Source organism: Oncorhynchus masou, chromosome 19, assembly GCF_036934945.1.
Source record: "Oncorhynchus masou masou isolate Uvic2021 chromosome 19, UVic_Omas_1.1, whole genome shotgun sequence".
NCBI lineage: Eukaryota > Metazoa > Chordata > Actinopteri > Salmoniformes > Salmonidae > Oncorhynchus > Oncorhynchus masou.
This window is the reverse complement of record NC_088230.1, coordinates 38,040,082-38,184,260: the sequence shown is the minus strand read 5'-3', so window position 1 is coordinate 38,184,260 and position 144,179 is coordinate 38,040,082. Positions and strand designations below refer to the sequence as shown.

The 144,179-nt window shown below is 47.2% G+C and overlaps 2 protein-coding genes across 4 annotated transcripts; both read right to left on the bottom strand.

Annotated features, from left to right (window-relative positions):
- Nucleotides 1-35,948: 35,948 nt before the first annotated feature.
- Nucleotides 35,949-103,107, bottom strand: LOC135506251 (heme transporter FLVCR2-like). Of its 3 annotated transcripts, XR_010450359.1 has the most exons (11): nt 101,886-103,107; nt 94,903-95,044; nt 79,057-79,197; nt 74,743-74,810; nt 63,712-63,815; nt 52,821-52,931; nt 49,467-49,572; nt 48,906-49,017; nt 41,453-41,508; nt 39,539-39,686; nt 35,949-37,739 (listed from the first exon to the last, which is right to left on the bottom strand). XR_010450359.1 is itself a non-coding variant. In XM_064925773.1 (10 exons), exons 1-10 carry the CDS (start codon nt 102,486-102,488, stop codon nt 39,594-39,596), a joined length of 1,536 nt encoding a protein of 511 aa, XP_064781845.1. In that variant the 5' UTR covers nt 102,489-103,107; the 3' UTR covers nt 35,949-39,593. The 3 variants fall into 3 exon arrangements, 2 of the variants coding, with proteins under 2 accessions (XP_064781845.1, XP_064781846.1); XM_064925773.1 differs by having other exon boundaries at nt 35,949-39,686; XM_064925774.1 differs by lacking the exon at nt 39,539-39,686.
- A 441-nt stretch (nt 103,108-103,548) lies between these two features.
- On the bottom strand, nt 103,549-131,373 carry LOC135505607 (basic leucine zipper transcriptional factor ATF-like). Its single transcript, XM_064924672.1, has 3 exons — nt 131,045-131,373; nt 127,671-127,775; nt 103,549-105,069 (listed from the first exon to the last, which is right to left on the bottom strand). The coding sequence occupies exons 1-3, from the start codon at nt 131,111-131,113 to the stop codon at nt 104,854-104,856; spliced, it is 390 nt and encodes a 129-aa protein (XP_064780744.1). The 5' UTR covers nt 131,114-131,373; the 3' UTR covers nt 103,549-104,853.
- Nucleotides 131,374-144,179: the final 12,806 nt, after the last annotated feature.

The window sequence follows — 144,179 nt, the reverse complement described above, 5'->3', positions numbered from 1 at the left end:
AGGGGGTGTAAAGCCATAACACATTCTAGAACACCCCCTGTGTTCTGTTAGACAGGTAACTCTTTATCCACATTATAGCAGGGGGTGTAAAGCCATAACACATTCTAGAACACCCCCTGTGTTCTGTTAGACAGGTAACTCTTTATCCACATTATAGCAGGGGGTGTAAAGCCATAACACATTCTAGAACACCCCCTGTGTTCTGTTAGACAGGTAACTCTTTATCCACATTATAGCAGGGGGTGTAAAGCCATAACACATTCTAGAACACCCTCTGTGTTCTGTTAGACAGGTAACTCTTCATCCACATTATAGCAGGGGTGTAAAGCCATAACACATTCTAGAACACCCTCTGTGTTCTGTTAGACAGGTCTTCATCCACATTATAGCAGGGGGTGTTAAGCCATAACACATTCTAGAACACCCCCTGTGTTCTGTTAGACAGGTAACTCTTTATCCACATTATAGCAGGGGGTGTAAAGCCATAACACAATCTAGAACACCCTCTGTGTTCTGTTAGACAGGTAACTCTTTATCCACAATATAGCAGGGGGTGTAAAGCCATAACACATTCTAGAACACCCCCTGTGTTCTGTTAGACAGGTAACTCTTTATCCACAATATAGCAGGGGGTGTAAAGCCATAACACATTCTAGAACACCCCTGTGTTCTGTTAGACAGGTAACTCTTTATCCACAATATAGCAGGGGGTGTAAAGCCATAACACATTCTAGAACACCCTCTGTGTTCTGTTAGACAGGTAACTCTTTATCCACAATATAGCAGGGGGTGTAAAGCCATAACACATTCTAGAACACCCTCTGTGTTCTGTTAGACAGGTAACTCTTTATCCACATTATAGCAGGGGGTGTAAAGCCATAACACATTCTAGAACACCCTCTGTGTTCTGTTAGACAGGTAACTCTTTATCCACATTATAGCAGGGGTGTAAAGCCATAACACATTCTAGAACACCCTCTGTGTTCTGTTAGACAGGTAACTCTTTATCCACAATATAGCAGGGGGTGTAAAGCCATAACACATTCTAGAACACCCTCTGTGTTCTGTTAGACAGGTAACTCTTTATCCACATTATAGCAGGGGGTGTAAAGCCATAACACATTCTAGAACACCCTCTGTGTTCTGTTAGACAGGTAACTCTTTATCCACATTATAGCAGGGGGTGTAAAGCCATAACACATTCTAGAACACCCTCTGTGTTCTGTTAGACAGGTAACTCTTTATCCACATTATAGCAGGGGTGTAAAGCCATAACACATTCTAGAACACCCTCTGTGTTCTGTTAGACAGATAACTCTTTATCCACATTATAGCAGGGGGTGTAAAGCCATGACACATACACCTCCTGTTTTTTCCAGCAGCAGACTATGATCGATAATGTTAAAGGCCACACTGAAGGCCACACTCACAACAAAACAGCTCCCACAATCTTTTTATCATCAATAAGTGATGTGCTTGTTGAAATTCCTTCCCTATAAAGCGTGTTGTCAATTTGTTCACTGTAAAATACCATTGTATCTGGTGAAACACCATTTTTCCCAGAAGTTTACTAAGGGTTGGTAACAGGTTGATTGGTGGGCTATTTGAGCCAGTAAAGGGGGCTTTACTATTGTTAGGAAGCTAAATGACTCAAGCTTCCCTCCAGGACTGAGGACACACTCTCTAGTCTGTGTTCATTGAAGACGTGGCACATTATAGGAGTGGTAATATCGTCCACTATTATCCTCAGTCATTCTCCATCCAGATTGTCAGACTACGGGGTGTAAAGCTTGTCATTGTTGCTAGACAACAATCATTATTATTCACCTCTTCCTTGTCTATCATAATTTGGTCCGGTATACTTGGATGTGTCTGTCATGGCTTGTGTCTGGCATGTCATGTGTAAATGTAAATCTTGCCAATGAAAAAATAATTATTTATGTCATTTATGTCATTTATTTCATAGCGTACTTCATTCTTCTTTTTATTCAGTTTAGTCACATCATTTCTCTATTTGTAGACAGTACGTTTGCCATTCGGTTGTGCAGCCAGACTTATTTGCCATTCATTTCACCTCATCCCTCTCAACCATACAATTTTTTGTTCAATTCCTCATCAATCCACAGGGGTTAACCGTTTTTACGGTCATTTTCTTGCTGTGTGCTTATTGATACATGGGATAATCAATTACATAAATGTGTCTGGTTGTTCCTGCATTACCACATCGTTTGTTTGCTGGCATGTCATCCCATTAAGTTGGCTTACCATGAAAAAGTCTGTAAATCAATTAAAGTATTATCAGTGTGTTTTGTGATGAATTTCTGATTCAATGATCGACGGAGCGGAGTTGTGTTTGTTTATTTATTCATTTCTTTATATGGTGTTTGGGGGGTAAAAATTTGAGATCACAATATTAGTTTTCAGACAGCAGACTATGATCGACAACTTCGACTTTTGTCGTTGTAGATACTGTATATGGACTCCACATCCTCAACAAAATCTGCCTTCTTTGAATTTGTCAGGAATTGATTTGAGACAGCAGCGTTAAAAGAAGAGATGGAGGACGTTGTTTCCTGAAACCCCTTCCTGAAGCTTTTCAGAGAGAGATTATTAAGTAAAGAGATGAAGGGTTTTCATATCAAATTAACAAAACTCAAATGGAGGGAGTGAGGAGAGCTTATTTGCATTCATTTCAGCTCTGGCCCCCCAATGGTGGAACAAACTCCCAATCACGGGCCAGGACAGCGGAGTCAATCACCACCTTCCGGAGACACCTGAAACCCCACCTCTTTAAGGAATACCTAGGATAGGATAAAGTAATCCTTCTTTTGTGACCCCCCCCTTAAATGATTTAGATGCACTATTGTAAAGTGGCTGTTCCACTGGATGTCATAAGGTGAATTCACCAATTTGTAAATTTGTCAGCTCTGGATAAGAGCGTCTGCCAAATGACTTTTCAAGAGAGATTAATGTAAATGTTAAATGAGAGCGAGGCTTCCAGCTAGCCGGGTTGGATGTTTGAGGTGGAGGCTGGGATGTGGCAGCACTGTTAAACCACTCTCTCCTCCCCTCTCTCTGTCACTGTTAAACCACTCTCTCCTCCCCTCTCTGTCACTGTTAAACCACTCTCTCCTCCCCTCTCTGTCACTGTTAAACCACTCTCTCTCCCCTCTCTCTGTCACTGTTAAACCACTCTCTCCTCCCCTCTCTGTCACTGTTAAACCACTCTCTTCTCCTCTCTCTCTGTGTCACTGTTAAACCACTCTATACTTCTCTCTCTGTCACTGTTAAACCACTCTCTCCTCCCCTCTCTCTGTCACTGTTAAACCACTCTCTCCTCCCCTCTCTGTCACTGTTAAACCACTCTCTCCTCCCCTCTCTCTGTCACTGTTAAACCACTCTCTCCTCCCCTCTCTCTGTCACTGTTAAACCACTCTCTCCTCCCCTCTCTCTGTCACTGTTAAACCACTCTCTCCTCCCCTCTCTGTCACTGTTAAACCACTCTCTTCTCCACTCTCTCTGTGTCACTGTTAAACCACTCTATACTTCTCTCTCTGTCACTGTTAAACCACTCTCTCCTCCCTCTCACTCTCTGTCACTGTTAAACCACTCTCTCCTCCCCTCTCTGTCACTGTTAAACCACTCTCTTCTCCACTCTCTCTGTGTCACTGTTAAACCACTCTATACTTCTCTCTCTGTCACTGTTAAACCACTCTCTCCTCCCCTCTCTCTGTCACTGTTAAACCACTCTCTCCTCCCCTCTCTGTCACTGTTAAACCACTCTCTCCTCCCCTCTCTGTCACTGTTAAACCACTCTCTCTCCCTCCTCACTCTCTCTGTGTTACTGTTAAACCACTCTCTACTTCTCGCTCTGTCACTGTTAAACCACTCTCTCCTCTCCCTGCCACTGCTAAACCACTCTCTCTCCGTCAGTGTTAAACCACTCTCTCCTCCTCTCTCTGTCACTGTTAAACCACTCTCTCCTCTCTCTGTTTCTGTTAAACCACTCTCCCTGTCACTGTTAAACCACTCTCTCCTCCTCTCCCTGTTAAACCACTCTCTCTGTCAGTGTTAAACCACTCTCTCTGTCACTGTTTAACCACACTCTCTTCCTTCTTTCACATTAACATCCCTGACAAGGTCATTGGGTGCTCATAGAGCCAGACTCTCTCTCTGTCTGTCAGTGAGCCAATAGGCTACGTCAGTAGTGGCCCGTGATAGAAAGAGAGATAGAGAGTCACTGTTAAACACAGACAGACAGACAGACAGACAGACAGACAGACAGACAGACAGACAGACAGACAGACAGACTACTACTCTGTGGAGAGAGAACCACACAGACAGACAGACAGACAGACTACTACTCTGTGGAGAGAAGACACAGACAGACAGACAGACAGACAGACAGACGGACAGACGGACAGACAGACAGACAGACAGACAGACTACTACTCTGTGGAGAGAGAGAGACACAGACAGACAGACAGACTACTACTCTGTGGAGAGAGAGAGACACAGACAGACAGACAGACAGACAGACAGACAGACAGACAGACTACTACTCTGTGGAGAGAGAGAGACACAGACAGACAGACAGACAGACTACTACTCTGTGGAGAGAGAGAGACACAGACAGACAGACAGACAGACAGACAGACAGACTACTACTCTGTGGAGAGAGAGAGACACAGACAGACAGACAGACAGACTACTACTCTGTGGAGAGAGAGAGACACAGACAGACAGACAGACAGACAGACAGACAGACAGACAGACAGACAGACAGACTACTACTCTGTGGAGAGAGAGAGACACAGACAGACAGACAGACAGACAGACTTCACTTGCTTTGGCAAAGTTAACATATGTTTCCCATGCTAATAAAGCCACTTGAATGGAATGAAATTGAGAGATGGGGGGAGAGAGAGAGGGGGGGAAGAGAGAGACAGACAGAGAGAGAGAGAAGAGAGAGAGAGAGAGAGAGGAGAGAGACAGAGAGAGAGAGAGAGAGAGAGAGAGAGAGAGAGAGAGAGAGAGAGAGAGAGAGAGAGAGAGAGAGGGGGGGGAGAGATAGACAGAGAAGAGAGAGAAGAGAGAGGGGGAGGAGAGAGAGAGAGAGAGAGAGAGAGAGGGGGAGAGGAGAGAGAGAGAGAGAGAGAGAGAGAGGGGGAGAGATAGACAGAGAAGAGAGAGGAGGAGAGAGAAAGAGAGATTCTGGCCAGAGACACAGCCCCCGCTGCTATAATAATAACCTTAACCAATAGAAATGACCTGTGAAGTCAGCATCATCATCATCATCCTGCACATGACTCATATGGAAGAACACTTTCACCAAACCAGACATCCTTCATATTCAGATTGTGGTTTATATTATAATTCCAATGGGATTGTGATTTGGGAAGGAATAGCTTCTCTGCTAACTGAGTGCTAAAACCTTTTGTTTGTGTCCCAAACTGGGCCCTTGGTCAAAAGAAGTGTACTATTTAGGACATAGGCTGTCATTACCCTTCCTCAGTGTGGTTTTCTCCAGGCTTTTCCTTCCTCAATGTAAAGTGATTTGAAGGTTCTGACATTCTTCACAAGCAAGATAATCAACTGGAGCTCCAGTAGAGTGTTTGATATTTACAGGTAATTCCCAGATTGAGCCCAAGTTTACAGGGAATGCAATCTCCAACAACTTGGGAACATTGTTGTCAGCTCTCTACAACGAACATGGATTGAATCTGTTGTTGTTGACCAAACAGAGTTTAACAGAGGAGGGAATCTGACATCTGAATATCTAGAGTATCCCTAACGCCCAAATACCTAAACACCCAAACACCTAAACGCCCCAACGCACCAACGCCCAAATGCCCCAACAGCCAAACACCCAAACGCCCCAACTCCCCAACAGCCAAACGCCCCAACGCCCCAACGCCCCAACGCCCAAACGCCCCAACACCCTAACGCCCCAACACCCAAACGCCCCAACACCCAACACCCAAACCCCAACACCCAAACGCCCCAACACATAAACGCCCCAACGCCCAATCACCCAAATGCCCCAACAGCCAAACTCCCAAACACCACAACACACTAACACCCAAACGCCCCAACAGCCAAACTCCAAACACCACAACACACTAACACCACAACACCCAAACGCCCAAACACCCAATCGCCCAAACACCCCAACGCCCAAACACCCTAACGCCCAAACGCCCAAACAGCCAAAATAGCCATACTCCCAAACAGCCAAACTCCCAAACAGCCAAACTCCCAAACTCCCAAACTGCCAAACTGCCAAACTGCCAAACTGCCAAACACCCAAACACCCAAACTCCCAAACAGCCAAACTCCCAAACTCCCAAACTCCCAAACAGCCAAACTCCCAAACAGCCAAACAGCCAAACTCCCAAACACCTAACAGCCAAACTCCCAAACTCCCAAACAGCTAAACAGCCAAACAGCCAAAATAAAATGTTAAACCCCTCATCAATCTACACACAATGACAAAGTAAAAAGAGGTTTTCATAAAAATGTAACAAATTCACAGTTGAAATATATAGAAGTTAAAAATAGCATTTACATAAGCATTCAGGACCTTTTACTCAGTACTTTGTTGAAGAATCTTTGTCAGTGACTACAGCCTTGAGTCTTTAAGGGTATGACGCTACAAGCTTGGCACACCTGTATTTGGGGAGTTTCTCCCCTTCATCTCTGCAGATCCTCTCAAACGCTGTGAGGTTGGATGGGAAGAGTCACTGCACAGCTATTTTTAGGACTCTCCAGAGATGTTAGATCAGGTTCAAGTCAAGGCTCTGGCTGGGCCACTCAAGGACATTCAGAGACTTGTCCTGAAGCCACTCCTGCATTGTCTTGGCTGTGTGCTTAGGGTCGTTGTCCTGTTGGAAGGTGAACCTTCACCCCAGTCAGGTCCTGAGCAGTCTGGAGTAGGTTTTCATCAAGGATCTCTATGTACTTTACTCCTTACATCTTTGCGGTAATCCTGACTAGTCTCCCAGTCCCTGCCGCTGAAAAACATCCCCACAGCATGATGCTGCCACCACCATGCTTCACCGTAGGGATGCTGCCACCACCATGCATCACCGTAGGGATGGTGCCAGGTTTCCTCCGGGCTTGGCGTTTAGGCCAAAGAGTTCAATCTTGGTTTCATCAGACCAGAGAATCTTGTTTCTCATGGTCTGAGAGTCCTTTAGGTGCCTTTTGGCAGACTCCAAGCTGGCTGTCTTGTGCCTTTTACTGAGAAGTGGCTTTGTGTGGTCACTTTACCATAAAGGCCTGATTGGTGGAGTGCTGCAGAGGTGGTTGTCCTTCTGGAAGGTTCTCCCATCTCCACAGAGGAACTCTAGAGCTCTGTCAGAATGACCATCAGGTTATTGGTCACCTCCCTGACCAAGGCCCTTCTCCCCTGATTGCTCAGTTTGGCCGGGCGGCCAGCTCTAGGAAGAGTTTTGGTGGTTCCAAACTTCTTCCATTTAAGAATGATAGAGGCCACTGTGTTCTTGTGGACCTTCAATGCTACAGCCACTTTTTGGTACCCTTCCCCAGATCTGTGCCTCGACACAATCCTGTCTCGGCACTCTACAGACAATTCCTTCGACCTCATGGCTTGGTTTTTGCTCTGACATGCACTGTCAACTGTGGGACCTTATATAGACAGGTGTGTGCCTTTCCAGATCATGTCCAATGAATTTAATTTACCACAGGTGGACTCCAATCAAGTTGTAGAAACATCTCAAGGAGGATCAATGGAAACAGGATGCACCTGAGTGCAATTTTGAGTCTCATAGCAAAGTGTCTGAACACTTATGTAAATAAGGTTGTACTGTTTTTTATTTTCATAAATTAGTAACATTTTTGCTTTGTCATTATGCGGTATTGTGTGTAGATTGATGAGGGGAAAAAAATATTTAAACAAATTTTAGAATAAGGCAGTAATGCAAACAAAAATATGTGTGTGTGTGTGTGTTTTTGTGTGTGTGTGTGTGTGTGTGTGTGATTGTCTGTGTGTGTGTGTGTGTGTGTTTGTGTCTGTGTGTGTTTGTCTGTGTCTGTGTGTGTGTGTGTGTTTGTCTGTCTGTCTGCGTCTTTGTGTTTGTGTCTGTGTGTGTGTGTGTGTGTGTGTGTGTGTGTTTACTACAGCATCTATAACAGGGTTTGGCTCGGTCAAGTCAACTACTGAACTCACCTCCTCTAAGCTTTGAATTGACAGAGGGGAGTTATTGAACCGGACATATTCCTGCCCCACCCTGTGTGTACAGCTAGCTATAGCACGGTGGCCCCTGAGGTACTGTAGTGTACTGTACAGTTGGCTAACGTTATACAGCTAGCTATAGCACGGTGGCCCCTGAGGTACTGTAGTGTACTGTACAGTTGGCTAACGTTATACAGCTAGCTATAGCACGGTGGCCCCTGAGGTACTGTAGTGTAATGTACAGTTGGCTAACGCTATACAGCTAGCTATAGCACGGTGGCCCCTGAGGTACTGTAGTGTACTGTACAGTTGGCTAACGCTATACAGCTAGCTATAGCACGGTGGCCCCTGAGGTACTGTAGTGTACTGTACAGTTGGCTAACGTTATACAGCTAGCTATAGCACGGTGGCCCCTGAGGTACTGTAGTGTACTGTACAGTTGGCTAACGCTATACAGCTAGCTATAGCACGGTGACCCCTGAGGTACTGTAGTGTACTGTACAGTTGGCTAACGCTATACAGCTAGCTATAGTATACTACAGTACCTCAGGGTCACCGTGCTATAGCTAGCTGTATAGCGTTAGCCAACTGTACAGTACACTACAGTACCTCAGGGGCCACCGTGCTATAGCTAGCTGTACACACAGGGTGGGGCAGGAATATGTCCGGTTCAATAACTCCCCTCTGTCAATTCAAAGCTTAGAGGAGGTGAGTTCAGTAGTTGACTTGACCGAGCCAAACCCTGTTATAGATGCTGTAGTAAACACACACACGCACAGACACGCACACAAACACACGCACATGCACAGACACACACACATACACGCACACAAACACACACGCACACAAACACACACGCACATGCACAGACACACACACATACACGCACACAAACACACACGCACAGACACACATACACGCAGACACACACACACACACACACACACACACACACACACACCCAAGCACACTGGGCTTAGTGAAAGCATTAGACCCATGATTGATCGTAACTCACAGAGCTGGCAGCCATCTTGCTTAAGGATGATATCACTTCCTGTCTCTCTTGGTGATTGCATTTGCAGTTGTTCCTTTCCTTGCCAAGGTACCTTTTCAGAGGGGTGTATTACATAGAAGCATCAATAAGTTAGCCAGCTAAATTTGATAAATAGGCAGAAATAATTGTTGATTTTACGGTTCATTATTTTAAAGAAAGCTAAACTTAGATATGTCTTTTTGGTTCGTTGAGTCAATTAGAGAATTCCAAAGCTCAAGTTTATCTTTTCTAAAAACATAAAAATTTATTTCAGATTATTTAGGCTAGTTACTGTCCTACATTGTAGTATAACCCTCTGGTCTACAACGTTTTAACTTAAAACCACAAGGGAGTTTACTGTGGATCAAAGCCAATATCATGAGAGACACAGCTGGTGTAGCCTATCGAGGATCTCTGTCAAGACTCTTACAACTGTTTCCTCCAATAGCAAGATAGAGGGAATTTTGAGGGAGGGAAGGGAGGGAATCCATTTTTTTTAATTTTTTTTTATTGCTTTGGAACAGTCTGTTTGGAGGAAACTGGACAGAGTTAAGGGGTCACAGGTTCCAGGGAATGACTCAACTACAGGTTTGTTTCAACACTAAAAGTTCTGGAACCGGATTTTCTTAAAGTATCCCAGAAAGGGAGGAGAGCTGAACTAGGATCAGGGCCTGTCCTCTAAAAGTATCTCAGAGAGGAGGAGAGCTGAACTAGGATCAGGGCCTGTCCTCTTAAAGTATCTCAGAGAGGGAGGAGAGCTGAATTAGGATCAGGGCCTGTCCTCTTAAAGTATCTCAGAGAGGGAGGAGAGCTGAACTAGGATCAGGGCCTGTCCTCTTAAATTATCTCAGAGAGGGAGGAGAGCTGAACTAGGATCAGGGCCTGTCCTCTTAAAGTATCTCAGAGAGGGAGGAGAGCTGAACTAGGATCAGGGCCTGTCCTCTTAAAGTATCTCAGAGAGGGAGGAGAGCTGAACTAGGATCAGGGCCAGTCCTCTTAAAGTATCTCAGAGAGGGAGGAGAGCTGAACTAGGATCAGGGCCTGTCCTCTTAAAGTATCTCAGAGAGGGAGGAGAGCTGAACTCGGATAAGGACCTGTGTGTATTAGGTAGTTGTTGTGGAATTGGTAGATTACATGTTAGATATTACTGCACTGTCGGGAACTAGAAGCACAAGCATTTCGCTACACTCGTATTAACATCTGCTAACCATGTGTATGTGACAAATAATATTTGATTTGATTTGATTTATAAAGCATCACTTTAGCCATATCTACATGTACATACTACCTCAATCAGACTGACTAACAGGTGTCTGTATATAGCCTCTCTACTGTATATAGCCTCTCTACTGTATATAGCCTCTCTACTGTATATAGCCCTCTACTGTATATAGCCTCTCTACGGTATATAGGCCCTCTACTGTATACAGCTTCTCTACTGTATATAGCCTCTCTACTGTATATAGCCTCTCTACTGTATATAGCCTCTCTACTGTATATAACCCTCTACTGTATGTAGCCTCTCTACTGTATATAGCCCTCTACTGTATATAGCCTCTCTACGGTATATAGGCCCTCTACTGTATACAGCCTCTCTACTGTATATAGCCCTCTACTGTATATAGACCCTCTACTGTATACAGCCCCTCTACTGTATATAGCCTCACTACTGTATATAGCCTCACTACTGTATATAGCCTCACTACTGTATATAGCCTCTCTACTGTATATAGCCTCTCTACTGTATATAGCCTCTCTACTGTATGTAGCCTCTCTACTGTATGTAGCCTCTCTACTGTATATAGCCTCTACTGTATATAGCCTCTACTGTATATAGCCTCTACTGTATATAGCCTCTACTGTATATAGCCTCACTACTGTATATAGCCTCACTACTGTATATAGCCTCACTACTGTATATAGCCTCTCTACTGTATATAGCCTCTCTACTGTATATAGCCTCTCTACTGTATGTAGCCTCTCTACTGTATATAGCCTCTACTGTATATAGCCTCTCTACTGTATATAGCCCCTCTACTGTATATAGCCTCACTACTGTATATAGCCTCTCTACTGTATATAACCTCTCTACTGTATATAGCCCCTCTACTGTATATAGCCCCTCTACTGTATATAGCCCCTCTACTGTATATAGCCCCTCTACTGTATATAGCCCCTCTACTGTATATAGCCCCTCTACTGTATATAGCCTCTCTACTGTATATAGCCTCTCTACTGTATATAGCCTCTCTACTGTTATAGCCTCTCTACTGTATATAGCCTCTCTACTGTATGTAGCCTCTACTGTGTGTAGCCTCTCTACTGTATATATCCTCTCTACTGTATATAGCCTCTCTACTGTATATAGCCTCTCAACTGTATATAGACTCTACTGTATATAGCCTCTACTGTATATAGCCTCTACTGTATATAGCCTCACTACTGTATATACCCCTCTACTGTATATAGCCTCTCTACTGTATATAACCTCTCCTGTATATAGCCTCTCTACTATATATACTCTCTACTGTATGTAGCCTCTCTACTGTATATAGCCTCTCTACTGTATATAGCCTCTCTACTGTATATAGCCTCTCTACTGTATATAGCCTCTCTACTGTATATAGCCTCTCTACTATATATAGCCCCTCCACTGTATATAGGCTCTCTACTGTATATAACCTCTCTACTGTATATAGCCTCTCTACTGTATATAGCCTATACTGTATATAGCCTCTCTACTGTATATAGCCTCTCTACTGTATATAGCCTCTACTGTATATAGCCTCTCTACTGTATATAGCCTCTACTGTATATAGCCTCTCTACTGTATGTAGCCTCTACTGTATATAGCCTCTCTACTGTATATAGCCTCTCTACTGTACGTAGCCTCTCTACTGTACATAGCCTCACTACTGTATATAGCCTCTCTCCTGTATATAGCCTCTCTCCTGTATATAGCCTCTACTGTATGTAGCCTCTCTACTGTATATACCCGCTCTAATGTATATAGCCTCTACTGTATGTAGCCTCTACTGTATGTAGCTTCTCTACTGTATATAGCCTCTCTACTGTATGTAGCCTCTCTACTGTATGTAGCCTCTCTACTGTATGTAGCCTCTACTGTATGTAGCCTCTCTACTGTATGTAGCCTCACTACTGTATGTAGCCTCTCTACTGTATATAGCCTCTACTGTATGTAGCCTCTACTGTATGTAGCCTCTACTGTATGTAGCCTCTACTGTATATAACCTCTCTACTGTATGTAGCCTCACTACTGCATGTAGCCTCTACTGTATGTAGCCTCTACTGTATGTAGCCTCTACTGTATGTAGCCTCTACTCTATGTAGCCTCTACTCTATGTAGCCTCTACTGTATGTAGCCTCTACTGTATATAGCCTCTCACTACTGTATATAGCCTCTACTGTATGTAGCCTCTCTACTGTATGTAGCCTCTCTACTGTAAATAGCATCTCTACTGTATATAGTCTCACTACTGTATATAGCCTCTCCTGTATATAGCCTCACTACTCTATATAGCCTCACTACTCTATATAGCCTCACTACTCTATATAGACTCACTACTCTATATAGCCTCACTACTGTATATAGGCTCTCTACTGTATATAGCCTCTCTACTGTATATAGCCTCTACTGTATGTAGCCTCTCTAGTGTATATACCCTCTACTGTATGTAGCCTCTCTACTGTATATACCCTCTCTAGTGTATATACCCTCTACTGTATGTAGCCTCTCTACTGTATATACCCTCTCTAGTGTATATACCCTCTACTGTATGTAGCCTCTCTACTGTATATACCCTCTCTAGTGTATATAGCCTCATTACTGTATATAGCCTCTACTGTATATAGCCTCTCTACTGTATATAGCCTCTCTACTGTATATAGCCTCTCTACTGTATATAGCCTCTCTACTGTATATAGCCTCTCTACTGTATATAGCCTCTACTGTATATAGCCTCTACTGTATATAGCCTCTACTGTATATAGCATCTCTACTGTATATAGCCTCTCTACTGTATATAGCCTCTACTGTATATAGCCTCTACTGTATATAGCCTCTCTACTGTATATAGCCTCTCTACTGTATATAGCCTCTCTACTGTATATAGCCTCTCTACTGTATATAGCCTCTACTGTATAAAGCCATTCTTTATCTACCTGTTGTTCACCTAATGCCTTTTTTGCACTATTGGTTAGAGCCTGTAAGTAAGCATTTCACTGTGAGGTCTACTACACCTGTTATATTCAGCATTTCACTGTGAGGTCTACTACACCTGTTGTATTCAGCATTTCACTGTGAGGTCTACCTACACCTGTTGTATTCAGCATTTCACTGTAAGGTCTACTACGCCTGTTGTATTCAGCATTTCACTGTGAGGTCTACTACACCTGTTGTATTCAGCATTTCACTGTAAGGTCTACTACACCTGTTGTATTCAGCATTTCACTGTAAGGTCTACCTACACCTGTTGTATTCAGCATTTCACTGTGAGGTCTACCTACACCTGTTGTATTCAGCATTTCACTGTGAGGTCTACTACACCTGTTGTATTTAGCATTTCACTGTGAGGTCTACCTACACCTGTTGTATTCAGCATTTCACTGTGAGGTCTACCTACACCTGTTGTATTCAGCATTTCACTGTAAGGTCTACTACGCCTGTTGTATTCAGCATTTCACTGTGAGGTCTACCTACACCGGTTGTATTCAGCGCACGTGACAAATAAACTTTGATTTAATTTTGATCTCAGGATTGGAGTGCTGATCTAGGACCAGGAAAACCCCATGCCTATAATCTTACTCATTATAATCTCTAAAGTGTAACTGATCCTAGAGCAGCATTCCTACCCTGAGAGGCGTTGTGAATATGTCACACTCTGGCTGAGAGGACTGTGACTAAATTCGGTATTATAGATATGACCACACCACCCTAGGTTTACACAAAGAGCTCTGAATAACATAGGACACAGGATATTTGAGGATGGGCTTGAATGGAAATACATGAGAGTCGGTGAGGTAACGGTTCACAAGTTAATTTCAGTGTCCTTAAAACCAAGTTAGATCAGCCAGCCCCTTACAATGGACGTCCGCACCTCAAACAAACGCACCTTCATCTGTGCGGCTGTACCTTAAACAAATGCACCTTTCTCTGGGCGGCTGTACCTCAAACAAACGCACCTTCCTCTGGGCGGCTGTACCTCAAACAAACGCACCTTCCTCTGGGCGGCTGTACTCAAACAAACGCACCTTCCTCTGGGCGGCTGTACCTCAAACAAACGAACCTTCCTCTGGGCGGCTGTACCTCAAACAAATGCACCTTTCTCTGGGCGGCTGTACCTCAAACAAACGCACCTTCCTCTGGGCGGCTGTACCTCAAACAAACGAACCTTCCTCTGGGCGGCTGTACCTCAAACAAACGCACCTTCCTCTGTGCGGCTGTACCTCAAACAAACGCACCTTCCTCTGGGCGGCTGTACCTCAAACAAACGCACCTTTCTCTGGGCGGCTGTACCTCAAACAAACGCACCTTCCTCTGTGCGGCTGTACCTCAAACAAACAGAGGAATGAGTGTAGGTTGCAGCTGCAGAGAAGTACCTGGGAGATTTTATTGCAAAACAGTTGATGGCGGCGGACCCTGCTGGTCTAACAGGACCTCCTCATCACCCTGCTGGTCTAACAGGACCTCCTCATCACCCTGCTGGTCTAACAGGACCTCCTCATCACCCTGCTGGGGTGGTCTAACAGGACCTCCTCATCACCCTGCTGGTCTAACAGGACCTCCTCATCACCCTGCTGGTTTAACAGGACCTCCTCATCACCCTGACCTCACACATCTCATGTTCAGTATGGGGTGATATCTGTGTCCCTGTTCAGTATGGGGTGATATCTGCGTCCCTGTTCAGTATGGGTTGATATGTGTCCCTGTTCAGTATGGGGTGATATCTGTGTCCCTGTTCAGTATGGGTTGATATCTGTGTCCCTGTTCAGTATGGGGTGATATCTGTGTCCCTGTTCAGTATGGGGTGATATCTGTGTCCCTGTTCAGTATGGGGTGATATCTGTGTCCCTGTTCAGTATGGGGTGATATCTGTGTCCCTGTTCAGTATGGGGTGATATCTGTATCCCTGTTCAGTATGGGGTGATATCTGTGTCCCTGTTCAGTATGGGGTGATATCTGTGTCCCTGTTCAGTATGGGGTGATATCTGTGACCCTGTTCAGTATGGGGTGATATCTGTGTCCCTGTTCAGTATGGGGTGATATCTGTGTCCCTGTTCAGTATGGGGTGATATCTGTGTCTCTGTTCAGTATGGGGTGATATCTGTGTCCCTGTTCAGTATGGGGTGATATCTGTGTCCCTGTTCAGTATGGGGTGATATCTGTGTCCCTGTTCAGTATGGGGTGATATCTGTGTCCCTGTTCAGTATGGGGTGATATCTGTATCCCTGTTCAGTATGGGGTGATATCTGTATCCCTGTTCAGTATGGGGTGATATCTGTGTCCCTGTTCAGTATGGGGTGATATCTGTGTCCCTGTTCAGTATGGGGTGATATCTGTATCCCTGTTCAGTATGGGGTGATATCTGTATCCCTGTTCAGTATGGGGTGATATCTGTGTCCCTGTTCAGTATGGGGTGATATCTGTGACCCTGTTCAGTCTGGTTAGATGGAGGTCATGGGGGATAACAGTCTTATCACATCTTATATAAGCCAGCCTATAACCCCTGTTTCCATCACGCCTGTACAGAGTACACACTGAACTAATCGTTTAATGGAGGGGGTCGACCAACCAACCAATCTCTAGATGTGTGTGTGTGACACAACACAGCCCTTGTTTCCATAGCGTCTGGACAGGATGCAGCCTCCAACAAATCATTTAATGGAGGGACGGAGCCACGGACCAATATCTGGATGGGTGGGAGTTAGCGCCACACTAAAAGCCAAAACAGCCAGAGGCACACTTCTTCCCCCATTTAGAGATGTAGCGTAGCCACCGGAGACACACTTCTTCCCCCATTTAGAGATGTAGCGTAGCCACCGGAGACACACTTCTTCCCCCATTTAGAGATGTAGCGTAGCCACCGGAGACACACTTCTTCCCCCATTTAGAGATGTGGAGTAGCCACCGGAGGCACACTTCTTCCCCCATTTAGAGATGTAGCGTAGCCACCGGAGACACACTTCTTCCCCCATTTAGAGATGTAGCGTAGCCACCGGAGACACACTTCTTCCCCCATTTAGAGATGTAGCGTAGCCACCGGAGACACACTTCTTCCCCCATTTAGAGACGTAGCGTAGCCACCGGAGACACACTTCTTCCCCCATTTAGAGATGTAGCGTAGCCACCGGAGACACACTTCTTCCCCCATCTAGAGATGTAGCGTAGCCACCGGAGACACACTTCTTCCCCCATCTAGAGATGTAGCGTAGCCACACTTCTTCCCCCATTTAGAGACGTAGCGTAGCCACCGGAGACACACTTCTTCCCCCATTTAGAGATGTAGCGTAGCCACCGGAGACACACTTCTTCCCCCATTTAGAGATGTAGCGTAGCCACCGGAGACACACTTCTTCCCCCATTTAGAGATGTAGCGTAGCCACACTTCTTCCCCCATTTAGAGATGTAGCGTAGCCACCGGAGACACACTTCTTCCCCCATTTAGAGATGTAGCGTAGCCGCCGGAGACACACTTCTTCCCCCATTTAGAGATGTAGCGTAGCCACCTGAGGCACACTTCTTCCCCCATTTAGAGATGTAGCGTAGCCACCGGAGACACACTTCTTCCCCCATTTAGAGATGTAGCGTAGCCACCGGAGACACACTTCTTCCCCCATTTAGAGATGTAGCGTAGCCACCGGAGACACACTTCTTCCCCCATTTAGAGATGTAGCGTAGCCACCGGAGACACACTTCTTCCCCCATTTAGAGATGTAGCGTAGCCGCTGGAGACACACTTCTTCCCCCATTTAGAGATGTAGCGTAGCCGCTGGAGACACACTTCTTCCCCCATTTAGAGATGTAGCGTAGCCACCGGAGACACACTTCTTCCCCCATTTAGAGATGTAGCGTAGCCACCGGAGACACACTTCTTCCCCCATTTAGAGATGTAGCGTAGCCACCGGAGACACACTTCTTCCCCCATTTAGAGATGTAGCGTAGCCACCGGAGACACACTTCTTCCCCCATTTAGAGATGTAGCGTAGCCACCGGAGACACACTTCTTCCCCCATTTAGAGATGTAGCGTAGCCACCGGAGACACACTTCTTCCCCCATTTAGAGATGTAGCGTAGCCACCGGAGACACACTTCTTCCCCCATTTAGAGATGTAGCGTAGCCACCGGAGACACACTTCTTCCCCATTTAGAGATGTAGCGTAGCCACCGGAGACACACTTCTTCCCCATTTAGAGATGTAGCGTAGCCACCGGAGACACACTTCTTCCCCCATTTAGAGATGTAGCGTAGCCACCGGAGACACACTTCTTCCCCCATTTAGAGATGTAGCGTAGCCACCGGAGACACACTTCTTCCCCATTTAGAGATGTAGCGTAGCCACCGGAGACACACTTCTTCCCCATTTAGAGATGTAGCGTAGCCACCGGAGACACACTTCTTCCCCCATTTAGAGATGTAGCGTAGCCACCGGAGACACACTTCTTCCCCCATTTAGAGATGTAGCGTAGCCACCGGAGACACACTTCTTCCCCCATTTAGAGATGTAGCGTAGCCACCGGAGACACACTTCTTCCCCCATTTAGAGATGTAGCGTAGCCACCGGAGACACACTTCTTCCCCCATTTAGAGATGTAGCGTAGCCACCGGAGACACACTTCTTCCCCATTTAGAGATGTAGCGTAGCCACCGGAGACACACTTCTTCCCCCATTTAGAGATGTAGCGTAGCCACCGGAGACACACTTCTTCCCCCATTTAGAGATGTAGCGTAGCCACCGGAGACACACTTCTTCCCCCATTTAGAGATGTAGCGTAGCCACCGGAGACACACTTCTTCCCCCATTTAGAGATGTAGCGTAGCCACCGGAGACACACTTCTTCCCCCATTTAGAGATGTAGCGTAGCCACCGGAGACACACTTCTTCCCCCATTTAGAGATGTAGCGTAGCCACCGGAGACACACTTCTTCCCCCATTTAGAGATGTAGCGTAGCCACCGGAGACACACTTCTTCCCCCATTTAGAGATGTAGCGTAGCCACCCGGAGACACACTTCTTCCCCATTTAGAGACACACTTCTTCCCCCATTTAGAGATGTAGCGTAGCCACCGGAGACACACTTCTTCCCCCATTTAGAGATGTAGCGTAGCCACCGGAGACACACTTCTTCCCCCATTTAGAGATGTAGCGTAGCCACCGGAGACACACTTCTTCCCCATTTAGAGATGTAGCGTAGCCACCGGAGACACACTTCTTCCCCCATTTAGAGATGTAGCGTAGCCACCGGAGACACACTTCTTCCCCCATTTAGAGATGTAGCGTAGCCACCGGAGACACACTTCTTCCCCCATTTAGAGATGTAGCGTAGCCACCGGAGACACACTTCTTCCCCCATTTAGAGATGTAGCGTAGCCACCGGAGACACACTTCTTCCCCATTTAGAGATGTAGCGTAGCCACCGGAGACACACTTCTTCCCCCATTTAGAGATGTAGCGTAGCCACCGGAGACACACTTCTTCCCCCATTTAGAGATGTAGCGTAGCCACCGGAGACACACTTCCCCATTCCCCCCACCGGAGACACACTTCTTCCCCATTTAGAGATGTAGCGTAGCCACCGGAGACACACTTCTTCCCCATTTAGAGATGTAGCGTAGCCACCGGAGACACACTTCTTCCCCCATTTAGAGATGTAGCGTAGCCACCGGAGACACACTTCTTCCCCCATTTAGAGATGTAGCGTAGCCACCGGAGACACACTTCTTCCCCCATTTAGAGATGTAGCGTAGCCACCGGAGACACACTTCTTCCCCATTTAGAGATGTAGCGTAGCCACCGGAGACACACTTCTTCCCCCATTTAGAGATGTAGCGTAGCCACCGGAGACACACTTCTTCCCCATTTAGAGATGTAGCGTAGCCACCGGAGACACACTTCTTCCCCATTTAGAGATGTAGCGTAGCCACCGGAGACACACTTCTTCCCCCATTTAGAGATGTAGCGTAGCCACCGGAGACACACTTCTTCCCCCATTTAGAGATGTAGCGTAGCCACCGGAGACACACTTCTTCCCCATTTAGAGATGTAGCGTAGCCACCGGAGCACACCTTCCCCCATTTAGAGACACACTTCTTCCCCCATTTAGAGATGTAGCGTAGCCACCGGAGACACACTTCTTCCCCCATTTAGAGATGTAGCGTAGCCACCGGAGACACACTTCTTCCCCCATTTAGAGATGTAGCGTAGCCACCGGAGACACACTTCTTCCCCCATTTAGAGATGTAGCGTAGCCACCGGAGACACACTTCTTCCCCATTTAGAGATGTAGCGTAGCCACCGGAGACACACTTCTTCCCCCATTTAGAGATGTAGCGTAGCCACCGGAGCACACTTCTTCCCCCATTTAGAGATGTAGCGTAGCCACCTGAGACACACTTCTTCCCCCATTTAGAGATGTAGCGTAGCCACCGGAGACACACTTCTTCCCCCATTTAGAGATGTAGCGTAGCCACCGGAGACACACTTCTTCCCCATTTAGAGATGTATCGTAGCCACCGGAGACTACACTTCTTCCCCCATTTAGAGATGTAGCGTAGCCACCTGTAGACACACTTCTTCCCCATTTAGAGATGTAGCGTAGCCACCGGAATGTAGCCACCGGAGACACTTCTTCCCCATTTAGAGATGTAGCGTAGCCACCGGATGTGACAAATACACTTCTTCCCCCATTTAGAGATGTAGCGTAGCCACCGGAGACACACTTCTTCCCCCATTTAGAGATGTAGCGTAGCCACCGGAGACACACTTCTTCCCCCATTTAGAGATGTAGCGTAGCCACCGGAGACACACTTCTTCCCCCATTTAGAGATGTAGCGTAGCCACCGGAGACACACTTCTTCCCCCATTTAGAGATGTAGCGTAGCCACCGGAGACACACTTCTTCCCCCATTTAGAGATGTAGCGTAGCCACCGGAGACACACTTCTTCCCCCATTTAGAGATGTAGCGTAGCCACCTGAGGCACACTTCTTCCCCATTTAGAGATGTAGCGTAGCCACCAGAGACACACTTCTTCCCCCATTTAGAGATGTAGCGTAGCCGCCGGAGACACACTTCTTCCCCCATTTAGAGATGTAGCGTAGCCACCGGAGACACACTTCTTCATGTAATACATGTATCACTAGCCACTTTAACTATGCCACTCTGTTTACATACTCATCTCATATGTATATACTGTACTCGAGACCATCAACTGTATCTTGCCTATGCTGCTCTGTACCATCACTCATTCATATATCCTTATGTACATATTCTTTATCCCTTTACACTTGTGTGTATAAGACAGTAGGTTTGGAATTGTTTAGTTAGATTACTTGTTGGTTATTACTGCACAGTCGGAACTAGAAGCGCAAGCATTTTGCTCCACTCGCATTAACATCTGCTAACCATGTGTATGTGACAAATAAAATTTTATTTGATTTGTTTAGAGACGTAGAGTAGCCGCCAGACGCTACCTTCTTCCCCCATTTAGAGATGTAGCGTAGCCACCGGAGACACACTTCTTCCCCCATTTAGAGATGTAGCGTAGCCACCGGAGACACACTTCTTCCCCCATTTAGAGATGTAGCGTAGCCACCGGAGACACACTTCTTCCCCCATTTAGAGATGTATCATAGCCACTTTAGACACACTTCTTCCCCTCATTTAGAGATGTAGCGAGACCACAACTGTATCTTGCCACTTCTTCCCCTCATTTAGATCCTTATGTAGCGTTATCCACACTTGTGAGTATAAGACAGTAGGTTTGGAATTTTTAGAGATTACTTGTTGTTATTACTGCCATCGGAACTAGAACGCAAGCATTTTGCTACCCCCATTTAGAGATGTAGCGTAGCCACCGGAATGTGACAAATTCTACCGATTTAGAGATGTAGCGTAGCCGCCAGACGCTACCTTCTTGCCCCGTTTAGAGATGTAGCGTAGCCACCGGAAGCACACTTCTTCCCCCATTTAGAGATGTAGCGTAGCCACCGGAAGCACACTTCTACCCCCATTTAGAGATGTAGTGTAACCGCCAGACGCTACTTTCTTCCCCCATTTAGAGATGTAGCGTAGCCACCGGAGACACACTTCTTCCCCCATTTAGAGATGTAGCATAGCCACCGGAAGCACACTTCTACCCCCATTTAGAGATGTAGCGTAGCCGCCAGACGCTACCTTCTTCCCCCATTTAGAGATGTAGCGTAGCCACCAGAGACACACTTCTTCCCCCATTTAGAGATGTAGCGTAGCCACCAGAGACACACTTCTTCCCCCATTTAGAGATGTAGCGTAGCCACCGGAGACACACTTCTTCCCCCATTTAGAGATGTAGCGTAGCCACCGGAGACACACTTCTTCCCCCATTTAGAGATGTAGCATAGCCACCAGAGACACACTTCTTCCCCCATTTAGAGATGTAGCGTAGCCACCAGAGACACACTTCTTCCCCCATTTAGAGATGTAGCGTAGCCACCGGAGACACACTTCTTCCCCCATTTAGAGATGTAGCGTAGCCACCGGAAGCACACTTCTACCCCCATTTAGAGATGTAGCGTAGCCGCCAGACGCTACGTTCTTGCCCCGTTTAGAGATGTAGCGTAGCCACCGGAAGCAAACTTCTTGCCCCTTTTAGAGATGTAGCGTAGCCGCCAGACGCTACCTTCTTGCCCCGTTTAGAGATGTAGCGTAGCCACTGGAGGCACACTTCTTCCTTTTCCTCTCACCATAAAATAAACAATTGTTTCAATGAGCACTTTGTATCATCTGGTAGGCTGTTTGATTCAGTGTCCTCTGTCTCTGTACAACCCTGTGTGGATGAACCAGTGAGAGCTGGTCAAACTTTTAGCTTTTTGACATTCTCAGTGCAGGTGGTACCATAAAGCCCTGAAATCCTTAGATCAGAGAAAGCCTGCAGATCCTGATCTTTTGGATCCCTGCTTTTTAAATCTGGCAGCTGAACCACTTTACATCTCTGTTCAATCTAACCCTGGAATGTAATGAAATTCCAAAGATCTGGAAATCAGCATTTGTCCTACTACTTTTAAAAGGGGGAGATCCAACTTTTTACATAATTATAGGCCAATCTCAAAGCTGTCACCCCTGGTGAAAATACTTGAAACCCTTGTAAGTGAACAGCTAAAATAGTTTGTATTTACTAACTCTATTTTTATCAATGTACCAATCGGGCTTCAGGAAGAAGCATGGCACAATTACATCAGCCATGAAGGTTTTAAATGATATCACTGAAGCCCTTGACAAAAAACAGCACTGTGTCTCACTTTTTACTGATCTCTCTAAGGCAGTTGATCATGCTATACTGAGGCAGAGATTGTCGAGTGTAGGTCTTTCAGAGCATGCAGTTGCATGGTTTGCTAACCATCTGTCTGATAGAACTCAGTGCACTCAATTTGATGGGCTCATGTCTGTTAAATTGTCTGTCTTTAATGGTGTGCCCCAAGGATCTGTACTTGGTCCTCTCTTATTCACTATTTATATAAATGATTTGGACAAAACTGTACAAAATGCACATCTTCATTTTTATGCTGATGATACTGTTATTTACTTTTGTGCTTCGTCTCTTACAAAAGCTTTCCAGAACATGCAAACTGCTTTTTATACTGTTCAACATACCTTGTGTCAATTGAAGCTTATCCTCAATACTGACAAAACTAAACTAATGGTGTTTTCTAAAGCCAGAAATAAACCTCTGAATATTTCACCTACTACTACCTGTCAGGGCAAGGAGATTGAGACTGTAACCTCATTTAAATATCTTGGAATTTTAGTTGATGACGGCTTCTCTTTTAAATTGCATATTTACAAATTTACCAAAAAATTGAATCTGAAATTGGGATTTTATTTTAGGAATAAGGCCTGTTTTTCTTTTGAAGCCAGAAGGAGGCTAGTATCAGCTACATTTATGCCTTTACTAGACTATGGGGATATTTTATATATGAATGCTTCCGCTCAGTGTTTGAGATTAATTGACACTCTTTACCATGGCACTTTGAGATATATTTTAACCTGCAAAACCCTTACGCACCACTGCACTTTGTATACCAGGGTTGGCTGGCCTTCTCAAGTCACTCGAAGGCTCAGTCACTGGTATACTTTTATTTACAAAGCCATTTTGGGTTTACTACCTTTTTATTTGGGCATTTTTATTGTTCAGAAATGTGGTGGGTTCTCTCTTCGTTCGCTGGACTTTATCCTGCTCACGGTTCCAAATGTCCCAACTGAATTTGGTAAAAGGGCTTTTATGTGCTCTGCACCATCGTCTTGGAACACCTTACAAAATACTTTTAAACTGGAAGAACTTGTCCCGATTGGTGTTTTTAAATCATGAATGAAGGATATTGAGACTGATTCCCTGACCTGTCAATATTTTTAATTATCTGTTTTATGATTTTGTTATACTCTTGTGAATTCTATGGTTTTTACTAGATTAGTTGTAGTTTTTCATGTTGTCTGTCTGTAATTTTTTTGTAATGACATGGTGCTGCCTATCTTGGCCAGGACGCTCTTCAAAGGGAGATTTTAATCTGAATGAGCCCTTCCTGGTTAAATTAAGGTTAAGTAAAACCGGCATGTGGTAAGCTTCGCCACAACGCTGGAACAAGTTCTGCCCCAACTGCAGTAGCCAATCAAGCAGCAACTTACAGGAGAGAAGAACACTTACAGCCACAAGTTGGAGTTTGTGTTTCAACCCAATGACTCTCAATCTCAACACACGAGACGACTGGTTTGGCCTTAAACCCACAATCTGGGATGTTTCATTTGAGAGTGGCCACATTTCTCCAGCCCGATCTCAGTTTAGTTGTCGGTGGCTGTGGAGAAATATAACCACACTTGAATGAAATATCCCAGATTGTGCCTTTAAAGCCACCCATCTCGTCTCGTGTGTTGAGCGTTTTCCCTTCAAACGTTCACGAGACATCTTGGTGTCATTACACCCACAGCTTGGTTGAGAGACAGGGACAGTCAGATACCACGTGGCTTCTTAACACTGTCATAACGGAAAGCACACCACACGAGAAGCAGCGTCTGGCAGTTGGAAGTGGTACATTATCCACTATACAGTGCACTAGTTTTACCAAGAGCCCTATGGACAAAGGTTAAAGTAGTGCACTAGTTTTACTAACAGCCCTATGGACCCTGGTTAAAGTAGTGCACTAGTTTTACTAACAGCCCTATGGACCCTGGTTAAAGTAGTGCACTAGTTTTACTAACAGCCCTATGGACCCTGGTTAAAGTAGTGCACTAGTTTTACCAAGAGCCCTATAGACCCTGGTTAAAGAAGTGCACTAGTTATACTAACAGCCCTATGGACCCTGGTTAAAGTAGTGCACTAGTTTTACCAAGAGCCCTATGGACAAAGGTTAAAGTAGTGCACTAGTTTTACTAAGAGCCCTATGGACCCTGGTTAAAGTAGTGCACTAGTTTTACCAAAAGCCCTATGGACAAAGGTTAAAGTAGTGCACTAGTTTTACTAACAGCCCTATGGACCCTGGTTAAAGTAGTGCACTAGTTTTACCAAGAGCCCTATAGACCCTGGTTAAAGAAGTGCACTAGTTATACTAACAGCCCTATGGACCCTGGTTAAAGTAGTGCACTAGTTTTACCAAGAGCCCTATGGACCCTGGTTAAAGTAGTGCACTAGTTTTACCAAGAGCCCTATAGACCCTGGTCAAAGTAGTGCACTAGTTTTACCAAGAGCCCTATGGACAAAGGTTAAAGTAGTGCACTAGTTTTACCAAGAGCCCTATGGACAAAGGTTAAAGTAGTGCACTAGTTTTACTAACAGTCCTATAGACCCTGGTTAAAGTAGTGCACTAGTATTACTAACAGCCCTATGGACCCTGGTCAAAGTAGTGCACTAGTTTTACTAACAGCCCTATAGACCCTGGTTAAAGTAGTGCACTAGTTTTACTAACAGCCCTATGGACCCTGGTCAAAGTAGTGCACTAGTTTTACTAACAGCCCTATGGACCCTGGTTAAAGTAGTGCACTAGTTTTACTAACAGCCCTTTGGACCCTGGTTATAGTAGTGCACTAGTTTTACTAACAGCCCTATAGACCGTGGTTAAAGTAGTGCACTAGTTTTACTAACAGCCCTATGGACCCTGGTTAAAGTAGTGCACTAGTTTTACTAACAGCCCTATAGACCCTGGTTAAAGTAGTGCACTAGTTTTACTAACAGCCCTATGGACCCTGGTTGAATTAGTGCACTAGTTTTACTAACAGCCCTATGGACCCTGGTTAAAGTAGTGCACTAGTTTTACTAACAGCCCTATGGACCCTGGTTAAAGTAGTGCACTAGTTTTACTACCAGCCCTATGGACCCTGGTTAAAGTAGTGCACTAGTTTTACCAACAGCCCTATGGACCCTGGTTAAAGTAGTGCACTAGTTTTACTAACAGCCCTATAGACCCTGGTTGAAGTAGTGCACTAGTTTTACTAACAGCCCTATGGACCCTGGTTAAAGTAGTGCACTAGTTTTACTAACAGCCCTATGGACCCTGGTTAAAGTAGTGCACTAGTTTTACTAACAGCCCTATAGACCCTGGTTAAAGTAGTGCACTAGTTTTACTAACAGCCCTATGGACCCTGGTTAAAGTAGTGCACTAGTTTTACTAACAGCCCTATGGACCCTGGTTAAAGTAGTGCACTAGTTTTACTAACAGCCCTATGGACACTGGTTGAAGTAGTGCACTAGTTTTACTAACAGCCCTATGGACCCTGGTTAAAGTAGTGCACTAGTTTTACTAACAGCCCTATAGACCCTGGTTAAAGTAGTGCACTAGTTTTACTAACAGCCCTATGGACCCTGGTTAAAGTAGTGCACTAGTTTTACTAACAGCCCTATGGACCCTGGTTAAAGTAGTGCACTAGTTTTACTAACAGCCCTATGGACCCTGGTTGAAGTAGTGCACTAGTTTTACTAACAGCCCTATGGACCCTGGTTAAAGTAGTGCACTAGTTTTACTAACAGCCCTATAGACCGTGGTTAAAGTAGTGCACTAGTTTTACTACCAGCCCTATAGACCGTGGTTAAAGTAGTGCACTAGTTTTACTACCAGCCCTATAGACCCTGGTTAAAGTAGTGCACTAGTTTTACTACCAGCCCTATAGACCCTGGTTGAAGTAGTGCACTAGTTTTACTAACAGCCCTATGGACCCTGGTTAAAGTAGTGCACTAGTTTTACTAACAGCCCTATAGACCCTGGTTAAAGTAGTGCACTAGTTTTACTACCAGCCCTATAGACCCTGGTGAAGTAGTGCACTAGTTTTACTAACAGCCCTATAGACAATGTTAAAGTAGTGCACTAGTTTTACTAACAGCCCTATGGACCCTGGTTAAAGTAGTGCACTAGTTTTACTAACAGCCCTATGGACCCTGGTTAAAGTAGTGCACTAGTTTTACTAACAGCCCTATGAACCCTGGTTAAAGTAGTGCACTAGTTTTACTAACAGCCCTATGGACCCTGGTTAAAGTAGTGCACTAGTTTTACTAACAGCCCTATGGACCCTGGTTAAAGTAGTGCACTAGTTTTACTAACAGCCCTATGGACCCTGGTTAAAGTAGTGCACTAGTTTTACCAAGAGCCCTATAGACCCTGGTTAAAGTAGTGCACTAGTTTTACTAACAGCCCTATAGACCCTGGTTAAAGTAGTGCACTAGTTTTACTAACAGCCCTATAGACCCTGGTTAAAGTAGTGCACTAGTTTTACTAACAGCCCTATAGACCCTGGTTAAAGTAGTGCACTAGTTTTACTAACAGCCCTATGGACCCTGGTTAAAGTAGTGCACTAGTTTTACTAACAGCCCTATGGACCCTGGTTAAAGTAGTGCACTAGTTTTACTAACAGCCCTATGAACCCTGGTTAAAGTAGTGCACTAGTTTTACTAACAGCCCTATGGACCCTGGTTAAAGTAGTGCACTAGTTTTACTAACAGCCCTATGGACCCTGGTTAACGTAGTGCACTAGTTTTACTAACAGCCCTATGGACCCTGGTTAAAGTAGTGCACTAGTTTTACCAAGAGCCCTATAGACCCTGGTTAAAGTAGTGCACTAGTTTTACTAACAGCCCTATAGACCCTGGTCAACGTAGTGCACTAGTTTTACTAACAGCCCTATAGACCCTGGTGAAGTAGTGCACTAGTTTTACTAACAGCCCTATAGACCCTGGTTAAAGTAGTGCACTAGTTTTACTAACAGCCCTATGGACCCTGGTTAAAGTAGTGCACTAGTTTTACTAACAGCCCTATGGACCCTGGTTAAAGTAGTGCACTAGTTTTACTAACAGCCCTATGAACCCTGGTTAAAGTAGTGCACTAGTTTTACTAACAGCCCTATGGACCCTGGTTAAAGTAGTGCACTAGTTTTACTAACAGCCCTATGGACCCTGGTTAACGTAGTGCACTAGTTTTACTAACAGCCCTATGGACCCTGGTTAAAGTAGTGCACTAGTTTTACCAAGAGCCCTATAGACCCTGGTTAAAGTAGTGCACTAGTTTTACTAACAGCCCTATAGACCCTGGTCAACGTAGTGCACTAGTTTTACTAACAGCCCTATAGACCCTGGTTAAAGTAGTGCACTAGTTTTACTAACAGCCCTATAGACCCTGGTCAACGTAGTGCACTAGTTTTACTAACAGCCCTATAGACCCTGGTTAAAGTAGTGCACTAGTTTTACTAACAGCCCTATAGACCCTGGTCAACTTAGTGCACTAGTTTTACTAACAGCCCTATGGACCCTGGTTAAAGTAGTGCACTAGTTTTACTAACAGCCCTATAGACCCTGGTTAACGTAGTGCACTAGTTTTACTAACAGCCCTATGGACCCTGGTTAAAGTAGTGCACTAGTTTTACTAACAGCCCTATGGACCATGGTCAAAGTAGTGCACTAGTTTTACTAACAGCCCTATGGACCCTGGTTAAAGTAGTGCACTAATTTTACTAACAGCCCTATAGACCCTGGTTAAAGTAGTGCACTAGTTTTACTAACAGCCCTATAGACCCTGGTTAAAGTAGTGCACTAGTTTTACTAACAGCTCTTTGGACCCTGGTCAAAGTAGTGCACTAGTTTTACTAACAGCCCTATGGACCCTGGTTAAAGTAGTGCACTAGTTTTACTAACAGCCCTATAGACCCTGGTCAACGTAGTGCACTAGTTTTACTAACAGCCCTATGGACCCTGGTTAAAGTAGTGCACTAGTTTTACTAACAGCCCTATAGACCCTGGTTAAAGTAGTGCACTAGTTTTACTAACAGCCCTATGGACCCTGGTTAAAGTAGTGCACTAGTTTTACTAACAGCCCTATGGACCCTGGTTAAAGTAGTGCACTAGTTTTACAAACAGTCCTATGGACCCTGGTTAAAGTAGTGCACTAGTTTTACTAACAGCCCTATAGACCCTGGTTAAAGTAGTGCACTAGTTTTACTAACAGCCCTATGGACCCTGGTTAAAGTAGTGCACTAGTTTTACTAACAGTCCTATGGACCCTGGTTAAAGTAGTGCACTAGTTTTACTAACAGCCCTATAGACCCTGGTTAAAGTAGTGCACTAGTTTTACTAACAGTCCTATGGACCCTGGTTAAAGTAGTGCACTAGTTTTACTAACAGCCCTATAGACCCTGGTCAACGTAGTGCACTAGTTTTACTAACAGCCCTATGGACCCTGGTTAAAGTAGTGCACTAGTTTTACTAACAGCACTATGGACCCTGGTTAAAGTAGTGCACTAGTTTTACTAACAGCCCTATAGACCCTGGTTAAAGTAGTGCACTAGTTATACTAACAGCCCTATAGACCCTGGTCAACGTAGTGCACTAGTTTTACTAACAGCCCTATTGACCCTGGTTAAAGTAGTGCATTAGTTTTACTAACAGCCCTATGGACCCTGGTTAAAGTAGTGCACTAGTTTTACTAACAGCTCTATGGACCCTGGTTAAAGTAGTGCACTAGTTTTACTAACAGCCCTATGGACCCTGGTTAAAGTAGTGCACTAGTTTTACTAACAGCCCTATGGACCCTGGTTAAAGTAGTGCACTAGTTTTACTAACAGCCCTATGGACCCTGGTTAAAGTAGTGCACTAGTTTTACTAACAGCCCTATAGACCCTGGTTGAAGTAGTGCACTAGTTTTACTAACAGCCCTATGGACCCTGGTTAAAGTAGTGCACTAGTTTTACTAACAGCTCTATGGACCCTGGTTAAAGTAGTGCACTAGTTTTACTAACAGCCCTATGGACCCTGGTTAAAGTAGTGCACTAGTTTTACTAACAGCCCTATGGACCCTGGTTAAAGTAGTGCACTAGTTTTACTAACAGTCCTATGGACCCTGGTTAAAGTAGTGCACTAGTTTTACTAACAGCCCTATAGACCCTGGTCAACGTAGTGCACTAGTTTTACTAACAGCCCTATGGACCCTGGTTAAAGTAGTGCACTAGTTTTACTAACAGCACTATGGACCCTGGTTAAAGTAGTGCACTAGTTTTACTAACAGCCCTATAGACCCTGGTTAAAGTAGTGCACTAGTTATACTAACAGCCCTATAGACCCTGGTCAACGTAGTGCACTAGTTTTACTAACAGCCCTATGGACCCTGGTTAAAGTAGTGCATTAGTTTTACTAACAGCCCTATGGACCCTGGTTAAAGTAGTGCACTAGTTTTACTAACAGCTCTATGGACCCTGGTTAAAGTAGTGCACTAGTTTTACTAACAGCCCTATGGACCCTGGTTAAAGTAGTGCACTAGTTTTACTAACAGCCCTATGGACCCTGGTTAAAGTAGTGCACTAGTTTTACTAACAGCCCTATGGACCCTGGTTAAAGTAGTGCACTAGTTTTACTAACAGCTCTATGGACCCTGGTTAAAGTAGTGCAACATGCAGGGAAAGGGTGGGCAACTCCAGTCCTCGAGTGCCTGACTGGTGTCACAGTTTTACCCCCAGCCTCAGCTGACCCCAATAATCACCTCATCACCTAAATCTTCAGTTACAGAATACAATGTCATTAATCCGCTGTGTTTACTAAGGGATGGAGAAAAGGTGTCACCAACCAGACCCTGGAGGACTGGAGTTGCCCACCCCTGATGTAGAGGGTAGAGTATCACTTGATACACCTTGTGGCTTCAGTTACTTAATGCTGCCATTCTGGAAGACAGACCACATGAAGTAGCCCAACAGATGGAAGCTATAATAGAGTTGGAGGACGGACTAGAAGATGTAAAAGGGGGAGGGGGGGCGGTGCTCTACTTGGTCTTCATCTCACTCTCTCCATCGCTCTCTCTCTGTCTCTCTCCATCTCTCTCTCTCTCCATCTCTCCATCTGTCCCCATCTCTCTCTCTCTCTCTCTCCGTCTGTCCCCATCTCTCTCTACATCTCTCCCCCCCCATCTCTCTCTCTTTTGTATCCTCATGTCTTAACAGTGCAGCGGCACCACCCCCTGGCTCAGAACATTGTCTACATGACCAACATTGTGTTGATGAGATTTTACATTTCTAATCATTAATTAATTAATTAAGGGTGGCGGGTAGCGGTTAAGAGCGCGTTGGGGGCAGTAACCCGAAAGGTTGCTTCTAATCTCCAAAACGACCAGATGGAAAAAACTGCCGATGTGCCTATGAGCAAGGTACCTAGCTCTAAATGCCTCAGGTTCAGACCCTGGCCATGACCCCATTCTCCGAGGATGTCTCAGAACGGGATATGTAACTAAAATACAACTTGTCCATTATGTGTGATTACATGTACACATCCACCTAATGTGTATTATTCTCTCTCTAACTCGCACCGCACCGCTGCCTGAGCAGAGCAAAACAGCTTCTACTGTGTGTGCCGTGTAGTGAGGGCCGTGTAGTGAGGGCCGTGTAGTGAGGGCGGTGCAGTGAGGGCCGTGTAGTGAGGGCCGTGAGGGCGGTGCAGTGAGGGCGGTGCAGTGAGGGCGGTGCAGTGAGGGCGGTGCAGTGAGGGCGGTGCAGTGAGGGCGGTGCAGTGAGGGCGGTGCAGTGAGGGCGGTGCAGTGAGGGCGGTGCAGTGAGGGCGGTGCAGTGAGGGCCGTGTCGTGCGGGCCGTGTCGTGCGGGCCGTGTAGTGCGGGCCGTGTAGTGAGTGCCGTGTAGTGAGTGCCGTGTAGTGAGTGATGTGTAGTGAGTGCCGTGTAGTGAGTGATGTGTAGTGAGTGCCGTGTAGTGAGTGATGTGTAGTGAGTGCCGTGTAGTGAGTGCCGTGTAGTGAGTGATGTGTAGTGAGTGCCGTGCATTGTGTGTACATTACAGTACAGCCCTTAACCAGCACCATCCATGCCACTGTTTGAACAGGCAACACAGAGCTCCATCTGGCTCTGCACCATGCCAGTCCAGGCCCTCCACCACGTGGCTCCTCTCCCAGGGTAAATCCTTTATTTTTGTGTGTGACAGGGGTGCCGATATATGAAAAGAGCAAAAATAGAGATGGAATCAGTCCTGAGGCAGCTGGACTTAACCATCATGCAACACTGCACAAGTCAGATGAGAGCAACGCCATTGAAATCATATGCTGCCAGTTGACATCAACTTCCTCCACATCCATAGCGTCTCTCCCGTCAAGTCACTGCACTGTGGACGACGATGTCAAACGCTCACAACTACCCTCGCCTGACTTACTGCACGATGTCAGTGATGTGGTTTTATCATTGGCCCATGCAGCCTGCAGAAAAAAAAACTAAATATTGGTTCATAGAATTCTTGACAATGTCGCCACCTAGCGTCTATGGAGGTAGGTGCGCTCTGTAAAAGGGCCAGTCTGACAGTGGGCATGCTATGCTAGCAGGATGTGACATCATCTATGAGGTAGTTGCGCTCTGTAAAAGGGCCAGTCTGACAGTGGGCATGCTATGCTAGCAGGATGTGACATCATCTATGAGGTAGTTGTGCTCTGTAAAAGGGCCAGTCTGACAGTGGGCATGCTATGCTAGCAGGATGTGACATCATCTATGAGGTAGTTGTGCTCTGTAAAAGGGCCAGTCTAACAGTGGACATGCTATGCTAGCAGGATGTGACATCATCTATGAGGTAGTTGTGCTCCGTAAAATGGCCAGTCTGACAGTGGACATGCTATGCTAGCAGGATGTGACATCATCTATGAGGTAGTTGTGCTCTGTAAAAGGGCCAGTCTGACAGTGGACATGCTATGCTAGCAGGATGTGACATCATCTATGAGGTAGTTGTGCTCCGTAAAATGGCCAGTCTGACAGTGGACATGCTATGCTAGCAGGATGTGACATCATCTATGAGGTAGTTGTGCTCTGTAAAAGGCCAGTCTGACAGTAGGCATGCTATGCTAGCAGGATGTGACATCATCTATGAGGTAGTTGTGCTCTGTAAAAGGGCCAGTCTGACAGTGGGCATGCTATGCTAGCAGGATGTGACATCATCTATGAGGTAGTTGTGCTCTGTAAAAGGGCCAGTCTGACAGTGGACATGCTATGCTAGCAGGATGTGACATCATCTATGAGGTAGTTGTGCTCTGTAAAAGGGCCAGTCTGACAGAGGGCATGCTATGCTAGCAGGATGTGACATCATCTATGAGGTAGTTGTGCTCTGTAAAAGGGCCAGTCTGACAGTGGGCATGCTATGCTAGCAGGATGTGACATCATCTATGAGGTAGTTGTGCTCTGTGAAAGGGCCAGTCTGACAGTGGGCATGCTATGCTAGCAGGATGTGACATCATCTATGAGGTAGTTGTGCTCTGTAAAAGGGCCAGTCTGACAGTGGGCATGCTATGATAGCAGGATGTGACATCATCTATGAGGTAGTTGTGCTCTGTAAAAGGGCCAGTCTGACAGTGGACATGCTATGCTAGCAGGATGTGACATCATCTATGAGGTAGTTGTGCTCTGTAAAAGGGCCAGTCTGACAGTGGGCATGCTATGCTAGCAGGATGTGACATCATCTATGAGGTAGTTGTGCTCTGGCCAGTCTGACAGTGGACATGCTATGCTAGCAGGATGTGACATCATCTATGAGGTAGTTGTGCTCTGTAAAAAGGCCAGTCTGACAGTAGGCATGCTATGCTAGCAGGATGTGACATCATCTATGAGGTAGTTGTGCTCTGTAAAAGGGCCAGTCTGACAGTGGGCATGCTATGCTAGCAGGATGTGACATCATCTATGAGGTAGTTGTGCTCTGTAAAAGGGCCAGTCTGACAGTGGACATGCTCTGCTAGCAGGATGTGACATCATCTATGAGGTAGTTGTGCTCTGTAAAAGGGCCAGTCTGACAGTGGACATGCTATGCTAGCAGGATGTGACATCATCTATGAGGTAGTTGTGCTCTGTAAAAGGGCCAGTCTGACAGTGGACATGCTCTGCTAGCAGGATGTGACATCATCTATGAGGTAGTTGTGCTCTGTAAAAGGGCCAGTCTGACAGTGGACATGCTATGCTAGCAGGATGTGACATCATCTATGAGGTAGTTGTGCTCTGTAAAAGGGCCAGTCTGACAGTGGACACGCTATGCTAGCAGGATGTGACATCATCTATGAGGTAGTTGTGCTCTGTAAAAGGGCCAGTCTGACAGTGGACATGCTATGCTAGCAGGATGTGACATCATCTATGAGGTAGTTGTGCTCTGTAAAAGGGCCAGTCTGACAGAGGGCATGCTATGCTAGCAGGATGTGACATCATCTATGAGGTAGTTGTGCTCTGTAAAAGGGCCAGTCTGACAGTGGGCATGCTATGCTAGCAGGATGTGACATCATCTATGAGGTAGTTGTGCTCTGTGAAAGGGCCAGTCTGACAGTGGGCATGCTATGCTAGCAGGATGTGACATCATCTATGAGGTAGTTGTGCTCTGTAAAAGGGCCAGTCTGACAGTGGGCATGCTATGATAGCAGGATGTGACATCATCTATGAGGTAGTTGTGCTCTGTAAAAGGGCCAGTCTGACAGTGGACATGCTATGCTAGCAGGATGTGACATCATCTATGAGGTAGTTGTGCTCTGTAAAAGGGCCAGTCTGACAGTGGACATGCTATGCTAGCAGGATGTGACATCATCTATGAGGTAGTTGTGCTCCGTAAAATGGCCAGTCTGACAGTGGACATGCTATGCTAGCAGGATGTGATATCATCTATGAGGTAGTTGTGCTCTGTAAAAAGGCCAGTCTGACAGTAGGCATGCTATGCTAGCAGGATGTGACATCATCTATGAGGTAGTTGTGCTCAATAAAAGGGCCAGTCTGACAGTGGGCATGCTATGCTAGCAGGATGTGACATCATCTATGAGGTAGTTGTGCTCTGTAAAAGGGCCAGTCTGACAGTGGACATGCTATGCTAGCAGGATGTGACATCATCTATGAGGTAGTTGTGCTCTGTAAAAGGGCCAGTCTGACAGTGGACATGCTATGCTAGCAGGATGTGACATCATCTATGAGGTAGTTGTGCTCTGTAAAAGGGCCAGTCTGACAGTGGACATGCTCTGCTAGCAGGATGTGACATCATCTATGAGGTAGTTGTGCTCTGTAAAAGGGCCAGTCTGACAGTGGACATGCTATGCTAGCAGGATGTGACATCATCTATGAGGTAGTTGTGCTCTGTAAAAGGGCCAGTCTGACAGTGGACATGCAATGCTAGCAGGATGTGACATCATCTATGAGGTAGTTGTGCTCCGTAAAATGGCCAGTCTGACAGTGGACATGCTATGCTAGCAGGATGTGACATCATCTATGAGGTAGTTGTGCTCTGTAAAAAGGCCAGTCTGACAGTAGGCATGCTATGCTAGCAGGATGTGACATCATCTATGAGGTAGTTGTGCTCTGTAAAAGGGCCAGTCTGACAGTGGGCATGCTATGCTAGCAGGATGTGACATCATCTATGAGGTAGTTGTGCTCTGTAAAAGGGCCAGTCTGACAGTGGACATGCTATGCTAGCAGGATGTGACATCATCTATGAGGTAGTTGTGCTCTGTAAAAGGGCCAGTCTGACAGTGGACATGCTATGCTAGCAGGATGTGACATCATCTATGAGGTAGTTGTGCTCTGTAAAAGGGCCAGTCTGACAGTGGACATGCTCTGCTAGCAGGATGTGACATCATCTATGAGGTAGTTGTGCTCTGTAAAAGGGCCAGTCTGACAGTGGACATGCTATGCTAGCAGGATGTGACATCATCTATGAGGTAGTTGTGCTCTGTAAAAGGGCCAGTCTGACAGTGGACATGCAATGCTAGCAGGATGTGACATCATCTATGAGGTAGTTGTGCTCTGTAAAAGGGCCAGTCTGACAGTGGACATGCTACGCTAGCAGGATGTGACATCATCTATGAGGTAGTTGTGCTCTGTTAAAGGGCCAGTCTGACAGAGGGCATGCTATGCTAGCAGGATGTGACATCATCTATGAGGTAGTTGTGCTCTGTAAAAGGGCCAGTCTGACAGTGGGCATGCTATGCTAGCAGGATGTGATAATGAGGAAAACAGTTACAGATTCAAACATTGAAAATCGCTCAAATACCTTTAGGAAACCATTCTTTATTTCAACAAACAGACCTGTTTGTTAAATATATGTGACATTTACAGAACAACATGGACTGTTATACACAACTATAAAATCTGTGTTTCTAGAAAAGTGACGGGGGGGTTCACTTTATAGATACAGGTAGTATAAAAGTATCTTACAAAAATACTCTACCCTTTATTAGTCTGACACGATCAGTATTTGTAAAAACATTTATCCAAGATATTTGTGCATTCTTTCAAAGATTAATAACTTGTTTTTTTTTTTTAACGACAAAAGATTAGCAAAATCAACCTCAATGGCTACATATTGAAAACGGATGTCACATGTCTTTGTGGTAGTTTTAGTAAAGCTTCCATGCAACTGAAACCTTAAAAAGGACAAGTTTGCTTTATTTTTTACAACTAAGTCTATTTTCTTACAGTTGTTTTTGAGAAAATTACCCACACTTGCGATTTACTTCCTCGTTGTAAAGGGGCTCTGAAAAAAAAAAAACAACACGCTCCAAAAACGTCCTTTTAGAAATGGAAAACGCGCGCAGTATAGAGCGGCAGGTCTTTCTACACGTGACATTGTGTCCTTCCCGAACTTTATCCGCAAACATTATATTCCATTTCGTGCAACTCCAGCCATTTCCCCCATCCAGCTGTTCCATTCTCTGTATAGTCAGTCTGCTGCTAGAATGAACAAAAAGAAGTGACGCTTCAGTCGCTACAAAATTAAATATAATGTATTTGGATAAAAGTTCAGAATGACACAATTTCATCGGGAACAACATCTAACGATTTCTAAAAGGCCACATTTTGATTTTTTTTAGCACATTTGTTGTTTCCGCCCCCCCCCCCCCAGTGCCCCTGTACTGCACGAGGATTGGGGTTAGTAAAATAAAATAAAAAGTGTCTGGATCCTCAAACTTTAGATTTGGTCTTTAAAAAAAAAAGCTAAATGATACTTTGAGGCACCCCCCCTTTTGCCCTCAGAAACGCCTCAAATTCTTCGCGGCATGGACTCTACAAGGTGTCCAAAGCATTCCACAGGGATGCTGGTCCACGTTGACTCCAATGCTTCCCCCAGTTGTGTCCAGTTGGCTGGATGTCCTTTGGGTGGTGGACCATTCATGATATACATTGGAAACTGTTGAGCTTGGAAAAACCCAGCAGCGTTGCAGTTCTTGACACAAACCGGTACACCTGGCACCTACTACCATACGCTGTTCAAAGGCACATAAATCGTTGGTCTGGCCCTTCACCTTTTGAATGGCACACATACACAGTCCATGTCTCAAATTGTCCCAAGGCTTAGAAATCCTTCTTTAACCCGTCTCCTCCCCTTCATCTGCACTGATTGAGGTGGATTTAACAAGTGACATCAATAAGGGATCATATCTTTCACCTGGTCAGTCCATCATGGAAAGAGCAGGTGTTAATGTTTTATAAACTCAGTGTATACTGTAGAACGACAGTATTATTTGTGCTAATTTTGAACAGTAAACATTTTTGTGGATTAGATATGGCACATCTAGAAATTATACAGAAATAATATTTGTTGTTGCATAAATTTTGGATGTCTTTTTGGACAATGTTAAATGGAAGTGGTTGTAAACACTTCCTGATTGTGCTCCTCCCCTAAACTTCACATTCCACAGGGTGGGAGATGCTGGTGATTTACTGTGTGTGTGTGTGTGTGTGTGTGTGTGTGTCTCCAGCAGATCGTCCGTCTCTAAAACCTGGTTCCTTCGAGGACTGCGGAGGCAGGGAGGTTCCCGTCCTCGGGATCTGAAGGGACCTGTCAATCAAAACAATCTGTCAATCGTTCCAGCTCAAGACGTTCCTGATAAAGGGTTGCAAAGTTCTTTCCCAACATGTCCAGGTTTTCCATAAATCCGGCTCATTTCCTTCTGATTCCAGGAATCTCACAACCAGGATTTATGGAAAATGAACTTTTTTCCCCACTCGAAACTAGAATTTTGCAACTAATATTATTACAAGAGCAAGTAGACCAACTGTTTTAGTATCTGTGGCAACATAACGGAAAAACTAAAATACCAATAAACATAATATGCTACATAAAATACAAGAATGTACACTGGGTGTACAAAACATTAGGAACGCCGGCTCTTTCCATGACATAGACCAGGGGTATTCAACTCACCCTACGAGGTGACGGTTTTCTATCCTACCTCATAATTAATTGCACACACCTGGGGTCTCAGGTCTAAAATCCAGTCCCTGATTAAAAGGGGAACAATGGAATAAGAAAAATGCTATGGAACTGAGTTCCAGAGGTTAGACTGAGGGACATAGACTGACCAGGTGAATCCAGGTGAAAGCTAGGATCCATTGTGTTAAATCCACTTCAAAATCAGTGAAGGGGAGGAGACGGGTTAAAGAAGGATTTTTAAGCCTCGAGACAATTGAGACATGGACTGTCTATGTGTGCCATTCAGAAGGTGAATGGGGAAGACAAAATATTGAAGTGCCTTTGAACGGGGGTATGGTAGTAGGTGCCAGGCACACCGGTTTGAGTGTGTCAAGAAGTACAACTTAAGAACTGCAACTTGACACAACTGTGGGAAGCATTGGAGTCAACATGGGCCAGCATCCCTGTGGAACGCTTTTAACACCTTGTGGAGTCCATGCCCCAAAAACGGAGGCTGTTCTGAGGACAAAAGGGGGTGCAACTCAATATTAGGAAGGTGTTCTTAATGTTTTGTCCACTCAGTGTATTTATAGACCCAACTACACAAACATGAGTTACCACACACATCCTATTATACTACAGAGATACTACATACATCCTATTATACCACAGAGATACTACACGAATCCTATTATACTACAGAGATACTACACGAATCCTATTATACTACAGAGATACTACATACATCCTATTATACTACAGAGATACTACATACATCCTATTATACTACAGAGATACTACATACATCCTATTATACTACAGAGATACTACACAAATCCTATTATACTACAGAGATACTACACGAATCCTATTATACCACAGAGATACTACATGAATCCTATTATACTACAGAGATACTACATACATCCTATTATACTACAGAGATACTACATACATCCTATTATACTACAGAGATACTACATACATCCTATTATACTACAGAGATACTACATGAATCCTATTATACTAAATACAGGTGAAAAGATCAGAAGCTGTGCATTAATCATGGAATCTGGAGTGTGAGGTGGAAAGTGAAGATGGAAAGAAAAGAGGATTGAGATGTGAGGGGTAACATTTTTCCAGAAAGCTTCTTATCACTTCAAATCATGTGAAGCCCATTTTTTTTGTTTTTTTGCCAATTAGAAAAAGACACGTCTTAGTAATAAAAAAAAATCTTCAAGGAAATCTCAACTCCTTTTTGGTCAAAAGTGAAAGAGGTTCAGAGAAAGAGGGAATCCTAACTTCCACTTGTTTATGCACGAATGTCAAAATGTGGAGACTGCATTCTAATCTGATTTAAACTAGGAAGTTAGGATTCACCCCTAAGAGAATAGTGGACAGAGAAGCGTGTGGTGATTGTTGGTTTCGGTTTGCTGTGCCCCTACCTTGGCTCGTCTGAGGTTCGAGCTAAGAGTGTAAGCGTTAGGGAGGGGTTAGTGATCAAGTCTGAGAAGAATCAGAAGGGCTGTCCAGTCTCTTGATTAGAGCCGTGGCCCCGTAGCCCTGCTGCTGTCCAGAGAGAAGTCCGTCCTCCTGGAACAGACAGTCTATTTTTAATTGACCTTTATATTGAGGTCAGGGGGGAGGAAAGTGCTGTGTCGCCGTCGCCGTCTAAAACCAGATTCTCAGGAAAAAGGAAAAGGACATTAATGAATTTACATTTATGAAACGTCCGAGGTTATTTTGGAAAACGGTTTTCCTTGGTTCGAGACTAGAGTCATGAAATGTTCAGATTACGTCGAGAGGATTATTGCTTACTTTCAATACATTGTAACAATTTTTAAAAAGGGGCCAAAATGGGAGTTACAAGGTTTTCTTTCCCCGAGAGTTACGTTATCTTACCTTAGTTTACCAGGTTAAAACACCTCTCTCAGATCTGCCCGTCAACAGACTATGTCCCAAACGGAATGCTAGTCTGAGGGGCAAAGGTCAAGAACGACGCTCTCTTCAACCTCTCAAATCAGCCACAATGTCTTGTCAATCGCCTCTGGTTAACACTGCTCTCTCTCATGTTTAACAGTCTCAAATATATCTGTCTATTGATACAATCTCTTTCTTGCTTTCTCTGACCTCCTGTCTTTTGTTTTCTCCTTTTTTAAATTTTTTTATCTCACAGCAACGTTACCAGTAGTGAGACAAGCATGTGATCATTAGGATTCAACATTCTGCGTTCCAACGGATTCAACATTCTGCGGTCCAACGGATTCAACATTCTGCGGTCCAACGGATTCAACATTCCGCGGTCCAACGGATTCAACATTCTGCGGTCCAACGGATTCAACATTCCGCGGTCCAACGGATTCAACATTCTGCGGTCCAACGGATTCAACATTCTGCGGTCCAACGGATTCAATCTCAATAGAATTATCAAAAACAATAATGACAACTGACGATGTCAGTTACCGGAGGTTAGTGTACAATGGAATCGGCATCGGTCTGTATGATAGACTCTTTCTCCAGTCAGAAGGCGTCAAAATTTGACCTCAGGCAACAGTGGACCTCAAAACACAGATAAAACAGACAACAAACAGAAAACATCAAACACAGACAGACATCAAATAGACACAAACCATTAAACAGACAGACAACGGCAACATCAAACACAGACATAAAACAAGACAGACAGCGTCAAGCACAGAGACAGGTAGACAACATCAGACAGACAGAGACGTCAAACGCAGACAGACGTCAAACGCAGACAGACGTCAAACGCAGACAGACGTCAAACGCAGACAGACGTCAAACGCAGACAGACGTCAAACGCAGACAGAACAGAGGAGACAAGTTATTCTAGGAGCAGCATCAAAAGACTGTTGTTAGGTGACGTTGGGAGCATGCTGCACAACAGAAATACTCAGCTGCAGATATCACACACACGTTATGTTCCTAGGTCGTCATTGTAAATAATAATTTATTCTTAACTGACTTGCATAGTTAAATAATGGTTGAATAAAATAAAAATAAAGTTATTCTATCCTCGTATGGACCTAAAATTAATTTATATTCAAAATACGATTTTCCCTAACCCTTAAACCTTAACCCTTAAACCTAACCCTTAAACCTAAACCTAACCCTTAAACCTAACCCTTAAACCTAACCCTTAAACCTAAACCTAACCCTTAACCTAACCTTAACCTAACCTTAACATAGCCTTTGTCCTCATCAAGGGGTTGTGGGAAATGTCCCCACAAGGTAGAACTTTCCTTCTTTTACTTGTTGGGACTTCAGGTCCCCCCCCCACCACACACACACACACGGACACACTGCCCTAATCCCCCTCCACATCTACCCATACTTACAGCTGCCTTGGCCAACTGGTTAGCCTTCTGTCTCTGCAGGTCTGACTTGATGAAGCCTGGAGAGACAGAACTACATGTTTTAGAAAGACGACATACTGTTGCTAAACAAAATGTCAGAATATTCCATTGCAAAAAGACAGTAAGGTACAGCTTCCACTAGGGGGCACCACTAACACAATGATAGACCATAATACAGTATGAAGTCAGTCCCTAAATACTGCACAGTAGCCAGCTGGGCTGACCCACCTCATTAACATAATCATCTAGACGAGCTCTCATGTAGGAGAACGTGGACTTCAGCCCTGGTCTGTAGTAGTCATTATGTTGTACGTCTTTGTAACACAGTAGGCCTCTAGACTGGCACTTAAATCTTATAGTCCCATCATTAACAGTCAGGTCAAAAGGTCATCTACTTGTTGTCTCTCAGCCCTGAACTTCAGTAGCCAACGGCTACATCCCAAATGGCACCCTATTCCCTATATAGTGCACTACTTTTGACCAGAGTCCATACAGGTAGTGCACTACTTTTGACCAGAGTCCATAAAGGTAGTGCACTACTTTTGACCAGAGTCCATACAGGTAGTGCACTACTTTTGACCAGAGTCCATACAGGTAGTGCACTACGTCGGGAATAGGGTGCTATTTGGTACACACAAATATATATATATATATATATATATTTGTGTGTACCATATATATATATAATTATTTTTTAATTAGTGGCACATTGTAACCTCCATTGGGAAGTGTATGGTGAAAACCAGAGGAGCTGGGTATTAACTCTCTCTGTCAGTTGAAGTACGGCCCTGAGGAGCTGGGTATTAACTCTCTGTCAGTTGAAGTACGGCCCAGAGGAGCTGGGTATTAACTCTCTCTGTCAGCTGAAGTACGGCCCAGAGGAGCTGGGTATTAACTCTCTCTGTCAGTTGAAGTACGGCCCTGAGGAGCTGGGTATTAACTCTCTCTGTCAGTTGAAGTACGGCCCTGAGGAGCTGGGTATTAACTCTCTCTGTCAGTTGAAGTACGGCCCTGAGGAGCTGGGTATTAACTCTCTCTGTCAGTTGAAGTACGGCCCTGAGTACTAACTCTCTCTGTCAGTTGAAGTACGGCCCAGAGGAGCTGGGTATTAACTCTCTCTGCCAGTTGAAGTACGGCCCTGAGGAGCTGGGTATTAACTCTCTGTCAGTTGAAGTACGGCCCTGAGGAGCTGGGTATTAACTCTCTGTCAGTTGAAGTACGGCCCTGAGGAGCTGGGTATTTAACTCTCTGTCAGTTGAAGTACGGCCGTGAGGAGCTGGGTATTAACTCTCTGTCAGTTGAAGTACGGCCCTGAGTATTAACTCTCTCTGTCAGTTGAAGTACGGCCCAGAGGAGCTGGGTATTAACTCTCTCTGTCAGTTGAAGTACGGCCCTGAGGAGCTGGGTATTAACTCTCTCTGTCAGCTGAAGTACGGCCCTGAGGAGCTGGGTGTTAACTCTCTCTGTCAGTTGAAGTACGGCCCAGAGGAGCTGGGTATTAACTCTCTCTGTCAGCTGAAGTACGGCCCAGAGGAGCTGGGTATTAACTCTCTCTGTCAGTTGAAGTACGGCCCTGAGGAGCTGGGTATTAACTCTCTCTGTCAGTTGAAGTACGGCCCTGAGGAGCTGGGTATTAACTCTCTCTGTCAGTTGAAGTACGGCCCTGAGGAGCTGGGTATTAACTCTCTCTGTCAGTTGAAGTACGGCCCTGAGGAGCTGGGTATTAACTCTCTCTGTCAGTTGAAGTACGGCCCTGAGTACTAACTCTCTCTGTCAGTTGAAGTACGGCCCAGAGGAGCTGGGTATTAACTCTCTCTGCCAGTTGAAGTACGGCCCTGAGGAGCTGGGTATTAACTCTCTGTCAGTTGAAGTACGGCCCTGAGGAGCTGGGTATTAACTCTCTGTCAGTTGAAGTACGGCCCTGAGGAGCTGGGTATTTAACTCTCTGTCAGTTGAAGTACGGCCGTGAGGAGCTGGGTATTAACTCTCTGTCAGTTGAAGTACGGCCCTGAGTATTAACTCTCTCTGTCAGTTGAAGTACGGCCCAGAGGAGCTGGGTATTAACTCTCTCTGTCAGTTGAAGTACGGCCCTGAGGAGCTGGGTATTAACTCTCTCTGTCAGCTGAAGTACGGCCCTGAGGAGCTGGGTGTTAACTCTCTCTGTCAGTTGAAGTACGGCCCAGAGGAGCTGGGTGTTAACTCTCTCTGTCAGCTGAAGTACGGCCCAGAGGAGCTGGGTATTAACTCTCTCTGTCAGTTGAAGTACGGCCCAGAGGAGCTGGGTATTAACTCTCTCTGTCAGTTGAAGTACGGCCCTGAGGAGCTGGGTATTAACTCTCTCTGTCAGTTGAAGTACGGCCCTGAGGAGCTGGGTATTAACTCTCTCTGTCAGTTGAAGTACGGCCCTGAGGAGCTGGGTATTAACTCTCTCTGTCAGTTGAAGTACGGCCCTGAGTACTAACTCTCTCTGTCAGTTGAAGTACGGCCCAGAGGAGCTGGGTATTAACTCTCTCTGCCAGTTGAAGTACGGCCCTGAGGAGCTGGGTATTAACTCTCTGTCAGTTGAAGTACGGCCCTGAGGAGCTGGGAATTAACTCTCTGTCAGTTGAAGTACGGCCCTGAGGAGCTGGGTATTTAACTCTCTGTCAGTTGAAGTACGGCCGTGAGGAGCTGGGTATTAACTCTCTGTCAGTTGAAGTACGGCCCTGAGTATTAACTCTCTCTGTCAGTTGAAGTACGGCCCAGAGGAGCTGGGTATTAACTCTCTCTGTCAGTTGAAGTACGGCCCTGAGGAGCTGGGTATTAACTCTCTCTGTCAGTTGAAGTACGGCCCAGAGGAGCTGGGTATTAACTCTCTCTGTCAGCTGAAGTACGGCCCAGAGGAGCTGGGTATTAACTCTCTCTGTCAGTTGAAGTACGGCCCTGAGGAGCTGGGTATTAACTCTCTCTGTCAGTTGAAGTACGGCCCTGAGGAGCTGGGTGTTAACTCTCTCTGTCAGTTGAAGTACGGCCCTGAGGAGCTGGGTATTAACTCTGCCAGTTGAAGTACGGCCCTGAGGAGCTGGGTATTAACTCTCTGTCAGTTGAAGTACGGCCCTGAGGAGCTGGGTATTAACTCTCTGTCAGTTGAAGTACGGCCCTGAGGAGCTGGGTATTTAACTCTCTGTCAGTTGAAGTACGGCCGTGAGGAGCTGGGTATTAACTCTCTGTCAGTTGAAGTACGGCCCTGAGTATTAACTCTCTCTGTCAGTTGAAGTACGGCCCAGAGGAGCTGGGTATTAACTCTCTGTCAGTTGAAGTACGGCCCTGAGGAGCTGGGTATTAACTCTCTCTGTCAGCTGAAGTACGGCCCTGAGGAGCTGGGTATTAACTCTCTCTGTCAGTTGAAGTACGGCCCTGAGGAGCTGGGTATTAACTCTCTCTGTCAGTTGAAGTACGGCCCTGAGGAGCTGGGTATTAACTCTCTCTGTCAGTTGAAGTACGGCCCTGAGGAGCTGGGTATTAACTCTCTGTCAGTTGAAGTACGGCCCTGAGGAGCTGGGTATTAACTCTCTCTGTCAGTTGAAGTACGGCCCTGAGGAGCTGGGTATTAACTCTCTCTGTCAGTTGAAGTACGGCCCTGAGGAGCTGGGTATTAACTCTCTCTGTCAGTTGAAGTACGGCCCTGAGGAGCTGGGTATTAACTCTCTCTGTCAGTTGAAGTACGGCCCTGAGGAGCTGGGTATTAACTCTCTCTGTCAGCTGAAGTACGGCCCTGAGGAGCTGGGTATTAACTCTCTCTGTCAGCTGAAGTACGGCCCTGAGGAGCTGGGTATTAACTCTCTCTGTCAGTTGAAGTACGGCCCTGAGGAGCTGGGTATTAACTCTCTCTGTCAGTTGAAGTACGGCCCTGAGGAGCTGGGTATTAACTCTCTCTGTCAGTTGAAGTACGGCCCAGAGGAGCTGGGTATTAACTCTCTCTGTCAGTTGAAGTACGGCCCTGAGGAGCTGGGTATTAACTCTCTCTGTCAGTTGAAGTACGGCCCTGAGGAGCTGGGTATTAACTCTCTCTGTCAGTTGAAGTACGGCCCTGAGGAGCTGGGTATTAACTCTCTCTGTCAGTTGAAGTACGGCCCTGAGGAGCTGGGTATTAACTCTCTCTGTCAGTTGAAGTACGGCCCTGAGGAGCTGGGTATTAACTCTCTCTGTCAGTTGAAGTACGGCCCTGAGGAGCTGGGTATTAACTCTCTCTGTCAGTTGAAGTACGGCCCTGAGGAGCTGGGTATTAACTCTCTGTCAGTTGAAGTACGGCCCAGAGGAGCTGGGTATTAACTCTCTCTGTCAGTTGAAGTACGGCCCTGAGGAGCTGGGTATTAACTCTCTCTGTCAGTTGAAGTACGGCCCTGAGGAGCTGGGTATTAACTCTCTCTGTCAGTTGAAGTACGGCCCTGAGGAGCTGGGTATTAACTCTCTCTGTCAGTTGAAGTACGGCCCTGAGGAGCTGGGTATTAACTCTCTCTGTCAGTTGAAGTACTGCCCTGAGGAGCTGGGTATTAACTCTCTCTGTCAGTTGAAGTACGGCCCTGAGGTGGGCCTTCCCCACCGGGGGATAAAATAGCTAGATAGGGAAAACATACCCAGCACCTCAACGCGCCATTTCTGCTACTGCTTGTAGTAAAACCTTCAAATTATACAGCTCGGATGTTACACGGTAACCACGACGACATGCACACATTCTAAGACCTCGACCTGTTGCAGGAATAGATTATTGCTCCGTAACAAAACCCACGTTCACTGAACATTAACTACGGACTACACATAAACCCGAAGGGAAAAAAAAATCATTAAATGCCGTAAAAGTGCTGTATTTTTGGGGGGGACGCAGAAATTATAGAATGACTGTTCTGCAGTTATACTGTTAATCTGCTAAAATTGTAATGATTCGCCTACCTCCTCATGCCTTTTGCACACAATGTATACAGACTCTTTTTTTCTACTGTGTTATTGACTTGTTTATTGTTTTACTCCCATGTGTAACTCTGTGTTGTTGTCTGTGTCACACTGCTTTGCTTTATCTTGGCCAGGTCGCAGTTGTAAATGAGAACTTGTTCTCAACAGGCCTACCTGGTGAAATAAAGGTGAAATGAAATAAAACAATATATAAAATACTGCACTCTGACTGAATTTTTTTTTTTTTTGTAAAAAGGAAGTGATACCGTTTTCACTCAACTGAGCTGAGCTGCACAGTGCTGGCCTGGTTACACATCCACTATATTTACATTTAACATTTAAGTCATTTGGCAGACGCTCTTATCCAGAGCGACTTACAAATTGGTGAATTCACCTTATGACATCCAGTGGAACAACCACTTTACAATAGTGCATCTAAATCATTTAAGGGGGGGGGGGGGGGTGAGAAGGATTACTTTATCCTATCCTAGGTATTCCTTAAAGAGGTGGGGTTGCAGGTGTCTCCGGAAGGTGGTGATTGACTCCGCTGTCCTGGCGTCGTGAGGGATATAGATGCTGGAACCATGGAGGAAAGGCACTATCAGGGCCAGCAGAAGGGTTCAGATCGGATTCGGCACCATAGTGTGAACAGGGTCTAGGTACATGAGCTTAGGCTCTTTTCACATTGACGAGAGTTAAGGAGATTTCGATTCTTGAGACATTAATAAAAATGTACATTTGCAAATTTTCTCCGAAGGTCACACACTTGCGAGACAGTTTCACCCCCCTCCAAGCAGGACAGTGTAAACAGAATTGTCTCGTTGAGCCAACACTCCTACAGTATAAATGGTAATAGCAGAGCAATGTTTTTGAAACAGCTGAAATGTATAGACATTTTCCTTATTAGAGACTTGATTTTTATTTTTTTTAAATCTGATATTGCAGTACGGGAATCTTCATAACACCATTTATTATAATGCAAACCCGAGCATCAACTGCCCAGTGAATTAACAATGTAATGATTTGCATGATCTTTATGAAATTTAGCATGTTTTGTTCGAAGGTAGGCCGAAAAGCAATGGAACATTGGCTGACGTTAGCATTTAGTCTAGGTTGAAGATATACAGGTTAAGACAAAGTCGTCCCTAATCTGGGACCAGCGCCAGTCGCTAACTACCAGCGCCGATGCTAACTACCAGCGCCAGTCGCTAACTACCAGCGCCAGTCGCTGACTACCAGCGCCAGTCGCTAACGACCAGCGCCGTTGCTAACTACCAGCGCCGTTGCTAACTACCAGCGCCAGTCCCTTTGTTATGATGAGTTACGGAATATTAGAATCCCATTGTCTTAACCTTTGTCCTCTTCAACCTAGTATTCAGCTAACTAGTAAGCTAATGGGTGCAGACATTTTGTTTAGCTTGCTAGCTTTGTATAATACGAATGACAGTATGATAACGTTACTGTACATTTATATTCATATGAGAGGAGTAAACGTACATTTTTTCTATGACGAAGTTACTTGATGAAGTAAATGTTGTTAGCTAACGTTAGCAGCTGTGCCACTGTTTGCCTTGCAACTAAATTAACAACAACAAAAATCAACCCTTTAGATGTCTGCACATGCTTGTGAATTATTTCCATTAAATCAGGAGTGTAATATGGTAGATGCATGAAAAGTTTCTTGCATAAAGTGAGCTAGGAACTAGCGACTTGAATAGTTTACATGCTTAGCCTACTGGCTAGTGGCTAATTGTAACATTTTAAAGTACATTTGAGCTGTGACGCTGCAAAGCAAGAATGTCATCAGAACCCTCTCTCGGCTCGTGACGTTCCCGTTGCTAATGTGAATTGAAAAGGGTTTATGTACATATTATTGATATTTTAATAATAAAAAGACTGAAGAGAGTCTGCCAGAGATTGGCTTATTTAATTTTTTATCAAACCTTTATTTAACTAGGCAAGTCAGTTTTAAGAACAAATTCTTATTTACAATGACAGCCTACCCAGGCCAAACCAGGAAGACACTGGGCCGATTGTGCACCGCCCTATGGGACTCCTAATCACGGCCGGGTTGTGATACAGCCTGGAATCAAACCAGGGTGTCTGTAGTGACGCCTCAAGCACAGATCGCTGCGTCACTCGGGAACCCAAAAGCTTAGTGGTCAACACAGTCGTCTTCGGGCCTTGCATAGAGTCCGGTCTGGGGATTGAATCCCCCTTATGCTAGATTCTACACCAGGGGTGTCAAACTCCCTTCCTTAGAGGGTTGTCTCTCTGCTGGTTGTCATTTCCTTTCAATTTGTTTCCAAATAAGTCATAAACAACCAGGTGAGGGGGGTTCCTGACTAATCAGGGACCTTAATAGATCAATCAAGTACAAAGGGAGGAGTGAAAACCTGCTTGTCACCTGTGTTTTACAGTGCTCATCCTTTTCAATCTGTTTCTCCCTCTGTCTATTTAAGTAAAGTAGTAGTCTCCTCACATAAAAATGTCAAAGGGTCCGTACCTGTAAGGACTGATCCGATGAAGAGGAAGACACAGAGGAAGATGTTTCCTGCCAGCGTCCCGTAGTTATCTATTATCTTCCCCTGGCAGATAGTGAAGATGATACCAAACACCTGTATAGGGAGAGACAGGTTGTAGTGAGCCAGCCAGCCAGGCTTCTAGACAGACAGCCAGCCAGGCACACACACAGACAGGCGTCGAGACAGCCAGGCACACACACAGACAGGCGTCGAGACAGCCAGGCACACACACAGACAGGCGTCGAGACAGCCAGGCACACACACAGACAGGCGTCGAGACAGCCAGGCACACACACAGACAGGCGTCGAGACAGCCAGGCACACACACAGACAGGCGTCGAGACAGCCAGGCACACAGCCAGGCATCTAGACAGAGAGGCGTCTAGACAGACAGGCGTCTAGACAGCCAGGCACATGTATATTTTCGCAAACACAATATATACACAAACATACCAACATTTCCCGATTCTGTTATGGTTCTCTATTATCCCATGGAAAAGCTTTGCTCTGCCAACTGTCAGAAGCAGCAGCTGTGTGTTCACCTGTGCAGAGCAGTTGAGCAGGCCTGAAGAGGTGCCTTCACACTCGGGGTAGGTTAGCTCCACGCCAAACTCAAAGCCCAGGGGAAGATAGCCTGTCATGAAGAACCTACAGACATAGAAATACCACACAGTGTTGTATCCCTTATTGAAGTCACTTGTTCAATTTCCTTCAAACCGGCATAGATGAAGGGGAGGAGACCGGGTTAAAGATGAAGGGGAGGAGTCGGGCTAAAGATGAAGGGGAGGAGTCGGGCTAAAGATGAAGGGGAGGAGTCGGGCTAAAGATGAAGGGGAGGAGTCGGGCTAAAGATGAAGGGGAGGAGTCGGGCTAAAGATGAAGGGGAGGAGTCGGGCTAAAGATGAAGGGGAGGAGTCGGGTTAAAGTTGAAGGGGAGGAGTCGGGTTAAAGATGAAGGGGAGGAGACAGTAATTTAACCACTAATTTAACCTTTAATGAAGACCAAATTTTTTTTTATTTTTTTTTCATACATTTTTGACTTTGTAGCTTGACCATATAGTGGGAAACCACTTCCTTAACCATGACGGTAGGACACCAAAATGTTCCCTCTAGTCTTCTATTTAATTCTGTGGTAATACAACGCCTTGCAAAAGTATTCAGACATATTGTATTTATTCACATTTTATTAAAATCAAATGTATTTATAAAGCCCGTTTTTTTGCACATCAGCAGATGTCACAAAGTGTTTATACAGAAACCCAGCAGCTTAAACCCCCAGAGAGAAAAACGATGCAGGTGTAGAAGCTCAGTGGTTTTAGTAGGAAACATCTTTCTGTTACAAAGTGGGATTTTTGACTTCAATCCATGTGCCTTGACAGAGCTTGAAGAATTATGAAAAGAATAAATAGGTTAATATTGTATATTCCAGGTGTGTAGAGACATACCCAGTAAAACTCTCAGCTGTAATCGCTGCCAAAAGGAGATTCTAACATGTATTGACTCGGGGAGCTGAGTTACCACAATATTTTAGTTATTTATTTATTTTTACCTTTATTTAATTTCTATTATACTTTTTTTTTTAATACATGAAAAAAAATCCACTTTGACAGAAAAGTTTGTGTAGATTGTTGACAATTTACAATTAAATCCATTTTTAATCCCACTTTGTAACAATAAAATGTAAAGAAATTGAAGGGGTATGAATACCCTAGAGATGCCACAGTCAACAAGGAGACATGTATATTGATACCCTCGAGATGCCACAGTCAACAAGGAGACATGTATATTGATACCCTAGAGATGCCACAGTCAACAAGGAGACATGTATATTGATACCCTAGAGATGCCACAGTCAACAAGGAGACATGTATATTGATACCCTAGAGATGCAACAGTCAACAAGGAGACATGTATATTGATACCCTAGAGATGCCACAGTCAACAAGGAGACGTGTATATTGATACCCTAGAGATGCCACAGTCAACAAGGAGACGTGTATATTGATACCCTAGAGATGCCACAGTCAACAAGGAGACATGTATATTGATACCCTAGAGATGCCACAGTCAACAAGGAGACATGTATATTGATACCCTAGAGATGCAACAGTCAACAAGGAGACATGTATATTGATACCCTAGAGATGCCACAGTCAACAAGGAGACATGTATATTGATACCCTAGAGATGCCACAGTCAACAAGGAGACATGTATATTGATACCCTAGAGATGCCACAGTCAACAAGGAGACATGTATATTGATACCCTAGAGATGCCACAGTCAACAAGGAGACATGTATATTGATACCCTAGAGATGCCACAGTCAACAAGGAGACATGTATATTGATACCCTAGAGATGCCACAGTCAACAAGGAGACATGTATATTGATACCCTAGAGACGCCACAGTCAACAAGGAGACATGTATATTGATACCCTAGAGACGCCACAGTCAACAAGGAGACATGTATATTGATACCCTAGAGACGCCACAGTCAACAAGGAGACGTGTATATTGATACCCTAGAGACGCCACAGTCAACAAGGAGACATGTATATTGATACCCTAGAGACGCCACAGTCAACAAGGAGACATGTATATTGATACCCTAGAGACGCCACAGTCAACAAGGAGACATGTATATTGATACCCTAGAGATGCCACAGTCAACAAGGAGACATGTATATTGATACCCTAGAGATGCCACAGTCAACAAGGAGACATGTATATTGATACCCTAGAGATGCCACAGTCAACAAGGAGACATGTATATTGATACCCTAGAGATGCCACAGTCAACAAGGAGACATGTATATTGATACCCTAGAGATGCCACAGTCAACAAGGAGACATGTATATTGATACCCTAGAGACGCCACAGTCAACAAGGAGATGTGTATATTGATACCCTAGAGACGCCACAGTCAACAAGGAGACATGTATATTGATACCCTAGAGATGCCACAGTCAACAAGGAGATGTGTATATTGATACCCTAGAGATGCCACAGTCAACAAGGAGACATGTATATTGATACCCTAGAGATGCCACAGTCAACAAGGAGATGTGTATATTGATACCCTAGAGATGCCACAGTCAACAAGGAGATGTGTATATTGATACCCTAGAGATGCCACAGTCAACAAGGAGATGTGTATATTGATACCCTAGAGACGCCACAGTCAACAAGGAGATGTGTATATTGATACCCTAGAGACGCCACAGTCAACAAGGAGACATGTATATTGATACCCTAGAGATGCCACAGTCAACAAGGAGATGTGTATATTGATACCCTAGAGATGCCACAGTCAACAAGGAGACATGTATATTGATACCCTAGAGATGCCACAGTCAACAAGGAGACATGTATATTGATACCCTAGAGACGCCACAGTCAACAAGGAGACATGTATATTGATACCCTAGAGATGCCACAGTCAACAAGGAGACATGTATATTGATACCCTAGAGATGCCACAGTCAACAAGGAGATGTGTATATTGATACCCTAGAGACGCCACAGTCAACAAGGAGAGAGGAGACACTGCAAAACAATCCAACAGAACATAAACGCCTTGGGCAGTTAAGCCAAGCAACGTATAGTACTATACATAGCCTACTGTCTACCAGAAAAGCCTGGGTTGACAGGCAGCGTATGGCTTCAGAAATGTCCGGATGTCGGTCAGTGTGTGTAAAAGGCAGAGGTAGCAGCTCAGGTGTTTCAGAGAGAGCGAGAGAGAGAGACCAAATGATGAGAAAGCAAACATATTACTATTTGACAGACTGGAAAGAATCAATTTTTAAAAAACAGAGCAAATTGGAATGCAATCTGGCCATAAACCGAGAATACAAAACGCACAGACAGACACACAGACACACAGAGGTCTTACCCCAGAGCTCCAGCGGTGAGGAAGACCACCCAGAGATGACCCAGACTGAGGGTGAAGGCGTAGACCAACATCCCTACGAAGGACATGAGGTAGACAGCCAGGGTAGTCTGTCTGGAAGACACAATCAATGAAAAAAAAAAATAAATCTGTCAATTGATAATTGTTTTATTTAATTAACAAAAAGTTATGCAACACCCAATTCCCCTGTGTGAAAAGTAATTGGCCCGTTACACTCTAACTAGTTGTACCACCATTTAGCTGCAATGGCTCCAACCAAACACTTCCTGTAGTTGTTGATCAGTCTCTCATATCGCTGTGGAGGAATTTTGTCCCATTCTTCCATGCAGAACTGCTATAAATCAGAGACCATTTGTGGGTTTTCAAACGAACTGCTCGTTTCAAGTCCTGTCACAACATCTCAATTGGAATTAGGTCTGGACTTCTCATGTAGAATTGATTGTGTTTTTGTTTTTTTATATCTTTGTCTTGCTGCATGACCCAGCTGTGCTTCAGCTTCAGCTCACAGACAGATGGGCCTGACATTCTCCTCGATACAGAGCAGAATTACCTGGTTCCTTCTATTTTAAGGCAAGTCAACCAGGTCCTGAGGCAGCAAAGCATCCCCAAACCACCACACCACCACCACCATGCTGACCCCAAACCACCACACTACCACCACCATGCTGACCCCAAACACCACACTACCACCACCATGCTGACCCCAAACCATCACACTACCACCACCATGCTGACCCCAAACCATCACACCACAACCACCATGCTGACCCCAAACCATCACACTACCACCACCATGCTGACCCCAAACCATCACACTACCACCACCATGCTGACCCCAAACCATCACACTACCACCACCATGCTGACCCCAAACCATCACACTACCACCACCACCATGTTGACACCAAACCATCACACCACCACCACCATGTTGACCCCAAACCACCACACTACCACCACCATGCTGACCCCAAACCATCACACTACCACCACCCCCATGCTGACCCCAAACCATCACACTATCACCATGCTGACCCCAAACCATCACAACATCACCACCACCATGCTGACCCCAAACCATCACACCACCACTACCACCATGCTGACCCCAAACCATCACACCACCACTACCACCATGTTGACCCCAAACCATCACACCACCACTACCACCATGTTGACCCCAAACCATCACACCACCACTACCACCATGTTGACCCCAAACCATCACACTACCACCACCACCATGCTGACTCCAAACCATCACCACCATGCTGACGCTAAACCATCACACTACCACCACCACCACCATGCTGACCCATAACCATCACCACCATGTTGACCCTAAACCATCACACGACCACCACCATGCTGACCCCAAACCATCACACCATCACCACCATGCTGACCCCAAACCATCACACCATCACCACTATGCTGACCCCAAACCATCACACTACCAACCACCATGCAGACCCCAAACCATCACACTACCACCACCATGCTGACCCCAAACCATCACACTATCACCACCATGCTGACCCCAAACCATCACAGCACCACCACCATGCTGACCCCAAACAATCACACTACCACCACCACCACCACCATGCTGACCCCAAACCATCACACCACCACCACCACCATGCTGACCCCAAACCATCACACCACCACCATGCTGACCCCAAACCATCACACCACCACCACCATGCTGGACCCCAAACCATCACACTACCTCACACTACCACCACCATGCTGGACCCCAAACAATCACACTACCACCACCATGCTGGACCCCAAACAATCACACCACCACCACCACCACCATGTTGACCCCAAACCATCACACCACCACTACCACCATGTTGACCCCAAACCATCACACCACCACTACCACCATGTTGACCCCAAACCATCACACTACCACCACCACCATGCTGACTCCAAACCATCACCACCATGCTGACGCTAAACCATCACACTACCACCACCACCACCATGCTGACCCATAACCATCACCACCATGTTGACCCTAAACCATCACACGACCACCACCATGCTGACCCCAAACCATCACACCATCACCACCATGCTGACCCCAAACCATCACACCATCACCACTATGCTGACCCCAAACCATCACACTACCAACCACCATGCAGACCCCAAACCATCACACTACCACCACCATGCTGACCCCAAACCATCACACTATCACCACCATGCTGACCCCAAACCATCACAGCACCACCACCATGCTGACCCCAAACAATCACACTACCACCACCACCACCACCATGCTGACCCCAAACCATCACACCACCACCACCACCATGCTGACCCCAAACCATCACACCACCACCATGCTGACCCCAAACCATCACACCACCACCACCATGCTGGACCCCAAACCATCACACTACCTCACACTACCACCACCATGCTGGACCCCAAACAATCACACTACCACCACCATGCTGGACCCCAAACAATCACACCACCACCACCACCACCATGTTGACCCCAAACCATCACACCACCACCACCATGTTGACCCCAAACCACCACACTACCACCACCATGCTGACCCCAAACCATCACACTACCACCACCACCACCACGCTGACCCCAAACCATCACCATGCTGACCCCAAACCATCACACCACCACCACCATGCTGACCCATAACCATCACACCACCACCATGCTGACCCCAAACCATCACACTACCACCACCACCATGCTGACCCCAAACCATTACACTACCACCACCACCATGCTGACCCCAAACCATCACACTATCACCATGCTGACCCCAAACCATCACACCACCACCACCACCATGATGACCCCAAACCATCACACCACCACCAGCCTGCTGACCCCAAACCATCACACTACCACCACCACCACCATGTTGACCCCAAACCACCACACTACCACCACCATGCTGACCCCAAACCATCACACTACCACCACCACCATGCTGACCCCAAACCATCACACCACCACCACCATGCTGACCCCAAACCATCACACCACCACGCTGACCCCAAACCATCACACTATCACCATGCTGACCCCAAACCATCACACCACCACCACCATGCTGACCCCAAACCATCACACCACCACCACCATGCTGACCCCAAACCATCACACCACCACCACCATGCTGACCCCAAACCATCACACCACCACCACCATGTTGACCCCAAACCACCACACTACCACCACCATGCTGACCCCAAACCATCACACTACCACCACCCCCATGCTGACCCCAAACCATCACACTATCACCATGCTGACCCCAAACCATCACAACATCACCACCACCATGCTGACCCCAAACCATCACACCACCACTACCACCATGCTGACCCCAAACCATCACACCACCACTAACACCATGCTGACCCCAAACCATCACACCACCATGTTGACCCCAAACCATCACACCACCATGCTGACCCCAAACCATCACACCACCATGTTGACCCCAAACCATCACACCACCATGTTGACCCCAAACCATCACACCACCACCACCACCATGCTGACCCCAAACCAATCACACTACCACCACCACCATGCTGACCCCAAACCATAACACTACCACCACCACCGTGCTGACCCCAAACCATCACCATGCTGACCCCAAACCATCACCATGCTGACCCCAAACCATCACACCACCACCACCATGCTGACCCATAACCATCACCACCATGCTGACCCTAAACCATCACACTACCACCACCATGCTGACCCTAACCATCACACCATCACCACCATGCTGACCCCAAACCATCACACCACCACCACCATGCTGACCCTAAACCATCACACTACCAACACCATGCTGGACCCCAACCCATCACACTACCACCACCACAATGCTGACCCCAAACCATCACACCACCACCACCATGCTGACCCCAAACCATCACACTACCACCACCACCATGCTGACCCCAAACCATCACACCACCACGCTGACCCCAAACTATCACACCACCACGCTGACTCCAAACCATCACACTATCACCATGCTGACCCCAAACCATCACACCATCACCACTATGCTGACCCCAAACCATCACACTACCAACCACCATGCAGACCCCAAACCATCACACTACCACCACCATGCTGACCCCAAAACATCACCACCATGCTGACCCCAAACCATCACAGCACCACCACCATGCTGACCCCAAACAATCACACTACCACCACCACCACCACCATGCTGACCCCAAACCATCATACCACCACCACCACCATGCTGACCCCAAACCATCACACCACCACCATGCTGACCCCAAACCATCACACCACCACCACCATGCTGGACCCCAAACCATCACACTACCTCACACTACCACCACCATGCTGGACCCCAAACAATCACACTACCACCACCATGCTGGACCCCAAACAATCACACCACCACCACCACCACCATGTTGACCCCAAACCATCACACCACCACCACCATGTTGACCCCAAACCACCACACTACCACCACCATGCTGACCCCAAACCATCACACTACCACCACCACCACCACGCTGACCCCAAACCATCACCATGCTGACCCCAAACCATCACACCACCACCACCATGCTGACCCATAACCATCACACCACCACCACCACCATGCTGACCCCAAACAATCACACTACCACCACCACCATGCTGACCCCAAACCATCACACTACCACCACCACCATGCTGACCCCAAACCATCACACTATCACCATGCTGACCCCAAACCATCACACCACCACCACCACCATGCTGACCCCAAACCATCACACCACCACCACCCTGCTGACCCCAAACCATCACACTACCACCACCACCACCATGTTGACCCCAAACCACCACACTACCACCACCATGCTGACCCCAAACCATCACACTACCACCACCACCATGCTGACGCCAAACGATCACACTACCACCACCACCATGCTGACCCCAAACCATCACACTATCACCATGCTGACCCCAAACCATCACACCACCACCACCACCATGCTGACCCTAAACCATCACATCACCACCACCATGCTGACCCCAAACCATCACACCACCACCACCATGCTGACCCCAAACCATCACACCACCACCACCATGCTGACCCCAAACCATCACACCACCACCACCATGCTGACCCCAAACCATCACACCACCACCACCATGTTGACCCCAAACCACCACACTACCACCACCATGCTGACCCCAAACCATCACACTACCACCACCCCCATGCTGACCCCAAACCATCACACTATCACCATGCTGACCCCAAACCATCACAACATCACCACCACCATGCTGACCCCAAAACATCACACCACCACTAACACCATGCTGACCCCAAACCATCACACCACCATGTTGACCCCAAACCATCACACCACCATGTTGACCCCAAACCATCACACCACCACCACCACCATGCTGACCCCAAACCAATCACACTACCACCACCACCATGCTGACCCCAAACCATAACACTACCACCACCACCGTGCTGACCCCAAACCATCACCATGCTAACCCCAAACCATCACCATGCTGACCCCAAACCATCACACCACCACCACCATGCTGACCCATAACCATCACCACCATGCTGACCCTAAACCATCACACTACCACCACCATGCTGACCCTAACCATCACACCATCACCACCATGCTGACCCCAAACCATCACACCACCACCACCATGCTGACCCTAAACCATCACACTACCAACACCATGCTGGACCCCAACCCATCACACTACCACCACCACCATGCTGACCCCAAACCATCACACCACCACCACCATGCTGACCCCAAACCATCACACTACCACCACCACCATGCTGACCCCAAACCATCACACCACCACGCTGACCCCAAACTATCACACCACCACGCTGACTCCAAACCATCACACTATCACCATGCTGACCCCAAACCATCACACCACCACCACCATGCTGACCCCAAACCATCACACCACCACCACCATGTTGACCCCAAACCATCACACCACCATGTTGACCCCAAACCATCACACCACCACCACCACCATGCTGACCCCAAACCAATCACACTACCACCACCACCATGCTGACCCCAAACCATAACACTACCACCACCACCGTGCTGACCCCAAACCATCACCATGCTAACCCCAAACCATCACCATGCTGACCCCAAACCATCACACCACCACCACCATGCTGACCCATAACCATCACCACCATGCTGACCCTAAACCATCACACTACCACCACCATGCTGACCCTAACCATCACACCATCACCACCATGCTGACCCCAAACCATCACACCACCACCACCATGCTGACCCTAAACCATCACACTACCAACACCATGCTGGACCCCAACCCATCACACTACCACCACCACCATGCTGACCCCAAACCATCACACCACCACCACCATGCTGACCCCAAACCATCACACTACCACCACCACCATGCTGACCCCAAACCATCACACCACCACGCTGACCCCAAACTATCACACCACCACGCTGACTCCAAACCATCACACTATCACCATGCTGACCCCAAACCATCACACCACCACCACCATGCTGACCCCAAACCATCACACCACCACCACCATGCTGACCCCAAACCATCACACCACCACCACCATGCTGACCCCAAACCATCACACTACCACCACCATGCTGACCCCAAACCATCACACTACCACCACCATGCTGACCCCAAACCATCACACTACCACCAACATGCTGACCCCAAACCATCACACCACCACCACCATGCTGACCCTAAACCATCACACTACCAACACCATGCTGACCCTAAACCATCACACTACCAACACCATGCTGACCCCAAACCATCACACTACCACCACCACCATGCTGACCCCAAACCATCACACTACCACCACCACCATGCTGACCCCAAACCATCACATCACCACCATGTTGACCCCAAACCATCACATCACCACCATGTTGACCCCAAACCATCACACCACCACCACCATGCTGACCCCAAACCATCACACTACCACCACCATGCTGACCCCAAACCATCACACTACCACCACCACCATGCTGACCCCAAACCATCACACTACCATCACCACCATGCTGACACCAAACCATCACCACTATGCTGAGCCTAAACCATCACACTACCACCACCATGCTGACCCTAAACCATCACACCACCACCACCATGCTGACCCCAAACCATCACACTACCACCCCCACCATGCTGACCCCAAACCATCACACTACCACCACCACCATGCTGACCCCAAACCATCACAGCACCACCACCAACATGCTGACCCCAAACCATCACACTACCACCACCACCACCATGCTGACCCCAAACCATCACCACCATATTGACCCCAAACCATCACACTAACACCACCATTCTGACCCTAAACGTTCACACTACCACCACCATGCTGACCCTAAACCATCACACTACCACCACCACCATGCTGACCCCAAACCATCACCACCATGCTGACCTTAAACCATCACACTACCACCACCATATTGACCCCAAACCATCACACAACCACCACCATGCTGACCTCAAACCATCACAACACTACCACCACCATGCTGACCCCAAACCATCACCACCATGCTGACAAACCATCACACTGCCACCACCATGCTGACCCTAAACCATCACACTACCACCACCATGCTGACCCCAAACCATCACACTACCACCACCACCATGCTGACCCCAAACCATCACACTACCACCACCACCATGCTGACCCCAAACCATCACACTACCACCACCACCATGCTGACCCCAAACCATCACACTACCACCACCACCATGCTGACTCCAAACCATCACCACCATGCTGACCCCAAACCATCACACTACCACCACCACCATGCTGACCCCAAACCATCACCACCATGTTGACCCTAAACCATCACACTACCACCACCATGCTGACCCCAAACCATCACACCACCACCATGCTGACCCCAAACCATCACACCATCACCACTATGCTGACCCCAAACCATCACACTACCACCACCATGCTGACCCCAAACCATCACACTACCACCACCATGCTGACCCCAAACCATCACACCATCACCACCATGCTGACCCCAAACCATCACAGCACCACCACCATGCTGACCCCAAACAATCACACTACCACCACCACCACCACCATGCTGACCCCAAACCATCACACCACCACCATGCTGGACCCCAAACAATCACACTACCACCACCATGCTGGACCCCAAACAATCACACCATCACCATGCTGGACCCCAAACAATCACACCATCACCATGCTGGACCCCAAACAATCACACCACCATCATGACTTGACCGTTGGTATGAGGTTCATACTGTAGAATGCAGTGTTTTGGTTTTCACCAGACATAATGGGACCCATGTCACCCAAAAAGTGGACACAAGTTTTCCAAAAAGCACCTGGATGATCATCAAGACTCTTGGAAGAATGTTCTATGGACAGATGAGTCAAAAGTATAACCTTTTTGGACGATATGTGTATTGCCAACCAATGAACTGATCGTGAACAAGACTTACGGATGTCTCTGTTTGTTGCACTGAGAGGATGGAGTGGCGCAGGACACAACGCCAGGTAAACAGACAATGTCAGTGATGGAGCTGATTGGCTCAGGAGACTGGTTGACTGACAGTTATTGGGACTGATGTCAACCATAGTCAATATATTAGTAGACAGAGGTTCTAGATCTGTATGATGTCGCAATCAGAGCAGGCCTCAGCTAAAATGGCCTCTATGACATCAAACTACCTAGGATTCTAGATCTATTTGATGTCACAATCAGAGCAGGCCTCAACTAAAATGGCCTCTATGACATCAAACTACCTAGGATTCTAGATCAATGTCATGGTGTGTTGGTATATTCATACTGACAGAGGGTGCTCATAGTGCACTCTGGGCGTTTGTAAATTCAGAACGTTGTCAGATTTATTCCGCTTCGCTCTCTGGAGTGTACATAGCGCACACTGGACGCTCTGAACGAGGAGTAGGGTTGATCTGAGGGTTCTGACCTCACAACCGCAGTCAAACACCCAAGCAAACTGGCTAAAGTTGGCTAGCTACTTCCAGACACAATTGAGAGAACACCTCACTCTGACCATTTCTCTCTCCCTAGCAGAGCTGGTTAGGCTGTTTTCATGTTATCTAGAGCGTTGGTGACTGTAACTGTGCTGCTGGCAACTATTTAATTATGCCTTTTTTTGCCAAAGTTTACTGAACAGCAACATCACACAGCAGGGCCCCGAGTCTAGCTGAACAGCAACATCACACAGCAGGGCCCCGAGTCTAGCTGAACAGCAACATCACACAGCAGGGCCCCGAGTCTAGCTGAACAGCAACATCACACAGCAGAGATGGAGGAACAGTCATCACACACTGAGAAACACTAAAACAACTCTCAACTAGCTGAAACATGAAACAAACACGATACAACAAACAAGACCCAACATACATGAAACACTGATAAACCCTTAACAACTCTCAGCTAGCTGGAACACGAAACATGAAACAAATATGAAACAAAAAACAACAAACATAAACGAAACACGATATGAAACAGCAAACAACATGAAACAAGGCCAGCCAAGAAGAAGAAACAATGCTAATCAACATCCTGCATAGTCAAGTAGAAGGAAGTCTCACACAGCTGGACAACAACATGAAAGGATAAAACGCAGACAGTCCAGAACTAAAGACAAAAGCGTCACACAAGTCCATTGGTGAGAGTTGCTCAGTGAGTTTCCTTCTCAGCGTTCAAAACTGGTTAAAAAAAAATAAATCAATGAAACCAGCTTTGCCCACTGGGTTGGTTCCAGACAGTGTTTTGGAATTAGACAAGCAAACATATGGGAATATTGTATCTTATCCCACTTCCCTGCATCCCCAGACACCCCGTCCCCTAGACACCCTGTCCCCTGAACCCCGTCCCCATAGACACCCCGTCCCCCTAGACACCCTGTCCCCCCTGAACCCCCTGACACCCTGTCCCCCCAGACACCCCATCCCCCTGAACCCCCTGACACCCTGTCCCCCAGACACCCCGTCCCCCCAGACACCCCAGACACCCCGTCCCCCAGACACCCCGTCCCCCCAGACACCCCGTCCCCCAGACACCCCATCCCCCCAGACACCCCGTCCCCCAGACACCCCGTCCCCCAGACACCCCGTCCCCCAGACACCCCGTCCCCAGACACCCCAGACACCCCGTCCCCCAGACACCCCTGACACCCTGTCCCCTGAACCCCCTGACACCCCGTCCCCCAGACACCCCGTCCCCCAGACACCCCGTCCCCCAGACACCCCGTCCCCCAGACACCCCGTCCCCCAGACACCCCAGACACCCCGTCCCCCAGACACCCCTGACACCCTGTCCCCTGAACCCCCTGACACCCCGTCCCCCAGACACCCCGTCCCCCAGACACCCCGTCCCCCAGACACCCCGTCCCCCAGACACCCCGTCCCCCAGACACACCGTCCCCCAGACACCCCGTCCCCCAGACACCCCGTCCCCCTGACACCCCGTCCCCCTGACACCCCGTCCCCCTTGTCCCCTGGAATGATGTAAAGTGTACTATAGTGACCAGGGTTGCAAAATTGCAGGGACTTTCAATTTATACTCTGTTGGAGATTTCCCGGAATTAAGCAGGAAATCTGGAATTCTTCAACCAGGATTTCTGGAAAACCAGGGAATTTATTGAAAGTTCCCAGAACTTTGCAACCCTAGTAGTGACCCATGAGAAATGCACGTTAAATAACCTAGACTTGACTTACTTGTATGTTTTGGTTCTGTCCAGCCAGATGCCACAGATCAGCGACCCCACCATGCCAGCGATAACGATGGTGAGACCTATCCTCCCTGCATTCAACTCTTCACCCTGTGGGGGGGGGGGACGGACAGACAGACAGACAGAGACAGGTTAGTGTGTGTGAGAAGCTCTGGTCAAACGTAGGACCCAATTCTGTGCCATTGTGACATATCCCATGTCTCAGGGTTACCATAGTGCTTGTTACTCTAACCCAGTGGTTCCCAAATTGTGGGGTGGAAGGCTATGGCAATCCGCCGCCTCCCCCCACACACAATTTTTTTTTAACTCAGTCCAGCTTTAAACTTACTCCTGAATGTCATAATAGAAGAAAAAAATAGAAAAAATAAAAGTCATAGTAGAATTTCTAATTTGGGTAGAACATCAGCAGTTCCTCTTGTCATGTTACTGAGAGACCTTAGAGAGCAGTTTATAACTGGTCAGTAATGTCCAGATCAACTCGCCCAACTAACGTTTTTTTAGCTAGCTTTCTTCAGCCCAGAGATTTCGTTGGGCTGCGTTGGGTAAGAGTCTTGGTTCAAATGACTTAGTACATCAGCAGTTCCTCTTGTCATGTTACTTAGAGACCTTAGAGAGCAGTTTATAATGACTTACAGTAATGTCTTTTAACCTTTTACTGTACTTGTAGAATAATGTCTCCGTCGTTAACCTAATAATAATGTTCCAGTGGCCACATGAAGAGGATCGGGACTTCCAGGATACGGCAACAAGGACAGGACAATAATGTCTGGAGTGGGGTCAACTGTAAATGTTTCTGCTGTAGCTCCTGCGTCAATGTGGGTCTGTGTATCCCCACATACAGGGAAGAGATCAGGACTTAGAGGGTAGTAATCGAGACTAGTCAAAATAACTTTGTAGTCTCTCCTTATCGTTCACCATATTACTGTAGGCGACTTGGCATAACGCCTCTGAAATGATTCTTGTTCCAGTATTTCAATGGCGTCTTTGACTGTAGTGTTTCAGTGCCCACGGGCTGCATTAAAGAGCAGAGCGATCAGGACACGCTATAGGGTACTGCAGAAGAGGGAAGGACAACAATGTGTCTACTGTGATCTAAATGAGACATGCTCCAACTGTAGTTCCAGTGTTTTCAAAGAATAGTACCAGTGTTCCAATACTGCACTGTAGAGTCAAACAGGGTCAGAACCTAGTACCAGTGTTTCCATACTGCACTGTAGAGTCAAACAGGGTCAGAACCTAGTACCAGTGTTTCCATACTGCACTGTAGAGTCAAACAGGGTCAGAACCTAGTACCATTGTTCCCATACTGCACTGTGGAGTCAAACAGGGTCAGAACCTAGTACCATTGTTCCCATACTGCACTGTAGAATCAAACAGGGTCAGAACCTAGTACCAGTGTTCCCATACTGCACTGTAGAGTCAAACAGGGTCAGAACCTAGTACCAGTGTTTCCATACTGCACTGTAGAGTCAAACAGGGTCAGAACCTAGTACCATTGTTCCCATACTGCACTGTGGAGTCAAACAGGGTCAGAACCTAGTACCATTGTTCCCATACTGCACTGTAGAATCAAACAGGGTCAGAACCTAGTACCAGTGTTCCCATACTGCACTGTAGAGTCAAACAGGGTCAGAACCTAGTACCAGTGTTCCCATACTGCACTGTAGAATCAAACAGGGTCAGAACCTAGTACCAGTGTTCCCATACTGCACTGTAGAGCCAACAGGGTCAGAACTTAATTGTAAATACACACACACCACAGGAGGCTGGTGGCAACTTAACGGGGGAGGATGGGCTCGTGGAATCGTAACAAATACAAAGACGACGTTTCCAGGTGTTTTATGTCATTCCATTTGCTTCATTCTCGGACATTGTTGTGAGCCGTCCTCCCTTCAACAGCCTCCTGTGGTCCACAGGAAAGAGGGGCAGAACTTACAGGGTAGTGTAGGACTTACAGGGTAATGTAGGACTTACAGGGTAGTGTAGGACTTACAGGGTAGTGTAGGACTTACAGGGTAATGTACAGGGTAGTGTAGGACTTACAGGGTAATGTACAGGGTAGTGTAGGACTTACAGGGTAATGTACAGGGTAGTGTAGGACTTACAGGGTAATGTACAGGGTAGTGTAGGACTTACAGGGTAATGTACAGGGTAGTGTAGGACGCACAGGGTAATGCACAGGGTAGTGTAGGACTTACAGGGTAATGTACAGGGTAGTGTAGGACTTACAGGGTAATGTACAGGGTAGTGTAGGACTTACAGGGTAATGTACAGGGTAGTGTAGGACTTACAGGGTAATGTACAGGGTAGTGTAGGACTTACAGGGTAATGTACAGGGTAGTGTAGGACTTACAGGGTAATGTACAGGGTAGTGTAGGACTTACAGGGTAATGTACAGGGTAGTGTAGGACTTACAGGGTAATGTACAGGGTAGTGTAGGACTTACAGGGTAATGTACAGGGTAGTGTAGGACTTACAGGGTAATGTACAGGGTAGTGTAGGACTTACAGGGTAATGTACAGGGTAGTGTAGGACTTACAGGGTAGTGTAGGACTTACAGGGTAATGTACAGGGTAGTGTAGGACTTACAGGGTAATGTACAGGGTAGTGTAGGACCTACAGGGTAGTGTAGGACTTACAGGGTAATGTAGGACTTACAGGGTAGTGTAGGACTTACAGGGTAGTGTAGGACTTACAGGGTAATGTACAGGGTAGTGTAGGACTTACAGGGTAGTGTAGGACTTACAGGGTAATGTACAGGGTAGTGTAGGACTTACAGGGTAATGTACAGGGTAGTGTAGGACTTACAGGGTAAGGTACAGATTAGTGTAGGACTTACAGGGTAATGTACAGGGTAGTGTAGGACTTACAGGGTAGTGTACAGGGTAGTGTAGGACTTACAGGGTAATGTACAGGGTAGTGTAGGACTTACAGGGTAGTGTAGGACTTACAGGGTAATGTACAGGGTAGTGTAGGACTTACAGGGTAGTGTAGGACTTACAGGGTAGTGTAGGACTTACAGGGTAGTGTAGGGTGTACAGGGTAATGTACTGGGTAGTGTAGGACTTACAGGGTAATGTACTGGGTAGTGTAGGACTTACAGGGTAGTGTAGGACTTACAGGGTAATGTACTGGGTAGTGTAGGACTTACAGGGTAATGTACTGGGTAGTGTAGGACTTACAGGGTAATGTACTGGGTAGTGTAGGACTTACAGGGTAGTGTAGGACGTACAGGGTAATGTAGGACTTACAGGGTAGTGTAGGGACTTACAGGGTAATGTACAGGGTAGTGTAGGACTTACAGGGTAATGTACAGGGTACTGTAGGACTTACAGGGTAATGTACAGGGTAGTGTAGGACTTACAGGGTAATGTACTTGGTAGTGTAGGACTTACAGGGTAGTGTAGGACTTACAGGGTAATGTACTGGGTAGTGTAGGACTTACGGGGTAATGTACAGGGCAGTGTAGGACTTACAGGGTAATGTACAGGGTAGTGTAGGACTTACAGGGTAATGTAGGACTTACAGGGTAATGTACTGGGTAGTGTAGGACTTACAGGGTAATGTACAGGGCAGTGTAGGACTTACAGGGTAATGTACAGGGTAGTGTAGGACTTACAGGGTAGTGTAGGACTTACAGGGTAGTGTAGGACTTACAGGGTAGTGTAGGACTTACAGGGTAGTGTACAGGGTAGTGTAGGACTTACAGGGTAGTGTAGGACTTACAGGGTAGTGTAGGACTTACAGGGTAATGCACAGGGTAGTGTAGGACTTACAGGGTAGTGTAGGACTTACAGGGTAGTGTAGGGCGTACAGGGTAGTGTACAGGGTAGTGTAGGACTTACAGGGTAGTGTAGGACTTACAGGGTAGTGTAGGACTTACAGGGTAATGTACAGGGTAGTGTAGGACTTACAGGGTAGTGTAGGACTTACAGGGTAGTGTAGGACTTACATGGTAATGTACAGGGTAGTGTAGGACTTACAGGGTAGTGTAGGACTTACAGGGTAGTGTAGGACTTACAGGGTAGTGTAGGACTTACAGGGTAATGTACAGGGTAGTGTAGGACTTACAGGGTAGTGTAGGGCGTACAGGGTAATGTACAGGGTAGTGTAGGACTTACAGGGTAGTGTAGGACTTACAGGGTAGTGTAGGGCGTACAGGGTAGTGTAGGGCGTACAGGGTAGTGTACAGGGTAGTGTAGGACTTACAGGGTAGTGTAGGGACTTACAGGGTAATGTAGAACTTACAGGGTAATGTAGGACTTACAGGGTAATGTACAGGGTAGTGTAGGACTTACAGGGTAATGTACAGGGTAGTGTAGGACTTACAGGGTAGTGTAGGGACTTACAGGGTAGTGTAGAACTTACAGGGTAATGTACAGGGTAGTGTAGGACTTACAGGGTAATGTACAGGGTAGTGTAGGACTTACAGGGTAGTGTACAGGGTAGTGTAGGACTTACAGGGTAGTGTAGGACTTACAGGGTAGTGTAGGACTTACAGGGTAGTGTAGGGCGTACAGGGTAGTGTAGGGCGTACAGGGTAGTGTACAGGGTAGTGTAGGACTTACAGGGTAGTGTAGGGTGTACAGGGTGTACAGGGTAATGTACAGGGTAGTGTAGGACTTACAGGGTAGTGTAGGACTTACAGGGTAATGTACTGGGTAGTGTAGGACTTACAGGGTAATGTACTGGGTAGTGTAGGACTTACAGGGTAATGTACTGGGTAGTGTAGGACTTACAGGGTAGTGTAGGACTTACAGGGTAATGTAGAACTTACAGGGTAGTGTAGGGACTTACAGGGTAGTGTAGGGTGTACAGGGTAATGTACTGGGTAGTGTAGGACTTACAGGGTAATGTACTGGGTAGTGTAGGACTTACAGGGTAGTGTAGGACTTACAGGGTAATGTACTGGGTAGTGTAGGACTTACAGGGTAATGTACTAGGTAGTGTAGGACTAACAGGGTAATGTACTGGGTAGTGTAGGACTTACAGGGTAGTGTAGGACGTACAGGGTAATGTAGGACTTACAGGGTAGTGTAGGGACTTACAGGGTAATGTACAGGGTAGTGTAGGACTTACAGGGTAATGTACAGGGTACTGTAGGACTTACGGGGTAATGTACAGGGTAGTGTAGGACTTACAGGGTAATGTACTTGGTAGTGTAGGACTTACAGGGTAGTGTAGGACTTACAGGGTAATGTACTGGGTAGTGTAGGACTTACAGGGTAATGTACAGGGCAGTGTAGGACTTACAGGGTAATGTACAGGGTAGTGTAGGACTTACAGGGTAGTGTAGGACTTACAGGGTAGTGTAGGACTTACAGGGTAGTGTAGGACTTACAGGGTAGTGTAGGACTTACAGGGTAATGCACAGGGTAGTGTAGGACATACAGGGTAGTGTAGGACTTACAGGGTAGTGTAGGACTTACAGGGTAGTGTAGGACTTACAGGGTAGTGTAGGACTTACAGGGTAGTGTAGGACTTACAGGGTAGTGTAGGACTTACAGGGTAATGCACAGGGTAGTGTAGGACTTACAGGGTAGTGTACAGGGTAGTGTAGGACTTACATGGTAATGTACAGGGTAGTGTAGGACTTACAGGGTAGTGTAGGACTTACAGGGTAGTGTAGGGCGTACAGGGTAGTGTACAGGGTAGTGTAGGACTTACAGGGTAGTGTAGGACTTACAGGGTAGTGTAGGACTTACAGGGTAATGTACAGGGTAGTGTAGGACTTACAGGGTAGTGTAGGACTTACAGGGTAATGTACAGGGTAGTGTAGGACTTACAGGGTAGTGTAGGACTTACAGGGTAATGTACAGGGTAGTGTAGGACTTACAGGGTAGTGTAGGACTTACAGGGTAGTGTAGGACTTACAGGGTAGTGTAGGACTTACATGGTAATGTACAGGGTAGTGTAGGACTTACAGGGTAGTGTACAGGGTAGTGTAGGACTTACAGGGTAGTGTAGGACTTACAGGGTAATGTACAGGGTAGTGTAGGACTTACAGGGTAGTGTAGGGCGTACAGGGTAATGTACAGGGTAGTGTAGGACTTACAGGGTAGTGTAGGGCGTACAGGGTAGTGTAGGGCGTACAGGGTAATGTACAGGGTAGTGTAGGACTTACAGGGTAGTGTAGGGCGTACAGGGTAGTGTAGGGCGTACAGGGTAGTGTACAGGGTAGTGTAGGACTTACAGGGTAGTGTAGGGACTTACAGGGTAATGTAGAACTTACAGGGTAATGTAGGACTTACAGGGTAATGTACAGGGTAGTGTAGGACTTACAGGGTAATGTACAGGGTAGTGTAGGACTTACAGGGTAGTGTAGGGACTTACAGGGTAATGTAGAACTTACAGGGTAATGTACAGGGTAGTGTAGGACTTACAGGGTAATGTACAGGGTAGTGTAGGACTTACAGGGTAGTGTACAGGGTAGTGTAGGACTTACAGGGTAGTGTAGGACTTACAGGGTAGTGTAGGACTTACAGGGTAGTGTAGGGCGTACAGGGTAGTGTAGGGCGTACAGGGTAGTGTACAGGGTAGTGTAGGACTTACAGGGTAGTGTAGGGTGTACAGGGTGTACAGGGTAATGTACAGGGTAGTGTAGGACTTACAGGGTAGTGTAGGACTTACAGGGTAATGTACTGGGTAGTGTAGGACTTACAGGGTAAGGTACAGGGCAGTGTAGGACTTACAGGTTAAGGTACAGGGTAGTGTAGGACTTACAGGGTAATGTACAGGGTAGTGTAGGACTTACAGGGTAATGTACAGGGTAGTGTAGGACTTACAGGGTAGTGTACAGGGTAGTGTAGGACTTACAGGGTAGTGTAGGACTTACAGGGTAGTGTAGGACTTACAGGGTAGTGTAGGGCGTACAGGGTAGTGTAGGGCGTACAGGGTAGTGTACAGGGTAGTGTAGGACTTACAGGGTAGTGTAGGGTGTACAGGGTGTACAGGGTAATGTACAGGGTAGTGTAGGACTTACAGGGTAATGTACTGGGTAGTGTAGGACTTACAGGGTAATGTACTGGGTAGTGTAGGACTTACAGGGTAATGTACTGGGTAGTGTAGGACTTACAGGGTAATGTACTGGGTAGTGTAGGACTTACAGGGTAGTGTAGGACTTACAGGGTAATGTAGAACTTACAGGGTAGTGTAGGGACTTACAGGGTAATGTACAGGGTAGTGTAGGACTTACAGGGTAATGTACTGGGTAGTGTAGGACTTACAGGGTAGTGTAGGACTTACAGGGTAATGTACTGGGTAGTGTAGGACTTACATGGTAATGTACAGGGTAGTGTAGGACTTACAGGGTAGTGTAGGACTTACAGGGTAGTGTAGGACTTACAGGGTAATGTACAGGGTAGTGTAGGACTTACAGGGTAATGTACAGGGTAGTGTAGGACTTACAGGGTAATGTAGGACTTACAGGGTAGTGTAGGACTTACAGGGTAGTGTAGGACTTACAGGGTAGTGTAGGACTTACAGGGTAATGTACAGGGTAGTGTAGGACTTACAGGGTAGTGTAGGGCGTACAGGGTAATGTACTGGGTAGTGTAGGACTTACAGGGTAGTGTAGGGCGTACAGGGTAATGTACTGGGTAGTGTAGGACTTACAGGGTAATGTACTGGGTAGTGTAGGACTTACAGGGTAATGTACTGGGTAGTGTAGGACTTACAGGGTAATGTACTGGGTAGTGTAGGACTTACAGGGTAGTGTAGGGACTTACAGGGTAATGTACAGGGTAGTGTAGGACTTAAAGGGTAATGTACAGGGTAGTGTAGGACTTACAGGGTAATGTACTGGGTAGTGTAGGACTTACAGGGTAGTGTAGGACTTACAGGGTAATGTACTGGGTAGTGTAGGACTTACATGGTAATGTACAGGGTAGTGTAGGACTTACAGGGTAGTGTAGGACTTACAGGGTAGTGTAGGACTTACAGGGTAATGTACAGGGTAGTGTAGGACTTACAGGGTAATGTACAGGGTAGTGTAGGACTTACAGGGTAATGTAGGACTTACAGGGTAGTGTAGGACTTACAGGGTAGTGTAGGACTTACAGGGTAGTGTAGGACTTACAGGGTAATGTACAGGGTAGTGTAGGACTTACAGGGTAGTGTAGGGCGTACAGGGTAGTGTACAGGGTAGTGTAGGACTTACAGGGTAGTGTAGGGACTTACAGGGTAATGTAGAACTTACAGGGTAATGTAGAACTTACAGGGTAATGTACAGGGTAGTGTAGGACTTACAGGGTAGTGTAGGACTTACAGGGTAGTGTAGGGACTTACAGGGTAATGTAGAACTTACAGGGTAATGTAGGACTTACAGGGTAATGTACAGGGTAGTGTAGGACTTACAGGGTAATGTACAGGGTAGTGTAGGACTTACAGGGTAGTGTAGGGACTTACAGGGTAATGTAGAACTTACAGGGTAATGTACAGGGTAGTGTACGACTTACAGGGTAGTGTAGAACTTACAGGGTAATGTACAGGGTAGTGTAGGACTTACAGGGTAGTGTACAGGGTAGTGTAGGACTTACAGGGTAGTGTACAGGGTAGTGTAGGACTTACAGGGTAGTGTACAGGGTAGTGTAGGACTTACAGGGTAGTGTAGGACTTACAGGGTAGTGTACAGGGTAGTGTACAGGGTAGTGTAGGACTTACAGGGTAGTGTACAGGGTAGTGTACAGGGTAGTGTAGGACTTACAGGGTAGTGTAGGACTTACAGGGTAATGTACAGGGTAGTGTAGGACTTACAGCGTATGGTACAGGGTAGTGTAGGACGTACAGGGTAGTGTAGAACTTACAGGGTAATGTAGAACTTACAGGGTAGTGTACAGGGTAGTGTAGGACTTACAGGGTAGTGTAGAACTTACAGGGTAATGTACAGGGTAGTGTAGGACTTACAGGGTAGTGTACAGGGTATTGTAGGACTTACAGGGTAGTGTACAGGGTAGTGTAGGACTTACAGGACTTACAGGGTAATGTAGTGTAGGACTTACAGGGTAGTGTACAGGGTAGTGTAGGACTTACAGGGTAGTGTGTAGTGTAGGACTTAGGGTAGTGGTAGGACTTACAGGGTAGTGTAGGACTTACAGGGTAATGTACAGGGTAGTGTAGGACTTACAGGGTAGTGTAGGACTTACAGGGTAATGTACAGGGTAGTGTAGGACTTACAGGGTAGTGTAGGACTTACAGGGTAATGTACAGGGTAGTGTAGGACTTACAGGGTAGTGTAGGACTTACAGGGTAATGTACAGGGTAGTGTAGGACTTACAGGGTAGTGTAGACTGTACAGGGTAGTGTAGGACTTACAGGGTAATGTACAGGGTAGTGTAGGACTTACAGGGTAATGTACAGGGTAGTGTAGGACTTACAGGGTAATGTACAGGGTAGTGTAGGACTTACAGGGTAATGTAGGACTTACAGGGTAATGTACAGGGTAGTGTAGGACTTACAGGGTAGTGTAGGACTTACAGGGTAATGTACAGGGTAGTGTAGGACTTGTACAGGGTAGTGTAGGACTTACAGGGTAGTGTACAGGGTAGTGTAGGACTTACAGGGTAATGTAGGACTTACAGGGTAGTAGTGTAGGACTTACAGGGTAGTGTAGGACTTACAGGGTAGTGTTACAGGGTAATGTACAGGGTAGTGTAGGACTTACAGGGTGTAGGACTTACAGGGTAGTGTAGGACTTACAGGGTAATGTAGAACTTACAGGGTAGTGTAGGACTTACAGGGTAATGTACAGGGTAGTGTAGGACTTACAGGGTAATGTACAGGGTAGTGTAGGACTTACAGGGTAGTGTAGGGACACAGGTAGTGTAGGACTTACAGGGTAGTGTAGGACAGGGTAGTGTAGAACTTACAGGGTAGTGTAGAACTTACAGGGTAATGTAGGACTTACAGGGTAGTGTACAGGGTAGTGTAGGACTTACAGGGTAGTGTACAGGGTAGTGTAGGACTTACAGGGTAGTGTACAGGGTAGTGTACAGGGTAGTGTAGGACTTACAGGGTAATGTACAGGGTAGTGTACAGGGTAGTGTAGGACTTACAGGGTAGTGTACAGGGTAGTGTACAGGGTAGTGTAGGACTTACAGGGTAGTGTAGGACTTACAGGGTAATGTACAGGGTAGTGTAGAACTTACAGGGTAATGTAGAACTTACAGGGTAGTGTACAGGGTAGTGTAGGACTTACAGGGTAGTGTAGAACTTACAGGGTAATGTACAGGGTAGTGTAGGACTTACAGGGTAGTGTACAGGGTATTGTAGGACTTACAGGGTAGTGTACAGGGTAGTGTAGGACTTACAGGGTAGTGTAGGACTTACAGGGTAGTGTACAGGGTAGTGTACAGGGTAGTGTAGGACTTACAGGGTAGTGTACAGGGTAGTGTACAGGGTAGTGTAGGACTTACAGGGTAGTGTAGGACTTACAGGGTAGTGTACAGGGTAGTATAGGACTTACAGGGTAGTGTAGGACTTACAGGGTAATGTACAGGGTAGTGTAGGACTTACAGGGTAGTGTAGGACTTACAGGGTAATGTACAGGGTAGTGTAGGACTTACAGGATAGTGTACTGGGTAGTGTAGGACTTACAGGGTAATGTACTGGGTAGTGTAGGACTTACAGGGTAATGTACAGGGTAGTGTAGGACTTACAGGGTAATGTACAGGGTAGTGTAGGACTTACAGGGTAATGTAGGACTTACAGGGTAATGTACAGGGTAGTGTAGGACTTACAGGGTAGTGTAGGACTTACAGGGTAATGTACAGGGTAGTGTAGGACTTACAGGGTAATGTACAGGGTAGTGTAGGACTTACAGGGTAATGTACAGGGTAGTGTAGGACTTACAGGGTAGTGTACAGGGTAGTGTAGGACTTACAGGGTAATGTAGGACTTACAGGGTAATGTACAGGGTAGTGTAGGACTTACAGGGTAGTGTAGGACTTACAGGGTAATGTACAGGGTAGTGTAGGACTTACAGGGTAGTGTAGGACTTACAGGGTAGTGTAGGACTTACAGGGTAATGCTCGATGATCATGCGGTTCAGTAGTGTGCCAACAGCATAGAAACAGCCCACGTTCAGTCCTGTGGGTGAGAGACACAGTGAGATACAGCCAATAGGGACTCGGCACACTCGGAGAGCAGCCAATAGGGGTTGATGTTAGAGGTAGGTCGCCCGTCCGTGGTTGATACAGTATTAACAGAGGCAAAGGGGGTCAGTGAGTCAGGAGAGAGAGGTAGTGGTTAGGGTTGGTACGGTGATCGTATTACCACCAAGCCGGCGGTCACGAGTCATGACAAGCAGTCAAATTCCACCTGACCGTTTATTCACGGTAACTAGGCTTCTCCAAGCTCTGATGGTCATTAGTATTCTACTAAACTTGCTAAATGCCTGGTACTCATCACTCTATTGTCCCTCTAATCACTCTGACATCAATGTAAATGTAATGGAAAATCTAAATCAAACACTTCATGAGAGCCCATGAGCTCACAACATTTCTATAGGCTATGCAATTGCGTGAGAAAACAGAGTGATGGCCTCTATTAAAAAGAGGAGGATCCCATCAGCTTTCAATAGGCTAGGCCTACTATATTTATTTCTCAACTTTCCTAGTAGTAAGCACATTGCTTCTCTTTACAACAGGAGTATAGTCTACCTTGCTGGCATGCAAATGAACCAGGGGAAAAGTGTCCTCCGTTCGCTATTTAAGTGCAGAGATGAAACTTATTTTTCCCCCTTGTCCTCGTTTCAGACAGGTGTCTGAAATACATACATGTCTTTGTTAACCTCTCAACACAGAATAGCTGCACTCCCTCAAATCGTTTGGAGAAAATATCCTATTTTATTCAGCTTTGTTCGATTGTATTCTTCACACAATGAGGTAATATAAAAGAACGCCGCTGAATTCTAAGCTAATCTATGGTCCATTCTAAATCCAAAACTAATGTCACACATTATTTAGTATTAATGGAAAAAGACAAGATTAAACCAAGAATAGTCTGATGGGTGACAATATTAGCCTAATCACTTGTGAATGACGCCCAGCACAAGTCAAGAAACAATGCCTTTGTTTTGGTGATTTTTTAATAATCATAGTCACACACACACACACCTCATGTAGTCTAGCTCGTCGGCCTCCATGTTTTGATAAGGTTTGTATCACAACTAAAGTGGCCAAATAACTTCTTAAAATGAAGCGCGTTAATCGGCTTTATAAAGGGGTGTCGAGCCGAGCTCGACCTATGTCTTTGTTAACCTCTCAACACAGAATAGCTGTACTCCCTCAAATCGTTTGGAGAAAATATCCTATTTTATTCAGCTTTGTTCGATTGTATTCTTCACACTATGAGGTAATATTAAAGAACGCCGCTGAATTCTAAGCTAATCTAGTCTGTTAAATGAACTAGCGTAGCCCTTCAGCCATACGGCCTAGCCAGATCAGGACAACTGAAATGGATTACATTTTCTTCATATCATGTCTCTTTAGACCTTAATGGATTTATTGTGAAGGTGTTTTATTAAACATGTTTTTATTAGACTTTTCTTTTTTTTTAAATGTAGTTGTTCCAAAGGTCTGCATCAGTGGCTTGTAGGCTTTGTGTGGAAGCCAGGAGATGCTAAAATGGGTTGGACGTTAATTAAACAGGTCCTCCTATCATCTGAGAAGCTTCTTGATACTACCTCACATCCCCATACTGCCTTTTGCAGGCCTTCTCCCAGAGTACTGCCTGCTCTGAAGCACCTCCCACTCACACGGCTCTGCATCATGTGATCGGGTCTTTCTCCCAGAGTACTTCCTGCTCCGAAGCACCTCCCACTCACACGGCTCTGCATCATGTGATCGGGTCTTTCTCCCAGAGTACTTCCTGCTCCGAAGCACCTCCCACTCACACGGCTCTGCATCATGTGATCGGGTCTTTCTCCCAGAGTACTTCCTGCTCCGAAGCACCTCCCACTCACACGGCTCTGCATCATGTGATCGGGTCTTTCTCCCAGAGTACTGCCTGCTCCGAAGCACCTCCCACTCACACGGCTCTGCATCATGTGATCGGGTCTTTCTCACAGGCTACAAGTGAAGACCGACACATCGGGGACGCATCCTTATCCAATTCCGAGGCGCATATTGAAGATATTGGAAGAACTGTCCACATTAACTTTTCATCAGCCAACTAAGATGAGTAGGCCTAACGAACAGCAAAAGCACTAGCCTCTGTCAATCTACTATCCCCCCATAATACAAAAGTTGACCTATTCTGTGCGAGAAATAAATATTCCATGCATAGTCTGGAACAGTTGTGGGATTTGATCTCACATTAATACAACCACTAACATCCCAAAATCATTTTTTTTACGCAACGAGGCTAACGCAACAGATGCTTCTACACCTGCATTGCTGTTTGGGGTTTCAGGCTGGGTTTTCTATACAGAACTTTGTGACATCAGCTGATGTAAGAAGGGCTTTATAAATACAATTTTATTAATTTATTGAGATCAGAACGTTTACCAACATTTTTTTTTTATAAACTATTAGGCTATTTTCTTCACATTTACAAGCGCAGCAATGCTCACATGACAGCAGGCTATAACTACAAATGTTCCTTCAGCAGGAAAACACCATTATCTAAAGTGGCCACAAATGAGATTATGCGTGTTAAGCTTTTATTATAATAAAGGTGCATTTTAAAATGGTGAAAATTGTCTTCCACAATCTTGAAACTCACACGCTGTAAATTACCATGAGGAGACAGCCTCACACACACACACACAGTGTAGAGAGAGAGACAGCCTCACACACACAGCGTAGAGAGAGACGGCCTCACACACACACACACAGTGTAGAGAGAGAGACAGCCTCAAACACACAGCGTAGAGAGAGAGACAGCCTCACACACACAGCGTAGAGAGAGAGACAGCCTCACACACAGTGTAGAGAGAGAGACAGCCTCACACACAGTGTAGAGAGAGAGACAGCCTCACACACAGTGTAGAGAGAGACAGCCTCACACACACAGCGTAGAGAGAGAGACAGCCTCACACACAGCGTAGAGAGAGAGACAGCCTCACACACAGTGTAGAGAGAGAGACAGCCTCATACACACAGTGTAGAGAGAGAGACAGCCTCACACACACAGTGTAGAGAGAGAGACAGCCTCACACACACAGCGTAGAGAGAGAGACAGCCTCACACACACACAGCGTAGAGAGAGACAGCCTCACACACACACACACAGTGTAGAGAGCGAGACAGCCTCACACACACAGTGTAGAGAGAGAGAGCCTCACACACACCATGGCCTTAGCAGTTTAGTTAAATGTCCTAGTACACAACAAGTACACCATTATCCACCTGGCCCAGATAACGACCCTATCCCATGTCAGATAGGTTAGGAGACAGAACCAAGCTGATACTATTCCCTACATAGTGCACTACTACAGACCAAAATACATTTAGCCTATGTTAATAACTGAATTATCAATAAATGTTTAACCTTTCGGGTCAAAAACCTGTAACATCGGAGAGAGAGATGAATTCATGAGACTGATTAGATCTAAAATAATGAAAGGAACATGAGAGCATAACACTTCCTCCGTTTGGGGACAGCCAATGGCGTCCGTTTGGGGACAGCCAATGGCGTCCGTTTGGGGACAGCCAATGGCGTCCGTTTGGGGACAGCCAATGGCGTCCGTTTGGGGACAGCCAATAGCGTCCAAGCCAGCGCAGAGTCCTTTCCCATAGGATAATACATTAACGGTGTACCTGTGATGCAGGGGGTGAAATATGGTGTGTCGGATACTAAAATCGGAAACTTGGAGAGGCAAGTTAACCACTAGAACGAACGGCCTTCCTAGCGGGAGAAAACCCGGGCCAGAATGATGGTACACCAGATGGTGACGTTTCATCACTGACCTTTCACCTTCTTTTAGACTCATCTGGTTGTCTAGTGTGACCTTTCACCTTTCGGACATAAAGAGAGTAACAAACATGTAGCTAGGTTAACCCATACACTCAAGTGGAAGGTAGGAGTTCCTGAGTACCATCCGAACGCACCAACAACCTCCTGACAACTTCGATCAGACCGTCATTGATGATCATTATCAGACTTTTATAACCGGACACCTTAATCACGCTTCTTCCTGACTCAAGAATAACCTCCTTCCCTTGTAATAGAATGGCAGGTCACCAGGTATTGACGACACCCCCCCCAAAAAAAATACCTGGTTCAGCCCAGTACGGCTTGGCTCAGCTCAGTTTGGAATGGTTTGTCTTGGCTCGGGGTCAGTCGTGTGGTAGAATAGTTACAATAGTGATACAAGGGGTTAAGTACTGACCATATGTGAGGATGAGGAGGAGGAAGGGTTTGTTTCGGAGCAGCCTGAGGACGGAGGCGGTGTAGGAGTACTGTTCAGGAGGGATGCAGCGAGCTGTCGCCTGAGCCTGGGTGGGAGGGAGCTCCGGACGCTCCTGGAACACTGAAGAGAGAGGGAGGGGGGTGGAGAGAAGGGGGGGGGTGGAGAGAAGGGGGGAGGATGAAGAGATGGAGAGAGGGAGGGGGTGGAGAGAAGGGGGGGGGATGGAGAGAAGGGGGGAGGAGAGAAGGGGGGGGGTGGAGAGAAGGGGGGTGGAGAGAGGGGGGGGTGGAGAGATGGAGAGAAGAGGGGGAGGATGGAGAGAAGAGGGGGAGGATGGAGAGATGGATGGAGGGAGGGAGAGAGATGGATGGAGGGAGGGAGAGAGATGGATGGAGGGAGGGAGGGAGAGAGATGGATGGATGGATGGATGGATGGATGGAGGGAGTGAGGGAGGGAGGGAGGGAGGGAGGGAGAGAGATGGATGGATGGATGAGGGAGGGAGGGAGGGAGGGAGGGAGGGAGGGAGGGAGGGAGAGGGAGGGAGGGAGGGAGGGAGGGAGGGAGGGAGGGAGGGAGGGAGGGAGGGAGGGAGGGAGGGAGGGAGGGAGGGAGGGAGGGAGGGAGGGAGGGAGGGATGGAGAGAGATCTCAGTAACATACCATCAAGAGTGTAGCGCGACATTTAAGAATGATTCAGAGTGGGTTATGCAGAGATTATTCCCTAATCTCAGTTTCATAGACACTACCGTTCAAAAGTTTGGGGTCACTCAGAAATGTCCTTGTTTTTGAAAGAAAAGCACAATTTTTTGTTCATTAAAATAACATCAAATTAATCAGAAACACAGTGTAGACATTGTTAATGTTGTAAATGACCATTGCAGCTGGAAACAGCAGATTTTTAATGGAATATCTACATGGGCGTACAGAGGCCCATTATCAGCAACCATCACTCCTGTGTTCCAATGCCACGTTGTGTTAGCTAATCCAAGTTTATCATTATTAAAGGCTAATTGATCTTTAGACTAGTTGAGTATCTGGAGCATCAGCATTTGTGGGTTCGATTACAGGCTCAAAATGGTCAGAAACAAATCACTTTCTTCTGAAACTCGTCAGTCTATTCTTGTTCTGAGAAATTAAGGCTATTCCATCCGAGAAATTGCCAAGAAACTGAAGATCTCGTACAACGCTGTGTACTACTCCTTTCACAGAACAGCACAAACTGGCTCTAACCAGAAAAGAATGAGTGGGAGGCCCCGGTGCACAACTGAGCAAGAGGACAAGTACATTAGTGTCTAGTTTGAGAAACAGACGCCTCACATGTCCTCAACTGGCAGCTTCATGAAATAGTACCCGCAAAACACCAGTCTCAACGTCAACAGTGAAGAGGCGACCTCAGGATGCTGGCCTTCTTGGCAGAGTTGCAAAGAAAAAGACATATCTCAGACTGGCCAATAAAAATAAAAGATTAAGATGGGCAAAAGAACACAGACACTGGACAGAGGAAATACACTGAATTTCTGATCAAATTGATGTCATTTTAAAATGTGAAATTTTTCTTTTTCTTTTCTTTTAAAAACAAGGACATTTCTAAGTGAACCCAAACGTTTGAACGGTAGTGTAGGCCTTAAAGAATAAACAGATTATTATTTCATCTCAGTGTGTCCTGGTGTCCTTGGTAATTCACTGTGGCAGGGCATTGTCCCATCTCATTTCTAAATTAATTACTGTACTCCTCCAGATAAACACACACACACACAGATAAAACAAACCTAAGAACTGCCCTTCATCCATGTATAGAGAGAATATAGGCCTAGAGACTGTTGTATGAACATGCAAATAGTGGAAGGTATTTTAACAGGCTACGCCTCAAGTCTTGTAATTGGGGGATCTCTCAACTCAAAACAGGATATGCATCCATCAGAATTCAACAGGTGACATTCCTTTGGGTTTGAGAAATGTTTGTTCCTCAGACTGTCTTTTAATCATTGAAAGCGTGTTTTTTGTCATCTAGCTGAAAGCCTAAAAGCCTGTGGACAGGAGTGGTGAGCTGTACTTGCTTGATCTATGACCTGCTTCCAGCTGCCATTCTCCTGAGAGAGCAGGTTCCCAGCCAGGGGCTTCCAGCTGCCATTCTCCTGAGAGAGCAGGTCCTCAGCCAGGGGCTTCCAGCTGCCATTCTCCTGAGAGAGCAGGTTCCCAGCCAGGGGCTTCCAGCTGCCATTCTCCTGAGAGAGCAGGTCCTCAGCCAGGGGCTGCCATTCTCCTGAGAGAGCAGGTTCTCAGCCAAGAGCTTCCAGCTGCCATTCTCCTGCGAGAGCAGGTTCTCAGCCAGTAGCTGCCATTCTCCTGAGAGAGCAGGTTCTCAGCCAAGAGCTTCCAGCTGCCATTCTCCTGAGAGAGCAGGTTCTCAGCCAAGAGCTTCCAGCTGCCATTCTCCTGCGAGAGCAGGTTCTCAGCCAGTAGCTGCCATTCTCCTGAGAGAGCAGGTTCTCAGCCAGGGGCTTCCAGCTGCCATTCTCCTGAGAGAGCAGGTCCTCAGCCAGGGGCTTCCAGCTGCCATTCTCCTGAGAGAGCAGGTTCCCAGCCAGGGGCTTCCAGCTGCCATTCTCCTGAGAGAGCAGGTTCTCAGCCAAGAGCTTCCAGCTGCCATTCTCCTGCGAGAGCAGGTTCTCAGCCAGTAGCTGCCATTCTCCTGAGAGAGCAGGTTCTCAGCCAAGAGCTTCCAGCTGCCATTCTCCTGAGAGAGCAGGTTCTCAGCCAAGAGCTTCCAGCTGCCATTCTCCTGAGAGAGCAGATGTCTTTGTGTGCAGAATTCTGTTATTATCTCTAAACTACAATATTCCCTGGGGTGTCTTGACAAGCAGGATTGCACTCTTTGCTAAGTACTGTCAACTACAATGTGCTCACTGAAATGGCACCCTCAGCAACAGTACACTCAGAGCCAAGACCCTAGCCATAATTCAGATTCTTCAAAGTAGCAACCCTTTGCTTTGACAGCTTTGCACACTCTTGGCATTCTCTCAACCAGCTTCACCTGGAATGCTTTTCCAACAGTCTTGAAGGAGTTCCCACATATGCTGAGGACTTGTTGGCTGCTTTTCATTCATTCTGCGTTCCAACTCATCCCAAACCAACACAAGTCGGTTGAGGTTGGGTGATTGTGGAGGCCAGGTCATCTGATGCAGCACTCCATCACTCTCCTTCTTGGTCAAATATCCCTTAAACAGCCTGGAGGTGTGTTTTGGATCATTGTCCTGTTGAAGAACAAATGATAGCGGGACTAAGCACAAACCAGATGGGATGGCGTCTCGCTGCAGAATGCGGTGGTAGCCATGCTGGTTAAGTGCGCCTTGAATTCTAAATAAATCCCAGTGTCACCAGCAAAGCACCATCACACCCCCTCCTCCAAGCTTCACAGTGGGAACCACACATGCAGAGATCATCCGTTCACCTACTCTGCGTCACAAAGACATGGCAGTTGGAACCCAAAATCTCAAATTTGGACTCAGACCAAAAGGACAAATTTCCACCGGTCTAATGTCCATTGCTTGTGTTTCTTGTCCCAAGCAAGTCTCTTCTTATTGATGTCCCTCAATTCAACCATGAAGGCCTGATTCATGCAGTCTCCTCTGAACAGTTGATGTTGAGACATGTCTGTTACTTGAACTCTGTGAAGCATTTATTTGGGCTGCAATTTCTAATGAACTTATCCTCTGCAGCAGAGGTAACTCTGGGTCTTTCCTGTGGCGGTCCTCATGACAGCCAGGTAACTCTAATGAGCTTCTCCTCTGCAGCAGAGGTAACTCTGGGTCTTCCTTTCCTGTGGCGGTTCTCATGAGAGACAGGTAACTCTAACTAAGCCTCTGCAGCAGAGGTAACTCTGGGTCTTCCTGTCCTGTGGCGGTCCTCATGAGAGCCAGTTTCATCATAGCGCTTGATGGTTCTTGCGACTGCACTTGAAGAAACTTTCAAAGGTCTTGACATATTCCGGATTGACTGACCTTCATGTCTTAAAGTAATGATGAACTGTTGTTTCTCTTTTCTCATTTGAGCTGTTCTTGCCATAATATGGTCATGGTCTTTTACTAAATAGGGCTGTCTTCTGTATACCACCCCTACCTTGTCACAACACAACTGATAGGCTCAATTGCATTAAGAAGGAAAGAAATTCAACAAATTAACTTTTAACAAGGCACACCTGTTAATTGAAATGCATTCCAGGTGAATAACTCATGAAGCTGGTTGAGAAAAATGCCAAGAGTGTACAAAGCTGTCATCAAGGCAAAGGGTGGCTACTTTGAAGAATCTCAAATGTAAAATATATTTTTTTTTGTTTAACACTTTTTTGGTTAGTACATGATTCCATGTGTTTTTTCATAGATTTGATGTCTTCACTATTATTCTACAACGTAGAAAAATAGTAAAACTAAAGACAAACCCTGGAATGAGTAGGTGTGTCCTAACTTTTGACTGGTACTGTATTTCAGTTACATGTCAACCGACAATTGCACCGTGAAAAAAAATGTCCGTCACGTTTGAGTGTTTGAAAAGTGTTTGAAAATCGCAATATCTGGCCAAAACAAATTGCAATTCGATATTTTGTCTGAATCGTGCAGCCCTACTTTAGAATCCTTTCCAAACCTCAAAAACACAACAAGTTGTATATTTCCTGCATTGCAGGAAAGTTCTCCTGCAACAGGGTGATCAAATTAAGATCCTACATCTGTAGGTAGAACAAAACAAGAATGACACAAGGGTAAAAGAGCCTTAATTAGGCTGCACTAACCAGATACCTGTAGGTTTAACCTAACTACAGTACTACTAGAGAATGGCATTAACCTCACTACAGTACAACTAGATAATGGTGTTAACCTAACTACAGTACTACTAGAGAATGGCGTTAACTACAGTACAACTAGAGAATGGCGTTAACCTAACTACAGTACTACTAGAGCATAAGCACCACTCCCCACCAGCAAAAAAGACAATGGTGTTTTCATCAGTTGTGTTTCGCTCAGCAACTCGTGACGGGGCCCTCTGAGCGGGTGACTTGTATGGTCACACCCTGATGACACGGCTCCCTACGGCCACTCCTACACGTGTCAGCAATAAATCAGCTAAACCAGCCTGTTTCAGTGCTGAAACTGTTCCTCCTTGGCCATTGGCAAAAATATCTGCTTTGCGTGTCTGTTATGAGAAATTAAACAGTGTATGGGATAAACAGAGAGCGGGGGAGACACAAATAGAGACAGATGAGAGTGGAGAGACAGAGGTCTTTGTGCTGACACATTTCCTGTCTGTAGGAACAGGTCACTTCCCTTCTCCCACTTATTTTTTACCTTTATTTAACCGGGCAAGTCTGTAAATAAGAATGTGTTCTTAACTATGACGGCCTAGGAAGAGTGGGTTAACTTGCCTAGGAACAGTGGGTTAACTGCCTGTTCAGGGGCAGAATGACAGATTTGTACCTTGTCAGCTCGGGGTTTGAACTTGCAACCAACGCTCTAACCACTAGGCTACCCTGCCGCCCCACTCAGAGTGCTCCTCTAACTTTTCAAAGTCAGAAAGCACACTTAATAAAAATCGATGTGTTGTCCAAAACTGTATTGAGGCGTTTACTGTTTATAGAATGATACAAAACAAAGTACCTAAACAAGTACCTCTTTTCAGCATGTTCTCACAATGACAAACATTCTACAATCTCCTCTGGAGGGAAAGTTCTGGAACTATGAAGTCAAGTCTACTAATTCTCTCTTTGTCAATGTTTCGTATGTTCCTGGTAAAAGCCTGAGTGTCCTAAATTACATCCCAAGTGGACAGGCGTACCTATGCGCCAACACACACACTTTACATACCTGACATACAGGCCAGATGCTTCAGAAGGGGATGTATGAGCAAGAAAAAGGAAAGCCTGAATAATTTTTAACTGTCATTTAGAAGACCCATTCATCCAGAGACTAACATGCAAACATTTAATAATATAATTGAATAACCCAAAATTCACTTCAAGCTAAACAGAACAGAAAATCACTCACAGGCTAAACAGAAATCACTCACAGACTAAACAGAAATCACTCACAGACTAAACAGAAATCACTCACAGGCTAAACATTACTTCCTCATCAGCTAAAGTGACACACTAAACCATCACGTTGCACACACTGGTCAGTGCTATGAACATGTAATAAACAGATAGAAATCTGAAAGCTAATATATATATATAAATGCAGGTTGTGCAGTGCCTTCAGAAAGTCTCCACACCCCTAAACTTTAACCCACATTTTGTTGTGTTACAGCCTGAATTTAAAAATGGATTCAATTGAGATTTGTGTGTGTCACTGGCCTCACACATTACCCCCATAATGTCAAAATGGAATTATGTTTTTAGAAAATTGTACAGATTATTTTTTTTAAATGTAATGTCTTGAGTCAATAAGTATTTACCCCTTTTGTTACCTGAACTTAAAACAAGTTCAGGACTATGCAAAAAAGGTTGGACTCACTCTGTACAAAATAATAATGTTAAATATGATGTATGAATGACTACCTCATCTCTGTACCCCCACACATACAGATAATTGTAAGATCCCTCAGTCGAGCAGTGAATTTAAAAAAAAAACAGATTCAACCACAAAGACAAGGGACGTTACCATCGCAAAGAAGGGCACCTATTGGTAGATGGATAAAATGTTGTTGTTTTTAAAGCAGACATTGAATATCCCTTTGATCACGGTGAAGTTATTAATTACACTTTGGATGGTGTATCAATACACCCAGTCTCACTACAAACATACAGGCGTCCTTCCTAGGGCTGTGGCGGTCATGACATTTTGTCAGCTGGTTATTGACAAGAATATAACTGCCGGTCTCACGGTAATTGACCGTTAATTAACAAACACATTTAGCATCTCCTGGCTTCCACATTTTGTCCACAAGCCACTGTTGCGGACCATCTACATTTATATATGCAGAAATCGCTCCGTAATTTCCTGGTGTCTAAAATTCTAAGACATAACAAATATATAAATAAAGAAAATCATTAAAAATAGGCTGCTAAAGCATGACTTAAAGAGAAGACAATGAAAAGACTAATATCTAATCTGTCTTTTAGTTATAAAAAAAATGTTCAACTTAAATTGAGCGAACAACATCGGCCATATCCCCGGTGAGTGCGCACAGCTCATATTCACTCTTTACCCTGTTGGGTCAGTGCAGCTGAAAAGTTAAGACAATAGTTTCCTCTTCCTGTTTAGATGGACGTCACATTAAATTAGTGCCTCCCCTTCTCCCCTTCTCACAGGCCTTTTACAAAGACCAGGTTGTTTCATATTCTATTAGCGCCTCCCCTTCTCACGGGCCTTTTACATAGACCGTGTTGTTTCATATTCTATTAGCGCCTCCCCTTCTCCCCTTCTCACAGGCCTTTTACAAAGACCAGGTTGTTTCATATTCTATTAGCGCCTCCCCTTCTCACGGGCCTTTTACATAGACCGTGTTGTTTCATATTCTATTAGCGCCTCCCCTTCTCACGGGCCTTTTACATAGACCATGTTTCATATTCTATTAGTGCCTCCCCTTCTCACGGGCCTTTTACATAGACCATGTTGTTTCATATTCTATTAGTGCCTCCCCTTCTCACGGGCCTTTTACATAGACCATGTTGTTTCATATTCTATTAGTGCCTCCCCTTCTCACGGGCCTTTTACATAGACCATGTTGTTTCATATTCTATTAGTGCCTCCCCTTCTCACGGGCCTTTTACATAGACCGTGTTGTTTCATATTCTATTAGCGCCTCCCCTTCTCACGGGCCTTTTACATAGACCATGTTGTTTCATATTCTATTAGTGCCTCCCCTTCTCCCCTTCTCACGGGCCTTTTACATAGACCATGTTGTTTCATATTCTATTAGCGCCTCCCCTTCTCACGGGCCTTTACATAGACCATGTTGTTTCCTTTTACATAGACCATGTTGTTTCATATTCTATTAGTGCCTCCCCTTCTCCCCTTCTCACGGGCCTTTTACATAGACCATGTTGTTTCATATTCTATTAGTGCCTCCCCTTCTCATAGACCATGTTGTTTCATATTCTACGGGCCTTTTACATAGACCATGTTGTTTCATATTCTATTAGTGCCTCCCCTTCTCACGGGCCTTTTACATAGACCATGTTGTTTCATATTCTATTAGTGCCTCCCCTTCTCACGGGCCTTTTACATAGACCATGTTGTTTCATATTCTATTAGTGCCTCCCCTTCTCACGGGCCTTTTACATAGACCATGTTGTTTCATATTCTATTAGTGCCTCCCCTTCTCACGGGCCTTTTTTCACATAGACCACATAGTTGTTTCATATTCTATTAGTGCCTCCCTTCTCCCCTTCTCACGGGCCTTTTACATAGACCATGTTGTTTCATATTCTATTAGTGCCTCCCCTTCTCCCCTTCTCACGGGCCTTTTACATAGACCATGTTGTTTCATATTCTATTAGTGCCTCCCCTTCTCCCCTTCACCATGTTGGCCTTTTACGGGCCTTTTATAGACCATGTTGTTTCATATTCTATTAGTGCCTCCCCTTCTCCCCTTCTCACGGGCCTTTTACATAGACCAGGTTGTTTCATATTCTATTAGACGGGCCTTTTACATAGACCATGTTGTTTCATATTCTATTAGTGCCTCCCCTTCTCCGGGCCTTTTACATAGACCACATATTCTATTAGCGGGGCCTTTTACATAGACCATGTTGTTTCATATTCTATTAGTGCCTCCCCTTCTCCCCTTCTCACGGGCCTTTTACATAGACCAGGTTGTTTCATATTCTATTAGCGCCTTCCCTTCTCACGGGCCTTTTACATAGACCATGTTGTTTCATATTCTATTAGCGCCTCCCCTTCTCCCCTTCTCACGGGCCTTTTACATAGACCATGTTTTATATTCTATTAGCGCCTCCCCTTCTCCCCTTCTCACGGGCCTTTTACATAGACCAGGTTGTTTTATATTCTATTAGTGCCTCCCCTTCTATTAGCGCTCCCCTTCTCACGGGCCTTTTACATAGACCATGTTGTTTTATATTCTATTAGTTCTACGGGCCTTTTACATAGACCAGGTTGTTTTATATTCTATTAGCTCCCCTTCTCCCCTTCTCACGGGCCTTTTACATAGACCATGTTGTTGTTTCTCCCCTTCTCACGGGCCTTTTACATAGACCATGTTGTTTCTATTCTATTAGCGCCTCCCCTTCTCCCCTTCTCACGGGCCTTTTACATAGACCATGTTGTTTCATATTCTATTAGCGCCTCCCCTTCTCCCCTTCTCACGGGCCTTTTACATAGACCATGTTGTTTCATATTCTATTAGCGCCTCCCCTTCTCCCCTTCTCACGGGCCTTTTACATAGACCGTGTTGTTTCATATTCTATTAGCGCCTCCCCTTCTCCCCTTCTCACGGGCCTTTTACATAGACCATGTTGTTTCATATTCTATTAGCGCCTCCCCTTCTCCCCTTCTCACGGGCCTTTTACATAGACCGTGTTGTTTCATATTCTATTAGCGCCTCCCCTTCTCCCCTTCTCACGGGCCTTTTACATAGACCGTGTTGTTTCATATTCTATTAGTGCCTCCCCTTCTCACGGGCCTTTTACATAGACCGTGTTGTTTCATATTCTATTAGTGCCCCCTCCCCTTCTCACGGGCCTTTTACATATTCTATTAGACCCTTTTACATAGACCGTGTTGTTTCATATTCTATTAGCGCCTCCCCTTCTCCCCTTCTCACGGGCCTTTTACTTAGACCAGGTTGTTTGTACTGATCTGTTTGTCAGTATCAGCCCCCCCCCCCTGTCATCTGTCGTATTAATAAACGAATGAAATGTGTTTATAAAAAGGCCCATATTGTTCCCGCGCAAAGAAAGGCTAAATCGGATACGTTTCTTCTATAGACTTGGCTACTTGAGGGGCTGCAGGGTAGCCTAGTGGTTAGAGTGTAGAGGCGGCAGGGTAGCCTAGTGGTGAGAGTGTAGAGGCGGCAGGTAGCCTAGTGGTGAGAGTGTAGAGGCGGCAGGTAGCCTAGTGGTGAGAGTGTAGAGGCGGCAGGGTAGCCTAGTGGTTAGAGTGTAGAGGCGGCAGGGTAGCCTAGTGGTTAGAGTGTAGAGGCGGCAGGATAGCCTAGTGGTTAGAGTGTAGAGGCGGCAGGTAGCCTAGTGGTGAGAGTGTAGAGGCGGCAGGGTAGCCTAGTGGTTAGAGTGTAGAGGCGGCAGGGTAGCCTAGTGGTTAGACTGTTGGGCCAGTAACCAAAAGGTTGCTTGATTGAATCCCCGAGCTGACAAGGTAAAAAAAAAGAAATCTGTCGTTCTGCCCCTGAACAAGATAGTTAACCCACTGTTCCTAGGCCGTCATTGTAAATAAAAATCTGAATCTTAACTGACTTGCCATGTTAAATAAATGGCCAAAAATTATAATAATACTCAACGCTACATGCGCTGAGCCATGCACTGAACACTCTTCTTTGGTGAAACAATGATTGAGTTATATTATCAGCCTAAATTATGACTATCCAATATCTTAAATCGCAAATGCAGTTATGATTTATTATAAAAAGGTGCATTTCTATGGTGAAAATGTGATTCGCGATACTTGAAACTCACACGCAGCCAAATATGCTAGGTAGGCTACATCGGTTGTAAGGCGGATTAATGTGCTTCATTTAACGTGAGCAATAAACATAGGAGAAAGCTGAGATACTCGTTTAAATAGAAGTCAGTCAAAACTCTGTTTTCACACACAACTGCACAGTGACTGGGCTAATATAAGAACACACGTTTCTCTAGGCTATGGGTTCTCCAACCCTGTTCCAGGGGTCTTGTTTCTCTAGGCTCTGGGTTCTCCAACCCTGTTCCAGGGGTCTTGTTTCTCTAGGCTATGGGTTCTCCAACCCTGTTCCAGGGGTCTTGTTTCTCTAGGCTCCGGGTTCTCCAACCCTGTTCCAGGGGTCTTGTTTCTCTAGGCTCTGGGTTCTCCAACCCTGTTCCAGGGGTCGTGTTTCTCTAGGCTATGGGTTCTCCAACCCTGTTCCTGGGGTCTTGTTTCTCTAGCCTATGGGTTCTCCAACCCTGTTCCAGGGGTCTTGTTTCTCTAGGCTCTGGGTTCTCCAACCCTGTTCCAGGGGTCTTGTTTCTTACGGCTATGGGTTCTCCAACCCTGTTCCAGGGGTCGTGTTTCTCTAGGCTCCGGGTTCTCCAACCCTGTTCCAGGGGTCGTGTTTCTCTAGGCTCCGGGTTCTCCAACCCTGTTCCAGGGTCGTGTTTCTCTAGGCTCCGGGTTCTCCAACCCTGTTCCAGGGGTCTTGTTTCTCTAGGCTCTGGGTTCTCCAACCCTGTTCCAGGGGTCGTGTTTCTCTAGGCTCTGTTCCAGGTCTTGTTTCTCCAACCCTGTTCCAGGGGTCTTGTTTCTCTAGGCTCCTGGTTCTCCAAGGGTCCCTGGTTCTCCAACCCTGTCCAGGGGTCAGGCTCCTGGTTCTCCAACCCTGGGGTCTTGTTTCTCTAGGCTCCGGGTTCTCCAACCCTGGTCCAGGGGTCTCTCTAGGCTCCGTTCTCCAACCCTGTTCCAGGGGTCTTGTTTCTCTAGGCTCCTGGTTCTCCAACCCTGTTCCAGGGGTCTTGTTTCTCTAGGCTCTGGTTCTCCAACCCTGTTCCAGGGGTCGTGTTTCTCTAGGCTCTGGGTTCTCCAACCCTGTTCCAGGGGTCGTGTTTCTCTAGGCTCTGGGTTCTCCAACCCTGTTCCAGGGGTCGTGTTTCTCTAGGCTCTGGGTTCTCCAACCCTGTTCCAGGGGTCTATAAGCCTATAGGCTGCATAGGCTGCATTTTAAAGTATTTTGGCCACTTTGCCAACCTTATCAAAACATATTGGTCTATGGACGAGGCTACATGATGCTGTGATACCAACTACACGATGCTGTGATACCAATTGATTGTCTATGGGCGAGGCTACATGATGCTGTGATACCAACTACACGATGCTGTGATACCAATTGATTGTCTATGGGCGAGGCTACATGATGCATGCAACTATGATTTGAAAAAGTTGACTGGCTCAGACTGCACACATCATTCATAAGTGATAATATTGTCGCTCATCAGACTGACTATTCTCAATTTAATCTGGTCTTTACATGTCATAAATAATGTGTGAAATTAGTTTAGATTTAGATTGGACCATTATGCATCTGTCAGAACAGGGCCAAGGTAAAGAACATACATGTCAACCATAAGCACTTGAATAGCAAACGGAGGACACTTGTCCCTGCGGTTCATCTTCATGCCAGCCAGGTAGGTTATGCTCCTGTTGTAAAGGGAAGCAATGTGCTTACTATTAAGAAAGTTGAGAAATAAATTATTATTATTTATTTTACCTTTATTTTACTAGTTAAGAACAAATTCTTATTTTCAATGACGGCCTAGGAACAGCGGGTTAACTGCCTGTTCAGGGGCAGAACAACAGATTTGTACCTTGTCAGCTCGGGGATTTGAACTTGCAACCTTTCGCTTACTAGTCCAACGCTCTAACCACTAGGGTACCCTGCCGGCTACCCTGCTGCATTCTCTACATAATGGCACCCTATTCTCTACAGACAGAGCCTCAATTGCTGGACTATTAAGCGCACCTGAATATAAACCACACCCACTGAATTATTAAAAAAATATGTATTTTGTACATAAATAAGCCGCACATGTCTATGAGCCGCAGGTGCCTACCAGTACATTGAAACAAATGAACTTTACACAGCCTTTAAACTAAACACGTAACAAAAATAAATAGGCTTTAACCTCTTGATGCTCTGGGGGCGCAATTTCATTTTTGGATGAAAAACGTTCCCGTTTTAAACAAGATATTTTGTCACAAAAAGATGCTCGACTATGCATATAATTGATAGCTTTCGAAAGAAAACACTCTGACGTGTCCAGAACTACCAAGATATTTTCTGTGCGTGCCCTAGAACGTGAGCTTCAGGCAAAACCAAGATGAGACGGCATCCAGGAAATGAGCAGGATTTTTGAGGCTCTGTTTTCCATTGTCTCCTTATATGGCTGTGAATGCGAGAGGAATGAGCCTGCCCTTTCTGTCGTTTCCCCAAGGTGTCTGCAGCATTGTGACGTATTTGTAGGCAGATCATTGGAAGATTGACCATAAGAGACCACATTTACCAGGTGTCCGCCCGGTGTCCTGCGCCGAAATTGGTGCGCAAAAGTCAGCTGCAAGTATTTTTCCATGGAATTTAGAGAAGAATGCAAGCTTCCACGAACGATATATCAATGAAGAGATATGTGAAAAAACACCTTGAGGATTGATTCCAAACAACGTTTGCCATGTTTCGGCCGATATTATGTAGTTAATTCGGAAAAAGTTTGACGTTGTAGGTGACTGAATTTTCGGTTCATTTCGGTAGCCAGATGCGATGTACAAAACAGAACGATTTCTCCTACACACAGACGCTTTCAGGAAAAACTGCGCATTTGGTATGTAACTGAGAGTCTCCTCATTGAAAACATCCGAAGCTCTTCAAAGGTAAATGATTTTATTTATTTGGTTATCTGGTTTTTGTGAAAATGTTGCAAGCTAAATGCTACTCAAAATGCTAAGCTAGATTTGCATACTCTTACACAAATCAGCATATTTTGAAAATCTGAGATGACAGTGTTGTTAAGAAAAGGCTAAGCTTGAGAGCAGACACATTATTTTCATTTTATTTGCGATTTTCAGAAATCGTTAACGTTGCGTTATGCTAATGAGCCTGAGGCTTTAGTCACGATCCCGGATCCGGGATGGGGAGTTTCAAGAGGTTTTAACGAAACACGGCTTGTAACAAAAATAAATAGGCTTTAACGAAACACGGCTTGTAACAAAAATTAAACAGTGACCTACCAAGAAAGTCATTGGTCACTATCTTCCTCCTCCTGTGCACTGAAACCACTGAAGTCATCTCCTTCGGTGTCGGAGTTGAATAGCCTCAGAAGTGCTTCATCCGATGTTGGATCGTTTTCATTGTCGCTCTCGTCACTTTCATCCGGAGGCAAATTCCCCGCTGAGCTCATGCTGCCCCTTCAACACGCAGCAGTCCAGCCTTTCGAAATCTGTTGATGATAGTGGATTTTTTTACAATGCTCCACACTGTCAGGACCCACTGGCAGACTTGACCATAAGTTGCTCTTCGCATGCGGCCCGTTTTAGTGAAGGATTTCTCCCCACTTGTCATCCAAGCCTCCCACTGAACAAGGAGCGCCACCTTAAATGAACGATTTCCACTGATGTCGAGTGGCTGCAAATACTTTGGGCCATCTGCTTTTCTTCCCTCTGAAAGCTTTTGTTGTCTTTTTGCACTGAGTCAGTTCCTCACGCTGCTGTTTCCAACGTCTTATCATCGACTCATTAAGGCCAAGCTCCCGTGCTGCAGCTCTATTTCCTTTTCCAACAGCCAGATCGATCGCCTTCAACTTGAAAGCTGCATCATATGCATTTCTCCGTGTCTTTGCCATGATGAGGGTGACAAAATGACTACCGTAATCAGAATGATGGGAAGTTTGAGCGCGCTCGATTTACGTCACATTATGTGACGGTGCTCAGTTTTTTGGCGGCATGAATCTTGTGAAAGCGGGAAAAATCCATAAATTAGCCGCGTCATTGTATAAACTTTTTAATAGAGGCCATCACTCTGTTTTCTCACTCCATTGCATAGCCTATAGAAATGTTGTGTAACATGAGCTCTCATGAGGTGTTTGATTAGATTTTCCATTACATTAGCATTGATGTTAGAGTTATTATGGTCACAGTAACAGCCCTAGATCTTCCTAACTCAGTTGCCGGAGAGGAAGGAAACCTCTCAGGGATTTCAGCAGGAGGCCAATGGTGACTTTAAAACAGTTACAGAGTTTAATGGCTGTGACAGGAGAAACCTGAGGATGGATCAACAACATTGTAGTTACTCCACAATATTAACCTAAATGACAGAGTGAAAAGAAGGAAGTCTCCACAGACTAAAATATATTCCTAAGCATGCAAACTGTTTGCAATAAGGCACTAAAGTAAAACTGAGAAGAAAAAAATGTGGCAAAGAAATTAACTTTATATCCTGAATACAAAGCATTATGTTTGGGGCAAATTCAACACATCAGTGAGTACCCCATCTTTATATTTTGAAGAATATTGATGGAAGCATCATGTTATGGGTATACTTGTCATTGGAAAGGACTAGGGAGTTTTTTAGGATAAAAAGAAACAGAATTAGAGCTAAGCACAGGCAAAATCCTAGAGGAAAACCTAGTTCAGTCTGCTTTCCAACGGACCCTGGGAGATGAATTCACCTTTCAGCAGAACAATTACCTAGAACACAAGGACAAATCTACACTGGAGGTTCTTACCAAGACGACATTGAATGTTCCTGAGGGGCCCAGTTACTATGTTGACTTACATTGGCTTGAAAATTCATGATAAAACTTGAAAATGGCTGTCAGCAATGATCAATAACCAACCTGACAGAGATTGAAGAATTTTAAAAAAGAATATTCTGCAAATATTGTACATTCGAGGTATGAAAAGATCTTAGAGACGTACCCAGAAATACTCATAGCTGTAATCAATCGCAGGTGATTCTACCATGTATTGACTCAGAACGTTAAAATAAATATATATATTTTTTTAAAGTTATAATTTCAATCCATTTTAATCCCACTTTAACACAACAAAATGATTTTAAAATGGTCAAGGGGTTATATACGCATTAGTAAGAGTTTGATGATGTGATGTTTATATTTATAGTATAACAATAAACATGTTACCTATGACGACCAGTAGGAAGAGCAAGGTAGCAACTCCTGCTGTGATGTAGAACATGATACTGATGTGATAGGCCAGCTGATCCATGTCCTCAACGTTAGGCACCAGGATGGGAGGGACCAGGAACCCAATGGCTATACCCAACTGGAAGAGAAGAAACACAGCATAGCTTTAAAAAAAAAACGACCACACTTATTGGAGATGCATGTTGGGAGACAGAGGCTGGAGATAGCCAATAGGGGTGGCTGTTGTGGGCATTCATTCATTCATTGATTGATTGTAGTACAAATTGAACCTGTCTCAAACTGGCTGACAGACAGTGCATGTTGGGCCATCTCTTCAGAGGTCCCAGTGATCAAATCAAAATGTATTTATAAAGCCATTTTTACATCAGCCGATGTGACAAAGTGCTGTATAGAAACCCGGCCTGAAACCCAAAACACAAGCAATGCAGATGTAGAAGCATGGTGGTTAGGATAAACTCCCTAGAAGAAAAGAGAAACCAGGCTCTGAGTGAGTGGCCAGTCCACACTAAGTGATAGAAGTGGAAATATTGAACAGCCAGTTGACTGAGGAAGCCATGTTGCATCTTGTGTAATAAGACCATAACAGGCCATGGGCCATACAGGAACTACTATACTGTAAGTGTTATAGTGACATCAAACTGGGAACACCCGCCCAGCCTCACGGACCGGAGGCTTCAGAGAAACACCTTCCCAGCCTCACGGACCGGAGGCTTCAGAGAAACACCTGCCCAGCCTCACGGACCGGAGGCTTCAGAGAAACACCTGCCCAGCCTCACGGACCGGAGGCTTCAGAGAAACACCTTCCCAGCCTCACGGACCGGAGGCTTCAGAGAAACACCTGCCCAGCCTCACGGACCGGAGGCTTCAGAGAAACACCTGCCCAGCCTCACGGACCGGAGGCTTCAGAGAAACACCTGCCCAGCCTCACGGACCGGAGGCTTCAGAGAAACACCTGCCCAGCCTCACGGACCGGAGGCCTCAGAGAAACACCTGCCCAGCCTCACGGACCGGAGGCCTCAGAGAAACACCTGCCCAGCCTCACGGACCGGAGGCCTCAGAGAAACACCTGCCCAGCCTCACGGACCGGAGGCCTCAGAGAAACACCTGCCCAGCCTCACAGACCGGAGGCCTCAGAGAAACACCTGCCCAGCCTCACGGACCGGAGGCCTCAGAGAAACACCTTCCCAGCCTCACGGACCGGAGGCTTCAGAGAAAACAGGAATATGTCAACTAGAGTAGCAGACTGCCAGGGATACTAATGCTGCATTTAGACAGGCAGCCCAATTCTGATATATTTTTCACTAAATTGGTATTTTAACCAATCAGATGAATGAGCTCTGAAAAGAAATCTGATGTCAAAAGATCTGATGCGATTGGTCAAAAGTGAAACGCAGCCGGAGTCACATTTACCGTGCTCGCTGTGGTGCTAATCCTTCTCAGCATGTTTGTCTGGCTGAAAGGGGCATTGCCCAACCAATAAACAATACAACAAGTTCAAATACAGAAATAAAAAGATTTGTACAGTCAACATTAAAAGATCCCAGCTTTTTGAGAAAGCACAGTCTCTGTTGGCTCTTTTTGTAAATCAGGTCTGTACATTTACTCCAGTGAAGCGTATTGTCCAAGAGGACACCCAGATATTTGCATTCCTCCACAAATCTCTGTTCTGACCTCTGATAGATGTTGCAGAGGTCGGTGTTGTACGCTTCCTGAAGTCTATGCACATCTCTTTGGTCTTGTTGGTATTGAGGACCAAGTGTGATTCATCACACCACTCTACAAAGTCATCTAGGACCAGGCCATGATGTTCCTCGTCATCATGCAACAGGCTGATGAAGGCAGTGTCATCAGCGAACTTAACGTGGTGTCTGTCAGGATGGGAACCTATTAGTGTACAGGAGTGGGGGACAAAACACATCCCTGGGATGTGTGATGGTGGCACATTATGGGATGTGTGCCTGTGTTGGTGGTGCATTATGTCGAAACATGGGAATCTACTTTGACCCACTAGGGTTATTCCCAGCACCTCTGTGGAGCCGGCAGTATAGTCAAGCAACCAGAGGATGGGCAAGATGAGCGGGATGGTGGAGACGGGCCGAACAGGCCCCCATTAACATCGAAGGGGCTGTAGTGGAGAGGGTCGAGACTTAAGTGCCTTGGTGTCCACATCACCAACAAACTATCATGGTCAAAACACACCAAGACAGTTGTCAAATGACTTCCGGTGCTGACAGAGATGGCCGCCTCGCTTCGCGTTCCTAGGAAACTATGCAGTTTTTTGTTTTTTTTACGTGTTATTTCTTACATTAGTACCCCAGGTCATCTTAGGTTTCATTACATACAGTCGCGAAGAACTACTGAATATAAGATCAGCGTCAACTCACCATCAGTACGACCAAGAATATGACTTTCGCGAAGCGGATCCTGTGTTCTGCCTTTCAACCAGGACAACGGAATGGATCACAGCCGGCGACCCAAAAAAACGACTTCGTAAAAGAGGGAAACGAGGCGGTCTTCTGGTCAGACTACGTAGACGGGCACATCGCGCCCCACTTCCTAGCATTCTTCTCGCCAATGTCCAGTCTCTTGACAACAAGGTTGATGAAATCCGAGCAAGGGTAGCATTCCAGAGGGACATCAGAGACTGTAACGTTCTTTGCTTCATGGAAACATGGCTCACTGGAGAGACGCTCTCGGTGGCGGTGCAGCCAGCGCGTTTCTCCACACATCGCGCCGACAGAAACAAACACCTTTCTGGTAAGAAGAGGGGCGGGGGCGTATGCCTTATGGCTCACGAGACGTGGTGTGATCACAGAAACATACAGGAACTCAAATCCTTCTGTTCACCTGATTTAGAATTCCTCACAATCAAATGCAGACTGCATTATCTACCAAGAGAATTCTCTTCGATTATAATCACAGACGTATATATTCCCCCCCAAGCAGACACATCGATGGCTCTGATGTATTATTTGACTCTTTGCAAACTGGAATCCATACATCCTGAGGCTGCATTCATTGTAGCTGGGGATTTTAACAAGGCTAATCTGAAAACAAGACTCCCTAAAATGTATCAGCATATCGATTGCGCGACCAGGGCTGACAAAACCTTGGATCACTGTTATTCTAACTTCCGCGACGCATATAAGGCCCTGCCCCGCCCTCCTTTTGGAAAAGCTGACCACGACTCCATTTTTCTGATCCCTGCCTACAGACAGAAACTGAAACAAGAAGCTCCCACGCTGAGATCTGTCCAACGCTGGTCCGACCAAGCTGATTCCACACTCCAAGACTTCTTCCATCACGTGGACTGGGACATGTTTCGTATTGCGTCAGGCAACAACATTGACGAATACGCTGATTCGGTGTGCGAGTTCATTAGAACGTGCGTTGAAGATGTCGTTCCCATAGCAACGATTAAAACATTCCCTAACCAGAAACCGTGGATTGATGGCAGCATTCGCGTGAAACTGAAAGCGCGAACCACTGCTTTTAATCAGAGCAAGGTGTCTGGTAATATGACTGAATACAAACAGTGCAGCTATTCCCTCCGTAAGGCTATCAAACAAGCTAAGCGTCAGTATAGAGACAAAGTAGAATCTCAATTCAACGGCTCAGACACAAGAGGCATGTGGCAGGGTCTACAGTCAATCACGGACTATAAGAATAAATCCAGCTCAGTCACGGACCAGGATGTCTTGCTCCCAGGCAGACTAAATAACTTGTTTGCCCGCTTTGAGGACAATACAGCCACTGACACGGCCTGCAACGGAAACATGCGGTCTCTCCTTCACTGCAGCCGAGGTGAGAAAAACATTTAAACGTGTTAACCCTCGCAAGGCCGCAGGCCCAGACGGCATCCCCAGCCGCGCCCTCAGAGCATGCGCAGACCAGCTGGCTGGTGTGTTTACGGACATATTCAATCAATCCCTATACCAGTCTGCTGTTCCCACATGCTTCAAGAGGGCCATCATTGTTCCTGTTCCCAAGAAAGCTAAGGTAACTGAGCTAAACGACTACCGCCCCGTAGCATTCACTTCCGTCATCATGAAGTGCTTTGAGAGACTCGTCAAGGACCATATCACCTCCACCCTACCTGACACCCTAGACCCACTCCAATTTGCTTACCGCCCAAATAGGTCCACAGACGATGCAATCTCAACCACACTGCACACTGCCCTAACCCATCTGGACAAGAGGAATACCTAAGTGAGAATGCTGTTCATCGACTACAGCTCGGCATTTAACACCATAGTACCCTCCAAGCTCGTCATCAAGCTCGAGACCCTGGGTCTCGACCCCGCCCTGTGCAACTGGGTACTGGACTTCCCGACGGACCGCCCCCAGGTGGTGAGGGTAGGCAACAACATCTCCACCCCGCTGATCCTCAACACTGGGGCCCCACAAGGGTGCGTTCTGAGCCCTCTCCTGTACTCCCTGTTCACCCACGACTGCGCGGCAACGCACGCCTCCAACTCAATCATCAAGTTTGCGGACAACACAACAGTGGTAGGCTTGATTACCAACAACGACGAGACGGCCTACAGGGAGGAGGTGAGGGCCCTTGGAGTGTGGTGTCAGGACAATAACCTCACACTCAACGTCAACTAAACTAAGGAGATGATTGTGGACTTCAGGAAACAGCAGAGGGAACACCCCCCTATCCACATCGATGGAACAGTAGTGGAGAGGGTAGTAAGTTTTAAGTTCCTCGGCATACACATCACAGACAAACTGAATTGGTCCACTCACACAGACAGCATCGTGAAGAAGGCTCTGCAGCGCCTCTTCAACCTCAGGAGGCTGAAAAATTTGGCTTGTCACCAAAAGCACTCACAAACTTCTACAGATGCACAATCGAGAGCATCCTGGCGGGCTGTATCACCGCCTGGTACGGCAACTGCTCCGCCCACAACCGTAAGGCTCTCCAGAGGGTAGTGAGGTCTGCACAACGTATCACCGGGGACAAACTACCTGCCCTCCAGGACACCTACACCACCCGATGTTACAGGAAGGCCACAAAGATCATCAAGGACAACACCCACCCGAGCCACTGCCTGTTCACCCCGCTATCATCCAGAAGGCGAGGTCAGTACAGGTGCATCAAAGCTGGGACCGAGAGACTGAAAAACAGCTTCTATCTCAAGGCCATCAGACTGTTAAACAGCAACCACTAACATTGAGTGGCCGCTGCCAACACACTGACTCAACTCCAGCCACTTCAATAATGGGAATTGATGGGAAAGGATGTAAAATATATCACTAGCCAATTTAAACAATGCTACCTAATATAATGTTTACATACCCTACATTATTCTTCTCATATGCATACGTATATACTGTACTCTATATCATCGACTGCATCCTTATGTAATACATGTATCACTAGCCACTTTAACTATGCCACTTTGTTTACATACTCATCTCATATGTATATACTGTACTCGAAACCATCTACTGTATCTTGCCTATGCGGCTCTGCACCATCACTCATTCATATCTTTATGTACATATTCTTTATCCCCTTACACTGTGTATAAGAAATTAGTTTTGGAATTGTTAGTTAGATTACTTGTTGGTTATTACTGCATTGTCGGAACTGGGAGCACAAGCATTTCGCTACACTCGCATTAACATCTGCTAACCATGTGTATGTGACAAATAAAATTTGATTTGAAGAGGACACGACTAAACCTTTTTCCTCTCGGGAGACTGAAAAGATTTGGCATGGGGTCCCCAGATCCTCAAAAAGTTCTACAGCTGCACCATCGAGAGCATCCTGACCGGTTGCATCACCGCCTGGTATGGCAACTGCTCAGCATCTGTCCAAAAGGCTCCTCAACAGCTTCTACCCCCCAAGCCATCAGACTGCTGAACAATTAATCAACTGGCCACCGAACTATTACATTGACCATGAAGTTGGGGAGAAAGTTGGGGTTAAGAAAAATCTATATAAAAAAATAACTTCACTATGCTCAAAGGGGTATATAATGTTTTCTTATTTATGTTAACCCATCTACCAATCGGTGCCCTTCTTTGCAAGGCATTGGAAAGCCTCCCTGGTCTTTGTGGTTGAATCTGTGTAACGGATGTGAAATGGCTAGCTTTGTTAGCGGTGCACGCTAAATAGTGTTTCAATCGGTGACGTCACTTGCTCTGAGACCTTGAAGTATTAGTTCCCCTTTGCTCTGCCGCAGGGCTTTTGTGGAGCGATGGGTAACGATGCTTCGTGGGTGACCGTTGTTGATGTGTGCAGAGGGTCCCTGGTTCGCGCCCGGGTATGGGCGAGGGGACAGTCTAAAGTTATACTGTTCCATATGAAAGTCATTGCTGGACGGACTGACCTTACATATCATTGTATGTGTGGGGTACAGATATGAGGTAGTCATTACAAAAATCATATTAAACACTATTACTGCACACAGAGTGAGTCCATGCAACTTATTATGTGACTTGTTAAGCACATTTTTACTCCTGAATGTATTTAGGCCATAACCAAAGGGTTGAATACTTATTTACTCAAAATGTTTCAGCTTTTCAATTTTAATTAATTTGTAAACATTTCTATAAACAATTCCACTTTGACATTATGGGGTTAGTGTGTGTAAACCAGCAACACAACGTCTCAATTTAATCCACTTTCAATTCAGGCTGTAACACAACAAAATGTGGAAAAGGTCAAGAGGTGTGAATACTCTCTGAAGACACTATATGTGATGACATTGACCTCCACCTTTGAGGGCCGAGGATGAGAGATGACCAACTGACCAATATAGGCAAGTAGTGGCTCGAGAGTCATGCGTAATTGCGCAACTGGGTCAAATAGACACCTGGATGGAGTAATCTGTGACATTTAGATAACTGACTAAATCAATAAGGCATTACATTGTAATTGCATAATCAAATAGCTATATTAGCAATTACTTTAACTTATTGGACCTTGGGACTACATAACATACCTGGTTTCCAAAGACCCCGATGGAGCAAGCGGTGGACACTTCCTCCGATCCGAACCACACCGAGGCGATCTTCGACGGCATCCCGAGGATAAATACCTGCGCAAGGGAGCAACAGAACTGTCCGAGCATGGTCACCGCAAACAGATCCGGTCTCACGCTTGTCACCTTGATCCAAGTCCCCGCACAATTCATGGCCGTGGCCACCAGCGCAATAATACGGAGACCCTTCTTATCCAGTAACCAGGTGACTGGGAATATGAAGGGGATGTAAGTCAACATGTAGATCATAGACATCCAATCTATAGTGAAAGACTCTACCCCGTAGAACCTCATGAAAATGTTGTTGATAATTCCGTACTGGATCCATTGGAAAGAGTTACAGAGAGAATACGAACTGAACAGCAGCACGATGAACCATCTCCGCTTGTATAGTTTTAACGTTTTGGTTGTATCGTCACCGTTCCGGTTGAGTTGTATATTGTTCTCCAGGCGCACCTCCTCGCTGTCACCGGCAGACAACATCATTTTATTTTTTTTCAAATCATACACATTTTCATTGTCGTTGATTTCGCCATCAACCAAAGAGGGTTTTCCGCTGCTCATATTGTAGCTTACGTTTATTCAACGACGTGCTGGTGAAAACAATCTAGACACGTATTTCTGTTACATTTTAGTGAGAGTTCAGAGTAGACCGACTACGGTTGTCTATGACAGCTCCAAGATAGTAAATATCGTGTTGGTACATTTAAACCAAGCCAGTTAGACCACCTCTCGAAGTTCGCCAATCAAACTACAAATGGCACCAGCTTCTATTTATTACGCCACGTTAGTAAATAAAGTCGTTTAAAGAAAATACATTCCCTGAGATAAAAAAAATTAAGTTAGTTAGAGAAACTAGGAAATTATTCGACGTTCGTGCAAAAGCTTTTTGAAGAGACCCCAGTCAAGCCTAGCTACATTACAGGTTAACCTCACTTCCTTCACTTCCTAGTGTGCTGGAGTTGACAAAACAGTAGCCTACTTTCACAAGCAGTTCGGCCTCAATACACACAACTATTTCGCCCTAAAAGTGTCTCAACGTAACGTATATGACGCGCGTAGTGTCAATTGTCCATTGTAAACGCCGGTTTTACGTCCCCACGTGGTACCGACCAGTGACCCCGACAACATTGACCCCTCACCGCCGTCTGTGTTGAAATGTGGCACAACACCCGGGGACATCAACCCAGCATCCGATTTCTGTGCTCCCCGCCCTCAGATATACACAGAAAAATTGCATTTTGGCATTGATAGTGGAATCCTTTAGTCTGTAATATATATATATATTATACAAACTAAAATTATTCCACTATCAATTCCAAAATGCTATTTTTATTGTTGGTGGCATAAGTTACACAACACACATATTCAAAGCACTATCCACTGACCCAATAATATAATATGGTTCTGTAATTACACAATATAATTGATCGTGTTAGTTTGAAGCGTCATTACTCGTCTCGTGCGTACAGCACACACGTGGTATACACGTGGTACACACGTCCAACGAAAAGCTTACTTCCAGGTTCCTTCTTGACAATGCAACAACAAAACATTTAACATGAAAATGTAAGCAAACCTTGGTCTAAAAACACGAGGTTCAACGTCACTATTTGCATTTGCATTTTTTTCTAACGTTAACTTTATTTCTACATGTGCAGTAAGACAACATATATATAGATATATATATATATATATATAAAAAAAACACGTTTCGATACAACAGAAAATATTTAAAAAGTACAATCACAATACTACTTATGGTAACCTAGACAGTGTAAGTCCTGTCAATCAGAAAAACACTCATATTGGAGCATACAATGCTTATAGGTACACAGCGCCACCTAGCGACCATATAGATTAACAATAGAGTACCTTACAGGTGCACAGCGCCACCTAGCGACCACACAGATTGACAATAGAGACAATGCTTTACCGTACCTTACCGTTACTTACAGGTACACAGCGCCACCTAGCGACCATACAGATTCACATGATGATTTCGTTATCAAAGTGATTGTCTGGTTGTCAGAAAGAACTTACATGATTCAGATAATACATTTGTTGGTATCAAAATAGAAAAGCAGCATTTTTTTTGTTTTCGACAAGAATATCTTCAACATCATTGGAGTCATTAAAACACAATTTATCACATGCTCTTCGACCTCCATCACAAATAACCTGTTGTTATCATCTACGATGTGGGATTGTATCCTGAGTATTTCCAGTAAAACAATTACACTATTACACTTTTTTTTAGGCCAATAAACACTAAAATAACAAAACTGTTGAAAAATGTTGAAACAGTGATACAGTTCAGCGTTACTTCAAATATTTAAAAAAGGTCAAATCTACAACTGACACAAGAGCAATGCACAAAAACACTGCAACCCTCCAAGATTGAAGGGGTCAAAGGTTATATATGGGGGGAAAAAAAGATGGAGAAAAAAAGTAAACATATAAAACTGAATCATTTTTATCATTCATCTTTGTATGAATAGAGGACAAGAAACATTTCCACAAACTGGTGTTCTGGTATCGTGATCATGTTGGTTTTCTGTTCCTATAGTTAGACATGGACTATTTGCATTGTCCGTGTGATTGATTCTACAGTGACGTCATAAAGGTTTGGAAGGTTTGGAAGTCATTTTATAAATCAGACTGCCTTTTGTCATCTTTTCAAGAATAAGAAAATCAGTTATTTTAAACATTTCCTAAGTGCTGCTTGTTCTGTGACGTTTCAAAATGCCAGTCTTTACTCCATCCTCTACACATCCTGTTCCAAGTGGCTCTATATAGTACACAACTTTTTGACCCATAGGGCCCTGGTGAAAAGAAGTGCACTACTAAGGAAGTAGGGTGCCACAGTGTACCAAGGTCACTAAACTTCTCCAGCTTCTCTCCAGTCCCCCTTGTTGGTCTGTGGCAATCAGTGCTGATAGTGAGACACAGCAATACTGTGGTGGAAGGCACTGCTCCCGTGGTGGTGGGGGGAGTACAGGAGGTCATGAGTCGTCTGAGGGGCCAGGCCGCTGCAGAGAGGCTCATGGGTAGTCAGGACGGAGGAGAGATACTTGGCCTCTTCTGTTAGTCTCTTCACCTCCTTCCTCAGTGCTGCGTTCTCCTTCTCTAGGTTCTCACTCTCCTGAAACCACAGAAACGAATCAATCAATCAATCAAATGTATGCATAAATACTGCTTTACATCACTAGGTCTCAAAAGTGCTTTACAGTAACCCAGTAACCCAGCCTGCTTTACAGTAACCCAGCCTGCTTTACAGTAACCCAGCCTGCTTTACAGTAACCCAGTAACCCAGCCTGCTTTACAGTAACCCAGTAACCCAGCCTGCTTTACAGTAACCCAGCCTGCTTTACAGTAACCCAGCCTGCTTTACAGTAACCCAGTAACCCAGCCTGCTTTACAGTAACCCAGCCTGCTTTACAGTAAGTCACCTCCAATAACACAAGATATATATATATATTTTTTTTACATGTATTTAAGCCCTTCTTTTGGGAACTAAACAATCTACGAAGCTATATATAATGGTTTTAAGAAGGTCACACCAAGGATCATTTTGCTATTTGATTTTGAATTTTAAGACCCCTGGAAGTATTCCCCCAGAAAATATAGAAAAAATGATTTGATCAAAAATGTTACATGACCTTTTTACATGTCTTTTTTTTTCTTTTTCTTTTTTAACAGGGAACAGTATCCATATATTTTTCTATTAATTTTTTCTGGTCTGACAAACACTGCTCTAGCTCTGTGACCTTTCACCCCAGATGTCTTCTGGTCTGACAAGCTCTAGCTCCTTTCACCCCAGATGTCTTCTGGTCTGACTGATGTCTCTGCTCTAGCTCTGAGCTCTAGCTGTGACCTTTCACCCCAGATGTCTTCTGGTCTGACAAACACTGCTCTAGCTCTGTGACCTTTCACCCCAGATGTCTTCTGGTCTGACAAACACTGCTCTAGCTCTGTGACCTTTCACCCCAGATGTCTTCTGGTCTGACAAACACTGCTCTAGCTCTGTGACCTTTCACCCCAGATGTCTTCTGGTCTCTGTGACCTTTCACCCCAGATGTCTTCTGGTCTGACAAACACTGCCTTTCTGTCTTCTGCTCTGTGACCTTTCACCCCAGATGTCTTCTGGTCTGAGATGTTTTCTGGTCTGACAAACACTGCTTTAGCTCTGTGACCTTTCACCCCAGATGTCTCATGGTCTGACAAACACTGCTCTAGCTCTGTGACCTTTCACCCCAGATGTCTTTTGGTCTGACAAGAACTGCTCTAGCTCTGTGACCTTTCACCCCAGATGTCTTCTGGTCTGACAAACACTGCTCTAGCTCTGTGACCTTTCACCCCAGATGTCTTCTGGTCTGACAAGAACTGCTCTAGCTCTGTGACCTTTCACCCCAGATGTGGAAGTGGGACAGAGGCAGATGTGGTTTGAAACGAATCCAATACAAAAAAACAGATCTCTAAACTTAAACTGACAGATTTTTATGGGTTGTTTTGTATTGTGCTAATTAGATTTCCGCAAGGGGACGGACACCGACCTTCATTTTTTTTTTTAAATACAGAGGCATCATCAGTTTGTAGTTCTGTAACTTCCAAGAAAAGAAATCCCCAGACAATTTCTTTAATTTGTCAACAAATGGTCTTCCAATTTTTTTTGCACAAAAATGCATTTTCAGTGTCAACGATCTTTGTGGAAACCTAGGATGTGGGTGGTGGTGGTTGGTAGATCCAGTCTATGTGATTACATTATCTGTAAACCATCCCACCTGGTCTAGTTCTGTGAGCCTTATCCATGTGTTGGCTCAGCCCAGCCCTCACTAGAGCATGATGGGGTACAGACCGGTATTGGCTCAGCCCAGCCCTCACTAGAGCATGATGGGGGACAGACCAGTGTTGGATCAGCCCAGACCTCACTAGAGCATGATGGGGGACCAGTGTTGGCTCAGCCCAGACCTCAGTAGAGCATGATGGGGGACAGACCAGTGTTGGCTCAGCCCAGACCTCACTAGAGCATGATGGGGGTCAGACCGGTATTGGCTCAGCCCAGCCCTCACTAGAGCATGATGGGGGACAGACCAGTGTTGAATCAGCCCAGCCCTAACTAGAGCATGATGGGGGACAGACCAGTGTTGGCTCAGCCCAGACCTCACTAGAGCATGATGGGGGACAGACAAGTGTTGACTCAGCCCAGACCTCACTAGAGCATGATGGGGGACAGACCAGTGTTGGCTCAGCCCAGACCTCACTAGAGCATGATGGGGGACAGACCAGTGTTGGCTCAGCCCAGACCTCACTAGAGCATGATGGGGGACAGACCAGTGTTGGCTCAGCCCAGACCTCACTAGAGCATGATGGGGGACAGACCAGTGTTGGCTCAGCCCAGACCTCACTAGAGCATGATGGGGGACAGACCAGTGTTGGCTCAGCCCAGACCTCACTAGAGCATGATGGGGGACAGACCAGTGTTGGCTCAGCCCAGACCTCACTAGAGCATGATGGGGGACAGACAAGTGTTGGCTCAGCCCAGACCTCACTAGAGCATGATGGGGGACAGACCAGTGTTGGCTCAGCCCAGACCTCACTAGAGCATGATGGGGGACAGACCAGTGTTGGCTCAGCCCAGACCTCACTAGAGCATGATGGGGGACAGACCAGTGTTGGCTCAGCCCAGACCTCACTAGAGCATGATGGGGGACAGACCAGTGTTGGCTCAGCCCAGACCTCACTAGAGCATGATGGGGGACAGACCAGTGTTGACTCAGCCCAGACCTCACTAGAGCATGATGTTGGCTCAGCCCAGACCTCACTAGAGCATGATGGGGGACAGACCAGTGTTGGCTCAGCCCAGACCTCACTAGAGCATGATGGGGGACAGACCGGGGCTCAGCCCAGACTAGAGCATGATGGGGGACAGACCAGTGTTGGCCCAGCCCAGACCTCACTAGAGCATGATGGGGGACAGACCAGTGTTGGCTCAGCCCAGACCTCACTAGAGCATGATGGGGGACAGACCAGTGTTGGCTCAGCCCAGACCTCACTAGAGCATGATGGGGGACAGACCAGTACTCAGCCCAGACCTCACTAGAGCATGATGGGGTTACAGACTCAATGTTGGCTCAGCCCAGACCTCACTAGAGCATGATGGGGGACAGACCAGTGTTGGCTCAGCCCAGACCTCACTAGAGCATGATGGGGGACAGACCAGTGTTGGCTCAGCCCAGACCTCACTAGAGCATGATGGGGTACAGACCAGTGTTGGCTCAGCCCAGCCCTCACTAGAGCATGATGGGGGACAGACCAGTGTTGGCTCAGCCCAGACCTCACTAGAGCATGATGGGGGACAGACCAGTGTTGACTCAGCCCAGACCTCACAAGAGCATGATGGGGGACAGACCAGTGTTGGCTCAGCCCAGACCTCACTAGAGCATGATGGGGGACAGACCAGTGTTGGCTCAGCCCAGACCTCACTAGAGCATGATGGGGTTAGACCAGTGTTGGCTCAGCCCAGCCCTCACTAGAGCATGATGGGGGACAGACCTGTTGGCTCAGGATCTCACTAGAGCATGATGGGGGACAGACAGCCCAGACCTCACTAGAGCATGATGGGGGACAGACCAGTGTTGGCTCAGCCCAGACCTCACTAGAGCATGATGGGGGACAGACCAGTGTTGGCTCAGCCCAGACCTCACTAGAGCATGATGGGGGACAGACCAGTGTTGGCTCAGCCCAGACCTCACTAGAGCATGATGGGGGACAGACCAGTGTTGACTCAGCCCGACCTCACTAGAGCATGATGGGGGACAGACCAGTGTTGGCTCAGCCCAGACCTCACTAGAGCATGATGGGGGACAGACCAGTGTTGGCTCAGCCCAGACCTCACTAGAGCATGATGGGGGACAGACCAGTGTTGGCTCAGCCCAGACCTCACTAGAGCATGATGGGGGACAGACCAGTGTTGGCTCAGCCCAGACCTCACTAGAGCATGATGGGGGACAGACCAGTGTTGACTCAGCCCAGACCTCACTAGAGCATGATGGGGGACAGACCAGTGATCAGCCCAGACCTCACTAGAGCATGATGGGGGACAGACCAGTGTTGGTTCAGCCCAGACCTCACTGGCATCAGACCGGTATTGGATCAGCCCAGACCTCACTAGAGCATGATGGGGGACAGACCAGTGTTGGCTCAGCCCAGCCCTCACTAGAGCATGATGGGGGACAGACCGGTATTGGCTCAGCCCAGACCTCACAAGAGCATGATGGGGGACAGACCAGTATTGGCTCTACCCAGACCTCACTAGAGCATGATGGGGTTAGACCAATGTTGGCTCAGCCCAGACCTCACTAGAGCATGATGGGGGACAGACCGGTATTGGCTCAGCACAGACCTCACTAGAGCATGATGGGGGACAGACCAGTATTGGCTCTACCCAGACCTCACTAGAGCATGATGGGGGACAGACCAGTGTTGGCTCAGCCCAGACCTCACAAGAGCATGATGGGGGACAGACCAGTGTTGGCTCAGCCCAGACCTCACTAGAGCATGATGGGGGACAGACCGGTATTGGCTCATCCCAGACCTCACTAGAGCATGATGGGGTTAGACCAATGTTGGCTCAGCCCAGCCCTCACTAGAGCATGATGGGGGACAGACCAGTGTTGGCTCAGCCCAGACCTCACTAGAGCATGATGGGGGACAGACCAGTGTTGGCTCAGCCCAGACCTCACTAGAGCATGATGGGGGACAGACCAGTGTTGGCTCAGCCCAGACCTCACTAGAGCATGATGGGGGACAGACCAGTGTTGGCTCACTAGCAGACCAGTGTTGGCTCAGCCCAGCCCTCACTAGAGCATGATGGGGGACAGACCAGTGTTGGCTCAGCCCAGACCTCACTAGAGCATGATGGGGGACAGACCAGTGTTGGCTCAGCCCAGACCTCACTAGAGCATGATGGGGGACAGACCGTATTGGCCCCAGACCTCACTAGAGCATGATGGGGGACAGACCAGTGTTGGCTCAGCCCAGACCTCACTAGAGCATGATGGGGGACAGACCAGTGTTGGCTCAGCCCAGACCTCACTAGAGCATGATGGGGGACAGACCAGTGTTGGCTCAGCCCAGACCTCACTAGAGCATGATGGGGGACAGACCAGTATTGGCTCAGCCCAGACCTCACTAGAGCATGATGGGGGACAGACCAGTGTTGGCTCAGCCCAGACCTCACTAGAGCATGATGGGGGACAGACCAGTGTTGGCTCAGCCCAGACCTCACTAGAGCATGATGGGGGACAGACCAGTATTGGCTCAGCCCAGACCTCACTAGAGCATGATGGGGGACAGACCTCAGCCCAGACCTCACTAGAGCATGATGGGGGACAGACCAGTGTTGGCTCAGCCCAGACCTCACTAGAGCATGATGGGGGACAGACCAGTGTTGGCTCAGCCCAGACCTCACAAGAGCATGATGGGGGACAGACAAGTGTTGGCTCAGCCCAGACCTCACTAGAGCATGATGGGGGACAGACCAGTGTTGGCTCAGCCCAGACCTCACTAGAGCATGATGGGGGACAGACCGGTTTTGGCTCAGCCCAGACCTCACTAGAGCATGATGGGGGACAGACCAGTGTTGGTTCAGCCCAGACCTCACTAGAGCATGATGGGGGACAGACCTGTATTGGCTCAGCCCAGACCTCACTAGAGCATGATGGGGGACAGACCAGTGTTGGCTCAGCCCAGACCTCACTAGAGCATGATGGGGGACAGACCAGTGTTGGCTCAGCCCAGACCTCACTAGAGCATGATGGGGGACAGACCAGTGTTGGCTCAGCCCAGACCTCACTAGAGCATGATGGGGGACAGACCAGTGTTGGATCATCCCAGACCTTTTGAGAGCAAGATGGGGTTAGACCAGTGTTGGCTCAGCCCAGCCTCACTAGAGCATGATGGGGGACAGACCAGTGTTGGCTCAGCCCAGACCTCACTAGAGCATGATGGGGGACAGACAAGTATTGGCTCTACCCAGACCTCACTAGAGCATGATGGGGTTAGACCAGTGTTGGCTCAGCCCAGCCCTCACTAGAGCATGATGGGGTACAGACCGGTATTGGCTCAGCCCAGACCTCACTAGAGCATGATGGGGGACAGACCAGTGTTGGCTCAGCCCAGACCTCACTAGTGCATGATGGGGGACAGACCAGTGTTGGATCATCCCAGACCTCACGAGAGCATGATGGGGTTAGACCAGTGTTGGCTCAGCCCAGCCCTCACTAGAGCATGATGGGGGACAGACCAGTGTTGGCTCAGCCCAGACCTCACTAGAGCATGATGGGGGACAGACCAGTGTTGGCTCAGCCCAGACCTCACTAGAGCATGATGGGGGACAGACCAGTGTTGGCTCAGCCCAGACCTCACTAGAGCATGATGGGGGACAGACCAGTGTTGGCTCAGCCCAGACCTCACTAGAGCATGATGGGGGACAGACCGGTGTTGGCTCAGCCCAGACCTCACTAGAGCATGATGGGGGACAGACCAGTGTTGGCTCAGCCCAGACCTCACTAGAGCATGATGGGGGACAGACCAGTGTTGGCTCAGCCCAGACCCTCACTAGAGCATGATGGGGGACAGACCAGTATTGGCTCAGCCCAGACCTCACTAGAGCATGATGGGGACAGACCGTGTTGGCTCAGCCCAGACCTCACTAGAGCATGATGGGGGACAGACCAGTGTTGGCTCAGCCCAGACCTCACTAGAGCATGATGGGGGACAGACCAGTGTGGCTCAGCCCAGACCTCACTAGAGCATGATGGGGGACAGACCAGTGTTGGCTCAGCCCAGACCTCACAAGAGCATGATGGGGGACAGACCAGTGTTGGCTCAGCCCAGACCTCACTAGAGCATGATGGGGGACAGACCAGTGTTGGCTCAGCCCAGACCTCACTAGAGCATGATGGGGGACAGACCAGTGTTGGATCATCCCAGACCTTTGAGAGCATGATGGGGTTAGACCAGTGTTGGCTCAGCCCAGCCCTCACTAGAGCATGATGGGGGACAGACCAGTGTTGGCTCAGCCCAGACCTCACTAGAGCATGATGGGGGACAGACCAGTGTTGGCTCAGCCCAGATCTCACTAGAGCATGATGGGGGACAGACCAGTGTTGGCTCAGCCCAGACCTCACTAGAGCATGATGGGGGACAGACCAGTGTTGGCTCAGCCCAGATCTCACTAGAGCATGATGGGGGACAGACCAGTATTGGCTCAGCCCAGCCCTCACTAGAGCATGATGGGGTTAGACCAGTGTTGGCTCAGCCCAGACCTCACTAGAGCATGATGGGGGACAGACCGGTATTGGCTCAGCCCAGACCTCACTAGAGCATGATGGGGGACAGACCAGTATTGGCTCAGCCCAGACCTCACTAGAGCATGATGGGGGACAGACCAGTGTTGGCTCAGCCCAGACCTCACTAGAGCATGATGGGGGAAGACCAGTGTTGGCTCAGCCCAGACCTCACTAGCATGATGGGGGACAGACCAGTGTTGGCTCAGCCCAGACCTCACTAGAGCATGATGGGGGACAGACCAGTGTTGGCTCAGCCCAGACCTCACTAGAGCATGATGGGGGACAGACCAGTATTGGCTCTAGCCCAGACCTCACTAGAGCATGATGGGGGACAGACCAGTGTTGGCTCAGCCCAGACCTCACTAGAGCATGATGGGGGACAGACCGGTATTGGCTCAGCCCAGACCTCACTAGAGCATGATGGGGGACAGACCAGTGTTGGCTCAGCCCAGACCTCACTAGAGCATGATGGGGGACAGACCAGTGTTGGCTCAGCCCAGACCTCACTAGAGCATGATGGGGGACAGACCAGTGTTGGCTCAGCCCAGACCTCACTAGAGCATGATGGGGGACAGACCAGTGTTGGCTCAGCCCAGACCTCACTAGAGCATGATGGGGGACAGACCAGTGTTGGCTCAGCCCAGACCTCACTAGAGCATGATGGGGGACAGACCAGTGTTGGCTCACCCAGACCTCACTAGAGCATGATGGGGGACAGACCAGTGTTGGCTCAGCCCAGACCTCACTAGAGCATGATGGGGGACAGACCGGTATTGGCTCAGCCCAGACCTCACTAGAGCATGATGGGGGACAGACCAGTGTTGGCTCAGCCCAGACCTCACTAGAGCATGATGGGGTTAGACCAGTGTTGGCTCAGCCCAGACCTCACTAGAGCATGATGGGGGACAGACCGGTATTGGCTCATCCCAGACCTCACTAGAGCATGATGGGGGACAGACCAGTGTTGGCTCAGCCCAGACCTCACTAGAGCATGATGGGGGACAGACCAGTGTTGGCTCAGCCCAGACCTCACTAGAGCATGATGGGGGACAGACCAGTGTTGGCTCAGCCCAGACCTCACTAGAGCATGATGGGGGACAGACCAGTGTTGGACTCAGCCCAGACCTCACTAGAGCATGATGGGGGACAGACAAGTGTTGGCTCAGCCCAGACCTCACTAGAGCATGATGGGGGACAGACCAGTATTGGCTCAGCCCAGCCCTCACTAGAGCATGATGGGGTGTTGGCTCACCCAGACCTCACTAGAGCATGATGGGGGACAGACCGGTATTGGCTCAGCCCAGACCTCACTAGAGCATGATGGGGGACAGACCAGTGTTGGCTCAGCCCAGACCTCACTAGAGCATGATGGGGGACAGACCAGTGTTGGCTCAGCCCAGACCTCACTAGAGCATGATGGGGGACAGACCAGTGTTGACTCAGCCCAGACCTCACTAGAGCATGATGGGGGACAGACCAGTGTTGGAGACCTCACGAGAGCATGATGGGGTTAGACCAGTGTTGGCTCAGCCCAGACCTCACTAGAGCATGATGGGGGACAGACAAGTGTTGACTCAGCCTAGACCTCACAAGAGCATGATGGGGGACAGACCTGTGTTGGCTCAGCCCAGACCTCACTAGAGCATGATGGGGGACAGACCAGTGTTGGCTCAGCCCAGACCTCACTAGAGCATGATGGGGGACAGACCAGTGTTGGCTCAGCCCAGACCTCACTAGAGCATGATGGGGGACAGACCAGTGTTGGCTCAGCCCAGACCTCACTAGAGCATGATGGGGGACAGACCAGTGTTGGCTCAGCCCAGACCTCACTAGAGCATGATGGGGTACAGACCAGTATTGGATCAGCCCAGCCCTCACTAGAGCATGATGGGGGACAGACCAGTATTGGCTCAGCCCAGACCTCACTAGAGCATGATGGGGGACAGACCAGTATTGGCTCAGCCCAGACCTCACTAGAGCATGATGGGGGACAGACCAGTGTTGGCTCAGCCCAGACCTCACTAGAGCATGATGGGGGACAGACCAGTGTTGGCAGCCCAGACCTCACAAAAGCATGATGGGGGACAGACCAGTGTTGACTCAGCCCAGACCTCACTAGAGCATGATGGGGGACAGACCAGTGTTGGCTCAGCCCAGACCTCACTAGAGCATGATGGGGGACAGACCAGTGTTGGCTCAGCCCAGACCTCACTAGAGCATGATGGGGGACAGACCAGTGGCTCAGCCCAGACCTCCCTAGAGCATGATGGGGGACAGACCAGTGTTGGCTCAGCCCAGACCTCACTAGAGCATGATGGGGGACAGACCAGTGTTGACTCAGCCCAGATCTCACTAGAGCATGATGGGGGACAGACCGGTTTTGGCTCAGCCCAGACCTCACTAGAGCATGATGGGGGCAGACCAGTGTTGGCTCAGCCCAGACCTCACTAGAGCATGATGGGGGACAGACAGTGTTGGATCAGCCCAGACCTCACGAGAGCATGATGGGGTTAGAGTTGTGTTGGCTCAGCCCAGCCCTCACTAGAGCATGATGGGGGACAGACCAGTGTTGGCTCACCCAGACCTCACTAGAGCATGATGGGGTTAGACCAATGTTGGCTCAGCCCAGACCTCACTAAAGCATGATGGGGGACAGACCGGTATTGGCTCAGCCCAGACCTCACTAGAGCATGATGGGGGACAGACCAGTATTGGCTCTACCCAGACCTCACTAGAGCATGATGGGGTTAGACCAGTGTTGGCTCAGCCCAGCCCTCACTAGAGCATGATGGGGGACAGACCAGTATTGGCTCACCCAGACCTCACTAGAGCATGATGGGATACAGCCTAGTGTTGGCTCAGCCCAGCCCTCACTAGAGCATGATGGGGGACAGACAAGTATTGGCTCTACCCAGACCTCACTAGAGCATGATGGGGGACAGACCAGTGTTGGCTCAGCCCAGACCTCACTAGAGCATGATGGGGGACAGACCAGTGTTGGCTCAGCCCAGACCTCACTAGAGCATGATGGGGGACAGACCAGTGTTGGCTCAGCCCAGACCTCACTAGAGCATGATGGGGGACAGACCAGTGTTGGCTCAGCCCAGACCTCACTAGAGCATGATGGGGGACAGACCAGTGTTGGCTCAGCCCAGACCTCACTAGAGCATGATGGGGGACAGACCAGTGTTGGCTCAGCCCAGACCTCACTAGAGCATGATGGGGGACAGACCAGTGTTGGCTCAGCCCAGACCTCACTAGAGCATGATGGGGGAAAGACCAGTGTTGGCTCAGCCCAGACCTCACTAGAGCATGATGGGGGACAGACCAGTGTTGGCTCAGCCCAGACCTCACTAGAGCATGATGGGGGACAGACCAGTGTTGGCTCTACCCAGACCTCACTAGAGCATGATGGGGGACAGACCAGTGTTGGCTCAGCCCAGACCTCACTAGAGCATGATGGGGGACAGACCGGTATTGGCTCAGCCCAGACCTCACTAGAGCATGATGGGGGACAGACCAGTGTTGGCTCAGCCCAGACCACTAGAGCATGATGGGGTTAGACCAGTGTTGGCTCAGCCCAGACCTCACTAGAGCATGATGGGGGACAGACCGGTCTCAGCCCAGACCTCACTAGAGCATGATGGGGGACAGACCAGTGTTGGCTCAGCCCAGACCTCACTAGAGCATGATGGGGGACAGACCAGTGTTGGCTCAGCCCAGACCTCACTAGAGCATGATGGGGGACAGACCAGTGTTGACTCAGCCCAGACCTCACTAGAGCATGATGGGGGACAGACAGTACTCTACCCAGACCTCACTAGAGCATGATGGGGTTAGACCAGTGTTGGCTCAGCCCAGCCCTCACTAGAGCATGATGGGGTGACTATTGGCTCAGCCCAGACCTCACAAGAGCATGATGGGGGACAGACCAGTGTTGGCTCAGCCCAGACCTCACTAGAGCATGATGGGGGACAGACCAGTGTTGGATCATCCCAGACCTTTCGAGAGCATGATGGGGTTAGACCAGTGTTGGCTCAGCCCAGACCTCACTAGAGCATGATGGGGGACAGACAAGTGTTGACTCAGCCGAGACCTCACAAGAGCATGATGGGGGACAGACCTGTGTTGGCTCAGCCCAGACCTCACTAGAGCATGACGGGGGACAGACCAGTGTTGGCTCAGCCCAGACCTCACTAGAGCATGATGGGGGACAGACCAGTGTTGGCTCAGCCCAGACCTCACTAGAGCATGATGGGGGACAGACCAGTGTTGGCTCAGCCCAGACCTCACTAGAGCATGATGGGGGACAGACCAGTGTTGGTTCAGCCCAGACCTCACTAGAGCATGATGGGGTACAGACCGGTAGACCCCAGCCCTCACTAGAGCATGATGGGGGACAGACAAGTGGCTTGACCTCACTAGCATGATGGGGTTAGACCAGTATTGGCTCTACCTCACTAGAGCATGATGGGGGACAGACCAGTGTTGGCTCAGCCCAGACCTCACTAGAGCATGATGGGGGACAGACCGGTATTGGCTCAGCCCAGACCTCACAAAAGCATGATGGGGGACAGACCAGTGTTGACTCAGCCCAGACCTCACTAGAGCATGATGGGGGACAGACCAGTGTTGGCTCAGCCCAGACCTCACTAGAGCATGATTGGGGACAGACCAGTGTTGGCTCAGCCCAGACCTCACTAGAGCATGATGGGGGACAGACCGGTATTGGCTCAGCCCAGACCTCCCTAGAGCATGATGGGGGACAGACCAGTGTTGGCTCAGCCCAGACCTCACTAGAGCATGATGGGGTACAGACCAGTGTTGACTCAGCCCAGATCTCACTAGAGCATGATGGGGGACAGACCGGTTTTGGCCCAGCCCAGACCTCACGTGTTGGCTCAGCCCAGACCTCACTAGAACATGATGGGGGACAGAGCAGTGTTGGAGACCACGAGAGCATGTTGAGCTCAGCCCAGCCCTCACTAGAGCATGATGGGGGACAGACCAGTGTTGGCTCAGCCTCAGAGCATGATGGGGTTAGACTAGAGCATGATGGGGGACAGACCAGGTATGGCTCAGCCCAGACCTCACTAGAGCATGATGGGGGACAGACCAGTATTGGCTCTACCCAGACCTCACTAGAGCATGATGGGGTTAGACATGATCACTAGAGCATGATCGGGGACAGACCAGTGTTGGCTCTACCCAGACCTCACTAGAGCATGATGGGATACAGACTAGTGTTGGCTCAGCCCAGCCCTCACTAGAGCATGATGGGGGACAGACCAGTATTGGCTCTACCCAGACCTCACTAGAGCATGATGGGGGACAGACCAGTGTTGGCTCAGCCCAGACCTCACTAGAGCATGATGGGGGACAGACCAGTGTTGGCTCAGCCCAGACCTCACTAGAGCATGATGGGGGACAGACCAGTGTTGGCTCAGCCCAGACCTCACTATGAGCATGATGGGGGACAGACCGGTATTGGGGAGCATGACAGACCAATGTTGGCTCAGCCCAGCCCTCACTAGAGCATGATGGGGGACAGACCAGTGTTGGCTCAGCCCAGATCCTCACTAGAGCATGATGGGGGACAGACCGGTATTGGGGAGCATGATGGGGGACAGAGCAGTGTTGGCTCAGCCCAGACCTCACTAGAGCACGATGGAGGACAGACCAGTGTTGGCTCAGCCCAGACCTCACTAGAGCATGATGGGGGACAGACCGGTATTGGCTCAGCCCAGACCTCACTAGAGCATGATGGGGGACAGACCAGTATTGGCTCAGCCCAGACCTCACTAGAGCATGATGGGGGACAGACCAGTGTTGGCTCAGCCCAGACCTCACTAGAGCATGATGGGGGACAGACCAGTGTTGGCTCAGCCCAGACCTCACTAGAGCATGATGGGGGACAGACCAGTGTTGGCTCAGCCCAGACCTCACTAGAGCATGATGGGGGACAGACCTCAGCCCAGACCTAGAGCATGATGGGGGACAGACCAGTGTTGGCTCAGCCCAGAGAGCCTCACTAGAGCATGATGGGGGACAGACCAGTGTTGGCTCAGCCCAGACCTCACTAGAGCATGATGGGGGACAGACCAGTGTTGGCTCAGCCCAGACCTCACTAGAGCATGATGGGGGACAGACCAGTGTTGGCTCAGCCCAGACCTCACTAGAGCATGATGGGGGACAGACCGGTTCCTCAGCCCAGACCTCACAAAAGCATGATGGGGGACAGACCAGTGTTGACTCAGCCCAGACCTCACTAGAGCATGATGGGGGACAGACCAGTGTTGGCTCAGCCCAGACCTCACTAGAGCATGATGGGGGACAGACCAGTGTTGGCTCAGCCCAGACCTCATTAGAGCATGATGGGGGACAGACCTCTCTCAGCACAGACCTCACTAGAGCATGATGGGGGACAGACCGGTGTTGGCTCAGCCCAGACCTCACTAGAGCATGATGGGGGACAGACCAGTGTTGACTCAGCCCAGACCTCACTAGAGCCTGATGGGGGACAAGTGTTGGCTCAGCCCAGCCCTCACTAGATCATGATGGGGGACCAGTGTTGGCTCAGCCCAGCCCTCACTAGAGCATGATGGGGGACAGACTAGTGTTGGCTCAGCCCAGCCCTCACTAGAGCATGATGGGGGACAGACCAGTGTTGGCTCTACCCAGACCTCACTAGAGCATGATGGGGGACAGACCGGTATTGGCTCAGCCCAGACCTCACTAGAGCATGATGGGGGACAGACCAGTGTTGGTTCAGCCCAGACCTCACTAGAGCATGATGGGGGACAGACCGGTGTCAGCCCAGACCTCACTAGAGCATGATGGGGGACAGACTAGTGTTGGCTCAGCCCAGCCCTCACTAGAGCATGATGGGGGACAGACCAGTGTTGGCTCAGCCCAGACCTCACTAGAGCAAGATGGGGGACAGACCAGTGTTGGCTCAGCCCAGACCTCACTAGAGCATGATGGGGGACAGACCAGTGTTGGCTCAGCCCAGACCTCACTAGAGCATGATAGGGGACAGACCAGTGTTGACTCAGCCCAGACCTCACTAGAGCATGATCGGGGACAGACCAGTGTTGGCTCAGCCCAGACCTCACTAGAGCATGATGGGGGACAGACCAGTGTTGGCTCAGCCCAGACCTCACTAGAGCATGATGGGGGACAGACCGGTATTGGCTCAGCCCAGACCTCACAAAAGCATGATGGGGGACAGACCAGTGTTGACTCAGCCCAGACCTCACTAGAGCATGATGGGGGACAGACCAGTGTTGGCTCAGCCCAGACCTCACTAGAGCATGATTGGGGACAGACCAGTGTTGGCTCAGCCCAGACCTCACTAGAGCATGATGGGGGACAGACCGGTATTGGCTCAGCCCAGACCTCACTAGAGCATGATGGGGGACAGACCAGTGTTGGCTCAGCCCAGACCTCCCTAGAGCATGATGGGGGACAGACCAGTGTTGGCTCAGCCCAGACCTCACTAGAGCATTATGGGGGACAGACCAGTGTTGGCTCAGCCCAGACCTCACTAGAGCATGATGGGGGACAGACCAGTGTTGGCTCAGCCCAGACCTCACTAGAGCATGATGGGGGACAGACCTGTTTTGGCTCAGCCCAGACCTCACGAGAGCATGATGGGGGACAGACCAGTGTTGGCTCAGTCCAGACCTCACTAGAGCATGATGGGGGACGAGACCAGTGTTGGCTCAGCCCAGACCTCACAAGAGCATGATGGGGGACAGACCAGTGTTGGCTCAGCCCAGACCTCACTCATGATGGGGGACAGACCTGTGTTCTCAGCCCAGACCTCACTAGAGCATGATGGGGGACAGACCAGTGTTGGCTCAGCCCAGACCTCACTAGAGCATGATGGGGGACAGACCAGTGGGCTCAGCCCAGACCTCACAAAAGCATGATGGGGGACAGACCAGTGTTGACTCAGCCCAGACCTCACTAGAGCATGATGGGGGACAGACCAGTGTTGGCTCAGCCCAGACCTCACTAGAGCATGATGGGGGACAGACCAGTGTTGGCTCAGCCCAGACCTCATTAGAGCATGATGGGGGACAGACCGGTATTGGCTCAGCCAGACCTCACTAGAGCATGATGGGGGACAGACCGTGTTGGCTCAGCCCAGACCTCACTAGAGCATGATGGGGGACAGACCAGTGTTGACTCAGCCCAGACCTCACTAGAGCCTGATGGGGGACAAGTGTTGGCTCAGCCCAGCCCTCACTAGATCATGATGGGGGACCAGTGTTGGCTCAGCCCAGCCCTCACTAGAGCATGATGGGGGACAGACTAGTGTTGGCTCAGCCCAGCCCTCACTAGAGCATGATGGGGGACAGACCAGTGTTGGCTCTACCCAGACCTCACTAGAGCATGATGGGGGACAGACCAGTCTCAGCCCAGACCTCACTAGAGCATGATGGGGGACAGACCAGTGTTGGTTCAGCCCAGACCTCACTAGAGCATGATGGGGGACAGACCGGTATTGCCTCAGCCCAGACCTCACTAGAGCATGATGGGGGACAGACTAGTGTTGGCTCAGCCCAGCCCTCACTAGAGCATGATGGGGGACAGACCAGTGGGCTCTCCCAGACCTCTACTAGAGCAAGATGGGGGACAGACCAGTGTTGGCTCAGCCCAGACCTCACTAGAGCATGATGGGGGACAGACCAGTGTTGGCTCAGCCCAGACCTCACTCGAGCATGATAGGGGACAGACCAGTGTTGACTCAGCCCAGACCTCACTAGAGCATGATGGGGACAGACCAGTGTTGGCTCAGCCCAGACCTCACTAGAGCATGATGGGGGACAGACCAGTGTTGGCTCAGCCCAGACCTCACTAGAGCATGATGGGGGACAGACCGGTAGGCTCAGCCCAGACCTCACAAAAGCATGATGGGGGACAGACCAGTGTTGACTCAGCCCAGACCTCACTAGAGCATGATGGGGGACAGACCAGTGTTGGCTCAGCCCAGACCTCACTAGAGCATGATTGGGGACAGACCAGTGTTGGCTCAGCCCAGACCTCACTAGAGCATGATGGGGGACAGACCGTGTATTGGCTCAGCCCAGACCTCCCTAGAGCATGATGGGGGACAGACCAGTGTTGGCTCAGCCCAGACCTCCTAGAGCATGATGGGGGACAGACCAGTGTTGGCTCAGCCCAGACCTCACTAGAGCATGATGGGGGACAGACCAGTGTTGGCTCAGCCCAGACCTCACTAGAGCATGATGGGGGACAGACCATTGTTGACTCAGCCCAGACCTCACTAGAGCATGATGGGCGACAGACTACTCAGCCCAGCCCTCACTAGAGCATGATGGGGGACAGACCAGCAATGGCTCTACCCAGCCCTCACTAGAGCATGATGGGGGACAGACCAGTGTTGGCTCTACCCAGACCTCACTAGAGCATGATGGGGTTAGACCAGTGTTGGCTCAGCCCAGACCTCAGTAGAGCATGATGGGCGACAGACAAGTGTTGGCTCAGCCCAGCCCTCACTAGAGCATGATGGGGGACAGACCAGTAATGGCTCTACCCAGACCTCACTAGAGCATGATGGGGGACAGACCAGTGTTGGCTCAGCCCAGACCTCACTAGAGCATGATGGGGGACAGACCAGTGTTGGCTCAGCCCAAACCTCACTAGAGCATGATGGGGGACAGACCAGTGTTGGCTCAGCCCAGACCTCACTAGAGCATGATGGGGGACAGACCAGTGTTGGCTCAGCCCAGACCTCACTAGAGCATGATGGGGGACAGACCAGCCTCAGCCCAGCCCTCACTAGAGCATGATGGGGGACAGACCAGTGTTGGCTCAGCCCAGACCTCACTAGAGCATGATGGGGGACAGACCAGTGTTGGCTCAGCCCAGACCTCACTAGAGCATGATGGGGGACAGACCAGTGTTGGCTCAGCCCAGACCTCACTAGAGCATGATGGGGTTAGACCAGTGTTGGCTCAGCCAGACCTCACTAGAGCATGATCGGGGACAGACCAGTGTTGGCTCAGCCCAAACCTCACTAGAGCATGATGGGGGACAGACCAGTGTTGGCTCAGCCCAAACCTCACTAGAGCATGATGGGGGACAGACCAGTGTTGACTCAGCCCAGACCTCACTAGAGCATGATGGGGGACAGACCAGTGTAGGCTCAGCCCAGACCTCACTAGAGCATGATTGGGGACAGACCAGTGTTGGCTCAGCCCAGACCTCACTAGAGCATGATGGGGGACAGACTATTGGCTCAGCCCAGACCTCCCTAGAGCATGATGGGGGACAGACCAGTGTTGGCTCAGCCCAGACCTCACTAGAGCATGACCAGACCAGTGTTGGCTCAGCCCAGACCTCACTAGAGCATGATGGGGTACAGACCAGTGTTGACTCAGCCCAGACCTCAGAGCATGATGGGGGACAGACCATTGTTGACTCAGCCCAGACCTCACTAGAGCATGATGGGCGACAGACAAGTGTTGGCTCAGCCCAGCCCTCACTAGAGCATGATGGGGGACAGACCAGCAATGGCTCTACCCAGCCCTCACCAGAGCATGATGGGGGACAGACCAGTGTTGGCTCTACCCAGACCTCACTAGAGCATGATGGGGTTAGACCTGTTGGCTCAGCCCAGACCTCAGTAGAGCATGATGGGCCAGACAAGTGTTGGCTCAGCCCAGCCCTCACTAGAGCATGATGGGGGACAGACCAGTGTTGGCTCAGCCCAGACCTCACTAGAGCATGATGGGGGACAGACAGTTGGCTACCAAACCTCCTAGAGCATGATGGGGGACAGACCAGCTCAGCCCAGACCTACTAGAGCATGATGGGGGACAGCCAGTGTTGGCTCACCAGACCTACCATGATGGGGGACAGACCAGTGTTGGCTCAGCCCAAACCTCACTAGAGCATGATGGGGGACAGACTAGCCAGAGCATGATGGGGGACAGACCAGTGTTGGCTCAGCCCAAACCTCACTAGAGCATGATGGGGGACAGACCAGTGTTGGCTCAGCCCAGACCTCACTAGAGCATGATGGGGGACAGACCAGTGTTGGCTCAGCCCAGACCTCACTAGAGCATGATGGGGGACAGACCAGTGTTGGCTCACCAGACCTCACCATGATGGGGGACCCAGTACCAGACCTACCATGATGGGGGACACACAGCTCAGCCCAAACCTCACCATGATGGGGGACAGACCAGTGTTGGCTCAGCCCAGACCTCACTAGAGCATGATGGGGGACAGACCAGTGTTGGCTCACCAGACCTCACTAGAGCATGATGGGGGACAGACCAGTGTTGGCTCAGCCCAGACCTACTAGAGCATGATGGGGGACAGACCAGTGTTGGCTCAGCCCAGACCTCACTAGAGCATGATGGGGGACAGACCAGTGTTGGCTCAGCCCAGACCTCACCTACCCGGCTCAGCCCAAACCTCACTAGAGCATGATGGGGGACAGACCAGTGTTGGCTCAGCCCAAACCTCACTAGAGCATGATGGGGGACAGACCAGTGTTGGCTCAGCGTATTCAGTGGTTGTATGTTTCTTCTTTATCAACTCACTTGATAAACAGGAAGTTTTTTTCCCCTCACTGTGACACGTTTCCTGTTTCCTGAGTAGAAGTCATTCAGAAGACTCTCTAAATGAGGTTTAGTAGAAAGCCGTGGGTAGGAGGGGAGAGAACGGTTGTAATTTCTGGTAAAGGAGCCGTGTCAGTGGGTTGTTAGCCTAAGTGAGGTGAGCACTGGGGTTTACCCAGGCCTGTCTCTGACAGTAATACTACACAGTCTATCACTCTTTCTATCTAACCCTGGCCCACTCCACCTTTACAGGAACCAATAAGTGGAACATTTCTCTCTACCAGTTTACCAACTTCCTACCAGCCATCATCAGCCACAAACACGCCTACCCCTGTGAAGGGCCCACACTGTAACAGAACAACTACAAAATGTAAATGAGGACCTCAGAGCAACAAACAACAACAAAAAAACAGAGAATTTTTTAAAACAAATTTAAAAGCCTGAAACCACTGGAGAGAAGAAGAAAATAAAAAACTATATCCGACCTGCGTTCCAGTAAATGACCATATTCTGGAGAGTTACAGCTTACCAGTCGACTCCTACCAGACACCGTACCTTATGAAGAAAGTGTCCCCAGCTGAACTGCATGGTATCCCATTGATAATCCAGCAACACTACCAGCTACGTTTATTTGTAGCCAGCCTACCAGTAACAAATGACCACCACTAAAACCTGCCTGCAGCCAACCAGTCAATCAACAGAAAGAGACGTTGAGAAAGTGACCTTTTTCACTTTGACTATACCCGCAAGTACCTCCAGTCACGTGCCATATCGCCTACACTGCTACTCTGGTACCAGCCTACCAGCCTACCAGCCCACCAGACTACCGGCCTACCAGCTTACCAACCTACCAGCCGGTGTCTACCAGCCCACCAGCCCACCAGCCTACCGGCCTACCAGCTTACCAGCCTACCAGCCGGTGTCTACCAGCCCACCAGCCTACCGGCCTACCAGCCTACCAGACCCACCAGCCCACCAGCCTACCCCCACCAGCTTACCAACCTACCAGCCTACCGGCCTACCAGCCTACCAGACTACCAGACTACCAGACTACCCCTACCAGCCTACCCAGCCCACCAGCCCACCAGCCTACCGGCCTACCAGCTTACCAACCTACCAGCCGGTGTCTACCAGCCTACCAGCCTACCAGCCTACCAGCCTACCAGCCTACCAGCCCACCAGCCCACCAGCCTACCAACCTACCAGCCTACCAGCCTACCAGCCCACCAGCCTACCAGCCTACCAGCCTACCAGCCCACCAGCCTACCAGACTACCACCAGCCTACCAGCCCACCAGCCTACCGGCCTACCAGCTTACCAGCCTACCAGCCGGTGTCCGGCCTACCAGCCTACCAGACTACCGGCCTACCAGCCTACCGGCCCACCAGCATGCCGGCCCACCAGCTTACCATCCTACCAGCCTACCGGCCCCCAGGCCTACCAGCCTACCAGCCTACCAACAGCTACCAGCCGGGTGTCTACCAGCCTACCAGACTACCAGCCTACCAGCCTGCCGGCCCACCAGCTTACCGGCCTACCAGCCTACCAGCCTACCAGCCTACCAGACTACCAGCCTACCAGCCTACCAGCCCAGCCTGGCCTACCAGTCCTACCAGCCTTACCAACCTACCAGCCGGTGTCTACCAGCCTACCAGCCCACCAGCCTACCAGACTACCGGCCTACCAGCCTACCGGCCCACCAGCCTACCAGCCTACCAGCTTACCAACCTACCAGCCTACCAGCTACCAGCCTACCAGCCGGTGTCTACCAGCCTACCAGCCCACCAGCCTACCGGCCTACCAGCCTACCACCCCACCAGCCCACCAGCTTACCAACCTACCACCGGCCCACCAGCCTACCGGCCCACCCCACCAGCATGCCCTACCAGCCTACCAGCCTACCACTACAGAGAACTACTGTCACAGTGGAGAATTCTAGGTAAAAACAGGAGGAAAAACACCTATTTCTGATGATAAGATTCAGTGCAATAATCATTAGTTCTGGTCTCTGGGTTGCTGACGCCCACACGTGATAATGAATACTCTCAGCACTACAGCAAACACATAGGCAGAGATCTGGCCACGGCAGGGTCTCAAATGGCTTTCCCTATTCCCTATTCAGTGCACGTATTTTGACCAGAGTTCCGTAGCTATCAGAATCATAAGTAGTGCACTATATAGGGAGTAGGGGTGCTATCTGGGACTCAAGCTCAAGTGTTGAGCCCAACAGAAGCCACGATGACACATCGCCACATGGTCCATCAGCAGCACCGTGTCAATATCATCTCACACAGACCAACACAGACCAACACAGATTCCCAACAACACAGTCTTATCGTGGTAGTTGACTGGGGAAATGGTCCCCGTGATTTGAAGGACTTGAAAATGTTAGATTACTACATAACCAGTCGGTTACTGACTTATAGTCTGAGTACCAGGCTATAGGAGGAGACAACAGATCTGGGACCAGGCTATAGGAGGAGACAACAGATCTGGGACCAGGCTATAGAAGGAGACAGGCTACAGATCTGGGACCAGGCTATAGAAGGAGACAACAGATCTGGGACCAGGCTATAGGAGGAGACAACAGATCTGGGACCAGGCTATAGGAGGAGACAACAGATCTGGGACCTGGCTATAGAAGGAGACAACAGATCTGGGACCAGGTTATAGAAGGAGACAACAGATCTGGGAGGAGACAACAGATCTGGGACCAGGCTATAGGAGGAGACAACAGATCTGGGACCAGGCTATAGGAGGAGACAACAGATCTGGGACCAGGCTATAGGAGAAGACAACAGATCTGGGACCAGGTTATAGAAGGAGACAACAGATCTGTGACCAGGCTATAGAAGGAGACAACAGATCTGGGACCTGGCTATAGAAGGAGACAACAGATCTGGGACCAGGCTATAGAAGGAGACAGTCTTTTTGAAACACTATAAGATTCCTTTATGGGTGAAATGTTTATTGGGTTTATTTAGGCCACAACTGACTCACTGCTAAATTGCTCATGCCAGACCCAGCCGTGCTGGGATATGATATCATACATTAGGCCTTGTGGATAATAATTCTCAACTGATTCACTGCTCATGCCATGCCTAACTCATAGCCAGACATGGTGCATGCATCGGTGTGTTGCATTGTGGGTAGTCAGCCTAACTCATAGCCAGACATGGTGCATGCATCAGTGTGTTGCATTGTGGGTAGTCAGCCTAACTTTTAGCCAGCCATGGTGCATGCATCAGTGTGTTGCATTGTGGGTAGTCAGCCTAACTCGCAGCCAGACATGGTGCATGCATCGGTGTGTTGCATTGTGGGTAGTCAGCCTAACTTATAGCCAGACATGATGCATGCATCAGTGTGTTGCATTGTGGGTAGTCAGCCTAACTCATAGCCAGTCATGGTGCATGCATCAGTGTGTTGCATTGTGGGTAGTCAGCCTAACTTTTAGCCAGCCATGGTGCATGCATCAGTGTGTTGCATTGTGGGTAGTCAGCCTAACTCGCAGCCAGACATGGTGCATGCATCGGTGTGTTGCATTGTGGGTAGTCAGCCTAACTCATAGCCAGACATGGTGCAAGCATTAGTGTGTTGCATTGTGGGTAATCAGCCTAACTCGCAGCCAGACATGTTGCATGCATCGGTGTGTTGCATTGTGGGTAGTCAGCCTAACTCACAGCCAGACATGGTACATGCATCGGTGTGTTGCATTGTGGATGGTCAGCCTAACTCAATAGCCAGACATGTTGCATGCATCGGTGTGTTGCATTGTGGGTAGTCGTCCTCACCAGGTGTAGACTGTCTGCCTTCTGAGTCTGTCTCATCCTGCTCTTCTGTGCAGCGATACGGTTCTTCTCTCTTCTCATGACTTTCTTTATGTTGTCTGAGGAGCCCTGGGGAGAGACACAGTGCAGTCATCTTCCTGACAGGACACAAACTGTTGCTCACCCTAACTAACTAACTAACTAACTAACTAACTGACTGACTGACTGACTGACTGACTGACTGACTGACTGACTGACTGACTAACTAACTGACTGACTAACTGACTGACTGACTGACTGACTGACTGACTGACTGACTGACTGACTTTGACTAACTAACGGTTTGACTAACTAACTGTTTGACTAACTAACGGTTTGACTAACTAACTGACTGACTGACTGACTGACTGACTGACTGACTGACTGACTGACTGACTGACTTAACTAACTAACTAACTGTTTGACTAACTAACTGACTGACTGACTGACTGACTGACTGACTAACTAACTAACTAACTAACTGACTGACTGACTGACTGACTGACTGACTGACTGACTGACTGACTGACTAACTAACTAACTAACTAACTGACTGACTGACTGACTGACTGACTGACTGACTGACTAACTAACTAACTAACTGTTTGACTAACTAACGAACTAACTGACTGACTGACTGACTGACTGACTGACTAACTAACTAACTAAACAACTAACTGAAACTAACTAACTAACTAACTAACTAACTAACTAACTAACTGACTAACTAACTGACTAACAGACTAACTGACTAACAGACTAACTGACTAACTAACTGACTAACAGACTAACTAACTGTTTGACTAACTAACTAACTAACTGACTAACTAACTGACTAACAGACTAACTAACTAACTGACTAACAGACTAACTAACTGACTAACTGACTAACTAACTGACTAACAGACTAACTAACTAACTGACTAACAGACTAACTAACTGACTAACAGACTAACTAACTAACTGACTAACAGACTAACTAACTAACTGACTAACTAAACAACTAACTGACTAACTAACTAACTAACTAACTAACTAACTAACTAACTAAACAACTAACTAACTAACTAACTAACTAACTAACTAACTGACTAACAGACTAACTAACTAACTGACTAACTGACTAACTAACTGACTGACTAACAGACTAACTGACTAACTGACTAACTGACTAACAGGCTAACTAACTAACTGTTTGACTAACTGACTAACAGACTAACTAACTAACTAACTCACACTAATAGGTGGAGTATTAGGGTTCATTCCAGTATACAGTAGATATTGTAGATTGAACATGTATAATCATGCATAGTAATATTGAGACAGTTCTAGGATGAGACATTTCTTTGATGCATGACTTGGCTGATGCATCATTTCTCCAAAGCTGTTCTGATACCATGATCGGGACATGAAACAAGGCGTGATCCGAGGTGATGTGTTAACTGACGAGTCAGACCCACCCGACCCATCCTTTCTCAGCAGATGTATATCAGCTCATCAAACGGCCTTCATTCCCAGGCCACACCTAACTATACAAATAATTGTCATCAAGAAAACTCTTCAGTGTTGTCATGCATGATTCTATGATTATTCTACGTGATTCTATGATTGTACACGATTCTAGCATGATTCTACATGATTCTAACATGATTCTACGATTCTACATGATTCTAGAATGATTCTACATGATTCTACATTCCAATCCAAATCTAAACACAAAGGAAGAAGACAAACTCTGTCCTGGGGAACCCAAGGGATACACCTTTTGGTTTGTACTCTATAGCACGACACAGCTGATTCAAATAGTCAAAGCTTGATGATAAGTTCATTATTTGAATCGGCTGTGTAATACCAGGGACAAAAAGACAAAACGTGCACCCCAAAACCTGTCTCAAATGACCAGCCGTGTGATGGTGATGTATGAAACCTCAACGATATGTTATTGAAAAGGTGATTATAATGCCCCATCCGAGCTGATGTACAAAACAATAACAGTCTTCTAACATGTCTCAACATACCAATGGTAACACTTCATGATTGAATACATGTTATGAGAGAGAGAGAGAGAGACAGAGAGACAGAGACATCGACAGAGAGAGGGAGACAGAGAGAGAGACAGAAAGACAGCGACAGAGAAAGACAGAGACAGACAGCGACAGAGAGAGACAGAGAGACAGAGACAGCGACAGAGAGAGAGACAGTGACAGAGACAGCGACAGCGACAGAGAGAGACAGAGAAACAGCGACAGAGAGAGAGACAGAGAGACAGCGACAGAGAGAGACAGAGACAGACAGCGACAGAGAGAGACAGAGACAGACAGCGACAGAGAGAGACAGAGACAGAGAGACAGAGACAGCGACAGAGAGAGAGACAGCGACAGAGAGAGAGACAGAGAGAGAGACAGAGAAACAGCAACAGAGAGAGAGACAGCGACAGAGACAGAGACAGACAGAGAGAGACAGACAGACAGAGAGACAGAGACAGAGAGACAGAGACAGACAGAGACAGAGACAGCGACAGAGAGAGAGACAGAACAGAGAGAGACAGTGACAGAGACAGCGACAGAGAGACAGAGAGACAGAGAGACAGAAAGACAGAGACAGAGACAGCGACAGAGAGAGACAGAGAGAGACAGTGACAGAGACAGACAGAGAGACAGAGAGACAGAAGACAGACAGAGACAGAGAGACAGTGACAGAGAGACAGAGAGAGACAGCGACAGAGAGACAGAGACAGAGTGACAGAGAGACAGCGACAGAGAGACAGAGACAGAGAGACAGCGACAGAGAGACAGAGACAGAGAGACAGAGAGACAGAGAGACAGCGAGAGAGGCAGAGTGACAGAGACAGTGACAGCGAGACAGAGAGACAGCGACACAGAGAGAGTGACAGACAGCGACAGAGAGACAGAAAGACAGCGACAGAGAGAGACAGACAGAGACAGTGACAGAGAGACAGCGACAGAGAGAGACAGAGACAGACAGCTACACATACAGAGAGACAGAGAGACAGCGACACATACAGAGAGACAGAGAGACAGCGACACATACAGAGAGACAGCGACAGAGAGATAGCGATAGAGAGAGACAGAGACAGAGAGATAGAGACAGAGAGACAGTGACAGAGACAGTGACAGAGAGACAGTGACAGAGACAGACAGAGAGACAGAGAGACAGCGACAGAGAGAGACAGAGAGAGACAGAGACAGACAGCGACAGAAGAGGATAGAAAAGGTGCCCTCACCTGTCTATGTATTAATATCCTAATGACAACACTTCATGACTGAATAAACAACAACAGTGAAAGAAAATACACAATATTACGAGAGAAGTGGAAAGGAGAGAGAGGATCTCCTTACCTGCCTGCTGCTCGCTGGCGAAGGGGTTTTGCCATAACTGGAATCACTACTGTCAGAACCATGAGCCATAACCAACCACGTCGCCCCAAATCCAGAGCCTCTCTCCACTTCTGCTTTCTGTTTGTGTCTGTATCGATGTGTGTGTACCGCTGTGTGAGCGTGTGTACAGCAGAGAGAGAGAGAGAGAGAGAGAGAGAGAGAGAGAGTGTGTGGGCTTAGCTGAACTTGGTCGATCGCTTAATGAGTAAGAACTCTTTCTTTTTCTCTCTCTCTCTCTTCTATTACTCTCCCGCCCTCCTTTCCTCTCTTTCTCACTGACACACACACTGTCTAATTAGCAGCCAGTGTCTGATGTGGTTTCTGGTAAAACAGGGTTAGTGACACACAACTGGAAGTCACATGACCCTTGGAAAGTTTGCATAGCAGTATCAACCTATAGGGGCATATCTACAACCAAGTAAACCCCACGGGGTGTCCATTCTTCTATTTACAGGGGGAATATATATCACATGCTGATCCTGGAATGAGCCAGACTGGAATAGTAGGAGGTAGAATGAGACACTGTTTACACACAGTTTCATAGAGAGATGGAGCGACAGAGAGACAGAGACAGACAGCGACACATACAGAGAGACAGAGACAGAGAGACAGAGACAGAGAGACAGAATGACAGAGACAGACAGCGACACATACAGAGAGACAGAGACAGAGAGACAGAGAGACAGAGACAGAATGACAGAGACAGACAGCGACAGAGAGACAGAGACAGACAGCGACAGAGAGACAGAGACAGAGAGACAGAGACAGACAGACAGAGAGACAGACAGACAGCGACAGAGAGACAGAGACAGACAGCGACAGAGAGACAGAGAGAGACAGAGACAGAGAGACAGAGACAGACAGAGACAGACAGCGACAGAGAGACAGAGACAGACAGCGACAGAGAGACAGAGACAGACAGCGACAGAGAGACAGAGACAGACAGCGACAGAGAGACAGCGACAGAGAGACAGCGACAGAGAGACAGAGACAGACAGTGACAGAGAGACAGAGACAGACAGCGACAGAGAGACAGAGACAGACAGCGACAGAGAGACAGAGAGAGACAGAGACAGAGAGACAGTGACAGAGAGACAGAGACAGACAGCGACAGAGAGACAGAGACAGACAGCGACAGAGAGACAGAGACAGACAGCGACACATACAGAGAGACAGTGACAGAGAGACAGCGACAGAGAGACCGCGACAGAGTGACAGAGACAGCGACAGAGAGACAGCGACAGAGTGACAGAGACAGCGACAGAGAGACAGCGACAGAGTGACAGAGACAGCGACAGAGAGAGAGAGACAGAGTGACAGAGACAGCGACAGAGAGAGAGACAGAGAGATGGTGATTATCAAATTAGATATATTTTCATATGACTACAGCAATAAAATAAATAAACCTTTATTTAACTAGGCAAGTCAGTTAAGAACAAATTCTTATTTTCAATGACGGCCTAGGAACAGTGGGTTAACAGCCTTGTTCAGGGGCAGAATGACAGATTTGTACCTTGTCAGCTCGGGGATTTGAACTTGCAACCTTTCGGTTGAAGAAATCAAATAATTTCATGTTAGATACAAATACTTAGACTGGTCCCAGATCTGTTGTCTCCTTCTATAGCCAGGTCCCAGATCTGTTGTCTCCTTCTATAACCTGGTCCCAGATCTGTTGTCTCCTTCTATAGCCTGGTCCCAGATTTGTTGTCTCCTTCTATAGCCTGGTCCCAGATCTGTTGTCTCCTTCTATAACCTGGTCCCAGATCTGTTGTCTCCTATAGCCTGGTCCCAGATCTGTTGTCTCCTCCTATAGCCTGGTCCCAGATCTGTTGTCTCCTTCTATAACCTGGTCCCAGATCTGTTGTCTCCTTCTATAACCTGGTCCCAGATCTGTTGTCTCCTTCTATAACCTGGGCCCAGACCACGGAAGGAGTGTTGTATTGCATTGAAGCTCGTCTGGAGGTTTGTTAACACAGTGCCCAAAGAAGGGCCAGAAGTATACAGAATAATGGTGTCTGCGTATTATTCCATTATTCATTGATCCAATGAACCATTGCATGTCTATTCAAAATGTTGTATCAAGTCTGCCCAAATGTGCCTAATTGGTTTATCAATACATTTTTAAGTTCATAACTGTGCACTCTCCTCAAACAATAGCATGATAGTATTTCACTGTAATAGCTTCTGTAAATTTGTGCAGTACAGTTAGATTAACAAGAATTTAAACTTTCTGCTCATATCAGATATGTCTGGGGAAATGTCCTGGGAAATGTTCTTGTTACTTACAACCTCATGCTAATCACATTAGCCTACGTTAGCTCAACCATCCCGCGGGGGGGGAAGACACCGATCCTGTAGAGGTTAATGGATGACTGGGGAAGAGGATCTATCGTCCTGTAGTTTAGACAGAAACTCTTACCGGATGATTGAGTGTCACACATTAGCACATAGCTTTGGAGTTTCCACCAGCCTACACTACTCCTATCTCAGCACCTCACCAGCCTCAGGGGGATAGTCACAGGGGGTGAGACCTATTGGACCCTGTCAGAAGTAATACACTTTAAAGAGAAAGGGGTGTTGTCTGAGGTGAGACCCAGTCAACCATCCAGTCAACCATCCAGTCAACCAACCTGTCAACCATCCAGTCAACCACCCAGTCAACCATCCAGTCAACCATCCAGTCAACCACCCAGTCAACCACCCAGTCAACCACCCAGTCAACCACCCAGTCAATCAACCTGTCAACCACCCTGTCAACCATCCAGTCAACCACCCAGTCAACCACCCAGTCAACCATCCAGTCAACCATCCAGTCAACCACCCAGTCAACCACCCAGTCAACCACCCAGTCAACCACCCAGTCAACCATCCAGTCAACCAACCTGTCAACCACCCAGTCAACCACCCAGTTAACCATCCAGTCAACCATCCAGTCAACCAACCTGTCAACCACCCAGTCAACCACCCTGTCAACCACCCAGTCAACCAACCTGTCAACCATCCAGTCAACCATCCAGTCAATCAACCTGTCAACCATCCAGTCAACCACCCAGTCAACCATCCAGTCAATCAACCTGTCAACCATCCAGTCAACCAACCTGTCAACCATCCAGTCAATCAACCTGTCAACCACCCAGTCAACCATCCAGTCAACCAACCTGTCAACCAACCTGTCAACCACCCAGTCAACCACCCAGTCAACCATCCAGTCAACCAACCTGTCAACCACCCAGTCAACCACCCAGTCAACCACCCAGTCAACCACCCAGTCAACCATCCAGTCAACCAACCTGTCAACCATCCAGTCAACCACCCAGTCAACCATCCAGTCAACCAACCTGTCAACCACCCAGTCAACCACCCAGTCAACCACCCAGTCAACCACCCAGTCAACCATCCAGTCAACCAACCTGTCAACCACCCAGTCAACCACCCAGTCAACCATCCAGTCAACCAACCTGTCAACTCCCCAGTCAACCATCCAGTCAACCAACCTGTCAACCATCCAGTCAACCAACCTGTCAACCATCCAGTCAACCAACCTGTCAACCATCCAGTCAATGATCCAGTCAACCAACCTGTCAACCTCAGTCAACCATCTAGTCAATCAACCTGTCAACCACCCAGTCAACCACCCAGTCAACCACCCAGTCAAACACCCAGTCAACCACCCAGTCAACCATCCAGTCAACCATCCAGTCAACCATCCAGTCAACCATCCAGTCACCCTCCAGTCAACCATCCAGTCAACCAACCTGTCAACCAACCTGTCAACCATCCAGTCAACCAACCTGTCAACCATCCAGTCAACCAACCTGTCAACAACCCAGCCAACCATCCAGTCAACCAACCTGTCAACCACCCAGTCAACCACCCAGTCAAACACCCAGTCAAACACCCAGTCAACCACCCAGTCAACCATCCAGTCAACCATCCAGTCAACCACCCAGTCAACCATCCAGTCAACCATCCAGTCAACCACCCAGTCAACCATCCAGTCAACCACCCAGTCAACCATCCAGTCAACCATCCAGTCAACCACCCAGTCAACCAGCCAGTCAACCACCCAGTCAACCATCCAGTCAATCACCCAGTCAACCACCCAGTCAACCACCCAGTCAACCAACCTGTCAACCATCCAGTCAACCATCCAGTCAACCACCCAGTCAACCATCCAGTCAACCACCCAGTCAACCTTACCAGTCAACCATCCCGGTATGTAGAAAACACCAGTCAACCACCCAGTCAACCACCCAGTCAACCACCCAGTCAACCATCCCGGTATGTAAAAAACTCCAGTCAACCATCCAGTCAACCACCCAGTCAACCATCCCAGTATGTAAAAAACTCCAGTCAACCACCCAGTCAACCAATCGCCCACTATAATGGGCGATGTGTAAGGTACCTGGAAGTTACTATATATATATATATATATATATATATATATATATACAAAAGTATGTGGACACCCCTTCAAATTAGTGAATTCAGCTATTTCAGCCACACCTGTTGCTTACAGGTGTATAAAATCGAGGACACAGCCATGCAGTCGACATAGACAAACATTGGCAGTAGAATGGCCTTACTGAAGAGCTCAGTGACTTTCAACATGGCACCGTCATAGGATGCCACCTTTCCAGCAAGTCAGTTCATCAAATTTCTGCCCTGCTAGAGCTGCCCCGGTTCAACTGTAAGTGCTGTTATTGTGAAGTGGAAACGTCTAGGAGCAACAACGGCTCAGCCACAAAGTGGTAAGCCACACAAGATCACAGAATGGGACTGCCGAGTGCCGTAGTGTGTAAAAATTGTCTGTAACACTCACCAAGTTCCAAACAGTCTCTGGAAGCAAGGTCAGCACAAGCACTGTTCGCCGGGAGCTTCGTGAAATGGGTTTCCATGGCCGAGCAGCCGCACATAAGCCTCAGATCACCATGTGCAATGCCAAGCGTCGGCTGGAGTGATATAAAACTCGCCGCCATTGGACTCTGGAGCAGTGGAAATGCATTCTCTAGAGTGATGAATCACAATTCACCATCTGGCAGTACAACGGACGAATCTGGGTTTGGAGAGAACGCTACCTACCCGAATGCATAGTGCCAACTGTAAAGTTTGGTGGAGGAGGAATAATGGTCTGGGGATGTTTTCCATGGTTCGGGCCTCTTAGTTCCAGTGAAGGGAAATCTTAACGCCACAGCATACAATGACATTCTAGATGATTCTGTGCTTCCAACTCTGTGGCAACAGTTTGGGGAAGACCCTTTCCTGTTTCAGTATGACAATGCCACCGTGTACAAAGTGAGGTCCATACAGAAATGGTTTGTCGAGTTCGCTGTGGAAGAACTTGACTGGCCTGCACATTGCCCTGACCACATCGAGTACCTTTGGGACGAATTGAAGCGCCGACTGCGAGCCAGGCCTAATCACCCCCAACATCATTGCCCAACCTCACTAATGCTCTCGTGGTTGAATGTAAGCAAGTCAACTGCAGCAATGTTCCAACATCTAGTGAAAAGCCTCACGTCAAAGGGGGGACCGTCCCCATATAATGCCCATGATTCTGGAATGAGATGTTTGACGAGCAGGTCTCCACATCATTGGTCGCGTAGTGATCATCAACCTGAAAGTCAAGACATTGTTTACATTTGTTCTGATTTTATGTGTCACTTTTCCAGTCAGAGTAGGGGGGGGGGGATTGTACAGACTATATTGGTGAATACATAAATAACCTTTGCGTATGTCTTTCAGGGTTTTCTGATCGTTTTATTTTGTGAAGATGGCGCTCGCTGTTCCTGTGTATTTTATCAGAAACCATGAAGTATTTGTCTATGTCCTCTAGTCTAGTACATAGCATGTAACCTTATATGGAGGGTTTCTCTTCATAATGTAGCCACCATTTTGAAGTTACTGCTGTTGTTTTTACATGGAAGGTTTCTCTTCATTTATGTAGCCACCATTTTGAAGTTACTGCTGTTGTTTTTACATGGAAGGTCTCTCTTCATTATGTAGCCACCATTTTGAAGTTACTGCTGTTGTTTTTACATGGAAGGTTTCTCTTCATTATGTAGCCACCATTTTGAAGTTACTGCTGTTGTTTTTACATGGAAGGTCTCTCTTCATTATGTAGCCACCATTTTGAAGTTACTGCTGTTGTTTTTGTTGCATTTGGTGTCATGAGATCAAGAAAACAATCATTGTGCGCCTGAAGAAAAGGCAGACCTAAACACCTCCTGCCTGGCAGAAGAGCCTCCAACACAGAAACATGTTCTGAAGAGCTTCAAGGACAAGACCAGAATGCATCCCAACCAATGATGTATTTAAACCCTGGATCGATGATGCTATGTATTGCCCATTAATTATGAGGCTTTGAAGCCACCAGTCAGCTATTTTCAGTGGCTATTTGAAGAATATAAAATATAAAATATATTTTTGTTTTGTTTAACACTTTTTTTGGTTACTACATGATTCCATATGTGTTATTTCATAGGTTTGATGTCTTCACTATTGTTATACAATGTAGAAAATAGTAAAAAATTAAGAAAAACCCTTGAATGAGTAGGTGTTCTAAAACTTTTGACTAGTACTGTACATATTTGATTCAGTGATTGAAATTCCGACCCCATCCTCAGTAGCCTATTCTGGAGATAATGCCATAATGGCGGATAGTCAAGGCCAGTTTTGGGTTGAATTGGTTTACCGGCAGGGACACGATTGTATACCAGCCTTGTCTAATTATACTCATGAGTTGAAGTTCCGTCCAGATGCCAATGGGCCACTAGCAGAGCCGGGAGAAGATTAATATTGGGACGGGATAAGGAAAGGTGGATTTCGAGTGACGAGTGGATGAGGAAAATGAGGAGGAAGAAGAGGTTGAAGAGAGTGAAGGAGGCAAAGGTTGAGTTTGAATCTGTTGAAAATGGCTTGTCAAAGAACAAGTAGTTCTGGAGATGGAAGTGAATGAGGGAGATTTAAGTGAGGTGAAGAGCTCGGAGCCCAAGTTTTTGTATTGATGGACATGGTTATGAGAAAGATTAGTTTGGTACAGTGGGAGTGAGATTTTGGAGAAAGTGGATTCAGGCCTATTGGCTGATCCATTTGTGCTATCATGTGGGTGGAAAAGATGTTGGGTGCTGTTGAATCTGTGAAAATAACCCAAATTGGACTTGTGATGTTTTTTTGTTTTTTTTTCTTCTGCTAAGAGGGAGCAGGCACTCCGTGAAACTCAACTTGGGTCAAGATCTGTATCTTGCTTTGCTGTTAAGAATAGGGCACCATTGAAGGAAGTGATTTCTAGGGTTGCGTGAAAGATGTACTATGCAAAAATCCCTCCTCCATTTCCTGGTTGCTAAAATTCTAATCGTTTGCCTAATTGCAGTTTCTGTGGCAAAACAAGTGAATCATGGTACCGCTGTGAAATATATTTTCCATAACCAAAAATATTGTATTTTCAGCTGTTTGAAGCTGTTGTACAAAACCGAACATAAAAGAAGCAAATGAAGAACGGGAAGCATAGAATTAGCGCACATAGAACAGATCTACTGCGTCTTAGACTTGCCTTCAATGAGAATGACAGATCTATTACTCCCATTTCTATGTGAAATTTGGTTGGGTCGCCCAAATAGCTACTAATTTCAGCTTTAAAACAAGATGATCCTGTTTTTTTTAAAGAGTATCCCCGCAATTAAATGTTTATACTCTTTTGATTATTTGTCTAATTTTTGTTGTGTACTTTGTATTTTTTGTTTGCGATCACAATGTTAAAGAAATAAATTCTTCCCAAAGTGCTAAAACCAAAACAGATAAAAAACAATGGTTTGCTTTTTCTTCACAATATCTGTACTGTACCAACACGAAGGATCAGCCTGCTTGTCACGTCTAATCAAGGTGGGTGGAATCAGGCGCAGATAGCGATATGAAAGTTTTATTCTCCGGTCAACAAATAAACACGGTCAACCCAAATACACACAGGGTGAAAATATCCAACACAGGATAAAAGACGAACCGGAGAATAAGAATCACAAGACCACCGACAGACATAGATGACAAATAATCAATCCCGCACAAAACAAGGGCGGGACAACCTACATTATATACAGACACTAATTAACTAAACAACACACAGGTGAAACCAATCAGACAAAACCAACAGATACACGAAAAGGGATCGGTAGTGGCTAGTAGGACGGTGACGACGACCGCCGAGCACCGCCTGAACGGGCAGGAGAGCCAACCTCGGCGGAATTCACTGCTATTCACGTGGAGTCATGACTTCCGTATGATCTGGGCCTATAGCTCAATACACCCAGTTACATTTCTGTATATGCGGGATTGTTTTGGGCACAATGATGGTGTAATAAATGCACGTGGAATAAATAAATAAGTAAATAAACAAGACAATAAATGTGTAAATAAATGAGTAAATAAACAAGTAAATAAACATGTAAATAAATTAGTAAATTAACGAGTAAATAAACGAGTAAATAAACAAGTAAATAAATAAATGAGTAAATAAATAAACGAGTAAATGAACAAGTAAATAAACAAGTAAATAAATAAATGAGTAAATAAACAAGTAAATAAATGAGTAAATAAGTAAGTAAATAAAGATTGGAAAGCTGCCACAGTCATCCCCTCTTCGAACGACACCATTATGTATAAATCTGGCCCTTGTTTGGACACTGTGCTTCAACGCCATACAACACTCCTTCTGTGGCCTCCAACTGCTTTTAAATGCTCGTAAAACTAAGTGCATCTAATGTCCACTGATCGTGTTTCTTGGCCCAAGCAAGTCTCTTCTTATTATTGGTTTCCTTTAGAAGTGGTTTCTTTGCAGCAATTCGACCATGAAGGTTTGATTCACACAATCTCCTCTGAACAGTTGAGATGTGTCTGTTACTTGAAATCTGTGAAGATTTTATTTGGGCTGAAATCTGAATTGCAGTTAACTAATGAACTTATCCTCTACAGCAGAGGTAACTCTGGGTCTTCCTTTCCTGTGGCGGTCCTCATGAGAGCCAGTTTCATCATAGCACTTGATGGTTTTTGCGACTGCACTTGAAGAGACGTTCAAAGTTCTTGAAATGTTCTGCATTGACTGACCTTCATGTCTTAAAATAATGATGGTCTGTCATTTCTCTTTGCATATTTGATCTGTTCTTGCCATAATATGGACTTGGTCTTTTACCAAATAGGTCTATCTTCTGTATACCCACACTACCTTGTCACAAAACACAACTGATTGGCATAAAACACATTAAGGAAAGAAATTTATAAATGAACTTATTTAATCGAGGCAGGTAGGCACACTGTTAATTTCATTTCAACATATTTATTGAACTAAATGTTAGGCTACAATGGCATAGAAATTAATATGCTGTTAATTGAAACGCATTCCAGGTGAATACCTCATGGAGCTGGTTGAGAGAATGCCAAGAGTGTGCCAAGCTGTCATCATGGCAAAGGTTGGCTAACTTTGAAGAATCTCAAATATAACATATATTTTGATATTGTTCTACAATGAGCATGGTGTCCATCCTTTGACTGGTACTCTATATAACATGGATATTCTGAATAAACGTGTCAACAACTGCCAGGTTATTTTTATGGGAAAGGGTTGATAATTGCTGAATAATATGATTGACAGCTACTGAATTAACAAATGCCTTCAAACAACAGCTGATCAGCAATTGTGAATAGAACTGCCTGAGCATGCAGCCTGCCTGATCACAATTGATAAACAGCCTCCAATTGAATTACCTAAAACATGGTCATTATGTATTGCATAATAACACAATTCTACAACAACAATAAACTGAAGTTATAAACTGACTATAGTATTTAATCCGCCTTGCAAGCAGGTAGTCAACACAAGTGACACAAATTGATTTGCAATGACTAGTGATATCTTCATTTCAACATATTTATTGAACAAAATGTTAGGCTACAATGGCATAGAAATTAATATGCTGGTCCAACATATGCAAATGAAGCCTGTCAGTTTCATTCTGATAGTTTTCCTCATAACAGGAAGCACATGACACAATAACTTCCTTTTTAAATTACCACCTAGTGCAACGCTGATTGCCCGCTGCCTGAAACCCAAGAACAGAGCATAGTCAACAAAGCCTGATAGTCAACAACAGTTTGATAGGTTTTCCATAAACAAAGGCCACATTAGAACAGCTGCCTGATTAAACTAGTCGCCTTTCAAAGTGCCTTGTTGTGGTTATTTATTGCCTGATAGCACATCAGTTCTATCGTGTTAATATTTTATGGGAAAGAGTTGATAATTGGTATCTGAATAGCCTACAACTGGTCAAAACAGTTGTCAATACTACTTATAGTTAACAACAGCCTGCCTGATAGTCAACAACAGCCTGCCTGATAGTCAACAACAGCCTGCCTGATAGTCAACAACAGCCTGCCTGATAGTCAACAACAGCCTGCCTGATAGTTAACAACAGCCTGCCTAACAACAGCCAGCCTGATAGTCAACAACAGCCTGCCTGATAGTCAACAACAGCCTGCCTGGTAGTCAACAACAGCCAGCCTGATAGTCCTGATAGTCAACAGCCTGCCTGATAGTCAACAACAGCCAGCCTGATAGTCAACAACAGCCTGCCTGATAGTCAACAACAGCCTGCCTGATAGTCAACAACAGCCTGCCTGATAGTCAACAACAGCCTGCCTGATAGTCAACAACAGCCTGCCTGATAGTCAACAACAGCCTGCCTGATAGTCAACAACAGCCAGCCTGATAGTCAACAACAGCCTGCCTGATAGTCAACAACAGCCTGATAGTTAACAACAGCCTGCCTGATAGTCAACAACAGTCTGCCTGATAGTCAACAACAGCCTGCCTGATAGTCAACAACAGCCTGCCTGATAGTCAACAACAGCCTGCCTGATAGTCAACAACAGCCTGCCTGATAGTCAACAACAGCCTGCCTGATAGTCAACAACAGCCTGCCTGATAGTCAACAACAGTCTGCCTGATAGTTAACAACAGCCTGATAGTCAACAACAGCCTGATAGTCAACAACAGCCTGCCTGATAGTCAACAACAGCCTGCCTGATAGTCAACAGCAGCCTGCCTGATAGTCAACAACAGCCTGCCTGATAGTCAACAACAGCCTGCCTGATAGTCAACAACAGCCTGCCTGATAGTCAACAACAGCCTGCCTGATAGTTAACAACAGCCTGCCTGATAGTTAACAACAGTCTGCCTGATAGTCAACAACAGCCTGCCTGATAGTTAACAACAGCCAGCCTGATAGTCAGCAACAGGTCACAGTGAAATAGATCGTTTTGTTGTTGAAACGCCAAAATGGTAGCGGAGCAATTTAGAGGTTGCCCAAAAAATACCGCGACCAACACATTTCCACTCGTGACATGGTTGAACCACCGGGAAAACACAGTGACGGAGGATCACCCTCTCAAACCGACAGTAATCTGCTACGCTCGGCCATGTTGTCAACAAGGAAGTATGATGCATTGTCCAGAAAAATACTTACAATATATATTTGAATTTTCAAACTAGTCACTCTATCACTTTTGTTTTGAGCCGACTAAAACGTGGGTTTTGAATGGGGCTCATGCCTGGGATTGCATTCCATAACGAATTCAATAAACTTTTGACCCGGTGTAAATAACTCAGCATTAATAATAAGTTGTTGTTGAAAGGTTAGGATGGCGGCGGTGCAATTTCAAGCAGGGGAGATTTTTACATGACACGCTGAACACGTAAATCAAATCCCGTCAATGTCCGCAAAGAGGGAGGGACTATAACTCACGTTTGGATAGCTCAATAACCAATCAAAAAACCTGTTGTGATACACCATCAGCCGCCAAAAGTCACATACCAGTCGACGGTCAAAGAGCGGCCCTTGTTGGATATTTTAAGTAACGCTTCCTAATAATAATGATTATTTCACCTTTATTCCAGTAGGAGGCGATATAGATGTCAGTGTTTAGGGCGTCTTTCCATAAAGAAACATTTATTTCAGTAGTTTCCTGAGCTGAAACGAACAGAAAACAATTACAGTTCATTGATTATACTACAGACATTAAGTAATATCACCAGCGTTTCACACACATTGTATGGACAGTTAAGGACATATCTATTTCCTTTACACATGTTCAAGCGAGAAGAAGAAAAAAAACATCGAACGGATTTACAAGAAGAAAAAAAAAATCCACCTCAAAAAGACTGTGTCCCGCTATATTGCTCAGGCTGCACCACAGCGTCTATTCACAGGCGCGATCCCACTACTGAGCGGCACGGGGGCTTTGGCCTGCTCCGTTTCCGACCTGGGCCGGTGCACCCCTCCTTAGACGACCTGGTGGTCCCGGGCTCCCCAGGAGCACCATATCGATACCGAACTTAGTGCGGACACCCGATCGGCATAGTCCACTGGAGCTCAGAACTCCTGAGCTCAAACGATCCGACAGCCTAAGCCTCCCAGCAACTTGGATTACAGGCGCACGCCACTGCGCCCGGCGAGAGACGAGAGGATTTTAAAGGCATTTGAAGTTAAATTCGTGACGTCACACCACGCGTCACACAGTTTATATGATTGTATAACGATCTCTTGTGGTGGCATATAGAATTGCAACGGTGTTCAAATTTCATTTTGTCTCGATCTGTGCTCAAAGCCTGCTCACTTGTTATGGGTGACCCAGTATGGTATGTTCTGTATTGCCGCATTCAAGACAAACTGGGAACTCGGAAATCTCCGACTTCTGACTTATGTGCATACAAGACGACTGAGAACTCGGGAAAAGAAAGGAGTTAGACTGGAATCTTTTTGTTGGAACGGTCATCCTGCTCAGAATTCCAAGTTGGAAACTGGGGCATCTTTCTAGAGCTCCAGCTATCCAACCTGAAGATTACTGACATCATGGGATTATTGACGTCAGGAGTGGGAGGGCCAAGAGACCAGACAGAGGTGGCTGTACAGAACGGAGTGCTCAGGTTAGGGTGTAGGGTTTTGAGCTAGAGCCTGAAGGTAGGGAGGGGTCGTTCCTCTTGCTGTTCCATAGGTAAGCACCATGGTCTTGTAGTGGATGTGAGCTTATTGTGGAAGCCAGTGGAGGAGTG

Coding starts and splice junctions, on each gene's coding strand:
- LOC135506251 (XM_064925773.1), bottom strand. CDS start 102,488: ATGAGCAGCGGAAAACCCTCTTTGGTTGATGGCGAAATCAACGACAAT. Junction 52,932..63,711: donor GACAGAACCAAAACATACAA/GTAAGTCAAGTC, acceptor TGTGTCTTCCAG/ACAGACTACCCTGGCTGTCT. Junction 41,509..48,905: donor CATCGGATCAGTCCTTACAG/GTACGGACCCTT, acceptor CTGTCTCTCCAG/GCTTCATCAAGTCAGACCTG.
- LOC135505607 (XM_064924672.1), bottom strand. CDS start 131,113: ATGGCTCATGGTTCTGACAGTAGTGATTCCAGTTATGGCAAAACCCCT. Junction 127,776..131,044: donor CGCCAGCGAGCAGCAGGCAG/GTAAGGAGATCC, acceptor GTCTCTCCCCAG/GGCTCCTCAGACAACATAAA. Junction 105,070..127,670: donor AGGCAGACAGTCTACACCTG/GTGAGGACGACT, acceptor CTGTGGTTTCAG/GAGAGTGAGAACCTAGAGAA.